The 144,179-nt window shown below is 39.3% G+C and overlaps 1 protein-coding gene across 1 annotated transcript; it reads right to left on the bottom strand.

Moving 5' to 3' along the window:
* Positions 1-68,139: 68,139 nt before the first annotated feature.
* Positions 68,140-72,502, bottom strand: LOC149198853 (uncharacterized). Its single transcript, XM_089402186.1, has 6 exons — positions 72,055-72,502; positions 70,685-70,781; positions 69,211-69,362; positions 68,984-69,056; positions 68,837-68,894; positions 68,140-68,543 (listed from the first exon to the last, which is right to left on the bottom strand). The coding sequence occupies exons 1-5, from the start codon at positions 72,250-72,252 to the stop codon at positions 68,878-68,880; spliced, it is 537 nt and encodes a 178-aa protein (XP_089258312.1). The 5' UTR covers positions 72,253-72,502; the 3' UTR covers positions 68,140-68,543; positions 68,837-68,877.
* Positions 72,503-144,179: the final 71,677 nt, after the last annotated feature.

Raw genomic sequence — 144,179 nt, forward strand, 5'->3', positions numbered from 1 at the left:
GAGGAACTTACCCTGTAAATTCCTACATGGTATCGGAGCTATTTGAGGGCCGCGTCCGTTGGTGATCCAAATCTGAAGCCGGTAGAACTGCATGCGGCTGTTGTTTCCTAGATCTGCTGTTTCTGACTGCTTTCGGGCCGAGAGGACTGCTCTGTTGCGTTCAGAGCATCTGTTTCAGTGAGGAACCCCTTTCGTTTCACGCGAAAAGGTTTCCGGTAGCCCTAGCTGCGTCATTTTTCAGATCGGGAGGTATACAGTGTTTTTTGCAGTTTACTGTTATTTTCTCTCTGCTTATTTCGGTTTCGGTTTATTTAGCCTTTTTTTTTAACCGGATCTATACCTTTCATTTCTGCGTATGCTCTTTGCCCTGCGACTCTGTGCGATCTGGGCAAATCAGAAACAGAAAGGAAGGATTTTTCTCATGCGTATGCTCTTTTCCCTGCACCTTAGTGTGATCTCGGAAAATCAGAAACATTGAGAAAAATATTTAGTTTTTCGGCTAAAGCTAACTTTGAGATTTTTTTTAAAAATTTCTAGTTTTTTGGCTAAAGCTAACTTCGAGCCGCAAGGTTCGTTTTTCTTTGCATATTCGTGTTGGGTTTTGTGTTTTGTGTTTTGTAGGGAAAAAGAGCTTTCTCAAGGCAAGCACGCAAATCAAGGCCCCCCCCCCCCTCTCTCTCTCTCTCTCTCTCTCTCTCTCTCTCAAATTTTTTGTATAGATCAATTGGTTCAAAGCTATTTTAAGAGAGTAGAGGTCTTGGGTTCAAGTCTCCATTTTGTGGGGGCGGATTTTTTCATTCCCGCACATTCGCGCACTTTGCCGGCATCGTCAACAATTTTTTTTAAAAAGCCATAACTTCTTCATCCGGAAGCCTTTTTCAGAGCCGTTTTTTTTAAAACCGCCTATTTTTTCGAGATCTATCCATTGGACCACTTACTTTCAGCATCTTCAGCTTCAGTTTTTCTTCAAAAAATGGAAAGTCCATGCCAAGTCATTCTTGACAGCACTAACTACTTCCAATGGGTAGCCTACATGGGAGATTTACTTAGAAGTAAAGGTCTCTACAGAATAGCCACAGACCAAGAGAAGAAACCAAAAGATGAAGACAAGGCGGCAAAATGGGAAAATAGACAAGATCAAGCACGTGGTTTGATAGGGATGTCTGTTTCTCCTGATCTTAGATTCCACATTGCAGAACTTGAGACTCCTCATGAAGCATTAGAAAAACTTGCTAAAGTTTTTGGAATTAAAAATGAAATTAGAGCCCATCAACTTGAAAATGAGCTGCTTACTTTGGATCCTAATAATTTTTCTTGCATTGAAGATTTCTTGTCCAAATTCAAGACCCTTAGATATCTCTTGGAAGGTGTTAAAGTTAAGAAAGAAGATGGTAACCTTATTTATTCCATCCTTACTAAGTTGGGACCAGCCTACTCTGTATTTGTTTCCACTTTCCATTCTACAAGGGAAGCTTTCATTTGTCAAGGACAAGAATACAAGGCCCCTTCCTTTGACTCCTTTTGTGATTCCTTAATAAGAGAACAAGAAAAACTCTTACACCTTGGTCTTCTTAATCTTGGAAACTCTTCCACGAAAGCATTAGCCGCCCAGCAGCAACCAAATTCAAAGAATCCTAAGAAGTCATATCCTCAAAAGAATGGTCCTAAACCATCTCAGCCTCAAAATGAAAGATCATTTCAGCAAAATGATAAGACCAATAAAAACAAATGGAAGAAGTCTGATAGACATTGTAACTTTTGTAATCGAGATGGCCACTTAGAATCTAAATGCTTTAAGAAGATGGAAGCCTTGGAAGCCGCAATGAAGAAACATAACATCCATGTGGAGCCTACTTCAACTTCAACTTCCGGAATGGCACTTTCTGCATGTCATTATCAATCATCTCAGTCTGGTTATGCATTAAATGTATCTTCTTCTTCTTCTTCTCATTCTCATGAGTGGCTCATTGACTCTGGAGCCTCTTGTCACATGGCCAAAAATCAAGCCATGTTTTCTTCTTTAAATGATTGTAACACCAAAAATATATATATTGGTGATGATAGATCTCTTAATGTTGTAGGGACTGGAACTGTTCATCTAGACAATGGTCAGTTTAATGATGTATTATGTGTTCCAACCTTATCCTGCAACCTTCTATCTGTCTATCAGATAACTCATTCAGGTGAAGGTAAAATTGTTGAATTTTCACCTCATGATGTTGTAATCAAGGATCTAAAAGATCCTAAACAGATTCTAGCTACTGGTCTTGCTGATGATTCCAAAAGGTTGTATAAGTTTCACACCTTTGGGTCATCAAATCTTCCCTCAGTATTTGTTGCTCATAATGATGAAGTGAGCAAACTTTGGCATGAGCGATTTGGTCACTTAAACTATCGCTCCCTTCAGCATCTATGTAAAGAAAATATGGTGACAGGTCTTCCTATGGTATCTTGCAGAGATGGTGTTTGTTCCGGATGTGTACTCGGAAAACATCATCGGGACAGTTTTGACAAACGTGCCTCTTGGCATGCCTCAGCCCCTTTACAGCTTGTGCACAGTGATTTATGTGGTCCTCTTCCTGTTGCTTCATTCTCTGGCTGCAAGTACTTCTTAACTTTCATTGATGATTTCTCCAGACGCACTTGGGTATACTTCTTAAAACTCAAGAGCGAAGTATTTAACACTTTTTTGGCCTTCAAAGCCTTTGTTGAAAAACAATCTGGACATCAAATTCTTAAGCTACGAACTGATAATGGTGGAGAATATGTTAAAAACACATTCATCAACTTTTGCACTGAAAATGGAATTCAAATGCAACATACTGTTCCATACACTCCACAACAAAATGGTGTAGCTGAAAGGAAAAATCGCACCTTAAAGGAAATGGCTAATTGTATGCTGCAATCTAAAGGACTCAGTCTTAGTTTTTGGGCCGAAGCAATTAATTGTGCAAATTATATAATCAATCGCACTCCTACTAAGGTTCTAGAGAATATCACTCCAGAAGAAGCTTGGAGTTCCATTAAACCAGATGTAAGTCACTTTCGTGTGTTTGGAAGTGAAGCATGGGCCCATATTCCAGATGAAAAGCATAAAGCTTTAGAACCTAAGAGTGAGAAATGCACTTTTGTTGGATATTCTGAAGATGTAAAAGGTTATAGACTTATTCCATTTAAGTCCAAAAATGTTATCATTAGAAGAGATGTAAAATTTGATGAAAATAAATCGGCCTGCGAGCCTAGTCCGGCGGATGTGCCACCTCTTCCTATCTCTTCTACTTTTGAAAACATTTCTTCTTCAGATGATGAAAGTGAGGATGACATTCCTCCCCCACCTTCTCAGGATCCTCAACTTCCAAGATGGGTCCGTGCTACTCGAGATGCAGCAGGTGATCTTGCCGGTGATCCTACAGATCAGCGACGTACACGTTCTCAGTTTGAAAGAGCCTCTTCTTTACTGGCTCAAGCTCCAGTAAATCATGATCCTGACACTTTTGCAGAAGCTTCAGGCCATCCACATTGGGAAGCAGCTATGAATGAAGAATATCACTCATTGATGACAAATGATACATGGGATCTTGTTCCTCTACCAAAGGGACGAAAACTTGTAAGATGTAAATGGGTTTACAGAACCAAGTATGGACCAGATGGAAAAATTGATAAACATAAAGCTCGTCTTGTTGCTAAGGGCTTTTCACAGGTTGAAGGCATTGACTACACTGAAACCTTCGCCCCTGTTGCCAAAATGAACTCTATCCGCCTTGTTCTTTCCCTTGCTGCCTCTTTAAAATGGGAAGTCCATCAGATGGATGTTAAATCTGCCTTCTTGCATGGGGACTTGCAGGAAGAAATCTATATGGAACAACCCATTGGCTTCATACAAACAGACTCCAGCCTTGTGTGTCAACTTAAGAAATCCCTTTATGGTCTCAAGCAAGCTCCTCGGGCTTGGTATGCCAAAATGGATAGCTTTCTTTTAGAATCTGGCTTTTCTAGGTGTCATTCTGACCATACTGTCTACACCAAGAAAGTGGGTGACTCTCTTATCATCCTTGTTCTTTATGTTGATGATCTTATCCTTACTGGCAGTGATCCCAACCTTATAAACCATGTGAAGTCTATCCTTAAAAAGAAATTTGAAATGACAGACTTAGGACACTTACACTATTTTCTCGGTCTTCAAGTCTTGCAATCCAAGGAAGGTATTTCCCTTTCCCAGTCCAAGTATGCTTGTGATATTCTTCGTCATTTTCACATGGAAGACTGTAAGCCAGCCCCTTCTCCCTTTCAGTCTGGAGTCAAACTTTCAGTCTCTTGTACTTCTCCTGAAGTTGATGCTACCTTATACCGTCAACTTGTAGGAAAACTCTTGTACTTAACCCATACTCGTCCTGATCTTTCCTTTGCTGTTGGCCTTGTTGCTCGTTTTATGCAAAACCCCCGTGAAAGTCATTGGAAAGCAGCCAAAAGAATACTTCGTTATGTTCGAGGTACAGTACAGTTTGGGATTCATTACAGTGCCAAAGCAGCTCCTCTGTTAGTTGGTTTCACTGATTCTGATTGGGCTGGTGACCCTGATGATCGGAAGTCTACTGCCGGTTATGTCTTCACTCTTGGTTCAGGACCTATTACATGGGCTTGTAAGAAACAGGCTGCCATTTCTCTTTCGTCAGCAGAAGCAGAGTATCGTGGTGCCGTGGAAGCTAGTAAGGAAGCCTTGTGGCTTCGTCAGATCCTATCAGAGTTTGGCTTTGAGCAGCAGCATCCAACCACACTTTGGTGTGATAATCAAAGTGCCATTCAGCTATGCAAAGATCCAGTTCAGCATCAGCGCAGCAAACACATCGAACTACACATGCACTTCATCAGAAAGCTCATTCATGACCATGTTCTTGAAGTGCAATATTGTCCAACAGATGATCAGGTTGCAGACATCTTCACAAAGGCTCTCACAGAGGCGAAGTTCACTAAACTTCGATATATGCTTGGAGTTCAGGAAGTTGTCACTAAGGGGGGATAGGCTCTAGTGCCTCCTTCCTTCTCCTATTGTGTCATATTTGTAAATCCTTCAATCCTATCCCAAGTTGTTCTTAAGGGGGGATGTTAGGATATTCCGACACATAGGATATAGTTAAGTTCAACTTGGTCTAGTTTAGAGTTAGGTAAAGTGTGTTTCTTTACCGTTGTACATATTGTAACTTACAATCCGACGGTCACGATATGTAGTGATCCGACGGTTCACTCTCACCTCGGTATTATCGACACTTGATCCATGGCTTGACACCCGATTGGTCCATGAGTTCTATTTAAAGCGCATGGAGGGTCATTGTTCGGGTAATCCGTGCATGAGAGAAGCTTATGTAAATTTTCATTCTTTGATTAATAAATTGCCTGTAGTACCCACGTTGGGACAGGCCGTGGACTGTTTCCCTCCTTGCACTCTGAGGGTTTTAACCACGTCAAAAATACTGGTGTATTGATTTGAGATCTGGTTGTGAGCGGTGTCCTTTTGGTATTCTTTCTGAGGAACTTACCCTGTAAATTCCTACACATAGAATCGGGTAGCCCATTCAAGATTTCTTTCATTTCTCTTGTATTATGTTCCTTGGATTCTCCATCCATCATGCTATCAACAATCACCGATTTCCAGACTTCAATGCCTTGAGTATTTAAGAAATTCTTCATTCTTACCTCCCATATTCAAAGCTTCCATTGAACAATGGAGCGTTCATAAATTGATTGACTTCAATTTCGGTGGTTGAGGGAGACATCTTTAGGAGGATTGGAGACTTTCTTCCTTGGCTTCACCATTTGTGTTCTAATGATCAACCTTCAAGATGTTAGGCTTTGAGTGAAGGTACTAGCTCTGACACCAATTCTTGGAAATACTGAGATTCTTTTCAATTGTTACTTTTACTAGTTATATCACTTATATTTAGAACACAAAATGAACAATAAGAATAAATGCTTTTATTAATTTCTTCAATAAATCAAGTACAATATATGTAGGGCTCCAACCCTAGGTGAAGACACCGATCTTCAATCTCCCAGGCTCCAACCTGTATTTGCCAAGCACCGACTTGGACTTCCAAGGCTCCAACCTTATCAATTTTGAGGCACCAACCTCAAGGGCTCCAACCCTATATATGGTTCAGGCTCCGACCTGGTTTCTTGAGGACTCTGATCCTCTAGGGCTTGAACCCTGTCTTATCCAAGGCACCAACCTTAAGTTTAGGAGCACCAACTCCAAGGACACCAATCCCATATTTTCCAAGCACCAATTTGGACTTTCCAAGGCACCAACCTAGTCAATTTTAAGGCACTAACGCCAAGGGCTCCAACCCTATAGCTTCACTTTGTGAAGGTATGTTTGGTTATACTTCACGACTCCCAATGTTTTCTTCAACAAGCCCTATCAATCTTCAGCTACGCCTTCACTTAGTCTCCACATCACATCAACAATGACAACCTTGTTCTTCACATGAAGGTGTCACCACTGCTCTTCATCTTACCCAAACAAAACTTCTTCAAGGTCACCTCATAATGGATTCAATGCATCATGGTCTTCAATGATCTCCACAAATATTCAATACGCTGCTTCACAAAGTTCTCCAACTCTGCCCTATTATGTTCTCAAGAGAAGACTTCAACAAGCTCTATTTGTCCAATCCTAATAAATCAACACTTCAACCACGACAACTATGACAACTTCAACCACGGCAGCTTCAACCATGACAACTACGGCAGCGTCAACCACGACAACTACGACAACTTCAACCACGGGCAACTATGCCAGCTTCGACCATAGAAACTACAGCAGCTTCGACCACGGCAGCTATGACAACTTCAACCGTGGCAACTACGGCAGCTTCGACCATGGAAAATATGGCAGCTTCGACCAAGATTTTATGCCCAAATAGAATTGTCCTTTTTTTTGTCCTAAACAATAGTTTGCTTGTTCTCCTCGACCTTTTGTCTTCTCTTGTACTGTTATAGCTCCAAATCTCACTCTTATGATTTGTGATGCTGCACTCATGGCCTAGGGCAACCCCTCCTTCCAGACCTGGTCCTAAAATTTAAAAAACAGTGTTTTATCCCTTATACGCGACATTGCCCTGAGTCAAACGCGTGTATACGCGGGTATGTGTATATCCAACCCGCGTGTATGTATTAAAACACTTAAAAAAATATAAAACTCCTTATTTTCGGGCGGAGATCGCGGGTTTTACCTACTGATCACCTGTTAGTGCCTGTGGCCCAACTATTCCCAACCAACTCCTAACTAAAAAACTACTTTGGAGATGGTATAAAAAGACCTCAAAGGGAAGGCCTAAGGGAGGAGAGAAGAGAGAGAAAGGTTATTATGCTAAGATTTTTCCCTTGACCAGGTCTGAAGTCCCTTGTGCCTTCTGCACTTCCCCCATTTTGTACAGGAAACCTTTGTTTCCTTATGTGTTGATGTTCATCCACCATTTATGACATCATGGAGAGAGTCATGGAAGGAGTTTGTTAGAGGCTTGAGGCTGGAATGGATCCGGAAGGAAGCTTTGCTTGGAGCCTGCTGAAGGTGACTCAGGTGAAAATATTCATTTTTATGTACTTTATTTATCTATAATAAAAGAAAAACATGTCTTAGTTCCTGAAATGAATCTTCTTTATGTTAATGATATTCATGTTTGAATTCATATGTAAATGGTTGTTTGGATTTCATAACTAACTACCTTTCTTTATAACATGAAGATGGTTTCTTTATAAGTTTTTGTCCATATACTGTTGTGTTCTTTGAATTGGTTGTTTTGCAGGACAAAAGAGAAGAAGGGAACTCCAAGAAGGGTTTGGACCCTAAGGGCCTTCTCAAACGTAGGACCAAAGGTACGTACCCTTATCATAGAATTTGCTTATAATAGCATAATGGCTGTGTGAATGCATGTTTCTTTGAATAGATAACTTTCAGTCTGCTATGGTTTCACCCAAAAAGCCCTAGGGGAACATTTCCCTCTATCAGAATTGGCGACTCCACTGGGGACAACACTCTTGTTGTTCCTAGTTTGGGTGTTTTTCAAGCCAATCAGGGCTCAGCTGCCTTGTCTGCTTGCTGTTACTGTCTGGTTTGTTTTTGAACTTTAAGTTTTGCCAGTTTCTTCAGTTTGTTTTTTTTATTTTTCTTGAAACCTTTCATATACGTTGTTTTTCTTAGTTACAGAGGCGTATATACGCTTGTTTCATTTAGTGAACCCGTGTATACGCAGGTTTCCTAAGTTACAGTAGCATATACACGCAATCTGTACATCAATACAGTCGCGTATATATTGCAATTTTCAAGATTTATAAATATTCTAGCCTCTGAAGGTTTGTCTGGTGGTTTGAGTTGGTCTGAAATAGTCACTATCCAGTATCAGTTATTTGTTTTACAGCGAGCATCTTGTTCTGAATTCTCTCTGATTATAAGGAGTATTGGTCTTGTTTTTTGTTGATTGCAAGCGTCATCGTTTTTTGCTAAAGCACACAAGATTTCTTGCTAGGAATCTTGGCTGCTCTGATTTATCAGGGTAGGAAGATTGATCACAATCTTTGTGTTAATCTTGTTTTTGGTGACTTTTTGTTTGCTTGACAAAATCGCTTTTTGTGACCATCTACTTCTTTGTTTCATGAAAGTTGTTGTTTGACACTTTCTTGGAATTTGTCTTTTTGATCTTTTTGGTTTTCATTGCCAAAGCTTTCATCGCTACTTTTGATTGTTAAGAGCGATTTCAAACACATTTATTTTTGTTGAGTTTTCATCCATTGAGTGGTGTCGATTCGCAAAAGTGTTTAATTGCCTATTCTTCAATCACAAGTTTCAGTGTTGTTGAGAGCATTTTTTGAAAAGGCTTTTTTGTTTGTTGCTTTGAAGAAAATCTTTTGAAAATCTTAGTTTTGCTTTCTTGAACTTGCTTTTCATTTGGTTTCCTTTTAGTGAAGTGAAAGTGCTTTATGTTTGTCTTAGAACTTGTTTTTAGTGTTTAGACGAAATGAATGGTAACATCTCATATTCCATCTAGGCATTTTAAGTGGCAAGATAAAGATTGATAAGCAAGCAACTTTCATATTTTGTTTTTAGAGCAGTTTTAAATCTTGCATCCGCATATATTTGTTGCATTAGGATAGATTTGCATCCCCTTTTTAGGCATACAGAGCTTTGTTAGATTTTGTGAGTGTGAAGCATGAATTAACAAAAAGAAAAGAAAATTTTGTTTTATTAGAAGTACCTTTGAACCCTATAGAAATTGCTCTTCATCGAAAAACGAAAAAGTGCATGTGCATGTAGTTAAGTTTTTATTAATTTCTTTTGCGTCAAAAAACACCACTAGTTTCACTTCCGTTACCTTGTGACTTAAAGAACAGCCTAATAAAATCAAGCGCTAACTAAAATTCACTAGAACTTTTTGTTTTAGTCAATTACACCAACAAGTTTAGGATTTTAGGGCCTTGGATTAGGCGAGTGGAGAGTTAACTCTCCAAGGCCATATAAACGTCAAACATAGGAGTCTGAATAACGAGAGAAAATCCAATAGCGTTAGGAAGACCAGGAAAGCTCCGGATCTGGGAGTTAAGCACGAGGGTCTGTGAAGACAGGGAAGAGAGATACCCCCTCTCCTACTTGTCCGAACTTACCTCACGACTGTTCTGCCTGGCTTCTGCGACGAGTTGGTATCCATAGTTGCTACTCCTAGGGATCCACACAGGTGGCTGCGGCGGGGAATCCCGTGGCACCTGAGGTCGACGTTGCATCACTCTCGACAGTACTACTGGAGGGCACCCTTGCGAAGCTTGGGGGCTTGCACCGGCGCAGGCTGTTGTTAGGAGGTCAGCGTAACTTCCTCTGTTACCTTCGCTGATAGGACTGGGCCGTCATTATCCCAGACTATCTTCGGAAGGCCCCTGACTCCACTTTCTTGTATTTTGGTGTCCGGTCCTCATCACCTGGAGCGGAAATACTTGGAAGTTGTTTGACTGGCTGATATCTTTAGGGACTTTATAGCGTGTGCTCTTTGTTCCTTTTATATAGTTGGCTTTAGGTATTTCTGTCTAGTCGCATTTGGAATTTGTGTTCTGAGTGACTAGCTTACCACTCTACCGATCTTGAAAGGCTTTTGGTCGTTCTTTCAGAAGTTGTGGAGTTGCCTCCTCAAGGGCAAAGGTTTTGATTGCTTATCTATATTCCTTGAAAAGTTATTTCTATATTCCCGTAGGGGAAGGGTCTTTGGATCAGTTAGATATGGCCAATATTCCTATGGAAACCAACCAAGGTACCCTCCCAAAAGGGGATCCTTGTGCTTTTCCTTTCTTTGGAAATGTTGGGACTCCCTTGATGGCCACTTTTAATATTCCTGGGTTGAATGTTGGACTACCCGTTTGGCTGTGGTCCACTCTGAATATTCCAAATGCTCTTGAAGCTTCTCAGTTGAATGCTTTATTTCAAGGGCATCACATGGATGCTAATTGTTCATCTTCTTTCAAAGAGAAATCTGGGATTCCTTCTTCTCCTCCTTCTTGTAACAAGAAATCTAAAAAGAGGAGAAAGAGGAAGTCAAAGAAGAAGAATAATTCTATCCCTGCGAGTCATGTTGGGGGCATGAGTCTAGTCACTGCGAGTCATACTAGCAACGAGGCATCGACCTCTGCAAGTCATTTTCAGGACTCTCCGCAAACCACTGCTAGTCGTGTTGGCGGAATGGAGATTGATAAGAAACCTGGACGTAGAAGTTTTAAACCTAAGTTCCCTTGTAAGATATGCAAGGGAGACCATCTTACTCATTTATGTCCTGGTATTCTAGAGGTTCAAAGGATATGGTCCGAGTCTGAAAGTACTTCTACTCCTAGATCGGATATGGTTTCTCATCAATCCCATCAACCTTTGGTTGATAATGTGGTTGCGCCAGTGCAATCACTTGCCGATTACACTCCTCTTTTGGGGGGTGAAGTTCCTAACAAAAGAGTCTGTTTGATCTCTAGTACTGAGTCTTCTGGTATAGGGGGCATTCTGGTTTCTTCGAATGTTCCCCCTCCAAGTTCTAAGAGTGTTTCCTTTGATTTGGATAGTATTGTTGAGCCTCGTCTTCCTTCTGCTGCACCTTTCCAAATAAAGGTCAGGGTTAATTCCACAAATGTCTATCGATGTATGGTGGATGAAGGATCCTCTGCAAGTATTATATCCTCTTTGACTTGGAAAGTTTTGGGTTCCCCAAAGTTGTTGACAGCTCAGAGTCAGTTGCTAGCCTATGATAGAAGACCTGGTGAATCTATGGGTGTTCTTCCTCAATTGCCTATATTGTCTTAACCGATATGATGGTGGTTGATAGCCCTTTAGACTTTAATATGCTACTTGGGCGTGATTATGTCTATGCTATGAATGTTGTGGTGTCTTCACTCTTTCGAGTAATGTGCTTTCCTCATAACAGGAATATTGTCACTATTGATCAGCTTGCATCTGATAATCACCACCCTAATTCGACTTTACTGCAGAATGCCCCTTGGTTTGTTCCAAGTGTTCAAGTAGACTCTACCCCGCCACGGGTGAATTATGTGGCATTGAGTCCTCAATGTTCAATCGCTTCTGAGAAGGATCCTTTGAATTATTATTCTCCTTCTTGGGACTTGGTCCCGGCAGTTGACCAAGAGATTCATCCTATAGGGACATGGGACCCTTTAATTCCCTCTTTTGATCCTTGTAGTTCTCATGATTTCTTAGAACTTGTTTTGCCTTCAGAGGAGGAACTCTTTGAAGCCATGAGTTTTGACTACCAAAGGAGTCCTTGGTCGGATCCCCACAAGGGGTTTGTCCAGAAGAGCTATTATACGTAAGCCACAAGGTTGCGTGGTTCCCTGTACCATATTGTACATATGAGGTACGCATTTTCAAGTTTTTTATTCTATAACACAAGATATTATATGAAGTTTATATGTGGGATGTATTAACTTCTTGTCTAGTGTTCCTATTTATGTTTACAGAACTTGGAAGATTTCTCCTTTGGAAGTTTATGGTTGGTCCGTTTTGACAGGTATTGGTTCTTGAAACTGGCATATAGGTTAGGTTTTTCCACCTGCATTGTGCACTTATCAGTTTCCTTTCCCTTTTGGCCTTAGGATCGACCCCACCAAGTTATGGTGTGGAACCTTCTCATTGATTAGAAGTATCATGACTTGTGTGGTAGAGCCTACCTTATCATGGGTGCCCTAGTTAGTACCTTGTTGTCACTTGGCACTCATGCAGATTTTTTGTCCATAGGCTCGGGAGTCCTCTGTAGTCCCGCCATGACTTATGCGTTGAAGGCTCATTCCTTTTAGCTTCTTCGCTTCGTTCCGGACCTATACCCTAGAGGCTCCTTAGTGTTGAGTTGTACTACTGCATTGCATGTTGACTATTTGCACTTTTGGCCTAGAACCAGCTTCACTTGGACTCGTGTTTAAGCCAAGTTTTGACCATGACATCTGCAAAATCAACCTTGCATACCTTTGACTTATGCAGCTTGACACACCTTGACCCGTGGAAGGAACATACCTTTGAGTGTCACCAACCAGTTTTCACCTCCCTGCATTGAGCATAGGAACGTTCCTTTCCCAGGAACTAGATCATCTGTTTCACCGACACTCGTTCTTTCCACTGTACCTTTTATAGACATTTTTGTGCCTTACAGCTCTAAGCATGAAATTTCCATAATCCAAGGGATCCAAAGTCTCTAAACATGTTGTTCCTACCCCTAGAGGAACAAGGCCAGCAAACCACAGCAATTCACAGAAGTTCTCCACCAGAAACTGCTCAAAAACAAGTCAAATCAGGATCATTTCAGTGGCTCCACTGGCCACCTGCGTTGCAAAGCACCCCAGTACACTAGCTAGGTGCGTTTCAACGCACCCAAATGCACTAACAGGGTGCGTTGAGCGGGAGATGACAAATGGCAGGGCTCTTGTGCGAGGTGTAAAGACTATGGAAGCTTCCAGAATCTTCCTCCATGACACTTGCCTCACTGAGTTCGACTAAGTGATGAGTAAGAGGCTCTTAGTCTCCAAGTGGAAGCAAGAACTGACAGAGAGAGAGGACACTAGTCAGATCACAAGCTGACTCATCCCCTCTCCAAACATCTATATATGGATCTCTCCTCCATGAGATCTAGAGGTTGGAATTTTGATATTGCAAAGAATTGTTGTTGGTTTGAGATTGAAATCATTGGGTGCTTTATGCTTTGAACGGAGGTGAAGAAAGGGATTTCATTTGCTGGGAGGTAGATGCTGGATTGGAACTCTCTTGGTTGTATCTCCTCCTGAACCTTGTTATTTCATCAATAAAACTATTTGAGTTTCTCCTACATGTTGATGTGTCTTTGATGTATGATTGCATTAATATGTTTAGCTTATTTCTAATCCTGAGCTAGTTATGAATATGAATCTATGTCTTTGTGTAGTTTTCCCCTTTTGTGATATTGCAGGAACTTGGTGAAGCTGGGTGAGCGAGAAGGCAAGTAGCTGGGAGCTCTCAAAGAGAAGAGAAACCGGATCGAGGGACAAACGGAAGACACCGGTTAGTCCATCCCATCTCTCTTTATTCTCAATTCATAAAGGAAGAATACTAGGATAGTTGTTTCTGTTTGTTGCTAAGGCACTATCACACCTTAGGTGGATAGGATCGTCCTGCATAGGCATTTTTCCCCACAACAAATTGGCGACTCTGCTGGGGAGATCTGTCTAATCATTTTATTTGTGTTTCTATCATTGTTTGTTTCATAGACTCAAGAGCAGCAATCGAACTGCATCTGCTATTTTCAGATGCAAAGTAGACAACTGCTGCTTTGATCCAATCACTGGATTTGTCTATGATCTGAACAATGGACTCACAAATGATTTGATGACCCTTTGTGATAGATCTTAGCCCTCCTTCAAATCATCCCTTTGATTGTACCTTGCTTGTTGCTTTTATTTGGCCTGAAACCGTAGATTAAACAGCAAACCGTGACCCAGAACCCGGAGAGAACTCTCGTTTCTGCTCCAGCGCAGGCTCTGTGAAGAGACTCTGCATTTCAACGCAGGTCCCGAGAGGGCTACCTGCGCTGCAATTCAGTTTCTCTGTTATACAGATGCGCTGATCAGCTTATGCCTTGTGTAGCTGGGGTTCTTTGCTCTGTTTTGCCTTGTTTTTATCTCTGATTTTTGCAGCCTGTAACCAGCATAGGTACCTGTCTGATAACCCCTTTTCTCTGCCTTAATTCCGCCTCCTTTATACAAAAAGACTATGAGTGTTTTTATGTGTTTGTGGCATCATTTACAGTTTTCCATTGCAAGAGTGAAATAGTCATACTGTAGCCCTTGATTCATATCTGTTGATTGTGGTCTTAGGAGAGAGTTCATTGGCTGTTTACAGTTGGTTATACATTTACTTTTGCTTTTGGTTTGAGTTTGTCTCTTTTAAGTGTCGAAACAAGTGTTTATTTCGAAAATCGTAAAGTGTTGTAATCTCTTCTACCCTTTGTGATTTCGAAAAAGTAAACTTGTTTGTATTTGTCATTTAAAAGCAAATTCAAAGTTGTGCAAAAACTTTCTTTTTAGGCATCAATATTAAGAAAGCGAAAAACAAACACTTGCATTTGTGCATTTGCATGTTGATAGTTTGCTTGGATTGATTTATGAAAAGTGCATTTATAGTGTGCTGCTTGCTCTTTGAGAAAAGATGGTGTCTTTCTTTTCCCCTTGTAGCTAGGATTTTCACTGTTGAAAAAAGAGATAAAGATTTGCTTATCATCTTTTAGATTGCATTTAGGAGTTGTATCTACATCTCGTGGTGAACCTCAAAAGGCAAACTTCTAAGAAAGATCAACATAAAATAAACTGAATGAACTTAATAACGCTTTGTAACTTAACGCACAACATAGAGGTCTAGGCTAGAGACGTGTTCCGGCGTCGTAAAACCTGGTATCTGTTGGCCTCACTGATGGTTGGGTGATTCCTCCTGAGGGACCAAAAGTGCCAGTACGGATTGTGCTCCCACGTACCGTCGAGTATATATTGGGAGACCCCTATAGGCTTAAAACCTTTTATCCTTAGGAAGCCGTGTCGACCGCCCTACTGATCGCAATGCACCGAACACAGCATTCGGGAAGATTGACTGCCGTACCGTAAAACGTATTCTGCAGTTTTGTGATTAGTTTGGCACACCCTCTACCTAGATCTCCAGAGCAGTTCCTTTTGGCCTTTTTCAGACTCTATAACGGAAAAATTCCATCCGAGCATTTGTCACTTCGGGCTCATTAAAACATCGAAGGCGACTAGAGTCATCTTTTGTTTTTTCTCGACTCTTTAAAACTGAAAAAACAAGTTGTGTCTAAAGCGTCGTTAAAATTTATTTTAAACGGAATACTAATCACCCTTATTCCTGCGTTGATCTTTCAGTTGAGAAAATGGAGCCCTCCAACCAAGGAATTCCCCTTGGTGGAAATCCTAGTCCCTTCTCCTCTTGGGGAGATGTTGGAGCGCCCCATATGGCCACATTGTCGCTTCCAGGACTGACAATCGGCTTGCTTGTCTGGCTCTTCTCAACCAATGTTGTTCAAAACACCACTATTCCTGAACAATCGAATCAGCAGTTAGACCAGTCCAGAGTTGCCCACCAACCTTCCACTTCCTCTAATTCTTCCTCTCCTCCTTCCTCTTCGCTTGATGGAGCTGGCAAAGCCAAAAGCCAAGCTCCTAAGGAGAAGAAGGAAAAGAAGAAGAAAGAGAAGAAGAAGAAGGAGCCAAAGGCGACTGGGGGCAAACGAATGGCGTCTAACGAAAATCCACACAATGCACTGACCAGGTGTTTAGTCAATTTAGTGTTATCTAAATTGCTAGTATTAATTGTCAACTCGGGGCTCGTAAGCTGATGAAGTGAAGGTGTACTATATGTACTTAAGCAACCTCTTAGAGTTTTTTTATCGTTGGGGGTGTTGTTTGTGGTTAACTTATCTTCCTAAGATGGAGTGGTGATTTATAAACAGATGAGTGATAGTGTGTGTGGAGTGAATCCTAAATGAGTGAGAGTGTGCGATTAGTGATCTCTAACTACTTGCTTGAAAGGAAATGCTTGAAAGAAATAAATAACTTGAAATAACTTGAAAGCAAAGAACCACTTCCAATGGCACTAGACACCATTCATGCTGCTGCAAATAAAAGAAAAGAAAGTCACTTTTAAAACCAAAGATAATGATTATCTCTCCCTAACTCCCTGCTTCAAACACATAGTGTTGTGTAAAGCACGATTAGGAAGTAGCTCAAGTTGAATTAGAAAAGTGATTAAAAATGAGAAAAATCTACTTTAAAGACTAGTGATAACGTTTTGCTCTTTCTAACTCTCTACTTCTGCCATATGTACTATGCAAAGTATGATTAGAAAGTAGTGAAAGATTAGTCTAAAAAGCACTCAAAGCCAACTGCAAGTTAGTGGTATTCTGATCCTTAAAAGATAACAATTTATGATAAAAGATCATTCATGTGTTAGCAGAACTTTGAGAAATAAGACTAAAAATCAGCTATAAAAACAAAGGCAGCAACTTGAACCTGTCAACTTCAAATACCATTAGTTTGTAAAGCAAATACACAAACATAAAAACAAATCCCGGGCTAAAAACCTGCAAGGAAATAATACTGATCAGCTTGAAAGAAAAGAAATCAAATAAATCAAACTATACATGTTTAAAGAAATGCTGAATGAGAAAATAAAGAAATGCTGAACATAAAATACTTTACAGAGGCTAACATGAACAGGGGCCCTCTATTCATTCAGCCACAAGAAGACTTAAGGAACTGAAAGCTTCAAAACAGCACTGTTTCTATTGCTCCATTTGCAGAAATGTACAAAACAGAGTGCTAGAACAGCACTATAAAAACAGAGTTTACAAATGCTCTTAAAATTATCACAAGTTCAGAAAGTACAGCAGCTAAAAAGTAAAATAAGCGTACGCAGACGCAAGTATATATAGGCATCTGAAGGATGGCCTAACACGTACAGCTAATAACTGAAAAACAACTAACTGTAATGCGTATTTAAGGTTCATTGACACATCATAAGGCTGCGTGGATGAGCTGGAGGTTCTGTCGTCATGGGCAATGAATCCAGTGTTGGATCATGTCCCCTACCACTTGCAAAACGCGGACAAGTCATCGTTTGAGCTGACGTGACCTAACAGCTTACAATCACCGTTAAGCTGCCTTTATTTGACCGTAACTTGACCAGTTTTGACCGGAGGTACAGATGACGTGAATGGCTGAAAAAATGGCACAGGAACCTCGAGCACGTTGATACCTAAGTGCCCATGTGGCTCATTTGGCAAACTGACACGTGGAACCTTGAGTTTAACAAAAAGGCTGCGGGATCATCAGATGGCTGCGGAATCGCTGAATGGCTGCGGGATTGCCAGACAGCTGCGGAATTCCTGCAAGTATGTCAAAATCTAAACAAAACAGTCACCCATTAGCAAAACTCACTTGATCATGCTTAATGACACCTAAAGTAATGATCTGGGTGGTTTTACAGTGAAAATGAGGCAAAAGTGAAGAAAAGCTGAGGAAAAACTGAGGGAAATGGTAGACAAGTAGGTGTAAAGTAGAGGCTCTACATACCCCCACTACGAGGGTATTGCATGTCCTCATGCAATGAAAACACAGCTCAATCCACCTGCTGGGATGCCTCTGCTAAGACATCCAATCTCTTCTTCTTCCTCTGTGTGGAGACATTGACTTTTGGTCTCTTGAACATGCATCTGAATTTCAAATTGATTAAGGCTCTGTTTAGCCTTCTACATTTCTTCTTCAGTCCCCTGTTTTTCTTTTGGCAGACGACTAGGTGCAACATGGTGTTATCATGAAGCATTTTGTCAATGTTTGCTTGTTCCTTCATTTTTTCATTTTCTTGCCTAATGTGGCGATTTAGCACTTCAAGTTCAAAGATTTCCTGTTTGAATACATCTATTTGCTGCTCATGAGGTAGGATATTACTTGGGCCAGCAGTGGTCTGCTCCAATGTCTCAAAATAATTGTACGCTTCTTGCTGAGCTGGGTCAACCATTGGTGACTTCCTTGGACTGTGTTCATGCTCAATTTCAGTTTCAAACTCCGGCTGAAATGGACTGTCCTCCCTTGGAGGGGTAGCTTCATCATGTTGTGGACTATCTTCAAAGTCTGATTTTATAGCACCCTTCTCAGGTGTGCTTAGATCAATGAAAAGTGTCCTTGTGGCTCTCCCTTTATTCTGCAATCTGTTGCTCCTTCTTACAGTGGCAACACTCTGTGTTTCTTTTTGTGCCTTTTTCCTTGGTTTTTGCACTTTTACTTTCTTGGAAAGGGCAGTTTTTTTATGGAGTTTGGCCAACCTTTGTGCTAAGGGCTGACTATCTTCCTCACTAGAATTCTCTGGAGTCTGATAAGTTTCTTGAACTATGGATTTTCCCTTGTCTTGCTTTTGTTTCTTCCTATCTTCTTTTCTCTTCTGGGCAGCTTCTTGGGCAAGTTCTGAGAGGGTTTCTGTGATAATCCCTTGAGCTATTGGATCACTGTCCACAGTAGGTTCAGGCTCAATCTCATGTTCAGAATGATGTACTTCAGTTTCCTCTTCAATCTGTCCTTGGACAGTTCCCTCTAAGATATCAGTTTCAGGGGTATCCTCTTTTCTTTTTCTTCTACTTTTTCTAGGCACAGAGGTTTCTCCAGCTTCTTCAAAATGATTTCTCACAAGGAATTTCTCCCAGGTGTCTCATTTTGCTTTTAATTGTTCCTCCACTAACATCTTAACAAGACTATGATGACAGAGATGTGCTTCAATGTTTCGTGGATTCCTTTGGGCCATGGAACACATTTTTCTAAGGCTTTGGAATAGAAAGTAGGGAAGATTTATATCATGTTCTCCTTGAAATTGCAGCATAACTTTACCATGATAAACATATAAGACCCCAAATCTCCCTTCACAAGTGAAAAATTTTTGCACTAACAACAGTAAAATTTTTCATTCTTCCTTAACATAAGTGACAGGAATTCCTTTTGTGAAGACACTGGTATCCATACCTGGGTTTTTTAAAATCTGCTTCCATTGTTGATCTTGAACTGACCGGTTTTTAAACCACCTTTCTCCGATTTGTGGGAGAGATGTAGCTTGTGCTATGCTGCCATCACTGACTGCAAACGTTAAATCACCCACCTCCACTTGACTGTCTTTATCTCTGAATGACCTTGCAAAGGCCTTTGTAACCTCCTTGTGGTAGCCTTTAAATTTCTTGATGCACTGTAGCCAGTTGGCTTTCTGTAACGCCTCCTTAACTTGAGGATATGCTTCCAGGAATTTTGAACCTTCTGGTTCAGCCCTTAAAAGTTTCCCCATTGACTCTACGGCTTTGTTCTAAAACACGACTTCAATGGTGGCTTTACACAGTAAATTCTCGGCTCTGTTCAGAATTTTGTGGAAAAGAGGTTGTATGGTTTCAGCAATAGCCTTAGACAAAGTGAATTCACGGCTTGAACATAGTGAAATGGTGGATTAACAGCTTTAACACAGTGGAACGGTGGCTTAGCAGTCGTAATACAACCGTAACATACGTTCACTGGTTATATGTATTCACTGTTTCTCAGAATTAGCAGAGAGGAAAAAACAGAGTATGGTTTATGGAGGCAACGTAGTGAGTGGAACGGAATGAAGGAAATGAGAGAATGGAATAGCGTGAAATGGAGTGTTATGAGCGTAGGAGGGTTTCGAAATAATGAATGGAAACGGCTAGATCCTTAGATTTCGGCTGTAGGTTTACACATGGCTGCGGGATGAGGACTTAGAGAGTCGTAGTACATTAGGCTACGTCACTAGGGTACGAAAGCCTTAATGACAGAAGCAGCCGTAAGTGATTTTCAAAATCGTGGTAATCAAGGACTGATAGACTTGGGAGATACGTGGATATATGGTCGCATGGTAGGGAAAATGGGTAATCATTACAATTAGTGGCAAAAAGACATAACCCAGAAAACTTTGCGTAATGAAATAACTGTAAGTTTAAGATTTAAAACATACCTCAGATCCACGTTTGGTTTGCCTTTTGATGATTTGCCACTAACCCTTTGTCAACTTATTGCTGTTACATGACTCTTTCCTACTTGTTATTGATGATTTTTGAACTGTAAAAATTTTCTCAAACAGACTGTGTTTCTTTGTGCAGGTGCAGAGGGCTGCGGAAAGGCTAAACGGCTGCAGAATTGCCAAATAGCTGCGGGAACTGCAATGGTGTCCTCCGGATGCACAAAATAACTTTAGTTGCCTAAAAAAAAACCTTTATTAATGAAATGAAATGGAATGAATGGATGAATGGGTGGAAAGCAGTGAGGTGAAGTGAGAATGGTTAGATGGAATGAGATGGTGAAATGGAATGGATGAAATGGCGAAATGAGATGAAAGAGAGAGAGATTTTTTTTGGAAAACATGAGGTGTTAGGTGACCCTGATTTTCACCTCAGGTTTTCTGCATGAGACTGCCAATCAGAGATTGGTTTTCAGGCTCATACATTTATTCTTTTTTTTTTTTTTTTTTTTTTTTCTTTTTCTTTTTTTTTTCTCTTTTTTTTTTTTTTTTAATTGAAATTGAAAGAAACAGAGATTAGGCTGATGGAGGAGAAGAATTCTTCTCCACCAGCCTCATTTCAGAATCGCCTTGGAACAACTTAACAAACTCCTCTTTTGAGAGTGGCTTGTGGTAAACTTTCAACCGGTGGCCATTCACAATAAAGGGAGTTTGAAGTTCATCAATAGTCTTCACTCTAACTGCTCCATTATTAAAGACTTCATCAATCTCATATGGCCCAAGCCAATGAGTTTGAAATTTTCCTTTGAAGTCCTTAAATTTGGAATCAAACAAGAGTGCCCAATCACCCTTTTGAAACTTCTTTTCTTTGATATGTCGATCATGCCATTTGATTCTTTGGTGCTGAACTAGATCGGTCCTTAGAATTGCATCTTGTCTCATTTCATCTAGTTCATTTAACTGGTCCATTCTGTGCTTCTGGGCTTCTGATAAGCTCATCCCCAATTGAACTGTTGTCTTGAAGGTCTTGATTTGGAACTCAATGGGGAACAGGACTTCCTTCCCATAAACAAGTTCATAGGGAGAATGTCCTGTGGTGTTCCTCCATGTAGTTCTATAGGCCCATAAGGCTTCAGGAAGCCTTTCCGCCCAATCTCTTCTATGAAGATGAACAGTCTTTGTGATGATGCTTTCAAGAACTTTATTTGTAGATTCTACTTGACCATTCGCTTGCGGATGGTATGGAGTAGATGTTCTATGCTTGATCTTATACTCCTCCATCAGCTTCTCCATCATCCTTGATGTAAATTGGCTCCCCTGATCTGTTACAATTTCTCTTGGGACACCAAAACGAGTGAAAATATCCTCAAAAAGAAATTGAACAACTGAATTTTCAGTAGCAGAAGTCTTTTAGCTTCTACCCACTTAGTAACATAATCAGTACAAACCAATATATATCTCTTTTGCTTGGATGGCGGATTAATTGGTCCAACAAAATCTAGAGCCCATTTCTCGAAGGGTTCGATGCATACCTGTGGCTGTAGTGGCATTTCATTTGAAAGAGTTGGTCTCCCAACTCTCTGACAACTGTCACACCTTCTAACATATTGCTTTGCATCCTTAAAGAGAGAAGGCCAATAATATCCTAAAGAAAGGATTTTATAGGCTGTCCTCTTATCAGCAAAGTGTCCGCCACAAGGTTCGTCATGACATGCCTTAAGGATGTCAGGCATTTCATCATCCCGTACACATCTTCTGATCATAAAATCTGGCCTATTCTGAACAATTCATTAGAAATCCAAGAATAATGTGAACTCTCCTGAATGATTTTCCTTTTCTCATTAGGAAATAAATGTAAAGGTAGCTTTCCAGTAACTAAATAATTAGCAATATCAGCATACCAAGGAGTTTTGGTAGTTACTGCAAACAAATACTCATCTGGAAATTTATCCTCTACAGGAGAATCCTCATTAGTGTTTTGGATTCTAGACAAGAAATCAGCTACTGTGTTCTGTTTACCTGGTCGATCTAACACAGTTATGTTGAATTCTTGTAAAAGCAAAAGCCATCTTGTAACTCTACCATTAGTGACTGGTTTGTTCGTGAGGTATCTAATGGCAGAGTGATCAGTGTGGACAAAGGTTTCATAGCCGGTTATATAATGTCTAAACTTGTTTATCGCATGAACAACGGCTAGAAATTCCTTTTCAGTAACAGTGTAATTTAACTCAGTAGGAGTCAAATTCTTACTTGTGTAATAAATGGCATAAGGGATCAAATCCTTTTGTCCCAAAACAGCTCCTAAAGCTGTATCTGAAGCATCAGTAGAAATGTGGAAAGGGAGTTTCCAATTTGGACCCCTTAGAATGGGTGCTTCAGATATTCTAATCTTTAAAGCTTCAAAGGCAGATTGACATTCAGGATCCCACTTAAATTCACAATCTTTAGTAAGGATTTTGAAAAGAGGGGATGCTATCTTAGTGAAGTTTTCAATAAATCTTCTGTAATAACCAGTAAACCCAAGAAAACTTCTAACATCTCTTTGGCAATTTGGAATAGGTAACTTAGAGATGACTTCGACTTTAGATCTATCAACTTTGATTCCATCTCCTGAAATATGATGTCCTAAAACAATCCCTTCAGTAAACATCATAAAACACTTTTCATGACTTAAAGAAAGATTTGTTTCCTTACATCTTACCAGTACTTTTTCCAAATTTGCCAAAGCTTCTTCAAATGTATTACCATAAACTGTGAAATCGTCCATGTATACCTCTACACAATCATGAATCAGATCTGAAAAGTTTCCTAGTACAGCCCTTTGAAATGTAGCGGGTGCATTGCACAATCCAAAAGGGAGTACTCGGTAGGAAAAAGTTCCCCAAGGACAAGTAAATGTGGTTTTGTCTTGATCTTCAGGTGCTACCTGAATCTGGTTGTAACCACTAAAACCATCCAAGAATGAGAAATACTTTTTACCTGCTAAAGTGTCTAGTACCTGATCAATAAAAGGTAGAGGGAAATGATCCTTTAAGGTTGCCTTGTTCAATTCTCGATAATCAATGCAAACTCTCCATTTACCATTCTTTTTGGGCACTATAACCAAGGGAGAAACCCATTGGCTATCTGAAATGGGGTAAATGAACTTTACCTTGAGCAATTTCTGAAGTTCTTCTTTCACAATTTCCCTAAGATTTGGATTCATCCGTCTTTGTGGCTGCCTAATAGGTCTGCTGTTTTCTTCAATATAAATGTGATGAATACAAGTCTTAGGGTCGATTCCTTTCATGTCAGTGTATTCCCATGCAAAGGCAGTGGAATGTTTTTGCAATAGTTTAGTTAATTCTTCTTGTTGTGGTCTTTCCAAGTTCTTGTTAATGTTTAATGTTTTTCCTGGAAAGATTTCAACTGTAGAACTACCAAACTCTTCCATTGAGAAGAGAGACATCTGTCTAGAGGAGAGATATTCAATGTCTGCATCTAACTGAAACTGTGTAGAGTCATATTCTAAAGGTGTCTCAAAATTTTCTAATGTATTTAGAATTTGACTGTCCTCACTAATCTCAGAGATGGTTAGAACAGGTTGAAGAGTATCCTCATCATCGATCCACTCATCTTCTCCTATTTCTGTTATTGCCTTTGCGGGAGGATACAAGTTGAATTTCTTGGTAGAATTACCATCTGATATATACATGTCCCCAGACCTACAACTTATGAAAGCATCAGCTGTGGCCAGCCAAGGTCTTCCTAAAATAAGAGGATGTCCTCCTAGATTGTTCTTGGGAGTTAAAATCATAAAATCAACTGGATACTCCCAAGAGTCTAGTGAGACTGGAATATCTTCCAATACACCATCAGGTTTGATGATTGATCTATCTGCAAGTTGCAGCAAAGTAGGTGTAAAGAGAAGGTTAGGAAGCTTTAACTGATCCATGGTCTGTCTACTCATGATGTTGATAGCGGCTCCTAAGTCAATCAAGGTATTTGGGATTTCAACCCCATTAATATGAGTTTTAACAATAGGGCTACCGGGATCCACATACTTTTGCATGGTAATCTTACCCATCATAATGTCTGCAATTTTTCCAACTAGATGTATCCTTTTGGTATCTCTGGTTTTCTTTCCTGTTTTTTTCAAACTCAACTCCTTTATTGTCTTTGCTAGGATGGGAATTTCCTTAATGGCTGTTAACAAGGGAATCTTGATACAGACATTTTTCAATTCATCTAGAAAGTTGTAGTCAGGCAACCAAATTTGTTTTTCCACCCCCTGGTCAATTTGTAACCTTTCAGGGAAAGGCGGTGTAGTTGAAGATGTAGGTTGCTCAACTAAGGGAGTTGATTCTTTTTCTTTTTCTTGAATGTTTGGATTTTGAAGGGATGCTTCAGAACCCTTATTAGCTTTAAGAGATTCTTCCTCAGAAATGCTTGGTTGTTGAACACTTGTAGAAGGTTGATCTAGGATTCTACCTGATCTGAGTTGTACTTCATTGAGAGGAACAACCATATAGGTAGGGAATGGTTGACCTTCCATCACATAAGCATTTTGAGGATTCCTATTATTTGGATTGGGTAATGGCTGAGAGGGAAGTTGATTTGGCTTCTGCTGGGAGAGTTGAGAATTTTGGTTTTGTGGAGGAGGTTGTTGTTGTTGAGGGTATGGCAATGATAATTGTTGACCTTGATTTGAAAGTTGGGGAGCTTGCTGATTCTGAAATGATGGAGGATATTGATAGAATCGAGCAAGTCTCGCATAAGGATTTTGCATGCTTTGCAACCATGCTTGAAAAGCATTTTGTGGTTGAGGCCAAGGTTGTTGCCAAGGATTCCAATTTGGTTGGGATTGAGAATTCATAGAGTTGTTAAACCCTTGATTCTGTTGTCCTTGCCAAGGTCTCCTTGCAATAAAACAAAGAGATTCAAGCGTACTTGGATCTTCTTGAAAGACTGATTTGAGCCCAGGGATTGAAGGACAATCCTTGGTCTCATGGGTTTATGAGCAAATTACACATGTTTCCACAACTTGTGCTTCCAAGGGACATTCCCTTAAAGCATGCTTCTTTCTACACTTCGGGCAAAAGATAGTCATAGCCTCAGCTTCTGCTTTTTGTTTATTTTGAATCTTAAGGGTATCAATTTGTTCACTAAGACTCCCTAAGATGTCAGTTTTAAATTCATCAAGCATATTACCGATTTCAGCCCTACTCACTGATCCTGTTGCAGATTTATTTGCCCTGAGGAGAGAAGGATCTCTAGGCCCTTTTTGAGTTTTTGATTTGCCCCTTGAGAGATGGATACAAAGTTCTGCTATATCATTGAGAGAAAGTTGAGAAATATCCCCTTTCCCCATCATGTTTAAGATATCTATCCATTCATCCCTAATGGCTTTTAATAAGAGGGCTTTTAAGGTCTCTTCATCCAAGGTACTCATTTTTTCTCTTTTTAAGTTATATTGAAATCTCTCAAGTAAATCTTCTAAGCTCTCATCTTCTTTTTGCATCATTTTAAAAACCTCGTCCTTGTGATTAGTAGGCATACAATAGTCCAAATACCTATCCAAAAAGGTTTGTTTCATTTCATCCCAAGTCCTAATGGATTGAGTAAGTAACCCCATGAACCATTTTAAAGCTTGATCTTTTAATGTTGATGGGAACAGCTTGAGTTTCTGAGTATCATCCAGATAGTCATAGGTTCGACACACAACTTCAAATTCAAACAAGAATGTTTCAGGGTCTTCAGTTCTTAACCCATGAAAATTTGGGAGGACGGATGGTGATATGTTTTTCATGGTGGCTCGGGAATCCTCATTAACAATGGGAAACCCAAATGAGTTATCCCCATCTCTATTTCCTCCAATGGGACCTCTACCGCCTCCATTATTTCCTCCTCTTCCTCCTCTACCTCTACCTCTACCACCTACTTCTTCCTCTGCCATGATGGTTCTCCTAGGGATTTCAAAATCTTCTAGTTCCTCTACAAAAGGTGAATGAGAAGAGATTTCTCCTTCTTCTTCAGATGATTCCACTTCCTCAATTACAATTGGTCCTCCTGTAGGAGAAAGAGAAGAGTCTCTTCCTGGTTCAAACTCAATAGAAGGTGTAGGAGAGTCAACTCTTGGCTCTTGAATTCCAGGAATTCTAGGGCTAGGAGTTTCGGTTGGAGATAAGGGAGGTGTCTCTTGTCTATCTCTTGAAGCAGATGGACTTGTAAAAATTGAACTTCGAGCTCTAGCTAAAAACCTTCCTCTAGAATCTCTAGCTCTATGCATGTCATTTTTTATTTTATCTTCAAGTCAAGTTAATAGTTCTTTTTCTGATCTTCCAGGTCACTCTAGGTGCAAGAAGAGAGCATACTCAAGAAACTATTAAATCAATAACTTTCTCCTTTCTGATCCTCCAGATCACTTCTAAGTGCAAGAGGAGAGCATACTTAGATAGGCTATTAACTTCTTTTCTTGAAATTTTATGTTTTTTTTCTAAGAATATGGCTACTTAATTTCACTTCCCCGGCAACGGCGCCAAAATGTTTAGTCAATTTAGTGTTATCTAAATTGCTAGTATTAATTGTCAACCCGGGGCTCGTAAGCTGATGAAGTGAAGGTGTACTATATGTACTTAAGCAACCTCTTAGAGTTTTTTTATCGTTGGGGGTGTTGTTTGTGGTTAACTTATCTTCCTAAGATGGAGTGGTGATTTATAAACAGATGAGTGATAGTGTGTGTGGAGTGAATCCTAAATGAGTGAGAGTGTGTGATTAGTGATCTCTAACTACTTGCTTGAAAGGAAATGCTTGAAAGAAATAAATAACTTGAAATAACTTGAAAGCAAAGAACCACTTCCAATGGCACTAGACACCATTCATGCTGCTGCAAATAAAAGAAAAGAAAGTCACTTTTAAAACCAAAGATAATGATTATCTCTCCCTAACTCCCTGCTTCAAACACATAGTGTTGTGTAAAGCATGATTAGGAAGTAGCTCAAGTTGAATTAGAAAAGTGATTAAAAATGAGAAAAATCTACTTTAAAGACTAGTGATAACGTTTTTCTCTTTCTAACTCTCTACTTCTGCCATATGTACTATGCAAAGTATGATTAGAAAGTAGTGAAAGATTAGTCTAAAAAGCACTCAAAGCCAACTGCAAGTTAGTGGTATTCTGATCCTTAAAAGATAACAATTTATGATAAAAGATCATTCATGTGTTAGCAGAACTTTGAGAAATAAGACTAAAAATCAGCTATAAAAACAAAGGCAGCAACTTGAACCTGTCAACTTCAAATACCATTAGTTTGTAAAGCAAATACACAAACATAAAAACAAATCCCGGGCTAAAAACCTACAAGGAAATAATACTGATCAGCTTGAAAGAAAAGAAATCAAATAAATCAAACTATACATGTTTAAAGAAATGCTGAATGAGAAAATAAAGAAATGCTGAACATAAAATACTTTACAGAGGCTAACATGAACAGGGGCCCTCTATTCATTCAGCCACAAGAAGACTTAAGGAACTGAAAGCTTCAAAACAACACTGTTTCTATTGCTCCATTTGCAGAAATGTACAAAACAGAGTGCTAGAACAGCACTATAAAAACAGAGTTTACAAATGCTCTTAAAATTATCACAAGTTCAGAAAGTACAGCAGCTAAAAAGTAAAATAAGCGTACGCAGACGCAAGTATATATAGGCATCTGAAGGATGGCCTAACACGTACAGCGAATAACTGAAAAACAACTAACTGTAATGCGTATTTAAGGTTCATTGACACATCATAAGGCTGCGTGGATGAGCTGGAGGTTCTGTCGTCATGGGCAATGAATCCAGTGTTGGATCATGTCCCCTACCACTTGCAAAACGCGGACAAGTCACCGTTTGAGCTGACGTGACCTAACAGCTTACAATCACCGTTAAGCTGCCTTTATTTGACTGTAACTTGACCAGTTTTGACCGGAGGTACAGATGACGTGAATGGCTGAAAAAATGGCACAGGAACCTTGAGCACGTTGATACCTAAGTGCCCATGTGGCTCATTTGGCAAACTGACACGTTGAACCTTGAGTTTAACAAAAAGGCTGCGGGATCATCAGATGGATGCAGAATCGCTGAATGGCTGCGGGATTGCCAGACAGCTGCGGAATTCCTGCAAGTATGTCAAAATCTAAACAAAACAGTCACCCATTAGCAAAACTCACTTGATCATGCTTAATGACACCTAATGTAATGATCTGGGTGGTTTTACAGTGAAAATGAGGCAAAAGTGAAGAAAAGCTGAGGAAAAACTGAGGGAAATGGTAGACAAGTAGGTGTAAAGTAGAGGCTCTACACCAGGCCTAAATCGCCATGTGTCATATGCAAGGGAGACCACTTTCACAGAGATTGTCCTTGCATCCCTCGGATACTAAGGGACTAGTCTCCCTGCTTGCACAATTCGGTGGCGTCAACCTCTAATAGCCATGTTGACAGCACACCGTCAACTAGTGAAAGTGAAGCCATAGGAAAGAGAGGGAAAGCTAGATTTCCCTGCAAACTGTGTGAAGGCGACCATGCCATCCACCGTTGTCCCTTCTTAGACGAGGCTAAAAGAGTTTTGGAAGATCGCCCGGTTTTACCAGCGCGACTTCCTCCTGGATATCAAAAACTCCTGCCAAGTCCTTCACCAGTTGAAAACCCGGCTGGCCCGCTCAGGTGGTCAGCCGAAGCACCTATCATTGAGGATAAACCGTCTGAATCCATACCTGACGAAAGTCAAAAGGTCGAGGCGGCAGTTGACCCGGTCTTGCCTTCAGAGGTTCTATCTTCGAATGATACCATCACAGAAGAGAATAAAGACGACACCGTCCAAATTATCTTCATCAACACAGACTCCGACGAACAAGGGGGCAATTTGCCCATTCCTTTATCGCAGGAAGGAACTTCGTCAGAGTCATACCCGGCCGTATACTCGGTCCCACCTCCAAGCAACCTAGTTGTATCCTTCGACTGGAATCAACTAGGCAGACCCCGCTTACCAGCAAGCATACCGTTCAGAATTATCGTTCAAATATATAGAATGGTTATGGCTAGTACCATCATTGATGAGGGGGCTTCTGTGAGTATCCTTTCCTCTACTGCTTGGAAAGCGCTTGGTTCGCCATCGCTTTTGCCTGAGATGAGAAATCTGATAGGCTTTGATAAAGGAACCAGTCGACCTTTAGGGATTCTTCCCAATGTGCCCATAACATTGAAAAGGAAGACCGTTCAAATGAACGTGATGGTCGTTCAAGGACCCTTGGATTATAACCTACTCCTTGGACGAGACTATATTTATTGCATGGAAGCCATCGTCTCCTCGCTCTTTAGAGTAATGTGTTTTCCGCATGAAGGAAGAATGGTCAAGCTCGTGGACCAACTTTCATTTCTCGGATCACGCATCGCAAATAGTCATGTACCATCCCTAAATGGTCTCTTCACTCAAGAAATGTCTCAACCCACGGTTCGTCCTCCCGATGAGCGTGAGTAATTCGGAGGGGTATGACTGGAACCCAGGGGGCATGCATCCTGGTCAGCTTCGGCAGGAAAACTTTGGGTATAGGGTAGGTTTCCGCGGGAGAATATGACTAGTCTGTACCCCGTCCGTGATTGGAAGAGGGTTATTCTAGAATAAGATTCTCTTGTCAAAGTTATGTGTTTGGCACTCGTTGTCACTCACCTTTGTTTATCTCGGTAGACATCGCCAAAGAAATGTTTTGTTTGCTGCGCAAATGAGACAATCTTTGGGTAACCTGTAAGAGGTAGTACCCTTCCTGATAAAACGAATGTTTTGTCAGCTCGAATAAAGGGTGACCCTTCCTGATAAAGCAAATGTTTTGTCAGCTCGAATAGAGGGAGACCTCGAACCTCTGTTTTATACCTAGGGGCATGCAAACCTTTTGGAGTGCAAGCAAGGGGCGGCTATTTATTTTTTAAATTTTTAGGTCCTCCCTTTAAACCTGTAGGCTAACCCTTTAAACTCGTAGGATTAGTCGTTTCCGAGCTTGCATAAAGAAAGGATCCAGAGCAAAGCTTTGTAAGATCTAAGCTCCATAAAAAATAGCATCTTTAATGAGACATTCTTATCATATGACTGGATTAATCGAGCAGTTTTAGAACACAGTTCATGCTCGTTAAAAAATAAACGCAAGATCCGAGCAGTTATAGCACATAGTTCATGCTCGTTAAAAAATAAACATAAGATCGAGTAAATGTTTCCACCCGCGTTTAAGCTCGTTAAAAAATGAACTATCCTCCGGTAAATAACCACCGTGAATGTAGTACTTCAGCCATTAAAGCCTTGGTCGTGTTTGCCCGTCACCTCCACTTTTCCATTGGCCGATCATTCACCTCCATATGATTGTTTACCCATTTTGAGGAACAGCTGCGAAGAGTGATTTCACTAGCCATCCTTGTGACACTGCCGTGATTTGGAAATTCCAATCCTTCCCTGGAATCAGCTGCTACCCATTTTATCACTCGTTCCTCAAAATACGAGTCTTCTTTAAGCTCTTTTCATCTGACTCGTAAAATATGAAAAGATTGCCGAGTTTTGGCCTTCCAGCTCGTTAAAGTGACCGGAAGAGCTATCCCTCCTCTAGATTTTAATCTTTTTGGACCTGAGGGATTATTGCACAAAAAGATCGAGCGCTTGTTTTGTTCGGCTCGTTAAAGATATCGAAAATTCATCCCTTCTGTATTGTTTTATACTTTTTCGGACTTAAGGGATTAGATGACGAAAAAGGACTTTCGGAGTTAACTTTACGTACCTTTTCAGACTCTCTAAAAATGAAAAGGACCGAGTTATCCTTGTCGTTAGACTCGTTAAATGCATTAAATAGCGACAAACTTGTCTTTAGACGAGAACGAGTTTCACTATCGCTAGGCTCGTTAAAACATAGCGATGGGTTTGCCCGAAGGGAAAATTATAGAACAAGCATATGTTATCCTCCTCAAGCTTGACAAAAATAAAGAGGTACTGGTCAGCAATGACTGGGGAAAATTGGGAGAAACTCAAAGAAATTTTGATGGTAGCAAGTCGCTCTTGAACATGACACTTCTCCTCTGTACCACAATCGGGTTGGGTTGTTTCATTCACCGGTCACATCACCATGGTCTTGCCATACCATCCATATTTGGGGTAAATGCTACCAATCCATCGCATAAGTGTCGCCATATGTTCAAGAGAAGTCGTTCAGAGAAGTCACCTGTGTCCCATCCACTACCATACATTATACTCTTTCATGACCGCCACCCTGAATCATATATCATCAGATAGTTTTCACCTCCATCAAAATCATTAGCTCCGTTCCGTGTCATTGATGTGGGATTCATCGAGGCCCTCCTTTGACGGATCGCTTCTTGTCGACATCAGCTCATTATCCAAGAAGTTGATCTAGGAACACCCCCTTCAGTACTTTGAAGCTTGCATACCTCAATGGCAAGTTTCTCACTTCCGGCGACAGGTATACATCAATGACCTTCGACCGAAAGATTTTGCGTGGTGTTCAACGCCAAGTCCTCTATTCACACCACGTGAATTGTACTGCAGTACCTTGAGGGTCATCATCATTATCGGTGATTCCTCTCGCGCTTGTTAACAGTTTACATCATTGACTGGTAATCAAGCGATGTCTTTCCATGTTCGACTTCAAAACAAATCTCACATGGATCGACTTGTACTTAGAGTGAAGATCGGACGAGATTGAAGACCCCGGATCTAGTTTCATCCATCCGGCTGCGATATATATTCAGAAAATAAAGACATGGAAATGTACAGCTTTGTAGCACAGATAATCATCCTACCAAAAGGATGATGGCTCTATCAGAATCATCAGTCTATCATCAGACGATTGCCTGTCCTATGTACATGAAAATTAATTTATCAAGCTGAGCATGGGAATGCCCGCCTCAGCTAGATCATGAAAAAAGTATGAAAATAATGTATTGTATTGTATCATATTACAGGTCTCCTCCCAGCATTGAAAGAACTTCAGATGCTCCTAATAAAGCATTTCACCCGATAAACGGCCTCATACTTTAGGGGGCAACTGTTATAGACATTTTTGTGCCTTACAGCTCTAAGCATGAAATGTCCATAATCCAAGGGATCCAAAGTCTCTAAACATGTTGTTCCTACCCCTAGAGGAACAAGGCCAGCAAACCACAGCAATTCACAGAAGTTATCCACCAGAAACTGCTCAAAAACAAGTCAAATCAGGATCATTTCAATGGCTCCACTGGCCACCTGCGTTGCAAAGCACCCCAGTACACTAGCTAGGTGCGTTGCAACGCACCCAAATGCACTACCAGGATGCGTTGAGCGGGAGATGACAAATGGCAAGGCTCTTGTGCGAGGTGTAAAGACTATGGAAGCTTCCAGAATCTTCCTCCATGACACTTGCCTCACTGAGTTCGACTAAGTGATGAGTAAGAGGCTCTTAGTCTCCAAGTGGAAGCAAGAACTGATAGAGAGAGAGGACACTAGTCAGATCACAAGCTGACTCATCCCCTCTCCAAACATCTATATATGGATCTCTCCTCCATGAGATCTAGAGGCTGGAATTTTGATATTGCAGAGAATTGTTGTTGGTTTGAGATTGAAATCATTGGGTGCTTTATGCTTTGAAGGGAGGTGAAGAAAGGGATTTCATTTGCTGGGAGGTAGATGCTGGATTGGAACTCTCTTGGTTGTATCTCCTCCTGAACCTTGTTATTTCATCAATAAAACTATTTGAGTTTCTCCTACATGTTGATGTGTCTTTGATGTATGATTGCATTAATATGTTTAGCTTATTTCTAATCCTGAGCTAGTTATGAATATGAATCTATGTCTTTGTGTAGTTTTCCCCTTTTGTGAACTTGCAGGAACTTGGTGAAGCTGGGTGAGCGAGAAGGCAAGTAGCTGGGAGCTCTCAAAGAGAATAGAAATCGGATCGAGGGACAAACGGAAGACACCGGTTAGTCCATCCCATCTCTCTTTATTCTCAATTCATAAAGGAAGAATACTAGGATAGTTGTTTCTGTTTGTTGCTAAGGCACTATCACACCTTAGGTGGATAGGATCATCCTGCATAGGTATTTTTCCCCACAACAAATTGGCGACTCCGCTGGGGAGATCTGTCTAATCATTTTATTTGTGTTTCTATCATTGTTTGTTTCATAGACTCAAGAGCAGCAATCGAACTGCATCTGCTATTTTCAGATGCAAAGTAGACAACTGCTGCTTTGATCCAATCACTGGATTTGTCTATGATCTGAACAATGGACTCACAAATGATTTGATGACCCTTTGTGATAGATCTTAGCCCTCCTTCAAATCATCCCTTTGATTGTACCTTGCTTGTTGCTTTTATTTGGCCTGAAACCGTAGATTAAACAGCAAACCGTGACCCAGAACCCGGAGAGAACTCTCGTTTCTGCTCCAGCGCAGGCTCTGTGAAGAGACTCTGCATTTCAACGCAGGTCCCGAGAGGGCTACCTGCGTTGCAATTCAGTTTCTCTGTTATACAGGTGCGCTGATCAGCTTATGCCTTGTGCAGCTGGGGTTCTTTGCTCTGTTTTGCCTTGTTTTGATCTCTGATTTTTGCAGCCTGTAACTAGCATAGGTACCTGTCTGATAACCCCTTTTCTCTGCCTTAATTCCGCCTCCTTTATACAAAAATACTATGAGTGTTTTTATGTGTTTGTGGCATCATTTACAGTTTTCCATTGCAAGAGTGAAATAGTCATACTGTAGCCCTTGATTCAGATCTGTTGATTGTGGTCTTAGGAGAGAGTTCATTGGCTGTTTACAGTTGGCTATACATTTACTTTTGGTTTTGGTTTGAGTTTGTCTCTTTTAAGTGTCGAAACAAGTGTTTATTTCGAAAATCGTAAAGTGTTGTAATCTCTTCTACCCTTTTTGATTTCGAAAAAGTAAACTTGTTTGTATTTGTCATTTAAAAGCAAATTCAAAGTTGTGCAAAAACTTTCTTTTTAGGCATCAATATTAAGAAAGCGAAAAACAAACACTTGCATTTGTGCATTTGCATGTTGATAGTTTGCTTGGATTGATTTAGGAAAAGTGCATTTATAGTGTGCTGCTTGCTCTTTGAGAAAAGATGGTGTCTTTCTTTTCCCCTTGTAGCTAGGATTTTCATTGTTGAAAAAAGAGATAAAGATTTGCTTATCATCTTTTAGATTGCATTTAGGAGTTGTATCTACATCTCGTGGTGAACCTCAAAAGGCAAACTTCTAAGAAAGATCAACATAAAATAAACTGAATGAACTTAATAACGCTTTGTAACTTAACGCACAACATAGAGGTCTAAGCTAGAGACGTGTTCCGGCGTCGTAAAACCTGGTATCTGTTGGCCTCACTGATGGTTGGGTGATTCCTCCTGAGGGACCAAAAGTGCCAGTACGGATTGTGCTCCCACGTACCGTCGAGTATATATTGGGAGACCCCTATAGGCTTAAAACCTTTTATCCTTAGGAAGCCGTGTCGACCGCCCTACTGATCACAATGCACCGAACACAGCATTCGGGAAGATTGACTGCCGTACCGTAAAACGTATTCTGCAGTTTTGTGATTGGTTTGGCACACCCTCTACCTAGATCTCCAGAGCAGTTCCTTTTGGCCTTTTTCAGACTCTATAATGGAAAAAGTCCATCCGAGCATTTGTCACTTCGGGCTCGTTAAAACATCGAAGGCGACTAGAGTCATCTTTTGTTTTTTCTCGACTCTTTAAAACTGAAAAAACAAGTTGTGTCTAAAGCGTCGTTAAAATTTATTTTAAACGGAATACTAATCACCCTTATTCCCGCGTTGATCTTTTAGTTGAGAAAATGGAGCCCTCCAACCAAGGAATTCCCCTTGGTGGAAATCCTAGTCCCTTCTCCTCTTGGGGAGATGTTGGAGCGCCCCATATGGCCACATTGTCGCTTCCAGGACTGACAATCGGCTTGCCTGTCTGGCTCTTCTCAACCAATGTTGTTCAAAACACCACTATTCCTGAACAATCGAATCAGCAGTTAGACCAGTCCAGAGTTGCCCACCAACCTTCCACTTCCTCTAATTCTTCCTCTCCTCCTTCCTCTTCGCTTGATGGAGCTGGCAAAGCCAAAAGCCAAGCTCCTAAGGAGAAGAAGGAAAAGAAGAAGAAAGAGAAGAAGAAGAAGGAGCCAAAGGCGACTGGGGGCAAACGAATGGCGTCTAACGAAAATCCACACACTGCACTGACCAGGCCTAAATCGCCATGTGTCATATGCAAGGGAGACCACTTTCACAGAGATTGTCCTTGCATCCCTCGGATACTAAGGGACTGGTCTCCCCGCTTGCACAATTCGGTGGCGTCAACCTCTGATAGCCATGTTGACAGCACACCGTCAACTAGTGAAATTGAAGCCACAGGAAAGAGAGGGAAAGCTAGATTTCCCTGCAAACTGTGTGAAGGCGACCATGCTATCCACCGTTGTCCCTTCTTAGACGAGGCTAAAAGAGTTTTGGAAGATCGCCCGGTTTTACCAGCGCGACTTCCTCCTGGATATCAAAAACTCCTGCCATTCCTTCACCAGTTGAAAACCCGGCTTGCCCGCTCAGGTGGTCAGCCGAAGCACCTATCATTGAGGATAAACCGTCTGAATCCATACCTGACGAAAGTCAAAAGGTCGAGGTGGCAGTTGACCCGGTCTTGCCTTCAGAGGTTCTATTTTCGAATGATACCATCACAGAAGAGAATAAAGACGACACCGTCCAAATTATCTTCATCAACACAGACTCCGACGAATAAGGGGGCAATTTGCCCATTCCTTTATCGCAGGAAGGAACTTCGTCAGAGTCATACCCGGCCGTATACTCGGTCCCACCTCCAAGCAACCTAGTTGTATCCTTCGACTGGAATCAACTAGGCAGACCCCTCTTACCAGCAAGCATACCGTTCAGAATTATCGTTCAAATATATAGAATGGTTATGGCTAGTACCATCATTGATGAGGGAGCTTCTGTGAGTATCCTTTCCTCTACTGCTTGGAAAGCGCTTGGTTCGCCATCGCTTTTTCCTGAGATGAGAAATCTGATAGGCTTTGATAAAGGATCCAGTCGACCTTTAGGGATTCTTCCCAATGTGCCCATAACATTGGAAAGGAAGATCGTTCAAATGAACGTGATGGTCGTTCAAAGACCCTTGGATTATAACCTACTCCTTGGACGAGACTATATTTATTGCATGGAAGCCATCGTCTCATCGCTCTTTAGAGTAATGTGTTTTCCGCATGAAGGAAGAATGGTCAAGCTCGTGGACCAACTTTCATTTCTCGGATCACGCATCGCAAATAGTCATGTACCATCCCTAAATGGTCTCTTCACTCAAGAAATGTCTCAACCCACGGTCCGTCCTCCCGATGAGCGCGAGTAATTCGGAGGGATATGACTGGAACCCAGGGGGCATGCATCCTGGTCTGCTTCGGCAGGAAAACTTTGGGTATAGGGTAGGTTTCCGCGGGAGAATATGACTAGTCTGTACCCCGTCCGTGATTGGAAGAGGGTTATTCTAGAATAAGATTCTCTTGTCAAAGTTATGTGTTTGGCGCTCATTGTCACTCACCTTTGTTTATCTCGGTAGACATCGCCAAAGAAATGTTTTGTTTGCTGCGCAAATGAGACAATATTTGGGTAACCTGTAAGAGGTAGTACCCTTCCTGATAAAACGAATGTTTTGTCAGCTCGAATAAAGGGTGACCCTTCCTGATAAAGCAAATGTTTTGTCAGCTCGAATAGAGGGAGACCTCGAAACTCTGTTTTATACCTGGGGGCATGCAAACCTTTTGGAGTGCAAGCAAGGGACGGCTATTTATTTTTTAAATTTTTAGGTCCTCCCTTTAAACCTGTAGGCTAACCCTTTAAACTCGTAGGATTAGTCGTTTCCGAGCTTGCATAAAGAAAGGATCCAGAGCAAAGCTTTGTAAGATCTAAGCTCCATAAAAAATAGCATCTTCAATGAGACATTCTTATCATATGACTGGATTAATCGAGCAGTTTTAGCACACAGTTCATGCTCGTTAAAAAATAAACGCAAGATCCGAGCAGTTTTAGCACATAGTTCATGCTCGTTAAAAAATAAACATAAGATCGAGCAAATGTTTCCACCCGCGTTTAAGCTCGTTAAAAAATGAACTATCCTCCGGTAAATAACCACCGTGAATGTAGTACTTCAGCCATTAAAGCCTTGGTCGTGTTTGCCCGTCACCTCCACTTTTCCATTGGCCGATCATTCACCTCCATATGATTGTTTACCCATTTTGAGGAACAGTTGCGAAGATGGATTTCACTAGCCATCCTTGTGACACTCCCATGATTTGGAAATTCCAATCCTTCCCTGGAATCAGCTGCTACCCATTTTATCACTCGTTCCTCAAAAGACGAGTCTTCTTTAAGCTCTTTTCATCTGACTCGTAAAATATGAAAAGATTGCCGAGTTTTGGCCTTCCAGCTCGTTAAAGTGACCGGAAGAGCTATCCCTCCTCTATATTTTAATCTTTTTGGACCTGAGGGATTATTGCACAAAAAGATCGAGCGCTTGTTTTGTTCGGCTCGTTAAAGATATCGAAAATTCATCCCTTCTGTATTGTTTTATACTTTTTCAGACTTAAGGGATTAGATGACGAAAAAGGACTGTCAAAGTTAACTTTACGTAACTTTTCAGACTCTCTAAAAATGAAAAGGACCGAGTTATCCTTGTCGTTAGACTCGTTAAATGCATTAAATAGCGACAAACTTGTCTTTAGACGAGAACGAGTTTCACTATCGCTAGGCTCGTTAAAACATAGCGATGGGTTTGCCCGAAGGGCAAATTATAGAACAAGCATATGTTATCCTCCTCAAGCTTGACAAAAATAAAGAGGTACTGGTCAGCAATGACTGGGGAAAATTGGGAGAAACTCAAAGAAATTTTGATGGTAGCAAGTCGCTCTTGAACATGACACTTCTCCTCCGTACCACAATCGGGTTGGGTTGTTTCATTCACCGGTCACATCACCATGGTCTTGCCATACCATCCATATTTGGGGTAAATGCTACCAATCCATCGCATAAGTGTCGCCATATGTTCAAGAGAAGTCGTTCAGAGAAGTCACATGTGTCCCATCCACTACCATACATTATACTCTTTCATGACCGCCACCCTGAATCATATATCATCAGATAGTTTTCACCTCCATCAAAATCATTAGCTCCGTTCCATGTCATTGATGTGGGATTCATCAAGGCCCTCCTTTGACGGATCGCTTCTTGTCGACATCAGCTCATTATCCAAGAAGTTGATCTAGGAACACCCCCTTCAGTACTTTGAAGCTTGCATACCTCAATGGCAAGTTTCTCACTTCCGGCGACAGGTATACATCAATGACCTTCGACCGAAAGATTTTGCGTGGTGTTCGACGCCAAGTCCTCTATTCACACCACATGAATTGTACTGCAGTACCTTGAGGGTCATCATCATTATCGGTGATTCCTCTCGCGCTTGTCAACAGTTTACATCATTGACTGGTAATCAAGCGATGTCTTTCCATGTTCGACTTCAAAACAAATCTCACATGGATTGACTTGTACTTAGAGTGAAGATCGGACGAGATTGAAGACCCCGGATCTAGTTTCATCCATCCGGGCTGCGATATATATTCAGAAAATAAAGACATGGAAATGTACAGCTTTGCAGCACAGATAATCATCCTACCAAAAGGATGATGGCTCTATCAGAATCATCAGTCTATCATCAGACGATTGTCTGTCCTATGTACATGAAAATGAATTTATCAAGCTGAGCATGGGAATGCCCACCTCAGCTAGATCATGAAAAAAGTATGAAAATAATGTATTGTATTGTATCTTATTACAGGTCTCCTCCCAGCATTGAAAGAACTTCGGATGCTCCTAATAAAGCATTTCACCCGATAAACGGCCTCATACTTTAGGGGGCAACTGTTATAGACATTTTTGTGCCTTACAGCTCTAAGCATGAAATGTCCATAATCCAAGGGATCCAAAGTCTCTAAACATGTTGTTCCTACCCCTAGAGGAACAAGGCCAGCAAACCACAGCAATTCACAGAAGTTATCCACCAGAAACTGCTCAAAAACAAGTCAAATCAGGAACATTTCAGTGGCTCCACTGGCCACTTGCGTTGCAAAGCACCCCAGTACACTAGCTAGGTGTGTTGCAACGCACCCAAATGCACTACCAGGGTGCGTTGAGCGGGAGATGACAAATGGCAGAGCTCTTGTGCGAGGTGTAAAGACTATGGAAGCTTCCAGAATCTTCCTCCATGACACTTGCCTCACTGAGTTCGACTAAGTGATGAGTAAGAGGCTCTTAGTCTCCAAGTGGAAGCAAGAACTGACAAGAGAGAGGACACTAGTCAGATCACAAGCTGACTCATCCCCTCTCCAAATATCTATATATGGATCTCTCCTCCATGAGATCTAGAGGCTGGAATTTTGATATTGCAAAGAATTGCTGTTGGTTTGAGATTGAAATCATTGGGTGCTTTATGCTTTGAAGGGAGGTGAAGAAAGGGATTTCATTTGCTGGGAGGTAGATGTTGGATTGGAACTCTCTTGGTTGTATCTCCTCCTGAACCTTGTTATTTCATCAATAAAACTATTTGAGTTTCTCCTACATGTTGATGTGTCTTTGATGTATGATTGCATTAATATGTTTAGCTTATTTCTAATCCTGAGCTAGTTATGAATATGAATCTATGTCTTTGTGTAGTTTTCCCCTTTTGTGATCTTGCAGGAACTCGGTGAAGCTGGGTGAGCGAGAAGGCAAGTAGCTGGGAGCTCTCAAAGAGAAGAGAAACCAGATCGAGGGACAAACGGAAGACACCAGTTAGTCCATCCCATCTCTCTTTATTCTCAATTCATAAAGGAAGAATACTAGGATAGTTGTTTCTGTTTGTTGCTAAGGCACTATCACACCTTAGGTGGATAGGATCGTCCTGCATAGGCATTTTTCCCCACAACAGTACCGTAGCATTCTTTTATTCTTTTTCCATATTAACAGAAAAAGACAAAAAAATTAAATATTCCAAAAAAGAGCGGGAACGGGACAATATTTCCATTTATTGTTGGCAGCTAGAGTCAGTCGTGTCACCTTTGAACAAAGCACTCAAAACAAAGTCTCCTCCATTTGGGTGGCATTTAGTTTGACTTAGGTATGCCTTAACCTTGTTATTGAGTCAGTTCTCCCCCGATTGGTTATCTCTTCCAATCATATGGAGGGTTCGTTCGTGCCTCCTGTATGGCGAACTTATACAGAGTCATCATATGCTGCCACATAGTCACATTGAGTCGTGCTTTTGTTCAAGGGAAGTTAGCCTGAGTCGGCCTCTCTGCGGTGTCTCTTGACTCATTTTTCAGTCGGCCATCCCTGGTTGTCAGTGTCATGTCTATCATCACATCAGTTATATTGGTCCTTTACTCATGCGGGTTTGAGAAGGTCCCCATTGACTTCTTGCTGGCGGGTCTTGTCCTTATCGACGACGACATCTTGCTCTGAGGACAGGCCTAGAGCCGCACCCTGGCCCTATTTTCATTATTGATAGGTCACCTTGTACTCAGCATTGATCAGTATCATGGGTCTTTCACTGAGTGGTTTCCCTTGTGTTCGACGTCAGCTTACATTATCACACATTGGGATTCGTGCAGTACCTTGGTTTCCATTTGACCCTATTGGTGGATACCTCGCCTCTGTGTCAGCTTTCATTATTGGTTGGTTCAGAGGTTTTCTGCCGTGCGCTAGCCACATCTTGTGTACGCCGGAAACGTACTTTGGTTGGGTTACTACATCTTTTTCGTCCGATTCCTTCCACATTATTGGCCTGCGGGTTACACTCACGCTAGATTGATGAAGGATGCCTTAATTCCTTCCTTCTAGCGGATCTTTCCCTATCGACTCCGACTCATTGCTCTGGGGCAAAGATCTAGAGTCCATTTGGCAGTACCTTGGGGTTTGCAGTCAGCAGTGGCAGATCCTTTGCTATCAACAGTGGAAAACCATCATTGTCCCCTGATCGATAGATTCTTACAGGTGTTCGACTCCAGCTCATCTATTCACACTTGTTAGATTGTACTGGGTACCTTGACGCTCATTATCATTATCGGTGAGTAGTCTCGCGTTTGTTAACGGTATACATCAATGACCGGTAATCAAACGATTTCTCACATGGTCGACTTCAGATCATTTATTCCCATGGTGTAGAAATGTACCACGGCAGTCGGTGAAGACCTCAGGTTGTATCAGCATTCATTGGTTCACTTGACAGTTGCTCCTGTTGCTGCTAGTTGATACCACTCCACTTTATATGTTGCAGTCAGTCATGGCGACATTCTATATGCTGGCACCTGAGTTTGCAGTGTAGTACCATCCTATTCCATCATGTTCAGTTGGTACCTTTTGGGATCAGTCTTTGATATCAGTGATCCGTTGCATCTTTCAGCATCATTGACAGTCTTATATGTGATATTCAGACATGTACTTTCATTATGATCAGATGATCCATTATGTATCTTTCAGTCATTTATACTTATATACTTAGTGGATCCGCTTGTACTTGTTATGCGGACATGCTTCACTTCTTCTGAGCATGGGTATGCCCGCCTCAGACAGTGTTTCTTTCTGATCTCCTTTGGTGGCTTGGCAGGTTGAATCCTGGTGAAGTCCTCCTCGGTTTTTGACAGACTTCCTTTCCATGTACTCGTATAATATATTTCGGCCATCATGTACCCCTTATGACCTCATATATTAGGGGGCATCTTTTATAGCTCCAAATCTCACTCTTATGATTTGTGATGCTGCACTCATGGCCTAGGGCAACCCCTCCTTCCAGACCTGGTCCTAAAATTTTAAAAACAGTGTTTTATCCCTTATACGCGACATTGCCCTGAGTTAAACGCGTGTATGCGCGGGTATGTGTATAACCAACCCGCATGTATGTATTAAAACACTTAAAAAAATATAAAACTCCTTATTTTCAGGGGGAGATCGCGGGTTTTACCTGCTGATCACCTGTTAGTGCCTGTGGCCCAACTGTTCCCAACCAACTCCTAACTAAAAAACTACTTTGGAGATGGTATAAAAAGACCTCAAAGGGAAGGCCTAAGGGAGGAGAGAAGAGAGAGAAAGGTTATTATGCTGAGATTTTTCCCTTGACCAGGTCTGAAGTCCCTTGTGCCTTCTGCACTTCCCCCATTTTGTACAGGAAACCTTTGTTTCCTTATGTGTTGATGTTCATCCACCATTTATGACATCATGGAGAGAGTCATGGAAGGAGTTTGTTAGAGGCTTGAGGCTGGAACGGATCCGGAAGGAAGCTTTGCTTGGAGCCTGCTGAAGGTGACTCAGGTGAAAATATTCCTTTTTATGTACTTTATTTGTCTATAATAAAAGAAACACATGTCTTGGTTCCCGAAATGAATCTTCTTTATGTTAATGATATTCATGTTTGAATTCATATGTAAATGGTTGTTTGGATTTCATAACTAACTACCTTTCTTTATAACATGAAGATGGTTTCTTTATAAGTTTTTGTCCATATACTGCTGTGTTCTTTGAATTGGTTGTTTTGCAGGACAAAAGAGAAGAAGGGAACTCCAAGAAGGGTTTGGACCCTAAGGGCCTTCTCAAACGTAGGACCAAAGGTACGTACCATTATCATAGAATTTTCTTATAATAGCATAATGGTTGTGTGAATGCATGTTTCTTTGAATAGATAACTTTCAGTCTGCTAGGGTTTCACCCAAAAAGCCCTAGGGGAACATTTCCCTCTATCATGTACTCCGTATCTCTGAATTCTTTGCTAAATTGCTAATCAAAATGAAGTGTTTAGACATCTATTTATAGAGATTTCGTTTATAATTGAAGGGACACGTCTATTTAAAGTGAGTCCGACTTGTATGACTGAGTGTAGGTCGGCTCACTTCTAGGAATAGTTTCCTTAACTTAAAAATTCAATATCTCACAAAATATTGGGAGTTTCGGGGAAAATAAAGGCTTGTTAGAAAGAGGAAAAAATCCTCTTTAAGATGGTCTAGGATCCATTTTCAAAGGATGCCTCCAAGGTGTCCAAAATAATTTTTCTTTGTGAATATCCTTAAATTCTATGCATAAAAAGTTTGGGACAACATGAGGAATGTTTGGGAAAGTGTGGCTTCTTCATTCTTTGGCTTCTTAATTGTTATCAATGTCATCATGGGATCATACAGTCATTATGTAGGAGTGCAACATCCATGTAACATGATGCATGAACAATGTCATCATATACTAGTGCAGTCATAGTGGAACATCATTAGGATAAGTCCAAAATAATCTTCCAACCATCAAATGATCTCCAACCATGTTATCAAGACCTCATCAAGTACCATCATCAATTGTGGTCATTCATCAAGAATATGACATCATCAAATGTAGTTCTCCATATGTCATCAAGGGCTTCTAAATACTTGGCACTTGGCACTTCTTAAGACTTATTCATTAGTGACTTGACATATTAATTGATGACATTCTTATGAAACAAGAGCTATGACATCATCATTTGCAACCAGGGATCTCAACAATATTTTCCATCTCGGCTAATGCCATATTGACATCAATGACAACTTAGATTAACAAAGCCATAAAAATTACTCATCTGGACATTTCTGGAAATGTTGTTAAGGAATATGGTGGGTTATGACAAGGTAATTCAAAACCCTCTAGCATGAAAAACTCAAAAATACTAGTTCTCTAATGGAAGGTGAGATTTTGGTAGATTTCCATCAATGAATCAACTGAAAATGTATGAAGAGAAGTTGGAGAATTGATTTGCAAGGCTTGGCAAATAAATTTTGTGGTTATAGAGAACAAGGATTCTCCATTTCTGGCTACAATTTCTCTCTGACTAGGTAGATAACGATTCTCACACCAAGTAATAAACTCAAGGAAATGATAAGTCTGGGGGAAAACAAATTGTGGTAACATGGATTCCCAAAAGATGAATTCATCACTAGCATCTTTGAATTTCTAAAATGCCCAATTGTGGAGTTCATACAGATCGAATTCACATTTGGTTTCTAAGATTTTGAAATCGGTATCTACTAGAGGGAATTCATCCAAATTAGGGACGAGAGGAAGCATGGGATTTTCAACAGAAATTTTAGACTTCCCCTTCTGGCTAGCCATTTCGGATAAAAAGAGAACGAAGGAGAGCAATACCTGGTTATTTGTTGTCGCTGAACACCTCTGCAATCACTGTTAAAATGAAGGATAAAGATAGGTGGATGGAGGATAAATGGTTTATCAAATGATTTGAAATAACCATTATAGATATTAATGCTTGGTGAATCATAAAATAACTATCAAGATGTTGGTAGGAAAGAATAAATGAGTTCAATGGTTAAATTTTTAAATTTATCGAAAGAAATAGCGGGGGTCAACTTGGCAGTCATGGTGGCGGAAATGCTAAATTGACGGAAGTGGTAGCAGTGGGAGAGAGTGGAGGGAAGGCGGTTTGTGGGAGGGAGTGTGGCGGTATATGGTTTTGAGGCGGGGTGGTGGTATATAGTTTTTATGAGGCCTGGTCCCACAATCATTAAGAGCTTGAGACGACAAGCTGGGCAGTTTCCACTAAACCATTTTGTTAATCCTCCCCCTAGCCACCCCTTTGTTAATTGTCGGGAGTGCGGGGGGGTACCACAATTATTTGTTGCACATTGATTTGAGCGAAGATAATCTGGAGCATTGAAAACTACTCAAAAGATAACTCCATTGGCAGCATTATTTTAAAAAACATTTAAACAAAGCTTATTTGTGCCTAAACTTAATTATAGCGACATTTTTAAACATATGCTCAACTTTATTACAAAGAGCTAATAAATTTTATTTTATTTTTTTAAACTATACAAATTAGGAATAAATTGCATAGGTAAAAAAATTTACAACACAATCAAACTATTGATTATAGTCTCTTAGGCTTAGAGTGACCAATGGCTACTCTTTTAATAGAGCTTTAATACCATGATGAAATTCTACAAGATGCAGTAGAATACAAATTCCTGCTAGATAATTACTTCCTAATGATTTTTTCACACAATATTCTTATGCCACTAATGTCATTGAGCAATTACTCTTTAGAAAATATCAACAATAAATGCAACGAAAACAGTAAAAATCATAGAAAGACAACCATGCACAATAGAGACAATAATTTTACCCTAGGAAACCCAACCTTTGGGAGAAAACCCAACTTTTCGTTAAGAGAAATTATTATTTAACAAGGTTTACAAAATCAACAATTTTGTCTAGAAATCTATGCCAATAATCCAAGTCAAGTAACAGTCAAACCCAGTCAAATCCTCAACAAGTCAACTTTGGTCAAACTAGCCAAAATAAGAGAATTTGAATGCTAGTCAACTCAGCATGGTCAAATAGGCCTACAATCGATTTTGGCCTTGCGATCAAATCCATGCGATCAAATGTGGTCAACAATCCTATGGTATGTGGTCAACATTGCAATCAACCTACAATATGCAATCGATGTTGTGGTCAGCGTGCGGTCAACAGTCCTATGATCTGTTGTCAACGCCCAATCAAAAACAGTTGGTCAAAGCTTCTTCTTTCTCACATGTGGGGCCAGAACAAGAGAGATAAAAATGATAGAAAGATAACCTCCAAAACAAACTTCTTTGTGCTCAAACTCGCTCATTATCGGTGGAAAAAATGAGGCATCACAATGCCTATTTATATAAGTCGAATGAGTGTGATAACCAAAGGGAAACTCCCTTCACATTTGGCTGGGCCAAAATGATAGAAAGGTAACCTCCAAAACGAACTTCTATGTGCTCAAACTAGCTCATTATTGGTGGAAAAAATGAGGCATCACAATGCCTATTTATATAAGTCGAATGGGTGTGATAACCAGAGGGACACTCCCTTCACATTTGGCCGGGCCAACTTGACTTCCTAGGCCAACATGTCACATAAAAATATTTTAGTTTTTTTTTTTTTTAAGGCCGACTCAGAGACACCTTTTACGCATGCAGTGAAACCTCCCAATACTATATAAAAGTAAACATTTTTAAGGTCTCCCAATGCTATATAAAAGTCAACATTTTTAAGACACTAAATCCATTTGTATATTCAAAAATGTTGGACACCTAATCCTCTATGGGTAGGTGTGGAAGTTGAACAGCGAAAAGGAGTCCAAGGGACCACTTGGAATGTGAAACCAAGGGTCACTCCTATGTATTATAAATATGTATCATTGTGAATAAAAAATGCAATCTCATGTTTATCTTTCCTATTTTGTCTCTCCCATGCGTGTGTTTAACATGGTATCAGAGCTACAGTCAAATTTTTGGCTTGCTCTAATTTGAGCCACTTGTTTTGTGGACTCTCTAAATGTTAGCTCTCCCTTCCTACTGCCTTCCTATGTGTCAGAACTACCATTATTATTCTTGTTGCACGCTGTCCTACTACCTTCCTTAATTGTCAAGTTGCAGACCTGCACCAGACCGTTTCAAAATTTGTAAGATTCTTCCTCATAAACCGACTTTTTCTCTTGCTTAAATTCTTCCAAACCGTTTCCGCTTAGTGGTCAATTCATGTTATTTTCCTGTGAAAATTGCAAAAGAGCTACAACATATCCACTCGTTCCATAATCATGCGTCATAACAACAACCCGTCGCACAAGACTTTTTGCATTTGCATGTGGGATTCTTGAAGCCAAAGCATCAGGTGGATAAGAGTTTCTGGTTGCCGTTCCAATCCCTAGTTTTGAAATAGTCAAGTGAGCAGGTGAAAATGACCTAGAGGAATGTGATTTTGGTGATAAACTGGTGAGTTGGCCCTCCGAACAGTCAGCCCTCCGACCCTCCATTGGCTCAGTGGTATCAGTTCACCGAATCGCTACTTCTCTCTGCCATGTAATAATATGCCTACCAGTTTTATTACATGCATTTTCGACTCTGCTCTGGTGGCGCGATTTCCCATACCATCATTGGCTCAGTCCATATAAATCCTCCCACTGCATACTATTATCACCCCAAGAAACTCTCCTAGGTTGTATATCAGAGATGCTCAGGAACATTACAAACTCAACAAAAAATGTTGGAAAATGGTGGATGAATGGAAGGAATGATGCATATTCAAGCCAGATAACCACTTCTACTATGCTTAACCCCAGACATGGGTGAACACCCCCAGACTACAAGGCTTTACACCACCAATTACTCACAGTTGAGGAACAGGTGAAGATGGAGAATACTGACCACACCAGCAGATGCAAAAGACCATGTGATGGTCGGTTGCAACCAGTAGAAAGGTCTGTAAATCTATTTTCTAATACACAGACAGAATGACAGCTCTCTCGCATTGAAATAAGAGAGACCTGCATACAAATTCAATGATACATACTAGATTCTAACACAGAGGTGGGATGACAGCCCCTCTAATACTAAACATCAAGAGCACATGAAAAATGCATAACAGGCACAGCCTTGAACAAAGAAGAAGTGGAAAGTGAGCAATTAACAGCAAAAGAAGCTTGCATTAGCTGAAAATGAAGACCAGACACTGCGAGTATCACAGTAGTTACAGTCTCCAGAAGTTGAACTTTACATCAAAATAACATTCATCAACCATCATTACATCTTGTTTCTGGGTATATATGGAGGTTGATTACAAAAATATCTACTATCCTATGCATGGAGGGGTCATAATGGACCACCAACCACATTAACTGTTTGATATGGGTCTCTGATACAATCTGACTGTTTTAATGAACAAAACGCCCCTTTCTGGTACTCTATTGTACTTCACGAACCGGTGGAGTGCTATATTGAAGGAGTTCCATAACTGCTGAAGGCGTTTAACTACTCGAGGCTGTACTTTCCTTCCTTGGCCATGCTGTCTCTTGAATGAGGTAGTTGAGGATTAACTATGAAGAGTGCTGGTGGGTGATCGCCTTCTTCCTTCGGATGCACGGGACAGGCCAAAAACACAATGACTGCATGGAAAATAAACGAAGCGCTGGGAATAAATACCAGTCGTTGGATGGAACTGGCAAACCACTGAGATCTTATGGTGGGAGGTGATGGGAAGACGCGGGGCAGAGCAGCTATGAACTGTCAGATCACATATACGGACGGCGGAGATGATTTGACAGGGAGTATCAGGATGACAAGTGGACGGACAAACGAGGGCCGTCAGATCGTGGGCGGGCAGATCCGACGGCTGACGGGCGGCCAACATGCACAGGCGATAATGAGCGGGGACCGGCGAGACGGGCGGTAAATGGTTTTCCCCGCACCGCTTACGGGAATGGGCGGTAAATGTACAGTGGGGGCGCGATGCAATAAGATTGAGATGCGTGGCGAATGTGACTGCGGGGAAACCGCTTTCCCCACTGACTAACAAGCGTGCAGGTTACGGGAGCGGGAGTTGCGAATATCGTCAGATCGCGAGGTGGAGGATCGGACGGCGGGGGTAAAAGCACGTGTTTTGATTGATGTGACAGGGGAGGGTCTCAGCAGCAACGATTTTTGTGTATGCGCGAGGTTATATGACCACGGTTTCATAGGTTTAGTTTTGCGCCCGGGACCCGAGGGAAAAAGATTTATACGGGGTTTAATAAGGATTATAGAGGAAAACAGAAATGACAGGGTTAATGGAGAATAAGGAGAATGAAGAGGCAACAAGGAATAGAGGGGTTTAGGAAGGGAAGCAGAGATAGCAAGGTGCAAGGAATTAAGCGGGGAACAAGGGAAAGGTGAGGATAACCACTGAATACTATCTCTGAGCCAACAACCCAGGACCAAGCTTATTCCTCCTCCTAGAAAAACAACAACATGTAGCAGAGCTAACATTGGCTCCTTCTGGGGATGAGATCCTCCTTGTGAGGTCTCAAGAACCTGCAGACCATTGCCTTCTTGATGAAAACAAATTAACCAAAATTCCTAGTGTTCCATTGGGCATGGAGTCTACTTTGCCTATACAAAACTGATAAAAAACAAATATTTACAACTTTTAAGGTCTTTGATAATTTTTCAGAAAACACCCATTAACTGGGGCATCAAACACTGCTTCTCCTCCCATACTTTTCAGTATGAAGGTGTTGTTCCCTTGAATCTAAAAAATGATGAAAGGCCCTATCCAGAAAGCATCAAATTTCCCATGGTTGCCTTTCTTTTCCTTCAATGCATCACATTTCAGCACTAAGTCACCAACCTGAAAATTATCTGTCTTTGTCTTCCTGTCAAAAGCATGCATGATCTTTTTCTGATGTGCTGCAGCCTTTTCAATCAGCTTTTCTCTAATCTGATGTACCTCTGTTAAATCAGTAATCCTCTTTGCCATTTCTTCTTGCTCATTCTGATCTTCTTGAAGGAATTTTGCCACAGGGAGACTTAACTGAATTGGGAATACAGCATCAGTGCCATATACCAGCTTGAAAGGAGAATTCCCTATGGATTTCTTAATGGTCACTCTATCAGCCCACACTGCATACTTGAGCTTAGAATCTCAATTCTTTTTATTGTCCTCTAACAACTTCTTAATTATCCTTATCAGGCTTTTATTAGAGGATTCTGCTAGACCATTTCCTTGAGGATAGTATGAGGTGGAATGAACCAGTTTAATACCCATTGCATTACACATTTCCACAAATTCCTTTGCCCTGAAAGCTGTTTCATTATCTGTGACTAATTTATGTGGGAAACCAAACCTGGTAACGATATTTTCAATTAAAAACTTCATGACCACCTTATGATCAGCCTTCCTGGTAGGGACTGCTTCAATCCACTTAGTAAAATAATCAGTGGCTACTAATATCCATATGTGCTGGCCACTGGAATGTGGATTGATTTCTCCAATGAAATCCAAACCCCACTGTTGAAAAGGTCCTTTTGCAAGTATTGGTTTTAAGGGCAGAGACTTCAATCATTGTTTTCCTTCAAATCTTTAGCACCTGTCACAAGATTTAACAAATAAAAATACATCAGAAAATAAGGAGGGCTAATAATACCCAGCTCTGAGGATCTTGTGGGCTGTAGTCTTCCAATAATGGTGCCCTCCACACACGCTAGAATGAAATTACCGCATAACTTCTAATGACCGTTCTTTGTCCATACACCTCAAAAGCATTTCAGATGGATCCCTCCAATAGAGCAGATTTGCATAGACACAATATTTTGTTGCCCTAAGATTGATAGTTCTGGCTTGACTTTGAGTAAATTCTGAAGGGATTTCTAGCTTCTGCAAGAAATTAATTATTGCAGAATACCAATCACAAAAAGCTATATTTTCGGCCACTGACTGCTTTCTCTCTGGTTCAGTGGCTTCCTCTTCTTCATCTGTCTAAACACTTTCTGCAGTTGTGCACAGGAAATCAATATCCAATGATCTACAATTTTCTTCAGCTAATAACTTGGCAAGACCCTGACCTCTGACAAGTTTGGTGGGATTTAATTCTATATTAAATTCAATTAGCTTTGCAATACATTTAACCCTTCTTCCATCAGCATCAGGTTGTGTTAAGACATCTTTTATTGCAGCAGAAGGTACATATGCAATTATCTTGGAATGCAAGATATAAACTCTGAAAGATTTCAAAGGTTTGATAAGGGCATATGCTTGTTTTTCAATAATGTCAGACCTCAGTTCAGCATCCCTTAAGTTTTTGTTGAAAAATGCCACTGGATGCTTTGAACCTTCTTCATCTGCTTGCAACAAAACTACTGCAATAGTGTCTTCAGAGGCAAATGAGAATATATGGAACTCCTTGCTGTAATCTGGACCTATCAAAGTGGGAGCCTCCATAATGGCTTTTTTAATAGACTCAAATGATTTTCTTGCTGCATCAGTCCATCTAACCTCTGACCCTTTCTTCAACATGGAGGTAACATGCTTCACCAGTTCTGCAAAATTTGGTATAAACCTCCTTACAAAATTAATTTTGCCCAAAAAGCACTGGATATCTTTCTTCGATCTTGGAACAGACAAAGTCTGTATTGCTTTTACTCTTTCTGGATCAATTCGGACACCTGCAACAGAAACAATATGTCCCAACAGCTTGCCTTCTTCTAAAGCAAATTGCGACTTCTTAGGATTGACTGAAATCCCAAACCTTTTACACTTCAGAAACACTTTTTTCAAATGCTCCAAATGGTTTTGATGGCTGCTGGAGTATACTGTTATATCATCAAGGTAGATAAGGACAAATTTATCCTTCTCTTCCACAAATGCTATATCCATAGCTCTCTGAAAGGTTGCTCCAACGTTTATCAATCCAAAAGGCATCTTGGCATACATAAAAGTGCCCCAAGGAGTGGTAAATGCAGTCTTCTCTTGGTCATCTGAGTGTACAGCAATCTGATTAAAACCTGAAAATCCATCCAAGAAAGACATTACTTTGGCTCCTGAGACCTTCTGTAGCAAATGCTCCATCTTTGGTAGGGGATAATTGTCTTTCTTTGAGAACTTGTTCAAGTCTCTGAAATCAACACACAGTTTGATTTCTCCACTTTTCTTCCTCACCACCACCAAATTGGCTACCCATTTTGAATATCTGAGAGGAACTATGATTTTGGTAGCCAACAACTTTTTAATTTCATTTTCAATCAGAGGAAGAAGCATCGGATTTATTGGTCTCATCTTCTGCTTAAAAGGAATGGTATCTTTCTCCAGAGGGATTTTATGTTGAACAATCTTTTTATCATAAGTTTTCAGGTCACTATATTCCCAAGCAAACACATCAGCAAATTGCTTCATTAATTTGCAGTATTCAGAACTTAGGTCAGCTGACAGATGAGTGGACAAATTTACATATCTAGGCTGACTTAAACTTCCTATATCATGCTTACATACTGCAGATTGATCTTCTTTTGGGCAGCTTTGTAAGGCACATCATTTTGGTCAAACAGTGTTTCTAGAGGAATTAAACCCTTAGGAATATGATTGCTGGGAAGCTGGACAATGTTATTTTTACCAATTTTATTTCTAAGCTGGGACTGGGGGATTTCTTGCAAGGCTTCATTTTCTTGGTCAATTTGCATTTCGGAAAACTCACCAATAACTTGAAGGAACCTATTTATTTCATCATCATCATCAAAAACTTTCAAATGTTGGACATTGTCAGGCAAGGATGGTCTATACTTCATTTGGACTTCATGCACTAGTCTGGGAGGCATTAAAGGGATAAATAGACTAGCAGAAACAGCAAGGGAATCAACAAGCTGATTTTTGGCTCTAGGGATATATGAAATACAGAAATTTTCGAAGGAATCTTTGAGTCTCCATACCTCATCTCTGTACGCTTTCAGCCTTGGGTGCTTAGCCTGAAATGTTTTATTTACTTGCTAAATGATCAAATTAACATCTCCAAACACCTTTATGTTTGTGATTCCTCTGTCTTTTGCTGCATTAAGGCCCAATAGCAGAGCCTCAGGTGGTTTAAAGTTTAAATCTTCATAAATATTGTTGTTCCAAGCTTTATAACAATATCTGGGGAGGAGTGATGGAGCGGAAGCGCTCTGCGGCCAACCGCGTAGGTTTGGGTTAGGGCAACAGACATCGGCGCGCACTGTCGAAAACCGTGAGGGTTCCGGTTAAGACGGCCTAACCCTACCTCTCCACCCTGAAGTCCGCTCCCAGCTCCTGTCTCGATTGCTTATCTGGCCCGACTTTTCAGGCTACAGCCGTCGTTTTCACCATGGATCTGGTTACTGTCGGTGATAGTATGGACACGGAAGAAGCTATTGATTTCTCCGAAGACCCGCTATCCTCCCAGATAATTTTCGACCGCCCTTATTTTTCTTCGTCGTCTGCAGCCTCCGGCCCTCTGCGTACTGAACCGCATCCCTCTCCGGCGGTCTCTATCCCGGTCCCCCCCCCATCCAGCGCTCCTGAAGGCACCATCCAATCTGACTCTGCTGGGCTAGATCTACCCCCCCTTTCTCCGGGTACCCTCCGTTTTTTATCTTCAGTCATTCCCCCATCGCCTCCCTTTGATTCGCGGCCCCAGACCTCATCCTTTCCGGCTCCATCCTCTTCTGGTCCTCCTATACCAGCGTCGACTGGTTTTGCGGTGCTTCTCCACTCTCCTTCGGGATGTTTTGAAACCCCCGCTGTCAAGGTCAGCTCTTCCAGGTCGAGCCCACAGGACTGCTCCCCGGACCCCTTAGTAAATTATCCCTCTGCGCCGCGCACGGGGAAAAAAAGAACAAAGTGCGTCAAATCTACTTCCAGGGACATCTCTATTTGGTTTGGTGAGAACATGGCCGCTGAAGAGGCCGCTAATATGGCAAATTCTATCCTTGTGGGGCATGTCCGGGGGCGTGCTTATTCTGCGACCCAGCTTACTCAGTGGGTGAAGGAGATATGGGGCGGGATTCTGAAGGAACTCCCTGAAGTTCAGGTCCTCCCTCGCGGCTGGTTTTCCCTCCACTTCGCAAAGGATAATTATACGGATCTTGTCTTGGCCAAATTCTGGCACATAGAAATGGCACCAGTGTTGCTCAAGCGATGGAGCCCTCTGTTTGATCCCGAACGTGAACAGATTAGGGCTGGGCCATTATGGGTGCGCCTCCCTGGACTTCCCCTCCAATATTGGAACGAAGAAACTTTCATCCGGATTGGGAACGCTCTGGGGACTTACCTCGATTATGATCGAACTTTCGTGGAATCCAGAAATAGAACGCTAGCTCGGATCCTGGTTCACCTGGACACTCGCGAAGGATTAGAAGAAAAAATCACTCTACATTGGGGCAAATACACTCGGGTCCAGATTCTTGACTACGAAGGCGTTCCCTACAGATGTCGACGGTGCCATAGGGTAGGGCACATCTTCAAAGACTGTCCGCTAAATCAGAGGAAAGATGAGGCTCCAGCACCCAATGCCCATATGTCGAGACCTACCTCTCCGGTTGCTCAACAAGTTCCGACCACAAGCACTCCCTCGCATGCAACCCCTCAGGCAACAGGCGAACCTCTTGGTCGTGCTACAGCTCCAGTCACCAGATCTCGGGCGGCCTCCGCAACCGCTTCTGCAGCACCTCCGGGTAAACCTCTCAATCCTTCTATGTCTGATTACTCTATGACTTCATCACCTTCTCCATCTATGACTGCTGCATTTTGTTCAATGCCTTCCCCCTTGATCATTGCCCCTACTATTACATCCTCTCATCCGCCCTCATCACCTGCATCTTCCCCTTCATCTTCCAAGGGCTCAAAGCATTCATACTTCCTTCGCCCTCGCCCTCACACCCAGGGACCTCAATCCAACATCGCCGGCCTGGGTATCTTAACCTCGGGTCTGACCTCGCTGCCTTCTCGAGGGCGAAAATCTGATCTTACTAAAGCCATCAGGCGGGCGGGGGCAGAGGTGGCCATTGGGCGTCAATCTACTATCGATGGGGTACTTAGAGCAAAGAACACCCCTGGCCATCTTCCCCCATGAGGTGCCTCTCTTTCAATTGCAGAGGCCTGGCTAGTGCCTCAAAGAAACTAGCCCTCAAGAGACTGGTTGAAACATCTCCTGTCGATATTATCATGCTTCAAGAAACGCTTGGCCCCGAGGACTCCATTTCGGCCTCACTATCATCGATCATACCTGGTTGGAAATTTTCGGCAATGGACTCCTCTGGAAGATCGGGTGGCTTAGCAATCGGATACAATCCTGTCACCATTAGGGCCCTAGGCCGATAAAGCACACCTTGTGGAGCTGGAAAATCAGAAGCAAAAGATTCTTAGGGAAAGGGAAGAATCTATCAGACTACGCAGTAGAGCAACCTGGCTTAAGGCAGGAGATGAAAACTCTCGCTTCTTTCACAATTATGCCAAGGGCAGAAAGGTCAGCAATACAATATGGAACCTCCCTATGGCCGATGGTGGAATGGCTGATACTTTCAATAAGCTATCTCAGATGGGATCATCACACTTCAGGAACCTTTACAAGCAACCTCCAGGTAACAACCTTGCTGACATTATCAACATTGCTGGACACTTTCCTAGGTTTGTTAACGAGGAGGAAGCAGAGTCCCTATTCGATCCTGTGACCCCTGAGGAACTGGAATCCACCATCAAATGGTTTAAGAAGGAGCGCAGCCCTGGTCCGGATGGATGGACCATCGAATTCTACATTGCATTTTATGAGATGATCAGCCAGGATCTTCTAAGGGTGGTTGAGGAATGTAGGATGTCAGGATCCATGTACAATGCAATCAATTCCACCTTCATTGCCCTGATCCCCAAAACTGACTCCCCTTCCTCTTTTGATGAATACCGTCCTATCTCTCTCTGCAATGTACTCTACAAGATCATCTCAAAAATCATTGCAAATCGCATTCGCCCCATTTTGTCTCGACACATTGCCCCTCAACAGTTCGCATTCCTGGAACATCGCCAGATTCATGAAGCTATTGGGGCAGCACATGAGGCCTTTCACTCTATTTAGACAAAACACCACAAAGCCATCATCTTAAAAATTGACTTGGCTAAAGCATTTGATAGGGCAAGCTGGCTCTATATTAAGATGCTCCTTATTCATCTGGGCTTCCCCCATAGATTTATCACTTGGATCATGGCCTGCATCACCACTCCCTCCTTCAGTGTGCTGATTAATGGTTCTGCATCCCAGTTCTTCCATTCGGAGAGGGGTCTCAGACAGGGGTGCCCTCTGTCCCCCCTCCTCTTCCTTATAGTCATGGACAGTCTCAGTAGGCTTATTGCATCTGCTAAGAGGAATGGAGACATCAATGGCCTCAAGATATCAGAGGACTGCTTCCTCACCCACCTCCTCTTTGTAGATGACGTTATGATATTCCTGGATGGAAGCACCCGGGACTCCCGCACTTTCTCCAATATCATCTCCCTATTCTCCTCTGCCACTGGGATGCTGGCCAACCACTCAAAATCATCCATCATTCTCTCCAGAACCACTGTCCATGAATCCCAGATAGCACTACAGCTATTCCCTTACAGCATACACCCCTTGGATCAGGGCCTTAAATATTTGGGCTATTGGATCAAGCCTAATAGTCCTAAAGTAGCAGACTGGATCTGGCTAGTGGTCAAACTAGAGAAAAAGCTCAACATCTGGAGCCATAGATACCTATCACGAGCAGGTAGACTCGTCCTGATAAAATCTGTCTTGGAAGCTACTCCGGTCTTCTGGATGGCCTTGGCATGGATCCCTCGAAGCATCCTATCTAGACTGCAGCAGACCTGCAATAGGTACCTATGGAATGGGTCAATGGAAAAGCGCATCTTTGCATGGATTGGATGGAAGAGGATTGCCATCCCAAAGAAGTGGGGAGGCTGGGGCCTCAAAGATCTCCCTTCATTCGCACAGGCTCTGGCTGCAAAGATGGGTTGGACACTAATCATTGGGGACAACTTATGGACCCATATTGTATATCACAAATATATCTGGCCTCATCAAATAATGGATTGGATCCGGCTCCCATCCTGGCCCAAAGCTGGGATATCATCTGTTTGGAAAGCACTTCTCCATGCTATTCCACTCATCAGAGATAACCTGATATGGAAAATAAACGATGGCACACAGGCTAGGATCGGGCTGGATCCATGGAACAGTAGCGGTGGAAGGCACATCTTGCCTGAAGCCCTCGTTCGTCACCTGCACTCTCAAGGGATCACTCACATTGCTGACATAGCGGAACCACAGCGCACTACCATCTTCAATCAGCAATGGAAATCGGCACAACAGATTAACATCCCACCTCTCTGGCACCAAGATTGGCAGTCTTATATAAATGCCTTATCTGAATCGCACATCAGGATCAAGCAGGGACCTGATGAGCTCATATGGTATCCCTCGGAGCATGGCACATACACCCCAAAAGCGGGATACCTATCTCTGATCGCACATAAGGCTCCGGATTTAATATCTTTCTGGTGGAATTCCATCTGGAAGTTAACTGCTCCACCAAGACAGAAATTATTTTTTTGGTGTATCCTAAAAGGGGTGGCTCCCACTGGAGAATACCTCATGAGGCGTGCGATACATGGACCGTCTTGGTGCATCCTGTGTAAGCAGTCTACTGAATCGTGCACACACCTATTCTTACAATGCACGGTCCTAGCACAGCTATGGCAAGCTATCTCCCCAGCTATTCATTTCTCTGGTAAATGGGAGGGGGTCGACATAAATCTAACATGGGAGTCGTGGTATAACCAGCATAAGAACTCAAAGCTACAGAGCCTGCCCATCATTATATGCTGGTACCTATGGTTGGCCCGAAACCGTTTGACATTCGAGGACAAAATGGTTCAGTGGCCGCATCTTACTGCTAAGATTATTGCTGTCTTCAATGACATACCTGAGCCACCGCAGCCTAAGGTCTGCCGTCCCCGGGATCCCCCTCAAATCGATCACAGCTGCCCATGGGCTTATTTCGATGGTGCAGCCCAACGACAGGGATGTGGAGGGGGCTTTCTCCTCTTCATTAACGAACAGCACTTCTATAAAGCAAAGCTAGGACTGGGTGTTGGTTCTAACAACTTTGCAGAGATCATCACCCTCCGACATCTCATTCATTTTGCATTGAGCCATAACTGCTTGCATTTAAACATATTTGGGGATTCAAAGATTGTCATTGACTGGTTTAATAATATTTCTGCTTGCCACTCGCACACACTCAGCAGTATACTGGATGAAATAAATCTACTGAAGGAATAGTTCAATAACATCTCTTGCAATCATATCTACAGGGAACACAACAACAGTGCCGACCAACTATCCAAGGAGGCTACGGTACTTCCCAGAGGCGAGTGGATGATTCAGGAGCAGCGGGGCGCAAATGCATATCAGTACTATCACCGCCCATACATAGATGCACAATATTATAGGGCAGCCAGCCCATGAACAAACAAGAACTGATATTTTTTGAACTATTTTTGTATATAGCTGATATATATTTTAACTGACAGCCCTGCGTGGCAATATGTATATATGGCGATGTAAAACATCCTGCGAGATGTTTTTTGTTTTTTGATAGACAGATATGGAACCTACAAATACCCACATGTGTAGTGGAAGAACTTCTGCATATGCAAATGCATCTACAACATGTAATTTTTCTAATTAATGAAAGATTACGATTTTTCTAGTGGAGAAAAAAAGCAGAGCCTCATACTCTACTATGTTATTAGTGACTTGAAAAGCCAACTTAAAAGACAGCTGAATGCATTTTTGCTCTGGAGATATCAGCACCACCCCAGCTCCTGCAGTCTCCCTGGAACATGCTCCATCAAAGAACATCTCCCAAACCTAACTTCCTTGCTCTTCCTCGGCCTGATTTGTTGGTTTCCTTAGCTGCATTGCGGCTTTTTGAGATTCTTCTATTTGGAGGATACATGCTCCAAAATCAGTGTCCACAACATAAATAGGATGATTTGTAGGATTCTTCTCATCACTAATGATATATGCCAACTGTCCTTTTCTGTACAACCTCCTGCTTTCCCCTCCAAAAACTGGGACAGTGGCATAAGATAGATCATTCTGTAGTGTCCCACCTAGTCTCTTAACCCATCCTCTAGACAGCAGCATGCCAAACTTAGGAGGGACATCTGCTACCACAATATCCATCATCATACTCTTCATGGGCAGCTGAGTTAAGGTAATGGCTAGATCTTTGATTAATCCTAGGCATTTCACTTTCCTTGTATCAAAAGAGAATAAATCATGATATGGTATAGTGATATCAAGGCCTAACTCTTCCATGACAGCGTTAGGCATCAAATTGTCGCTGGCCCCTGTGTCTAGCAGGCAATTGTGGAGGATTTTATCATGAATGATCAAGAAACATAAAAAGATGGAGAATTATTATCAGCAGGTTCAATCATGGAGCTAAGCACAATGGCAGGCTTGTCATCTTGCAAATTGACAGAGTCAGTGGAGGTTTGTGTGGTTTCCAGCTCAAGAGCTTCAAGGATAGGCTTTCTAAACATTTCACTCTTTACCAACTCTACCAGAGGCATATAAATTTTTATCTTCTGGACTTCTGACTCTACGTTGAAAGAGGAAAGTAGCTTATTAGAACCTCTTACCTCTTGAATTGGAGTTTTGAGGATCACTGTATCAGCTGCTGGTCTTCTCTGTCTGATATTCTGTGACTCTGTTTGGACAGCAGCTTTTTGGGCAGGATTCTCCTTGACATTTTTTGCATTTGACCTTAGATTGTATCTTTGCTGATCACCAATCTGCAGAACAGCCTCTCTTTCCCATTCTTGACTGTGTTGTTCCTACAGCAATGATTCTTCATACGCAGCCAATGTCAAAAAAGCAGCACTGCCTTTATCTTCCATGCAGTGAATTTCATCTTCATCTTCTTCAAATTGTTCCTCCTCCATGACTACATTTTGGAAAGGAGCTTTAACCTTCTGTTCTTCTTTTGATTCTTCACCCCTCTGAGTAATTTGCAACTGTTCATTTTCTCTTCTGAATGGATTTATATTTCTTGGAGCAAATGCGTTCTGCTGCCTTGTTTTTCCTTAATTTTGCTCAACTTTCAGCTTAGAAATTTCAGCAGCCAATGACTCTATCATCTTAGTCATTTTATCTAATTTAGGCTCTGAAGATGATGTAGAGGAGGTAGAAACCTGACCTCTCTGCCTCCTTCTGTCAGCTTGACTTTTGAGTTTTTCTGCAGCCATGATATTAGACTCTACTTCTAGGGCTTCATCCTGCATGTCTGCCAGCGTAGCACATCTCCTTTCTCTCAACAATAGGCAGAAATCAGAGTCAAAAGCATTGGCATAAGTGAGTTTGGAAGAGGGGGGGGTAGGCTTTACCTCAGCTGGTATCTTACTATACATACGGTTGAATCTTATTAAAATCAGGCAATGATTCCCCATTTTCCCTCTTCCGGTTACCAAACTCAGTATGGTAATACAACAAGTCTTTTTTGTCTCCCCAGTGTTTCAAAAACGCATCATCTAAGACTTCAATATCTGTTATAGATCTCTGGGGTAATTCTCTGAACCACTTCTTGGCCTCTCCATCAAGGCTCTGGACAAAAACTCTCATTCACACATCATTTTCACTTATATCTAAACTATCAGCGTAACTATAAAAGGCTTCAAGGTGTTGTTCTGTTGTTACTCCCTCTGTGCCAGTGAACTCAGGCATATATTTCTGATATTCTCCCACAGGCATAGGATTTAAAGGAACAGGGAAGATCAGGGGTCCATATCTAGCAGCAACAATTCTTTCTATCTTCGTGGGTGCTTGCTAGCCTGCCATGATTGGGATATGTGGAAGAACACTGGTAGATTGAGCAGTATGAAACAATGAAATGGATGACAGAGACAAAGGGATGTTTTGGACTGTATGGGAAGCTTTCTTTGGACTGAGATTCAAAGGGGAACTAGATTGACAAGGGGCTATATTAGTCTCTGAAGGAATTTCCTTATTAACAATGTTGGGCTCTAAATCTTCAAACTGTATATCTTCGGCTATAACTTTATCTTTCAAAGATGCATGAGATTTCTTAGGATTACCTGATCCTGATGCCCCTTCCTGTGATGCTTTCTTCGATTTGACAGTCCTCTCAGGGTTAGGCACTGGTTCAGCTGCTAATTTCTGAGGATTTCTTCGAGTATGTCTCACAAACTGAGCCAAAACTTCAATGTGGAGTCGCCAAAGGTTGGTCTTCCTCCAGTGGAGTCGCCAGATAGATGATTACAACCAGAATATGTGCTCAAACCTTGTCTATCATCAAAGCTTGCAACTGTGTCGTTCTCCCAAGGAAGCTGAGCTTCAATTCTTCTCTCCCGGGCAACGGCACCAATTAATGTTATCACCCCGAGAAACTCTCCTAGGTTGTATATCAGAGATGCTCGGGAACATTACAAACTCAACAAAAAATGTTGGAAAATGGTGGATGAATGGAAGGAATGATGCATATTCAAGCTAGATAACCACTTCTACTATGCTTAACCCCAGACATGGGTGAACACCCCCAAACTATAAGGCTTTAGACCACCAATTACTCATAGTTGAAGAACAAGTGAAGATGGAGAATACTGACCATACCAGCAGATGCACAAGACCATGTGATGGCTGGTTGCAACTAGTAGAAAGGTCTGTAAATCTATTTTCTAATTCACAGATAGGATGATAGCTCTCTGGCATTAAAATAACAGAAACCTGCATACAAATTCAATGATACATACTAGATTCTAACACAGAGGTGGGATGACAGCCCCTCTAATGCTAAACATCAAGAGCACATGAAAAATGCATAACAGGCACAGCCTGGAACAAAGAAGAAGTGGAAAGTGAGCAATTAACAGCAAAAGAAGCTTGCATTAGCTGAAAATGAAGACCAGACGCTGCAGGTATCACAGTAGTTACAGTCTCCAGAAGTTGAACTTTACATCAAAATAACATTCATCAACCCTCATTACATTTTGTTTCTGGGTATATATGGAGGTTGATTACAAAAATATCTGCTATCCTATGCGTGGAGGGGTCATAATGGACCACCAACCACATTAACTGTTTGATATGGGTCTCTAATACAATCTGACTGTTTTAATGAACAAAAAGCCCCTTTCTGGTACTCTATTGTACTTCACGAACCGGTGGAGTGCTATATTGAAGGAATTCCATAACTGCTGAAGGTGTTTAACTACTCGAGGCTGTACTTTCCTTCCTTAGTTATGCTGTCTCTTGAATGAGGTAGTTGAGGATTAACTATGAAGAGCGTTGGTGGGTGATCGCCTTCTTCCTTCGGATGCACGGGACAGGCCAAAAACATAATGACTGCTTGGAAAATAAACGAAAGGTTGGGAATGAATACCAGCCATTGGATGGAACTGGCAAACGGCTGAGATCTGATGGCGAGAGGTGATGGGAAGACGCGGGGCGGAGTAGCTATGAACCGTCAGATCACATATACGGATGGCGGAGATGATTTGACAGGGAGTATCGAGAAGACACGTGGATGGACAAACGAGGGCCGTCGGATCGTGGGCGGGCAGATCCGACGACTGACAAGCGGCCAACATGCGCAGGCGATAACGAGCGGGGATCGGCTGGACGGGCGGTAAATGGTTTTCCCCACACCGCTTACGGGAATGGGGGGTAAACGTACAGTGGGGGCGCGATGCAATAAGATTGAGACGCGTGGCGGATGTGACGGCGGGGAAACTGCTTTCCCCGCTGACTAACAAGCGTGCACGGTACGAGAGCGGAAGCTGCGGATACAATCGGATCGCGAGGTGGAGGATCAGATGGCGGGGGTAAAAGCACGTGTTTTGATTGATGTGACAGGGGAGGGTCTCGGCGGTAACGCTTTTTGTGTATGCGCGAGGTTATATGACCATGGTTTCATAGGTTTAGTTTTACGCCCGGGACCCGAGGGAAAAAGATTTATACGAGGTTTAATAAGGATTATAGAGGAAAATATGAATGACAGGGTTAATGGAGAATAAGAAGAATGAAGGGGCAACAAGGAATGGAGGGGTTTAGGAAGGGAAACAGAGATAGCAAGGTGCAAGGAAGTAAGCGGGGAACAAGGGAAAGGTGAGGATAACCACTGAAGACTACCCCTTAGGAAGGGAAACAGAGATAGCAAGGTGCAAGGAAGTAAGCGGGGAACAAGGGAAAGGTGAGGATAACCACTGAAGACTATCTCTGAGCCAGCAACCCAGGACCAAGCTTATTCCTCCTCCTAGAAAAACAGCAACATGTAGCAGAGCTAACACATACCACCATCATGATACCTCCTCCTCCATGGTAATACCCTGCGACTCCAACCGACACTTCTGAGAACTGACACCTCTGACTCACACCTCCACTCTCCCGCTCTCTACTTACCACGTTATCGCCTCTGCCTTCCAATCGACCATAACTCTCCTTCCTTCATCCCTCAGCCAGCGACCCATAGTCGACCCCTTGCACAGAGATCCCTTGAGAGCAAGCCGACTCCAGACCTCGCCTTCCAAAACTGGTTTGGATTATTCAATATTAATTCCGGTTTGTGGTATGGCAGTGTGATTGACCTTAGATTCGACTATTGCTAGGCGGGCTCGGAAGAAATCACAGTCAGTAAACACAAGCATAAGCGAATTCAGAGATCTGCTCTTCCCTGATCGTAGATGCCAAACGACTCTTGGCATTCCCTGGCCAAACGATTTTGCTCTATGATAAAGCATTACGAGGTTGTGAGTTAAGACCACACCTCCATGATTTTTGCGATATAGAGGTATGGAGTATCATGTGAAGCCATCAGTGAGTGCATATTGATATGGTGGTTGTTGTTTTCTCTAACAGATTTCACCCATAATATTCTTTGGGGAAGCTTCCATTCGAAATAGTGCAAAATATGCGCTACGACAAACTCTAAAACTCGCATTCCCAAGTCTTGTCTAGGACATCCTCTTCTGCTTGCTCCGAACGGAATCGACTTAAAATTTTCAACCTCTGAATCGATGGAGCTTCCATCTTCCATGAATCTCTCTATGCATCCATGACTGTCATTCAGATATGGCGTTGAAGTGCCCTATGATGACCCTAGAAATTATGTTTGCGTGTAAATGTGGTGGGGACAAATTTCTGAGTAGCTAAAGCGTGAGCATATCATTGTTTGAAGGGCGTATTCCTCATCTAAAAGCCACTGCTTATTACAAATTGTTTGTGGGCATTACCTCTAAATTGGGATGTAGAATCTCTCTTTACCTATGCTTCCATTTCGTGGGCAGCATACATCATAAACAAATGCAGGAGGAGCAGTCACTTAATGGCTATTGCATTTAATTTCTGAAGTTTCTATTGAAAAATACAAGTTTATTTGGAGACTATGAGTGCATGTGGAAGCCTTAAAAGCATTGTACAGTGAATAAACTTATGAAAATCACCCATAGTGGAGAACATTGTGGCAGAAATCATTTGCATATCAGGGTTTATCTACTAAGACAATGTCCAAACTTGAAGATGCATTAAAGTTATTGAATATCCTAATACATTCCACCGTAGATGAGATGGTAAACATCAGCAAGGGCAATCTTTCCGACATTAAAATATGTCTGCAAAATGTAAAGGAAAAGAATGAATTTTTGCAACTAGAGTCTCAAATCCAGCGAGATGAGTTACAACAGAAAAGGCATAATTCTGAATTGTTTTATGTTCAGAACAATCCTCTGTTAAACATTGAGACAGCCACCCATCAGTAGCAAGTCAATATTGTTGAAGTTCATTCAGATTTAGTACCCAATGAAGCAGCAGTTGTACATGCAGATGTAGAAGTTCAGTTTGCACTTCCCAAACCCATCATCAAACCGTGGGAAGAGCTTGTCCATAACAAGCACAGAACAGGTTTTGGATATGATAAGGAAGTTTCCTTTCATATTCCAAATTACTCAAAGCCCATTTAGTTTCAGAGTGCTAGATTCCTTCATGACAGTTCACCTTCAACTGTTCCAGATTATGCCCCTCTTCCACGGCAACAATAGCAGATTGTGAAATGCCAACACTGTGACCGAGTTGGCCATATGAAAGATCAATGTTTTGATCTTCATCCATGTAAGCATTGTCATAAAACCAGTCATTCTTCAAAAAGATGCTTCAGAAACAAACCTCCTGCAAGAACAAAGATTCATCTTGGATGGATCGCTTCTTGGCAATGGGCATCAACAGCGAAGAAGATATTTCAGTCATATGTCTGAACTTGTTCTAGAGTATTGAATAGTCTTGCAGTGGAGTTTTCTCCATCATCTCACCTTGTATCTAACAGGGGGGAAATGATGGTCATCTACAAGTTTCAAAGCCACATCAAGCGAGCCTGAGCCACAACCTGCCATACTATATTCAAAGTTGTAGCCAGAGACAAATATGCCCCTGAGCATGCCTTCAGTGGGTGATACCTCTTCAAAGAATTGGGGACACTTCCTCTAGCAAAAGACTTCAACTTCTTGTCAGTTTTGGAAGAGTTCCAAGAATTGCATTAAGCATTCGAGAGTTGTTGGTCATCCTTAAACCATCACAGGTTGAGACCTCTCTTTTTAGGTTGAGGTTCTCCCTTTTATGCGAGGTGAGACCTCCCTTTCATGGTTGAAGGTTTCCCTCCTCAAAACATCAAGAGCACTTCCTCATGGTTGAAGGTCTCCCTCTTCAAAACATCATGAGCACTTCCTCTAGCAGAAGACTCGAGCTTCATGCCAGACTTGGAAGAATTCTGGGAACTGCACTAAGTGTTCCAATGTTGGTGGTCATCCTTAAACCACCTCCCTTTATACCAACATTTCAGAGAGCACATTCAACGTAGTGTTGCCATGCATTTTTGCACGTTTTGTATTACAACTCTCTTCTTGGACTCATACATAACCCTTCGGATTAAGAAGGGAATGTTGGACACCTAATCCTCTTAGGGTTGGTGTGGACGCTGAACAGCCAAAAGGAGTCCAAGGGACCACTTGGAATATGAAACCAAAAATCACTCCTACGTATTATAAATATGTATCATTGTGAATAAAAAATACAATCTCATGTTTATCTTTCCTATTTTGTTTCTGCCATGTGTGCGTTTAACAAAAAAAATAGATTTTAAACAACAAATCTAATAAAAAATGTTTAACCAAAAATCTAAAATGTATAATAATTACACAACACCTTTACTGACTAAGTTTAAAGATAGCCAAAATCGCTGAACAAAACTCCACCATAAATGAGATTATAACAAATATTCCTTCGAGAGAATTTTGGACAGGATTTTCGGAAAATAAAGTCCTCAGATAAGAGCCCAAACATACCTTCAGAAAACTAACTGGAACATGGTCGTAAATATGCGTATTTTGACTCTCAAGGCATTATAATTGTAAATGGTGTTTGCATTTTCTTACAGTGACTTTTGCCCCTTTTAGATTTTTCGAAACATGTGAAACTGTCGCTTTATCCTTTTATAACTCCAGCATGTGTGCCTCTGTAGCTGCATCAAATAAAAATCACAGAGACTCTCAATACAAATCATGCAGGCTGGCAGGCAAGCATTGAATGAGTGCTCATGCTCTTTGCAGTGAGTCTGTTCCCTCAATTCAACCATTTCAACTGAAAATACTTCGGGAAAATAACAACTGCTCTGTCATAACTGTGCGGGTTTGATTCCCAATGCACCCCGACTTACTGCATGCTCTCTGTTTCAAATCTAGATGGGAGTCCCTTCGAGCAACATACTCAAGGAGTCTCGATCCCACTCCGGTCGAAAAAAGAGGGTTTTCTGTTAAAATCAACGGCAACAAAAAGAAAAACCCTAATCATATTCAAACACTTGCTTTTACTCTCTTGCAATCTATGACAAATAAAATCTCATCCAACAACTGCCAAACCCAAAGGAGGTGGGGTCAGTACGTCCCCACAAGGGATCCTGAAAATCTGACGTGCTGGTTAGGGCCATGATCTACAAGATTGCCTTTACACTTTCAACAAAATATATAATCTAGTGTTGAACATAGTATGCTTGGTGATGGTCAGGTGGGTTCCATGAAATCCGAGCCACAACACCCACTCACTCTGGGATAACTTATCCTCCAAGAATCTTATCCTCCGAGTCGTTCCCATAACGGTTTTGCTTTTCAAGATCTGGCCAATTCTGCTGCAGTATTTAATGATGATCCATCTGCTACTTCTGCAATATAAATATTGCATCTGCTTACTTTCCAGATAAACTCTAAGCAACTTTTTATCTTTTAATTATATCCTGTGAAGATGAGAGTAATATCATTACCTTTACTTTTCTATGACAGTGCATTTTATGGATAAGCCATTCCAGGCTTCAATATCTTCCCTGGCCATATCCAAAGAGAAGTACCTCTGAGAACATATTCGTCCACGAAACATGTCAGTTTAGCATCACTTTATATAATTCTTATATCATATCCACCTGTTTACAGTGCAAGTTTTGATTTCTCTATTTCTGATTTAATTTGAAGAGCGTTGGATGATATATTTTTAAAATGGGAGGGGCTAATTCCATTTAGAAGCATTTATGGGCCCTGAGCGTTGGATGATATATAGTCCTTCCTAATGTACAATTTTTTCCTTTTTCTTCTGAATTTCTAAATTTTTATCCTTTTTCTTCTGAATTTCTAAATTTTTAATTTCCTTCAAAATTAGGTTAGCCAGCTTCAAAATTAGGTTAGCCAGGATATTCTGTGGATCCAAAGCTACTAAGCAATTTTGTGAATTTTAAGTAACAACTATTTTGTGAATTTTAAGTAACAACTATTTTTTAGTGAATTCATATCGTAGGAAACCATGAATTAGAGATCCAGGGCCAAAAGGATACATCCACCTCGATAATGTAAAATATAAATAAATTTTTATAGTCAAAAAGTCCGTTATCTCCATTAAAAAGTGAAAGTTAAAAAGGATGAGCTACCCAAATGGTGATAACTGTCAAATCCTTAAATTCTAATCATGTCCATTGGTCCACACCTATTTTGATTTTCAAAAAGATAAATAGTTACATGTATATTTTATTTAGATTAATCATTATACAGTTAATTCTGATTTACATGGATATGTTCTCTTTACCATGGCAAATGGTAAAAACTAAATTTTGATCATCTTTTGTTATTTTCCTGGATCAAGGTATCCTTTTCTTTTTGTATTTGATTTAATTCATGCGGTCTTTCTTATAATGAGTTTGTTATTTTCCTGGCTCAAGGTGTCCTTTTCTTTTTGTATTTGATTTAATTCATGCGGTCTTTCTTATAATGAGTTTTCATAGATGCAATCTTTTCCCCAAGATCAAATCAAGAGACAGATGTTTGTTAAGAACTTGTCACTAGAATTATATGAGCACAAAGCTCTCATTCTCCTCTAATAACTCATAGATGCTGATAACCATGTAATAATATCTTAAAAATTGTTCTGAGCTCTCAAATGCATTATGCAAGTGCAGCATTATTTGGAATGTTCTAACATAATGAGAATACTCTGCAAGATGTAACGCAAATAAGGTAAGTTGGTCTAACAATGTTTCCAACACAAATCACTTGGTATACCAATGTTTACAATGCATGGTTTAACAGATACAATTAATAGCACATTCTTTAATAAAACATTTTTATTTCTGGACATATTGTATAGCAATGCTATTGCAATGTACGCCATTGTAATAATTGCATTGCCAAAATTACAAGGTGAAGAGGAAAAGCACATATAATAAGCTCTGACAGATCCCTAGCATTACATTATTTACATACATAACCTCAGTCTATACATACTGAACCATACAAGAGCTCGCAAATTTTTGGTCAGCTGTCAGTGTGACCATTGCGGCAATTACACAAAACATACAATCTGCAGCCCACACCAAACACAACAAATGCATATAACTAGATAACCATTACTTGATGGTCTGACCACTCCTCGATTTATCACTTTAGATAGTCCGTCTTTATTTCCATTAGCAGAGACCGCGGCTAAGTAATTATCATTTGTACCTGAAAAAAATCATATAACTATTTACATAAAAGTTGATCATTCTAAGAACGAAGGACAGGATACATCAATGACTTAACCAAGTTAATGCAAACCACAAACGTTTAGAGTATATCACTGCTCCTAGACTGGGATTTAGCCTATACTTTTGTCTGCATTACATTCTCAACATTGCCATTCCAGTTCTGTTTACCATTTTCTTAATGCAACGAGAAGAAAGACAATAGCAAATCTAGACATCTGGTGAATAGTTTCCCAACCACTGATTTGCCAGTAGGTTTAATTGCATATATACCTGTGATTGCTGCAGGAAGTAAACCATCCCGACTAGTCTTTTTAATAATACAGGGAGCCTGTTGCAGTTAATGCCAGGGTTAGAAGAGAATCCATCTGAGTTTTGTTCCACAAAATTTCACCATTTGACCTAAATCTCAAATCATACCTTCCCACCAATTTCCTCTTGAAGCACCCATATTGGACGGGTTTGTGTCATCCTCTGTATTATCCTTTTTCATCTGTTGTTTAAAGTTGTACAAGCATTTAAAATTTTCAAGTCAATGTCTGATCAGATACAAACTGGTACACTAGAGCTAGTCTTTTTCTGAAGACAAATTATTGCATTATAATTTAGGTGTCTTTTTAAAATAAGTGTATCTATCGAGTACCCACCCCAAGCAGGCTGTCTGTTTTTGTAGTAGAAGGATCACAACACAGATCAGGCCCTCCATAGTACAAAGAAGAACCGAGGAAAGTATCATTAACGTTCTGATTCCTGCCATGAAGGCTTCCACTATGACCTTGACCCTTTTGTGAGTTACTGCCTGCAGAAATGCAATGAGAAAATTTGAAAAAGAAAACTAGAATGACAAGCAAAAAAAGTTGTAACTAGTCATTTATATGCCCCATGAGAAAGGGTCTGGAGCCTATTTGGTGGATGAAAATGAGTACCACTGCTAATTTAACTCTGAGGAACATAATTTCAATCCATGGAAAATTTTAGGGGCTAATATTCACAAGTGGGCTAACTTTTCATGATTTTTCCCAAAAAAAAGATTCGCTAATTTCCATTTCTTCTAAAAATACTTGCCTAAATTTTACAGTAAAAAATTATTTTACCCTAAAAATCGCCCAAATTATATAGACTCTACCTATAAAATAATTAGAAATTTATATATTTTAATAAAGATATGAACAAACAGTTTATAGTTTTTATATTAGACACTAGACACTAGTGATATTTGCCAAGATTTATAAAGTTTAAAATAATTTTTCATCCTTAAAATTTTCTCAGCTTCAATCAGAGAAGGAAACGAAAAATATGTTGAACAATCACAGACATTAGATAACGCAGTACCGTTTCTTTGATAGTGTTCAATTCTAATGTAATGAATATCTGGTCCTTCACAGCCTTTCAACAAGTAACCACTAGGCTTGACAATACATCTGACAAGATCCAAGCCTTTTTACTAGATATAAACGACATTTTGACATAACCCTGATCAAATATTATCCGATGACACATGCCTGGTAGAAAAGGCTACTGTAATTTCATAGTTGATAAAAAAAAATATTATGTGATGACACATGCCTGGTAGAACAGGCTACTGTACTTGCATAATAGATAAAAGAAAAGGACCTTTCAGTTGAAGTCATTAATTGTTTAGCTTTAACTGGATGGCACCTATATGTCTCAAGACACGGGCACCTCATGTCCATCCAAATTAGTTAACCTTTAGCTAAGCCACAGGATCTTGTACAATTACAACTAAAACTAACAAACATAAGGAGCATTCCCACCCTAAGAACCTCTGGCATCTATTGTTTCCAGCACATAAATGTTCAGAAAAGTAGCACTGAACATGAGACATGGTATGAATTATGTGTTATGCTATTAACTTTAAATAGAAGGCAGTGAAAATACTAGAAGGATGATATCTACTCTATTATTTCAATGTAAGAAAAGAACATAGAGACAGACATCTCATGAAGCAGACTTAACACATGAAGTAAGCGTTGAGTTCAGAATAGAAGTACTAAGTAGCTTAATAATATGGGAACTAAGAAGCCTCCTTGTAAATGAATTTAACAGAGAAAACAACTCTATGTTTATTGCCCTAGAAACAACAACAAAACATTTGCATACCATTTAGACCTTGACTGGCTCTTGCAACCAAATGCCCCAGACTGGAACTTCTTTGTGCACCAGTTCCATTGTGGTTAGTTGATTCGCTACCCACTGTCTGCAATTGAATCAAGATTCAATTAGCTTCCACTCAAAAATCATTAACCGGCAAAATAGGGAGATTTTACTCAGACTGCTAAATGCAAACCTCCATGAAGAAAGCTTTACATACCAACCAATCTCTGTTTACATACCAACCAATCTCTGTATGTCTACAAGATACTCCATGCCATTAAGACAATTAAAATTAAATCGCCCAAATATAGTGCAGTTGCTATGTCAAAATGCCGTGTAGGTCTCATGCAGATGAGAATGCAAAGCGTAGAATAGAAGTGATTGTGTCAGATGAGGGGCGTTGGAAGAGCCAAAATGCTCTGCAATGTGAAGAAGAACCTTTGCATGTGTTGGGAAATCACAACATTTATCATAAACTCGACTAAACCTCTAAAGGGTCTGTGACAAATGCATTCCAGCATAAGCAACAACATCATATTCAAAGTATAACAGGAACTTCCTCATGTACTAAGGCCATAGATATACATATTTGATTTTAGGACCTGCCCCAACGCCATAGATATAGATATTTGATTAAAGAACAATGTCATTGAGATTTGATTTTTGAGATCTGCCCTAAGGCCATAAGGATTGGATTGGTGAAACTCATGGCTGAAATTCAAATCCGTGCTTATTAGGTACCCATGTTCTCACCATGACTGCGCAGGTAGAACCATAGCAGCTTGGGAGGCCTGCACTGCATGCCACATCCACCATCTCACTGTGGTTGCATATGAGGTCTACAAGAACACCACCAATATCTCACCCTGAGTTCTTGAGAGGTCCAACACGCTTATGAATTCATGATTTCACCTACAGCTATTCTAGTGACCCAAAGCATTCTGCAATCAACTCCCAGTAAGGAGGGTTATAGGTCAACGCCCATTAATTAGCATCTGCGTGCAGGTCTGTCCCTTCTTCTCCCATAATTTTCAATAAATAGGACCTAAAATTACAAGCAAAATCATGGATCCTTGTGACACATATAATAATCAAAATTCAAGGCAAAAAAAGAAACATGGTGAGCGAGCTCTCTAGAGAATTAAAGGTCTTGAGTTCTGGAAACAGCGCGACTAATCACAACGCGAGCGAACCTCTATAAATCCAGCCTACTATAGTCTTCAAATGCTTAAATTCAATTCCTAGAGAACATATATACCAAATCCAAGCAACCATAATTTTTTTTTTGAAAACTTGTAAAAAATTCATAAGAGGATAAACTAGTATTTGTTATCCAATTGCAGGCGATAATTCATCCAGATTGGGTTGACAAATACCTCGTCCTCAAGTGTTTGGCGTGTGAAGATAGAACTGGAATTGGAGTTGGAGTTTCCCAACGACCCGAACAGGCCTCCGCTTGTCCCGCGTGCCGAACGCTCCCCTCCAAACAGATCACAAATTGATGAAGGAGGAGGAGGAGAAGAAGTGGTCGTCGACCTAACCTTTCTTCCAGAACCAGAGCCTGAACCTTCCATCACAATTTAACCAACAGAGAGAAGAAGAGCATGCAAATGCAATGAAGAGATGGATTGGATTGGGGATGCAAGTTTTGGGGTGCATGGAAACGTATTTATAGAGGACGGGCAGGCTTCTTTATGCACTCGGATTTTGAGTTGAGTTGTCTTGTGTTGCTGGGCCATTCCGGATATATCGTCCATCGTGTGGGATGGAAGGGAATTCATTCAAATTCAATTCCAAGAATCCTCTCTCCCCTTAACCCCAACACAACATTATTGACTTCTTTACTGGGCATGGGCATGGACATGACCCACAAGATAAGAAGATTCATTCATTCTTTCGTTTCCAACTTTTCGATGTTCAGTCTCCACCTGTTCATCAAATTTTCATCGTACTATTATTCAGGATAAGTATTATCTGGTGTGGAGGTTTAATAGCTCCTAACCCATGTCTATCTATTTACCCTGCATTCTAACTTCCCACGTCTACTCAATGTCTAGGGATTTGAAGATTTTGCCATGTGGTGGAGAGATCATTGTGAAAATAAAATTGCCACGTGGAATGGAAGTTGGGCATTCCGTTACGGGTACAACATCTCGATTGAATTTTTTTTTTCACTGTGAATTTTTTTTTCTCCACTTTCAATTTTAGATGGGCAGTTTGTTTCTTTTAAGGTTAAATTGTGTTTTTGAATAGTTATTTGGAAGGATTAAGTGGTTGTAAATATTTTTGGTCTTTCGTGATAAAGTTTAAAGAGGATAAATTTTTGGTATATTTGGTTTATTAGTTATTGGATATACTCTTATTGTTATAATGGCAATTAAGTTTGATCTTGGATCTCAATCAAATTACTCCAAAAAGTTTTTAATTCACCATGTTAATTCTGATCATTAGTATTATAATTTTTAAGTATCTACACACACTTTCGGTTTGAATCCATCACTTTTAAACAAAATGTATCTTAACCAACCTAGATCCATCTTAACTCCGGATCTACCAAGCGCACAAAAGGATCGAATCTCTTTTCACTCTAAAAGAGGTTTGCATTTCAATAGATCCGATCCATTTCAACTCTTGGTAAATCCAAAGTTAAGATGGATCTAGGTTGGTTTAATTTTCCTTTTTAAATAGACTATATTCCACATAAATACTATGGGTTCTCAGAAGGGATCAAATCTTTTTTCACTCTAAAAGAAGTTTGCATCTCAATAGATCCGATCCATTTCAACTCTTGGTAAATCCAAAATTAAGATAGATCTAGGTTAGTTTAATTTTCCTTTTTAAATAGACTATATTCCACATAAATACTATGGGTTCTCACGACTATGGATCATTTTTATTTTTAATATTAATTTATTTTAATAAAATTATTTTTATTTTTATTTTTTATTTTTTTATTTTAATAAAGTTAAAAAAACTTACATTAAAAATTAATTTATTTTTATTTAATTTTATTTAGTTAAAATGTTCAACAACACATTATGTTAGAATATTTTTACTATATTACACTAGAGAGCACTTCTTAAAAAAACTAAAATCCTCTCAACAAGACAAAACATTCAATCAATAACTAATACATACCCCAAACACTACATAATATATTAACTTAATTAAAATTAAAAAATAAAATATTTCAAATTTCTCTTATATCTTTCAATATCAAAAGGAAAAAAACCAATGGATGACACATTACTTTGACTTTGGCAGAGCATTTTCTGAGGAGATATTAAAAAATATTCTCAAATCAATTATGAAAAACTTCCACCGATTTAAAACAAATCCCACCGTCAATTATAACATTCACATAATTCAGTTTCAGAAAATGAAATCCTTCAATTTAATTACATTTTATTTTGTTTAAATTTGAGTGTACCACAGAAGACAAAAATGCAATGCTATCAATACCACATGGCACCACATCATTCCTCATAATATCTCTCAGTGAATCAACAGAGATGGACGGTTAGTCAAAAATAACCGTTAAAGTCAAGCAAAGTTCGTGTAAAGAGTTAGTCTTCTACTTCCCCTTTAACTCCCAAAGTCCATTTCCTAGGAAAGTCCCACTCCATTTGTTGAATCCCCAATAATTCAATATTTTCAGTATTTGTCTTTTTCAATGAGCCAACATTTATATAGGTCTGTCATTCATAATTCTATGATTCTCCATCTTTGTCTTTATCAATGAGACAAACATCCATATAAGTTAGGTTAATCTGTTTATGAGAATTATGACAACCTTGACTTTCACTTTGTTAAATACTAAATGGTTAATATTTTCAAGACTTTAAGAGGGTTTTTCAAAATGGATTTGATTTAGCACTTTATTATAATCTATTCCCATATAATTGAGAAAATTTTAATTTTAATTTTAATAAAATAAATTTATTTTAAAAAAATCATATTGCATTTATAATTATAAAAACAAATTTCAGTTTTTTAAAATCAAATATGTAAAATTTACAAGTATGTAATATTTTTCAAAATGCAAACATAAACCATGACTTATGCAAATGCAAATTAATAATGATGGTTTAAAAAGTTGTAGGTTTTTTCAAAAATTTTAAGATTTCATATGATTTTTATAGATTTCATTTTGAATTTTGAAAAGTGAAGAGGTTTTAAATTTATAAAAATATAATATATATGGAGTAAGTTTATTTTATAATAGATGGATTTGTTTTAGTGGGTGATCTTATAAAAAATTTTTTCCTAGATTTGTTTTTAGTCGGTAACTAGTAGTGCCTGAGAGCCACCAGTGTAGCTGATGTATTGTGTCATTCGATCTATGCTCCCTGAGCCAGTCATATGTCTCTTCATCCATTTTTCGAGAGCATATGTTTAAAGGTGGGTAGTCTAATCCTAAAGGTATGTTTTTCATTGTGCAATCAAGTGCTTATGTTTTTTTTTTTCCTTGGGCACTTTGGGTATGGATTATTGGATGACATGGAAAAAGGAATGGTTTTGACTATAGTTTTGTTCCCTCGCCGTAAATGGGGGGTTAATCCTCAATCCTAGTCCCATGGGATCTCCCCTATTGGCTTATAGATTTAGGAAGGGCACTACTTTGGAAACCCCAATTTTGGTAGCGCAACCTCATTTTCCCATTTCATATTTTTCACTCCCCTCTGCACGTTTTAAGTCCTATTTCATTATCTTCCCTCTCTGGGTCCACGTGATCACTAGGTCCACAAGGAACTGACACACCCCCTCCCTTTGTCCACATGTTTGGGTCAGGCCTAAAAATGTTCCCTGAAGGTTGATGCAACTAAAAAAACGTTGAAATCATATCTTGGGCACAAGCAAGAAACAAAATAAAAGAATATTATAGGATGCAAAAGATGGTCGGGATATTAAAATAGTGTGTGGGCGAAAGCCAAACATGAGCTCTACCCCTTTATCTTTATGGCCATCACCCTAGTTCCTAGGGCTCCATGAGTGACCCCGCATCATTAAGGAACCCATGCACATCCCAACCCCTGGTGGGCGATGAATTGCCCCACCTTAAGGGGTAATAACTGCTTATATCATACACATCATGTTATCGTCTCCTGGAGCCTCGAGCAGTAATATGAATAAAAATCAAGAAAAGGCAAAAGGAAAATGAAGAAGGGTGGAAAAACAAAGGTCGGGGCAAAATAGAGCTTCTTTGAGAGGTCCTACATCATCTCCTAGAGCCTTGACCTTAGGAATACCTATTATCGTCATCATATTTAAAATGTTAGGTCTTGATCTCTTCATCTTAAAGCTTTTCTTGGAGTGCGTGTTAGCTTCCTTGAAGCATTGAGCCATTGTTGTGTCTCTCCTTGAATGAGCTTGGTACAATCACTTCATACCTAAATCATTGATCTATCCATCCTAAGTGGTTCCCTTCCTAGTGGGACTCCTACCATCAGTGAAAGTCTGTAAAGACCAGGGGGGCTTGACTGAGGTGACAATGGGTAATTTTCCCATTGTTGTCACTTAGTCTAGTAGTCATCCCTTAGGTTTCCCTTCCTTAGGGCCCTGCTAGATTGTGTGGTAACAAGACCCTCTTTATAATAACATATTTTAAGACAATTTATGAAAAAATTAAGTAGGGGCAAATTTTTATCATGTTTCAAGGCTCATGCAAGGTGAAACAATGATTAGAAAGGTTTTGCACGGTTCTAAATCAACCTAAATTGTAAAAATTTGATCAATTTGAACTCTAATTTTTTGTATCAATGGATTTTGATAATTAAAGGGAAGTTTGCCACAAGATTAGATGGCTCGCCATGTATCCCATTGTGTATGCGTGTATAGAATACTTCATCAAATCCCTCCCTTTTCCTTTGAACATTTGGATGGCGAATCAATTAAGTGTTAGTTGAATAATTAACCAATAACCCCAATGGATCCATTGGTGGGAACAAATCCCACAACCTCCCTCAATATAATGATTTTTAGAGAAAGATTTCGGCGAAAATCACATGGAATCTCATTTGTCGACGCGTTTCGAACCAACTAGTGTGGTTCATCGTCAGGACAAGTTGAAGAAACAGATCTAGCTCATCATGCTAAATAGTCTGAGCAGAGCCTCCAACAGCTAACATATCTAACGACTAGTTTGACTTAAGGACAAGGGTCAAAATTATTATAATATTTTAATTCGTAAAAATAAATAAATTAAGGTAAATGGTATGAGACCTAATAATTAAAAACTATAAGTTAATTAATAATTAGTTACAAAAAAGGCCTAAAAAATATAAATAATTTTATTTAAAAGTATTAAGAATAAAAGGTAATAAAGAAAATCAAAGTTAATAATTAAAAATTATAATTTAATTAATAATTAAAAGGAAAATTAGTTAATTAAATGACCTAATGGATGAATAAAAAATTATATGAGACCTACTAAATAAAATTTTTATAATTTAATTAATAATTTAAAAAGGAAATTGGTTAAATGAAGAAAGTATAATCTTATTTAAAAGTATTATTAAAATTGTAAGTTAATTAAAATAGTAGAAGGTAATAAAGAGAATCAAGGTTAATATCTGTCTCACTTCCACCTTCTTCAGTTTTGAAGGGGAGTTCTTCGAGCAAACATGTGGGGTTGCAATGGGATCCCCCCTTTCCCCTGTTGTTGCTAATCTGTTTATGGAAGATTTTGAGTCCAAGGCTCTGAACTCTTCCCGACTCCTTCCTAAACTATGGAAGAGGTATGTGGATGACACCAATGTCATCTGGTCTCATGGCCAGGATGAGCTTGATCTCTTCTTTGATCATCTTAACAGGTAGTCCTCAGCCATTAAGTTCACTAAGGAGCAGGAAGTTGAGGGATGCCTTCCTTTCCTTGATATTCTTATTTCTAGGAATGATGATGGTTCCCTCGCCCATCAAGTTTTTCGAAAGAAAACTCATACGGAACAGTATCTTCATGCCAGTTCCCACCATTTCCCGGCTCAAAAGATGGGTGTTCTTAGTACCCTTGCTACTCGGGCCGTGAGGATCTCAGACAAGAAGAGCTTTGAGAAGGAAAAATCCCATCTGCTGGATGTCTTTGTGGAGAATGGTTACAGTAGATACATGGGTCATAGGGCTTTCCTTAAAGCTTCCAAGAATTTTCTGGCGAAAAGAGAACCAAAAGATCGTGTTCCTGGTGTCCATCTTCCTTATGTTCAAGGGACCACTGATAGAATTGGTAGGATTCTCAGGAGACATAGTATCCCTGTGTCCTTCAGGCCCCTGAACACCATTCGTTCGTCCCTCAAATCGGTGAAGGATCCCATCGACCCTAAAGATATGAAGGGTGTTTATTTGATCCCTTGTTCCTGTGGGACCCCCTATATTGGGGAGACTGGTTGTTCCATTAATCAGAGGATTAGCGAGCACATAGCAAATCTGAAGCATAGGAGATCTAAGTCTTCCGCTTTGGCTGAACACGTTGAGAAAACCAATCATCATGTTTGTATTGAAGAAGCCAGTGTTATTGCTAAGGTTTCGCATTTCCATCATCGAAAATTCAGGGAAGCGCTTGAGATAGAAAAGAGACAAGCAATCTCAATAGGGAGGATGGTTGGAAAGTTAGTAGGTGTTGGGTCCCAGCCCTCTCTTCCTAGTCGTTTTTTCGTCCTCTTTGGTTTTTGGTGTCTTTTATCTTTATTTTCACTTATTTATCTATTTATTATTATTATTATTTTTATTTATTTATTTATTTTTTTTATTTTATTTTATTTTATTTATTTATTTATTTTATTTTTTATTTATTTATTTTATTATTATTTTTTTTTTTTATCGTGTGTATAGCAACCTATTTCTTCTGATATTTCAAGGTCCTTTATGCCTTTTTTTTCCATTTTAATTCCTATTATATTTTTATTGATTATTTTATTTAAGGGCCTCCATATAACTAATTTTCCTTTCTAATTCTTTACTGCTTATATTTTTAACTAATTTCCGATCTATCATATCATCCTTTGATTTTCTTTATTACCTTTATTAATTAACACACAATTTTTATAATATTTTTAAATAAAATTAATTTATACATTACTCTATACATTTAACTTTTCCTTTATTATAAGGTCTTTTGATCATTTTTATTGCTTAATTACATTTTATTATTTAACATACATTTTAATAATACTTTTATATAAAATTAATTTATATATTACTCCATCCTTTATTACAATATCATTTAATTTACTAATTTTCCTTTTAAATTATTAACTAACTTATAATTTTTATTAACCTTGATTCTCTTTATTACCTTTTATTATTTTAATTAACTTACAATTTTAATAATACTTTTAAATGAGATTATATTTTCTTCATTTAACCAATTTCCTTTTTAAATTATTAATTAACTTATAAAAAAGTTTATTTATTAGGTCTCATGCCGAATATAATTTTTTATTCATCCATTAGGTCATTTAATTAACTAATTTTCCTTTTAATTATTAATTAAATTATAATTTTTAATTATTAACTTTGATTTTCTTTAGTACCTTTTATTCTTAATACTTTTAAATAAAATTATTTATACTTTTTAGGCCTTTCAAGGTCATTTTTATTAATTAACTTATAGTTTTTAATTATTAGGTCTCGTACCATTTACCTTAATTACATTTTATTATTTAACATACTTTTTTAATAATACTTTTATATAAAATTAATTTATATATTACTCCATCCTTTATTACAAGGTCATTTAATTTACTAATTTTCCTTTTAAATTATTAATTTTTATTAACCTTGATTCTCTTTATTACCTTCTACTATTTTAATTAACTTACAATTTTAATAATACTTTTAAATAAGATTATATTTTCTTCATTTAACCAATTTCCTTTTTAAATTATTAATTAACTTACAAAAATTTTATTTATTAGGTCTCATATAATTTTTTATTCATCCATTAGGTCATTTAATTAACTAATTTTCCTTTTAATTATTAATTAAATTATAATTTTTTTTTAATTCTTAACTTTGATTTTCTTTATTACCTTTTATTCTTAATACTTTTAAATAAAATTATTTATATTTTTTAGGCCTTTTTTGTAACTAATTATTAATTAACTTATAGTTTTTAATTATTAGGTCTCGTACCATTTACATTAATTTATTTATTTTTACGAATTAAAATATTATAATAATTTTGACCCTTGTCCTTAAGTCAAACTAGCCGTTAGATATGTTAGCTGTTGGAGGCTCTGCTCAGACTATTTAGCATGATGAGCTAGATCTGTTTCTTCAACTTGTCCTGACGATGAACCACACTAGTTGGTTCGAAACACGTCAACAAATGAGATTCCATGTGATTTTCGCCGAAATCTTTCTCTAACTTGATATGGATCACAGAAGCCTAAACTCTATAATGATTTTTGTGAAGCGCATCAATTGCTTAAGTTGACCCTTGGGGCTCATGCAACTTCTTATATATAGACATAGATGTCATAATACTATTTTATTATTATATTAATAAATCATATATTTGTTTCTTTTATTTTCCTTTTAAAGAGATATCTTCATAAAGCACCTCTCCCATCTTCCCCATAATTTCTAGATGGATCATAGAGGTAGATCAACCACAAAATGTAGAGGTAATCAATAATCCAAAAGATTCAATGGGAATAGAAACAAATTCTTTTGGACCTTACATAAGAGCATCTTAATAATTGAGTTAACCTTGTGGATATCGATCTATGTATACATACATACATATTAAGTAAAGCCTTATGGGGGAACCCAAGGGATGCTTCTCCACATTCATGGGTGGCATTCCTAGTAAGGTGAATAATAGAGACTAGTGTGCCTAACTCAAGCCAAATTAGGCACATGCTAGTGTGGAACTATCCAGATATCCAACAACTTAACAACAACTGATTGAGATAATCCCTTGGGCTTCTCCAAGAAAAATGAGAGGAAGCTTGAGAATGCTTCCCCACATTAAATGATGGAATCCCTAGTAAACTCATTAGTGTATACTTGTGCTCCTCATCTAACGGGAATTCAAACTAGGAACTTGATGGTATGGAACTAGCCAAACACTTAACAATATTGATAACAATTGGTTGAGTTAACTCCTTAAGCTCTTAAATTGAAGGACATGGGGTGGGATTTAATCCACTTACACTTGCATTGTCAATAGATAATTTAATACAATCACTCTCAATGCAATAATATATTCAAACATTATTTCAAGGTGACCCCATGGTCCTAAGAAAATCCATCATGAGAATTGAACCTCACCTATTAGAGAAAAACTCGTTCCTCGCCATTGAATCCAATCCTCTTGTATATGTATACATGCATGTATGGGTTAGCTCAAGGCCTAACTTTCCATGTTGAAGTTGTAATGGCTAAGGAGATCATAAGTTCAAATTCCCCTAGCTCTCTCAAGGTTAGGCACACATGTTGTCCATCGACAACATTTATCCCATGTATCATTCACAAAATTTGAAGACACATTTAGCAGTTTTCCCCAAGATATATCTATATATATATATATATATATAGAGAGAGAGAGAGAGAGAGAGAGAGAGAGAGAGAGAGAGAGAGAGAGTTGCTCCTGACATTTCCTAATCTCATTCCCTCTGTTCAACATTTATGGGAGCTTAGGAATGGGAATGAATCATCCCCAATTGGATAAGAATATTTTTGGGAGCTTCAGAGCTTCAACTTCAAGGAAATGGGAGCTTGGAAATGAGTTTCCAACATCGAAAGATTTAAATTAAAATTATGTTTTTGGTATTAATAAATACCATTTTCCAATAGAATTAAATTAAAATATAAGTTTTTTAAAAAATATTATTACAAATACATACTTTATTACAAATATTTTTATCATGTTTATCCAAAATATCATTACAACATAAATATTAAACTCCATGTAAATCTTATTCCAAAAATGATTTAAATAAAAAAACTTAATAATACTCACTTTATAGTCATGGATATGATAATTTTTAATGCATGTATGTTTATCTTTTTGTCATGACTAGATATGAAAGTCTAATAAATCAATGGTCTAGCATGTTGTTACTATCAACTAACCACATTATTGATTTTTATTGTATTTTCATATTTTTTTGTAAACTAGCCTCAGAATTATAGTACTTTTAAGCAAAAAAAGACAATGTTGTAGCTATCAGTTGACCACTAGGGAATCTAGACTAGTAACATAAGCATAATGTTTTTCTCTGAATTGAGGCTTCTGTTATCCATATAGTGTATATTGGAAACTTTTCAGAAAAAATCACACGAAACTTTTTAGTTGATGCGTTTTGAACCATCTAGTGTGGTTCATCATCAGGATAAGATGGACTTCCACAGATCCATAAGGAAGGGGATCCCCTGAGACCCATTATCAACACTATAGGAGGGTTGACCTGTCTTCTAGCTAAGTATTTAGCCCAGAAACTAGAACCCCTTGTTGGCCTTACTAAATCCTTTGTCAAGGACTCGTCATCGTTCGTCAATGAGTTAATGGGTATTAAACTTGATCCTGGTGATATTCTTGTGAGTTTTGATGTAAACTCCCTCGACACTAATATCCCTATTAATGAGTCCATTTAAATCATCAAACGCATTATATATCCCGATACAGCTAAATTAGTTGAAATTTGTCTTACCTCTACTTTTTTTAGCTTCGATGGGGAATTCTACAAACATAATGAGTGTCAATTTCATTGAACCTACTAATAGTCTTATTATTAGTGCTAGTAATGAGGATGAATAGCCTACCATGAAATATAAAACAAAAAATAAACATTTTGACCATTAGGTCAAGGGAGAATTTGCCTATTTGGATGAAGGTTCAACCTCATCTTCCTCGTCGATTAAGAATTCTAGATCTAGTACCTTCTTGGTGAGGGCAGTCACCTTTCAATATAGCTTTGTCACTTGTAGTTATATTACATATATACAAAGCAATATATTCGGCTATGGTTCACTCAATTCTACCAAAACGAGTATGGTCTTGATTTGCTAGTAGAGGTTAATTGTTTGCTCTATTACATCACCTCAAATGAGTATTACCCAAGTTTGGAATCCATTGACTAATGTCTTCCTCTATTTCTATGTCTGAGAGGAAGTGTTTTTCCACTCTTTCTTCATTTTAGGTATATCAATTTCCTCTCTTGCAGCTTTGGAGGTTTTATTCTAGTAGCATATAACAAGGGCATTTGCATTGGCCTAAGCTCTTGACCATGGGGTGAACTCACATCCACATCTCCCACAATATCCATGCAAGGAGCTTAAGCGCGACATGATATGTAGTAGAGTGGGGGTTAGGTGGAAAGGGATGGTATATATAGGGAGAAGAAGCCACATAGGATTCAGGCAAAATATTAGACACCAAGGAGAACAATAGAGAAGGATGGTTAAAAGTATCCAATCCCAACCATCCTGAGGAGCATTGAGGCAAGATGATGGAGGTTTAGCTACAATGTTTCAAAACAAAGGATCCCAAGAGGGGATGCCTCCTAGTAGGTCGAGTAAGAAACTAGATCAAACATAACTGCATAAAAGAGTCAAAGGTTTGATACCAACAAGGGAAACTTACCCAAAATAATAAAAAAATCTCAATATTGTGCCTAACATGTGTTGCTTTTGAAGTTTTCCCTTTGATGATATGAAATAACCACCATCATCGTAGGGAGAAGCCTTTATACCAAATCACAATGATGGATGCATGTGGGAGATAACAATATCGAATTCTCCTTCAGTTTGAGGTGATGAGCCATTTATTTTTGCATGATATCACCCTTGTCAATGTCATGAGAGTAATGTTTAAAGTTTATATATGTAAATTTTAATTTTACAAAGATATTAAAATTTTAGCACAAATTAACAAGGTTTAATTTTGGAGATTTTAATACAACTTGAAATTGATACTTGTCAATTGGGTTTAATTTAGGTGGTTGGGAGGAATGATTATTATCCTCCTCCCATATTCAATTCCTGCAACTGATATGATGCAATTTGTTGTAATGGAAGTCCCTTGAGGACCAAAACGTGTATATTCTACATATGGAATGTAGATATATTTCCCATTTAATAGAGAGAGAGAGAGAGAGAGAGAGAGAGAGAATAACTTGAGTTTTTTTTGAGAGATCATATCTTCAACTAGGGATAAACATAGCCACACAAGGACTAACAATGGTCAAAATTTACCAAGATGATACTATCCTACTATAATGCATGAACATGGAAACTACAACAGAGAAGTTTACTATCCACCAGTCCCCCTAATGTTCTGAAACTGAGCCATACAAAATACCAAAAATGCATTGCAAAAATACATATCATCAGCCCAATGACAATGCTAACAAAAAATCATACAACTACTTACAAATAACATATACTAATAAAAAATAAACGCTAATATGATATGCATAGTGGACTTATTAGTCAGAGATGATAACTGGCAAGAGAGGTGAAGAGTTTGCGTGAGGAGAGGTATAAGTTGGAGTGTTGATGATCGCATGCACCTCCTATTTCTCATTGGAGTCTGTCTCTAAATCAGATACCACAAAGCGCTCCACCCAATTCAGTTTGACCACAATGTCATCAACGTTATACCTAATTCCACCTAAGAACAACTTGAAATTGATACTTTATTAATATTGAAAATAGAATTGAGTATATTCACATAGTAAGCTCTAATAAACTATAATATAACTATTGTATAACAATTCCACAACACAATGGGAGCATAGTTATCTTAGATTGACCTCCAATTTGTTTGAAATAATATAATGTATCATTATTTGGATACATCTTTAGTGGGCCTAATGGTTAAGAACATGTGTTTCCTCCTAAGAGGTCATAGGTTCAAATCTAGAAGGGGATAGAGTATGTACACCTTTGTAAACTTTAACAATCAAATTGTTGCATGGAAGTTGGCCCCTTGTCCCACAAACTAGTGGGTCTCATACGCCAATTTGGTGTCTAGCTTGGCCATGACCTTTAAATTAGATTATTATTTTTTCATTATAGTCTAAAATAGATATATATATATATAATAATATTGTTTCTCCTAAATTTAACATTTCTTACAAATTCAATTGAAACTCATAGCCATTTTGGACACTTGTATCCACATTCTCAATGTTCCCTTATTCCAAAAACTCATGCAACATAATTTTACACCATCAAAAATTAATGGAAAATTAACTATTTACCTTAATTTTAATGATATAACTGTGAATTACTCCCATGGGCATAGAACAGATGATGACAAGGTGTTTTGTTAAGGCACTTTGTGGTGAATAGGTCACCGGTTCGAAACTTTGTGGGAAAAATCCAGCGATGCTAAGGGTTGGTGTGGCCTAGGTCGGGTGCAATCCTCAGGGGATTTCAACAACTTAAATGCCCTTGGGTCATGACTACTCGAGCCACAGGTTAGGCATGCCAGTCATCTCAAGACTCACATTACCTAACAAACGAAAAAATAATACAATTGTGAATTATTTTACTAACATAATTGCAATTTTTTTCCTTAGAAAAAAGTTATATATTTGTATTTTAAAAAACATGCATTTGAACATCCTTGTATGAAACAACATTTACACCAAAAATATTGAATTAGTTACACTATTACTTGAGCTATAAAGGACACCTATGTGCTTAACAATTTTTCTTAAGCTCAAGTAAATAGGATTTTGAAACCCCGCAACAAAAGAATGAGTAAGTCTAAACATCTCATACTGGGAAGGAAAAGTGGGCTCTAACAACCCTAAAAAAATGGGTTTCCATATCCTTTCAACATATAGGCTTACAAGCACTCTTCATATAATCCAAAGATAGAAAGCCATTTGAAGCCACATCTTCCCACAAAGAGTAAATCCCTATTACCTGTTGACCCCCATGCAGGGAAAAAAGACCCATTTAACAATCTTTCTAGCATGAATCAAGGACCAAAGAACCAACAGTAAAAAGATAGCTAACCTTGATAAAAGAGGCTCACATTACTAATATCAAATTTGTTAATGAGAACAGACCATTACCATTAAAGAAAGAGACTCTAAGACATGAAGTGAGTTTGTAGTGAAGAGGCATGCCCAATTGCAATTTCCCAAACCATGGTTACATCGGGAGGTCTTCCACCACTCAAATATCTCTAGACACTATAGTAGAAGGTAAATTATCCCTCTATTAATGACCCTTATGATGGAACATTCTTAAGATATGCTCTCATTTTGAAGAAACCACTAACACCTTGTATATACCCTTTAGATTTACAACTAGCATGTCACCATCTAGAATCCATGCTAGAGTATTATCATGGATAAAAATCATATCAATATCAAGCATAACCCACATATTCACAGCCTAAGAGTGTCACCAAGCTTAAAGCCTAAATAAACCAGAGTGTTGTTGGGCTAAGAAGTCATTCCAAAGAACTACCAACACCATACATAAACTCCACACCATAGAGTGTCATCATCAAGAAGCCAAACAAAAATGTCTTAAGCAAAGAAAACATTCTAGAGTGTCGTCATCCAAAGCTCCAATTAAAATCCTGATTTTCATGATATCTACCATGATTATCGCTACATATAAATGTCCCTAATAATTCATCATAATTATGAATTATCTATTAAATATATAAATTAGTAGTTGAGATGAAATATTCCTATATTAATAATAAACTCCAAATGAAAAATCAACTAATATTATTATAATAATTAAATGAATTTAAACATAAAAATCGGTAACATATTTTATTTTATTTAGTTTTCAAATTAATATTGATTATCAATGTGAATTTATTTAAAACTTATATGAAAAATCCACATATTTGATTAAAAACAATAAAACAAAATAAAATTAAAAAACCATAAACAAAGGAGTCAAAATGTTAAACAATAATAAAATTACAATATGTATATTGTTGAATTTAGGCTTCTGTGATCCATATCAAGTTTATTGAGAAGAGTTTTTGGCGAAAATCACATCATAATTCATTTGTCGATATGTTTCGAACCAACAAGTGTGGTTCATCGTCAAGACAAGTTGCCCTCACGATGAACCACACTTGTTGGTTCAAAACGCGTCGACAAATGAATTATAATGTAATTTTCGCCAAAAACTCTTTTCAATATCTATATTTTAAATTTTTTTCAAGAGTATACAAAAATTCATTCATTTGTCGATACGTTTCGAACCAACAAGTGTGGTTCATCGTCAAGACAAGTTGCCCTCACGATGAACCACACTTGTTGGTTCAAAACGCGTCGACAAATGAATTATAATGTAATTTTCGCCGAAAACTCTTTTCAATATCTATATTTTAAATTTTTTTCAAGAGTATAAAAACATTCAAAGTTCTAAATATCTCTTAGGTTTATCTCGATGTACAGACCGGAATAAACCTTATAAATAAATACAATGGTAGATACCCATATTTGCAGTGGCTGCTCTACCTCATAATTAAACCCTGAAAAGGTCAAGCTCATCATTCCATCTTCAAAAAAAACAATTAGTCAAAAGTTACTATTCATCCTTACTTTCGGTCCGATGGGTTGAATTGGTATGTAAGTTGACTTGGATTAGGTGCATATGAGCCCACCGTGCACCTCGATTGTTTAACTTCAACTTTAAATAACAATGAAGACTTTAAACCATTTAAATTTTATTTATTAGAATCCAGTGTTAAATTTAAGTCTATCCATATACATAACAATTGATTTTTAAGTCTATCCATATACATAATAATTGATTATTTTCATTATAGTAGTAATATTTTATTTTATTTATTTAAAATTATAATATAAGGAAAAGATAAGACCAGAGTTTGGTAAAAAAGTATTTATTTATTTATTTATTTTTTATATTAATTTATAGTATAGGTATTTGATGATTTTAAATTTAGATTTCATTAACAATTTATTAATGGATAATGAAAACATTTTATTGATAGATAAGGATAATAACTCAAAAATTGTCTTAAACTTTTAATTGTTTAGAGAGTCATAATATAACATTTTTCAACTAAGTTATATATTTTATTTTCAAGAGAGGAAAAGTTTTGACAAAGGATGAAGTGCTTTTTTGGGCTCTTATTTGTTTTTTAGTGGTTGCTTTTTTGCTTTTAGTCCTCATTGAAAGTAGTTGGCTTTCCATAGAAGCTAAATAGGGCTAATTAAGAGGTATGATGCGTACTAGGGAACATAAGATTAGAGATAGAAGAATTGAGGTGAGCTTGTTTGGTAGCCTCTTTAGGGTGAAAGCCAACAAGTGATCCTTTTAGGGGCTCTGGGGTGCTCTAGAGAGTTGGGAAGTAGGTCAACTTCCACATTATAAGAAAAACACTATAAGAAAGATTAGAGGACCCAAACTTGATAACATTTAGACAAAAACAAAACAACCTAGATTAATGCAAAACCAATAACCACATATAACTTTGTTCTCAAGAGCCCCGAGTGTCTAGGGATAAAAGCCACCAAATATCACAAAAGGGAAATTTGAATAAAAAGTGGACTTGGTGATCCAGGTGGATTTTGGTGACCACCCGCCTATTCCACTTGGACCCCCACCATTGTTTCTCTCAATTTCCTTAATTGTAGCTAATTTACTATTTTTGGAAATTTCTTGGGTCTTGAACTTTTGAGGTTGTTTTGAGGCCCTAAACGATGTTTTTTTTGGAAATCGGACAAACCCAGTACATGAAGTTAGGATTTGTAATAGAAAGTTGTAGTCCTCGAATAGATCTTTCTAACAAGGTATCGTACACGTCAAACATAGATCGTATGCCAAAGTTACGACCTTGGGAAGGTGATGTACCAATTTACCCCAACGGGGCCCACAAACATTTGGTGCTTCATCTCCTAGGGTTAGGTTTTTGGATTTTTAGGGTTTTCCATTGTTTCTCAATAATTAATAGGTCTTCAAGCCTCATTGTAACACAGTTCAAAAGGCATGTAGCCACCACATCTCTTCTTAGAGATAAGCTACCATCGCCTAAGCTAGTTTATTTCCATTCTGCATGTAAACAATTTTCAATACTTTTTTATTAATTAATTGAAGTTCTATTTTCACTATATCATTGTGTTTCTATTTATATCTGTATTTCATTTCATTCCTTCATAAAATCCGGTCACTAGGGGATGCATTGAATGCCTTGGTCCGGGAGGAGGGGAACACTACATAATCCACACATTTATCATTCTTAATTATTTCCATATTTCTCAATTGCCTTATAAGTCAATCCCTTTTTGAAAGAATAAAATATAGATACTTGTAAATAAAGTTCTTGACCAAAGAGAACATGATACTAACCAACAAAGTTTTAATCCATATATATATATCTATCTATATATATATATATATATATATATATATATATATATATATATGCAAATATGGGACCGACTCAAGTGTCCTTGGAGTTGCTTGAACCTTGTTTCTCTCCCACAAACTCTACATGCTCAAATAAGGAGTTGGCTTGAAAAATTTGACCCTTTATCTTTCCATCATGATGTACATACTCATCATCCTATCCAAATCATACTTTAAAACTACCTTCTAGATGGATTGAACCCACAATGAAACCTTTCATTCTTCTCCTGCAATTGCACCTTATCATCCTATTATTATGTGCAAGCACTACAATCAAACTCCCCTAAATACTTGGAATATGTCCTAGTCTTGCTACTTACCATCCCATCTAGGTATACTTTTAACCCTTATTATTATACATTAGATGCAACAAAGTTTATGATAACATACTTTGTACATATTATCCATACATTGGTGTGTAATTTTGTGTGCTTTAATATGCTTTATACATAGTGTAAATATATATCTATGTATAAACTTGTGAATTTTAATTATGATGATGTTGATCAATGTCCACCAAGACTAATATGGTATATTGAACCTTAAGAAGGTAAGATATTACTCATAATTCTTTAGAATTTTATTTCTATGCTTGAAAATCATTAAGAAAGTGTTCCAATATCACTATAGTTTTGCTGACTTAAAATGTCAAGAAGGTTGGTAGCGTGACAAATATTTTGAAAATTAGATCAAATGTGAGTATAAAATGAATAATTTAAAAGAAAGTGCTTTTGATCTTCAACCCTCTTAGTGTTGCAAAGGTGATAGAATCTTTCATCCCATGATGTTTTGGGAATTAACCAATGCCTAGTTTCACTATGAAGTTCATAAAAATTTGTTCTTATTTTAGCAATGCTCATTTTCTTTTAACATTAGTTAAGACAGAGATATTTTTCATTTTTAAGATTGTGGTTGATCACCTCCTTATAATATCTTAGTTTCATTTTCTCCCTCTAACTCTTTATAACCCCACAATTTTCCCTTAAATTTTGAAGTAATAATATTTTTAATATTATCCTTCTTTTACATAACGATTTTCTCCTTTATCTTCCAATGTTCTAGCCAATACTAGGCATCCTTATGTCATCCCCACTTGAGCCGAAGGTTGGGGTTTTGGTGAGCGTTAGAACCAAATTTAGGAAACCACTTGGCTTCCATGTTGTTTAACTTCTTCTTATACATAAAATACCTAGTTGTGGCCATACTTTCAATGGGGGGAGGTTTTCTCAATTGAGAGGATAGGGAATGGAGTGTTTCCTTTAATATTGTGATTATAGGTTATAAACTAATTTTTTATTTGTTCTATCTTCCTCAATGACTCTTTAGAGATACTACAACCCCAAACTTTACATCCATATAAAACAACAGGAGTGACAAGAGTCTCAACAAGATTTTTCTTGTTTTAATCCCATATCCAAAGATATGCTAACTTACAATTGTTTTCAAGCCCATAATAAGCTTTCCATCCCCCATTTATCTTTTTCTCAATGTTATAATTCCAATTGAGCTTGTGATGGGTATCAATCCAAGATACTTTTATGAAGGAGCTTCCTCCAAGTTGTTGTTGTCATTCATGAAAGTATCATATATGATCTTTTTGGATATAATTATCATGTCTTTAGTTTTGTTTGAGTATTGACAGTCATACCCATCTTGGAGAAGGAATGTTAAAGGATTTTTAGTTTCTTGTCAAGAACATAATGACTCCTTGCCAAAAGAACAATATCGTCAACATAAAAGAAGAGTTATGACTATACTAGTGATCAAGGGGCCAACACAACATGCACCTTCCAACCACCCTTCTAGCTTATCAATGCATATACCAAAAATGGTAGGGGATGAGGGACACCATTGCTTAACTCTGATATTGCATTGAATTTCTTTTGACCAACCCTCAGTGGTCCTAAACTTGGAGATAATAATTCATACAACCATGTCACAACAACCCTCAACTTGAGAGGAAACCATTATCTCTTTCAACATCTTCCACAAATTTATCCTAGGAACAATGTCAAAATCTTTTCTAAAGTCAATAAAACAACAAAAGATAACAATTCTATTATTGTAGAATTCCTCTATAATGATCTTGAGAGTAACAAGGTGGTCCACAATTGAATGATATCTCTTAAATCTAGCTTGGCCTTTTGCTCTTTTACCATGGATTTCTAGCCATATGATGATCTTCTTTTCAGGAATAATCCCATACTACTTTGGCTAAAATGTGGCTAATCATAATGGTTGTATAAGTAGAGGGAATGCTTGTATCCCCAATTTTAAATATACACATAGTGAGGATATGCATCCAAGGCTTAGGGAAGCCTTGCTTCACTGCCAAATTGAAGAACTTGTGTATGTGAAGGATGACGATAGACCCTCCCATTTAACATTTTCTACTTGGTAGCATTCAATATCCTTAGTCTTTCTATTAGTGAGCCGCGTAACTCCAAATTCATTGTCTTCCAAAGAAAATATATCATCCTCTACATGGGTTTCAAAATGGTGCCTGTGACATTAGGGAATTCACAAATGTTTTTAAGATTGGAATTCTTGTTTCACAAGAAAATCATTTTTTCCTTTAATTTTATAAACTAGAATTTTTCCTCAAAACACACACACACACACACACACATAACCATATTACCCATGAGGTGTAGACCAATTGGTTTGTATGGTGTTTAGTTCTTATCATGTTATAGGTTCATATCTCATGGGGAAGGGTTGAGGATAGGAGTTACCTTTGTGGGAATTAAACTTCCCAAAAAACCATCCAAACTCGATCGAGCTTCACATAATCTTAGTGATAGCATCCCAATGATAAGAAGATTGTTTTTCCATCCAACATTAAGATTAAACGCAACCCAAACCTAACTTAATTCATACACATCAAAAAGAAAAAAATTATTACATTATATATATATAAAAATTATCGACATTGTATTGTGATAGAATTAATTAATCAATGCATATATATTGATGTGCAACGTTGTGAACTTTAATATAATTTGTACATAGCGTGAATATATTGTATGCGAAATACATTGTATGGAAGTTTGTGAACTTTAATAAAGTTTGCAAGATGACAAAAAAAGGATGTGGACGAATCATGATTGGGCATAAGAAGAAATGAAGACAGAAAGGCTAGAAAAAAACCATTTGTTGATTTCTATAATCATTAATAATGTGGTTGTTCGTTATCATCTTCATGTTAAAAATTCACTCATATCATCGTGTTTTCATATATAATGTTAAATGATAGTTTTTAGTATATTATAATAAAGTTATCAATCATGGCATTGTATAGGGTAGAAATTAGATTCTGAAGTATTAGGTTTTTTTATATTAAGAAACGGGTAAACCTGGGTGTATGTTAGTTTTAAAAGAATAAAGAAAGAATATGGAAAATATAAATATAATTTTATTTTGGTGTAAGTTAGGTAAATAAGTATAAATTAGTTAAAAATATGAGTTATGAATATGTTGTAGTTGTTATAATATTTTTTAAACATTTTGTTTGTATTTAAATTTTGTAGTTTTCTAGTGATTATGTTATTGTGTCGTTCAAGTTATTAAAGTTATGTCTTGTTATTGTTTCCAAGTGATTTAAGTCATTTTCTAAGTGTCAAAACTATTTGCTTTCACATGTTTAGTTCTCGATACTTTTATAGTGCATTTCTTCTATGCAAGCCTATCACATTCCTTGTTGACAGTTAGTGAGCACTCTTGGAACTGAAGCAAGTGCACCTATTGTTGATAGAAATTGCACAATTGTTAGAGATAGACATTGCGTAGTTCCTGGAGACAATGATTGCGCACTCATTGATAGTGACTACACATTCCTTGTTGACAATTAGTGCACAATTCTTGTTGACAATGGAGTGCACTTCTTCAAGTCAATGTTTTCACACTTCTTAGTGACAACCAACTCACTCTTGACTCTTAGCTTCTAGACATGCACTGAGGGCACTCACAAAATCTAACTCTAATTGCATGTCCACTCTCCCTATATAAAGAGTCCATCCCAAAGCTCATTTCACACTTATCTTTTACTTTTGAGCTCTGTGCACTTTTGGAGAACAAGGAGCATCCCTCACTCTTGGTTACAAATGCGCCTTCTTTCGGGTGAGTTTCTCAACTATCGCTTTTGATTGCTTTTGTCGTCGCATGTGTCGCTTTTGCTTTCTTTTGCTTTCACATGTGTCACTTTCGCTAGCTTTCACTCTTGCATGTGTCACTTTCGCTTGCTTTTTCATATCTTGTTAAGAACACCTTGGCACATCTTCTAGAGGCAACTCCAACACACTTTCTCACATTAGTTGATCATATCTATCACAAGGACATGCACTGGACACACTCCCATGACATAACACACTTCCTAATTGTAGTTGACACTTGTGTCGTAGACTTGCACCCTAACTATCGCACTTGGAGATAAATGTCACTTTGTTGTTGTTTCAATGTATACATGTTGGTTTTGACTACTGTGCATATTCTTGTCATGTCCTTGATTGTGTATGTGTGCGTGATCATGTTCAAGACCTTTTTGAATGCTATGTGTGCTATGCATATAATTCATATAAAAATAATTAAAATGTAAACAATAATAAACATAAATAATGATTAATTAACTAGTAGTTAATTATGAAGAGGCATGTCTCTAAGGACATTGCTGTAGGTGGAGAGGTATCTGCCTAGCTATATAAGCAGACCCTCACCCTCACTTGTAATCATCTCATCTCAAATTTTGTATATACTATTCAATATATATTACTTGTCCTACTATGGATGCTTACATCTTCCAAGTGTTTTGAAGATTATTCCACTGTGCATACAAAATTGTCCGTTGCAATGGCATCAGAGCCATGTTCTCTGATCTCGGTCATTGGCCATTAAAATCTTTGTCAACGTAGTTGTCATCGCGATCAAGCGTTTTTCTATATACTTGGGGTTTCTCCATTTTTCCGAATTCGATGTCAGGCCCTTGGCCATTTGACAAAATAATAATTAAAAAGAAAAAATACCACCCAAAAAAAAAAAAAAAGAAAGAAAGAATATATTAAAAAAACAAAACAAAACAAAAAGATTTTAAAAATTAAAAAATAATAATTTATATATTAAAAAATAGTAATAATATTAAAAAAGAAGAAGGAAAAATAAAAGAATTTTTTACCTGGTAAGATGACCGTGCTTGCATCCCTGTCATCTGCATCAACACCAAACATTGAAATAACTGGTTTCGTCCTTGTTTACCAACTGTTAGGACCGTAGCTAACGCCGGCACTACCAACATTCATTAAACCACATATATATACCACAACCAGAGTATAACTGTTGTTTCCACCACCGATAGGCCACCCTTCTCTCTGACACAATCACCATACTGCAACACTTTCTAGCTGCCGAAATAACTCGACACCCTTCCTATAATACTTTCCAACCATCGCACCTATCCTGGCCACTGTATTGTCTTCAACCTCTACAAGAGTCGACACCTAACAAGCTACAGTCAAATGGGTCACCCACATCTGTCATTAGTCTCCCTGTCACTGCGTAGTCACCGCTGATCTTCGCCCTGTCCGCCGCTTTGTCAATCATATCACCACACCACTACCACAACTATTTTCATGACGTAGTTGTCTATAATACGACTTTTTGGAAGCCTTTTCGGTGGGTTTTTCCGGTCAAAATCCGACAGCAATTTATTGGAATCACAAGTTTGATAGCTAGTTTGTGCACAATCAAAGCGTGCCAGGGGTTTTCCAAGGTGCTGAATCCAAATATGCAGTTAAAAAACCATTTTAACTGCAACAAATCAAGATTTAACCTCAATTTCTTCTGCCAGATTCCGTCACCGGAATCTCCAAAAAATCGCATTATAGACAACTCCTTTTCCTGACCACCACCTGACCATCTAGCGTATTCTCAAATTGTTGGGCCAATCGTCAACCGAGCCACTGTTGTCTTCCTTTCCAAACGTCACGTCATTTCACTCACGTGATATAGCATACGACTAAGTTTGAAATCGTTCATATACGTTACAAATTATAAACTCTATAGAGTTACCACTATATAAAAACTATATATTATATAGTTGCTACCATATAATTAGTAATTAATTTAATTATTAGTTAAAAAAATATTTAGTAAATAATATATATATTTCAAGTGTGGTTCATGAACACTCGGTGGCCTCTACATCCATGGGAAAAATCGAGGCAGATCAATATGAAGGGATCTACCCATCGGCCAAACAAGTAGGGCCTGACCCCATGATCTCCCAACTGGCAAGGTACTTAGCAACGGGAACTCAACCAACTAAGCTAATCCTTGAAGCTTAAAAAAAAATAAAAATTATTTAGTCTTTAAAAATATATATATATATACATAAGAAGGTTTAATAAAAAAAGGAGTTGCTTTTAAAACCCTAAATTCACTTGAAGAAAAAAATGTAGTCTAATTTAGAAATAATAGAAGGAATATTTCCAAAAACTTCATATAATTGTGCTTCAATGCTATTTAAAGTAAAATGGACTCTTGTAGGAAAATATGTTATTATCTCTATCTCACCCGCTGAAAATAAAAATTATATAAAACCTAAAATCGCAAACCAATTAGTGATTATTGAGTCAAATATAATTGAAAAATTAGACTTCTTGGACAAAAAACAATACAAAATAACTGATTTACAGTTAAACATTGGGGATTATACATTTATGTCGTAATTCTCTGTTCAATCCCTATGGAATGATGAAGGTGACATTATTTTGGGATCACCCTGGATGGAAACACTAGGATCTTTTATCCTGAATACAAAAAATAATTTTTGACATTTTCCTACAGGAAGAAAAAAATAACATTACAAGACATTACATTGAAGCCAGATTCAGTGACGCCAAAAGACATACAAGATATCTCAAAAGTAATTCTTAAATAAAATCAAAAAGCAATACAAAATATGAAAATGGAAGTTGACAAAGTCATCGCTGACAAGAATGAAGAAGTTTCTCGGCTTAAGGACCACAACAAGAAATTATTGATGCAAATTAAGAAGCTTAAAAGTGACAAGAAGTTGCTAAAAGACAAGTTAGAACAAAATAAACAAGAAGAAGTATCAAATTCTCTAGTCATAACAGTCCAAGTTGAAGATAAGGGAACAAAATCTAATCTAGTTAATATAACAACTCAAGTAGAGGATAACCCAACTAAAGTAAAGATGTGCTCAGAAGTTACAATTCAAAGGATTGATCCAAATTAGATTATCAAATTATTTTTCATCCATATCGATGCATTCAGAGTGGAAAAAAGTGGAGGAATCAACTCATGGGACCGTTTTTACCGGTGGTGCCCAATTTGGCAAAACGGGGTCAAAAACCTTCCAAGAGTGTTTTGAGGCATCAAACGACATTTTTTGGGGGTAAAACTTTGTTGCTATAACATGGAACCTTTTTATGTTCTACATAGAGATATTTCCAATGATGCAAGAAGCGCATCAATAGGAGTTCGTATGCAAAAGTTATGCCACTCAGAAGTTGACCTTCTTGTTTTCACACCTATAGTTCAGGAGGATGTCGTGTCAGGCCCCACTATTCATGGAAAAGGGGATAGCCACGTGTTTTTGATGTAAAATACTCTAGAAGAGTCTATATTGTAAGTCTAGTTAAGAGTTGATGTAGTCAAACTTAACCACTAGTAGGCTGTCGGGCTATGTTATAATCGAGCCACTAGGAGGAAGAGGCATTCCATTCTTTCGAGAGCATTTTGTTCCATCACTGAGAAAATATAGCCAAGAGAGATAGTAGCTAGAGTACACAGAGAGGATAGGTGCACTGTAGCACCCCATGGGCCACAGGTATTACTTCTTTGTACCTATAGCCATATTTCCAGATAAAGAAAGAGAGCAAAGCATCCTCACCTTCCAGCTCGGTTTTCTCCCAAAAGGGTTTCCTAGAGCATATCTTGTGTCTTATGTGTGTGTGTGTATTTTTTCATTTTCTACTTTTCTGTATAAATTCCATTCACATGCATGCACTAAATACAGTTAAATTTACAGATCTAGAAGTTTAATAAAATTGTAATAGTCTAGAAATTCAGAATTTTAATATATTATTATCAGATCTATTGTGACAAACTGTCGAGTGGAATATCCATGGCAGTTTACAGATCAATGATGGAAATTCAAAGTGATGATTTTGTAGCCAACTCAACAACATTAGAACCTGAAGAAAATCAGAAAACTACCACACTCATGATAAGGGAAAGTCAAACTATAAGAACTACTTATCGAAATCTGAATTAGAAGAGAAGACAACTAAGTCAGTCTACATATTTGGACCATTAAGAATGGAAACAACAGATTTATGTTCCAAGGAATACTGAAGTTTGCAGGATCCAGTGCTATGATAACAATTCATTACAAATTTCCAGTTATTAGAAGAATTCATAGAAGATTAATCTATGATGATTAGATCCATTCACAGTCCAAAAATTTTGTTTATCACTCAGAGGATCATATCATATTGTATCAATGAAGATGAAAGTTCAGAGACGAGAATATATTTGAAACAGAAAAATAGATCAATCCCTTTCATCAGTAAGCTTTGAGGACAAATATTTTTGAAGGTGAAGGCAATGTTATGAATATAATTCATATAAAAATAATGGAAATGTAAACAATAATAAACATAAATAGTGATTAATTAACTAGTATTTAATTATGAAGAGTCATGTCTCGAAGCACATGACCGTAGGTGAAGAGGTATCTGCCTATATATATATATAAGTAGGCCCTCACCATCACATGTAATCGTCCCATCTCAAATTATTTTATACTATTCAATATACATTAATTGTCCTACTATGGATGTTTACATATTCCAAGTGTTTTGAAGATTATTCCGTTGTGTATACAAACTTTGTTCATTACAATGTGACTCACACACTCTCTCTCTTGTCCTATTGATTTAACACTTTGTCAATTTTGAAGTTCTTCCTTGTACTCACATCATGCGCGAGTTATGAACACCTTTAACATTCAAAAAAGTGTTGAGCACATTATGCACTTCCAAGCCTTAGTTATGAGCCTCTTGCTGCTTACACTTGCCCTTTGTGCCCATCTTGAGGACAACTCCCTTCGCATTGTGCATTATGCATATCTAGAGTACAGTCACTCAACCCTTGTTGCTTAAACTTTCCCACTGCGCAAAGCCTTGATCAACCTTGACTTGTGTTGCACATTGCAAATTCCTAGTGGACAATAAGGTCTCATTTAGCCCCTTATATTGGCAACTTGCGCAATACCAAGAGACTCCTATATTATTACGCACTGCGCATCCTCAGTGAGAAATATTATCGTCGTTGTCTCCTACAATTTCCCTCTTTGCAAAGCCTTGATGATCCTACCCTTAATTTTGCATTTCGTAATCCCAGTGGACAATAGGGTCATTCCTTGGCCCTTGGAGTGGAAACCTACACAATACCTAGAGTCTCTTCCTTAATCATTCCACATTTCACACTCCCAGTGCCTAGACCCTCACCTCTTTCTACTTTAACCTAGACATTGTGCCAAATAAGGCTTCTCTTTCAGTCCTTGCACATTGTCCCATCACAATCAACATATTACATGAGAAAACAAGATGGAATAGGTGATTTTGGACTGATATTGTCTTGTCATAAGTGAAATTCATTTTCAGGTACTATAATTGATCTAGGTGGATATTGGTGGTCACTTGCCTATTCTACTTGGACCTCCATTTGGTTTCATCTGCTTCCTTGAGTATAACATAATTTCCTATTTTTAGCAGTTTTTTGGGTCTTGAAATTCTGGAGTTGTTTTGACCCCCTAAACGGTGTTTTTTTAGGTTTGCAGTAGGCCCGTAACCATAGGCCCATCTTGTGGACAACTCCCTTCACATTGTGCATTATGCATATCAAGAGTACAATCACTAAACCCTTGCTTCTTACACTTTCCCACTGTGCAAAGCCTTGATCAACCTTGACTTGTGTTGTGCATTGCACATTCCTAGTGGATAGTAAGCTCTCATTTAACCCCTTATAGTGGCAACCTGTGCAATACCAAGGGACTCCTCTATTATTTCACACTGTGCATCCTCAGTGAGAAATATTATCACCCTTGTCTCCTACACTTTCCCTCTGCACAAAGCCTTGATTATCCTTCCCTTAATTTTGCATTTCATAATCCTAGTGGACAGTAGGGTCATGCACAATACCTAGAGTCTATTCCTTAATCATTGCACATTTCACACCCCCAGTGCCCAGACCCTCACCTCTTTCCTCTTTAACCTGCACACTATGCCAAAGAAGGCCTCTCTTTCAGTCCTTGTGCATTGTCCCATCATAATCAACATATTACGTGAGAAAACAAGATAGAATAGGTGATTTGGGACTGATATTGTCTTGTCATGACTGAACTTCATTTGCAGGTAATATCATTGATCTAGGTGGATATTGGTGGCCACTCACCTATTCCACCTAGACCTCCAACTGGTTTCATCTGCTTCCTTGAGTATAACACAATTTACTATTTTTAGTAGTTTTTTGGGTCTTGAACTTCTGGAGTTGTTTTGAACTTGATCTGCTATTGAATGTTAGTTTTGTTGTGCTAATTTCAATTATAGATATATAAATAGATGCTTGTCCATTTCTCCTGTGCATAGGTTTCCTTAGGTTGTTTATGAATGTAAATAGGTAAATTTGATCAAGTTTAAAGTGACATTCATGAGAAAAATAGCATGGAAAACAAGTGCTGAACAATAGCAATGAAAAGTGCAACAAACCATCAACATGAACACTTAACACAATGTTTTGATGAAGGAGTTCACCCCTCCTGGGCTACATCTCCTTGGTCCAACTTCCATGGCTTGGGCCTCTGTATTAGCTCAATATGGAAAAAAATGATGTTTACAAAGCTTTACTCCTCCTAAAACCTGCTTCAATGTGTTCAGAATGTTGAAATAAGCTAGGAATACCTTTTCTTGAGCTCCATTTGGTTGAAATTTGCTCCAGTTATGACCAAAACTGTTTTTCCCTAGAAAACCTACTCTAAAATTGGAGGAACTCCAGTTAGCCTCGCTAATTTTTGGAGGAATCTCCGAATTTGGTGGACCGCCGAAAACTACACCAAATCAAACTGCGGGTTAATTAACTGTTAAGTGTAGTTTAATTAATTATTAAACTTGTTTAGCGCATTTAAATACGCAGTTATGGCTAACTGTTAGCCTTTAATCCTCCAGTTTTTGTGATGGACACATGTCATGGTCTTTAATCCATGTGGTTATGTGGAGTGGTTAGCTTTAATGCCAGTGGTCTCTGCGATGGTGAGCACATGTGATGGTTAGCCGATGGTTCCAAAACCGTTAGCCTAACGGTTTCCGCGGAGGAGAGGTCACATGCGATGCCTTGGAGTTGCGGTTATGGTGTGTCGCATTGTCCGATGGTTTATTAACTATAACCATAACATGTTACCACCGAAGCATTCAAATGGGAGGGCTGGCCCTCCTAACCACCAACCATAACACGTTCAAACTTCAAATATGCGCAGTGGACTATACCGGTTAAGAAACATGTCATGGTGTAATGGTATGTTGCAGAGTTTGTTGGGAGTAGGTCCCGGGTTCGACCCCATGGCCTAACACAAAATTTTGTCACACTGTGCACCAAGCCAACCTTTGGGAATGGATACATGGTGGCCTTCGCGCTTGCCAATTGTCTCCTTCTCATGGGTTCTCCATTAACCAATCATAATATGCCACGTCACCAAGCTAAAAACCAACTGAAACTTGACACTTGTCGAACCATGATTGAGCATTGACCATCATTGACCTTGCATAGTCACCTACCACGTCAGTAGTACGGACTGTTGACTATGCATTTGTTTTTAAATTTCTTCTATTTGGAAAGGTAGACAGAACTCAATATCTTCCTCATACGAACTCGATTTTCTATGAAATGAGTTGCGTTGGGATAGTTTCGCCGAGACGGACGTGTTTGTTTAGGTTTCGAGCCATTCTAACAACTTTGATTTTTGAGCTAAACACTGAGTGCCTGATCATTCCTACCCACTAGAAGCCTTTTGGACCCCAAAAGATACTATCAATTGTTCAACAGGTGAGGGTACATCTCCCTCACCTTCTCAATCTGCAACCATTTGGCTTTTGTCCCTTGAGTCCCACTCTAAGGTATTCAACATTCCCTCTCTTTGAAGTTCTGGTTCTTTTGTCAAGTATGAGATCTTACTGAAGCTCATCAAGATATTCTAGTGAGAAATCATCTATTGATGGTAGCTAAACATGCTCTCCTTGATCATCAATCAAAGGAGGCTCAAACAATCTCAAATTATCAACATTAACAATAGAGTATATTTGCATATAAGGAGGAAAATCAGGCTTAAATGCATTGTCACCAATCTTTTCTAGAATTTTGAAAGGACCATAACGGACTGGCTTAAGATTTTTACCTTGCCATTGAAACATCTATTTGCTAATATATAACCAAACTTCATTGCCAACTTGAAATTTGTGATCAATACGGTGTTTGTCATGCCTTGCCTTGTAGCTGCTCTGACTCTTTTCAAGCTGTTCCTACATTGTGTGATGTATCAACTAAATTTTCTCTATGAACTTCCTTGCCTTATCGATGTCTCTATGACCATTGATGGCGAAATATTTCTCAAAGATGAAGTCCAATGGAAATCTTGGCAAGTACCCAAAACATGCCTCAAATGGCGATGTGTTTGTGGAAGAATGCTTTTCCCTGTTGTATGCATGTTGTATGTAATGCAATTGTTCATCCCACAACTTCGGATGTTTGTTGAAATATCCTCTAAGAAGATGAATGATTGTTCTGTTGACCACCTCGGTTTTTCCATCTGTTTGCAGATGAAAGGTTGCACTCTTATTCAACTTTGTGTCCATCATGTCCCACAAATTTGACCAAAAATTCCCAACAAATCGAGAAACTCTATCACCTACAATGGAAGTACGAAGACCAAAATGAACCCAAGTGTTTTGGAAGAAAAGATGAGCTGTTTGTTCAGCTGTAATTTGCTTTTTACATGGTGTTAGTATACACATTTTGTTGAACCTGTCTAAAACTACATACAAGTAATCATGACCTTTCCTTGACAATGGAAGACCTCCTACAAAATTCATTGAGATACTCTCCCATGGACGTGAAGGTACCAGAAGTGTAGTGTACAATCCTAGTTTCCTATTGCTAGGCTTTCTTGTTGCACACAAAGAACATCCCCTAATAAAACGAAATACATTATCAAACATGTGTGGCCAATAAAAATACCTTTGGAGATTCACTACTGTCTTGCCTAGACCAAAGTGTCCAACAATCAATGAAGTGTGCGCCTCCCTTATGATAATATTTCTTTCTCCCTGTGGAATGCAAAACTACCCAAGTGAAACAACAAACTATTATGTACATGGTAATCCAACTCTTCAATTTGGTTTCCTTGACTCAAGATTGCATACACATCTCGAAAGTCATTATCATATGCATATTGCTCAATGTAACTTTCATGAAAAACATAATTATGCTTGATTATAATAAATGAATTTATAATATGCCTTGAAAACATATCAACGAACTTATTGTAGATTCCCTTTTTGTACTTGATAACCAAATGGAACTATTGTAGAAAACCCATCCATCTGAAATGTTGTGATTGCTGCAACTTTGACTGTGATTGTAAGTACTGCAATGGTTGATGGTCGGTATGGATAATGGTTTCATTCCCCATCAAGTAGTGTTTCCATTTTTTGACACTTTGTACCAATGCGTAAATTTATTTTTCATAAGTGGGATAGTTTGTTACAGTTCCATTAAAAATTTTAGAATGAAATGAAATGGGCTTACCATGCTGCATAAGAATTGCTCCCATGGTGTAATCACTACCATCCGAATGGCTATCTAAGGTTCGGAAGAGCCAATTTCAATGTTGAACTGATCTTTTGCTTTAAAGTGTCAAATGATTTCTGCTGTATATCTCCCCAGTGGAAGAATCTCTTGACACTAGTCAATGCATGTAATGGAGTTGTAATGGAAGAAAAATCAGCAATAAATTTCCTCCAATATTGTGTTTCCTCTAAAAAGCTTCTTACCTCTGCAACTGTATTTGGCTTGGGCCAATTAAGAATGACCTCAACCTTAGAGGGGTCTATATTTAGCTCACCTCCTCCAACAATGTGTCCCAAATACACTAAAGAAGTCTTGCCAAATTCACACTTTGACATCTTTAAAAACAACTATTCTTTTCTCAAGACATCAAGTACTTTGTTTACATGCATGACATGTTCATCTCTGGATTTGTTGAATATGAGAATATCATCTAAGTAAACAATGACAAATTCATCTAGAAATGGTCTCAATACATCATTCATAACTCTCATGAAAGTAGCTGGAGCATTTGTAAGACCGAAAGGCATAACAAGCCACTCAAACAATCCTTGTTTAGTTTTAAATGCGGTTTTCCAAATGTCCTCTTCAACTATTCTAACTTGATGATAACCACTTCGTAAGTCTAACTTAGTGAAATACTTTGCATACCTCAACTAATCAAGAAAATCATCAATTCTTGGGAGTGGATAATGATTCTTTACCATGATTTTGTTCAGTGCACGAAAATCCACACACATGCACCAAGTTCTGTCCTTCTTTGGCACCAAGATAATGGGCAAACCACATGGTGAAGTAGATGGCGTATGATACCTTTGTTCAACAATTCTTGAATTTTCTTCTTGATTCCATACTCTCCATAATTTACATGCGATACATGCCAATGTTCGGAAGTGGAACATCCTACTGCAGTTGTATCTCATGCTGAATTCCCTCTTGGAAGGTAACCCCTTTGGTTCCTGAAACATCTTGCCATGCTTTCTTACCACATCAAACAAATCAGATTTTAATTTGTCATCATAACCTTCAAAAGACTCATAATCAATGTCATTATTTTTCTTGATCATGAGAAGCACACAATTTTTACTTGCATTTACTAGTCTCTTCATCTGCCCTGCATTAACCAAAGAAATGTTCATCTTTTTGCGATGGGCTCTCAAAATGTACTCCACCCAATTCTTGAGCAAAAATTATTTGTTCTCATGGCCATAAGATACTGCTTTCCTATCATACAAATATGGACTACCCAAAATGATTCCTGAGATGTCAAGTGGAACTACATCTAACTCAACTTCATCAATGAACTTTTCAGTAATGGAAAATTTGAATAAAATATCCTTGTAACTTGTAAGTTTGCATTATTGACTATCCAACCCAATGGATATGGCTTATGATGAGGTAAACTTTCAAGGTTAAGCTTTTTGACCAAGTCTTTTTAAATTAAGTTTGATTGTGACCCACTATCAAATAATGCATTAATCTTTGTATGATTAGATATTACCCTTACATGGAACAATTCTATTCTTGATTCTTCATTTGGAGTGTTGTTATTATTGTCTGAGGAACTAGTGCTTGCACAACTTCTTTTCCTTTTGTGACCATAGCTGAAATCTTGGTCTCATCACTAGAATATGATCTAAGATCATGTTTTGTGGTAGCAATCGTTTTTTGTTTTCCCTTATTGTTTTGTTTCTTAGGCCTTAGTTTGGGATGTAATTTCAAACAATGGGCTTCATCATGCCCAACTTTGGAACAACGTTGGCATATGGTTTTCTCCCATTCTTTCTTCACACTTGCATTCTTCTTTCCCTTATCTTTCTCCTCACCCTTGAATGGCTTCTTCTTACTACCCTCTTCCTGAATGTTCTTTCCCCTTGCTTGAAGGTGCATGGCTTGCACACACACCTCATCCAAATTGCTTGGATTGAACATAAGGATAGTATGTTTTAAATAGGAATGTAAACCCCCAATATATTTCAACAATGTATCTTGGGAATTCAAGTTTACTTCTAACAACAAAGCCCTCTTTTTAAACTCCTGGGTATAGTCTTGCATTGTTTGGCCTTTAAGCTGACTAAAATTTTTCCAACTCATAATGGATTTTTGCATATAGGCTGAAAGGTAAAATTGCCTTTTAATTGCAGAAACAAATTCAACCCAAGAAATGGATATATTACCATTGTTGGCTTGTATGGGCTTGACCCAGGTTCAAAGGTGATTTAGCCAGGCAAATCCGGTACTACTGGCCCTTTCGGCAACAGTTCGTGGAGCGCGGACTAAGGTCTCACTCGAAGTAGTATGGGAGGGTGCTAGAACCAGGTTTCTGCACCCTTGGGATGTATGATGGGCTTCTAGAGGTCCACGGTCTGACCCATCACTACGCGCACTTGCTATTCCTTCGCAACATGCGGTGCTGCTTCCGCGCAGCCCTAGTCGGGGCGCAACCCGTAGAATACCCAAGTTCCTTTCTATTTAGTCTATTATTATCCAATTACTTAACTTGTTCATGCAAGACTAATGATTATTACAACATATTCATACATCAATTAGCGCGATAAAAACAATATAAACATAAAGAAGGCAATGTACAACAAATACACAGAAATAAGGATCAACTTCTCTTTATTAATCTTCAATCTCGATTACAGACTCGACACTACCCTGCGCACTCAGCTACAGGGGTCCGTGCACTTAGCTGCGGACTCTACTAGGCCTCTGTGCACTCAGCTGTAGAGCCTCTTCCTACTACTACGACCCAATACACTTAGAATCCTACTCTAAGCTTGAACCATTCGCATTCTTATTTCTTATTCCTATGCTCCCTTTACAACTTAGAGCCTCACTCTATTTGTAGGCCGACATGAATTTACATTACATTACATTACATTACTTTAGGGCATAAAACCATATGACTTGACCTCTACTTCACGCTCTGCGCCCGCAATTCGTGGAGTCTTACAAAACCTTTAACCAAAACTTGGGCTTTGAGCCCCAAACCATGCTGTGGGGGGATTCCATGCCCAATAGGCACCCAACACAATCATCGTGACTCGTCCTAAGACACTCTGTTGGTGCGGCGATCTTGGCACGGAGCCCCTCCAACTATTCCCGTACTGCCCGGAGGTCCGCGGTGCACTGTTTTGCGGTTTGCTGGACCTTCTACATGCGTTCCTCTGATGCTTCTTTGTGAGCATCTGCTATCTGCCTTAGCACATATATATCTTGCATTTTTGCGAGCTTTCCCTCAATCTCAGCCGTAATGGTGAAGGCCTCATCAATCCAAGGTTGGACGCACGCTTTGAGAAGTACCTCTTTCTGTCTTGCAGCATCCACTTGTTCCTTCAGTGCCCTTGCTTGCTGCATCTTTGCCAGCCGTTAGGTGAGGATGACTGTCTGCGCAGTCCCCCTTATGTTGTCATACTGCTCCTGTAGTTCGTGTGCCTTTGTTTCCAGGCACTGTATGTTGGGGTCCTCCTGCAACGATGTAAGGACGTCAAAAGCTTGATCCAACATACCAGTACAGTCCTGTACTGCCCATATGATTTCTTCCAATCTTGTTTGAATCGCGCTAATGCGTTACTCTCAAACTTCTAGAGGAGTGGAAGGTTGTGCCTTCATCCGTAGCTCAGCAATTTGGAGGTTCAACTCCAGCTGCACTCATGTTGTTTCCTCATGTGCGCTTTGGACTCCACTTGCCAGACAATGGATCTGCATCTTTGTTGGTAGGTTTGCAGTGATGGATAATTCTGGAACGCGCTGGCACACTTCATCCACTGTTTGTGCGATCTGCCGATTCTGTGACACTAACTTGTCATGCTGTAGGTTGAGTTGTTCGATGTTGATCTTCTGCTAACTCAATACCTGGATCGTGCGACCTTCCTTGGCGCATAGCTTTGTTGTTATGCCATCCTGCAGCTGGTACATGGTTTCTCACGGAAGGGAAACCAAATTTAGTCCAAGTCCCTTGATCCTTCCCACCGCGGATCTGTCCTCCTCGCTCTTCGCTGTAAGCGCTCCTTTCGGTAGCAATACGGTATTAGCCATCTTTGTGCGCTGATGTACCTATGATGCCGTAGGCGGCTACTACTCCTTCTTGTGGTGCCTGCACCTAAAGTTCCTGCCGCTGTGCCCTTAGGGCCCCCAACACAATTTGTTGCTCCGTCATGACTTCCTAGAGTTCTTCCCTGGTTCCCTCACGAACCATGTCGCTGATGTCGTAGAGGTCGCCTTCTGTTAGAGTAATTGGTTCAATGTCTAGTTTGGAGGCCTTGACCTTTTTTCGGGGACCTGATCTCTTCGTGACGCGCAGCCATTTTAGCTGGGTGGACGTTGTTCTCAGGTCCATGCCTTCTGCTATATCTGGTCCCTGTTCTATAGACACATTCTGGCCTCCTTCCTCCTGTTTCATGGTGGCCCCTATTGCCTGTGCTGCTGATGTTTTTTTGGCAGCCTTTGCCTGTTCTGCGGTTGCCTTTGTTGCCTTGCGGGCAGCCCTTACCTCCGCGACCACTTGTTCATTGCACTTTTGCTGGGCCAAATGGGTGATACGCAACTTGGTTGCAGCCTTCTACTTTTGGGTTGCTGTTCTATCCTTCTCCACCAGATTCGGGGCGTGCCACTCGGGAGGCCATGATTCTAGCACGGAGAAGATCACATCATCAATGGCGATGAAGGGGAGCTTGGTCCAGTTCTGCGCTGGATCTTTATGTGCCTTGATATACACATTATGCATATCCGCCTTGAAGTCTGCAAAGCTCCGTAGATTGTTGTACATTGTGGGGGACAGGCATGGCCTCCTGTTGATCCACATCCAGACGCTCGCCTCCATGAGCACCCAGAAGATCTTTGTTTCGCGGATTTGCGTGGCATCCTTCGTAGCCCAGAGTGATGCGTACTTTGCGGCCTCTGGTAAGTCCTGTTCAATATTAGGGAACTAACTATCCTTAGGCAGTTCCCCTGTTACCAGCAAGATCGACAAGAGAAACCACACGTAGTGGAAGGTCTTGCCTTATTCCTGGGCTTCTTTGCAGTTAATTAAGAACTCCTCACAGAGGAACTCGGCCCAGTTGAATTGGACCCCCTCCGCGCATTGTTCTACCAGTGCAACGATTGGCGCTGGTACCTCATCTCCGCAACATTTACGCATTACCTTCCTGGCCAGGAGTTGAGTGGCTATGTGCACCCCTTTATCTTTAATGTTTCTAATTACGTAACCCCTCTTCTTCTTTTCCAATTTGTATTTCTTCTTCATGGCCTCTGCGAGCGCCAAATATTCGCTTTTTTCCGGCTATCTCCGCGGGGTCCTTTCCCTTACAGGGGAGCTGAGAAATCCTATGGATAAGATCCGCCATGATGGGAATAGGCTCCTCCAGCCATAAGTACCCATCATGCACCAGGCACAACAGCTGCCTGATGACAAAAATTGTGATAGGCGCGTGGTGAAAGTGTGGAATCCATAGTAGCTGAAGTAGTCCGGCCTTCTCCACACCGCGCAGCCATTTCTGCAGCTCAAGCATTGTAACTGACCCCTCCATGCTCTGCTTCATGAGGTTCTCAGTCTCTAAATGTGGGAACTTCTTGCTGTCCGCGAGGTCCTAACCTTCAAACTTCATTATGGGGACGTGGACCAGGGCTAAGCCCTCAAACACAATTCCATTAGGGAGGAGTGGGGTTTGGAGTGCGCTCTTAGCGGCATCCAAATCTTTGGGTATCTTGGATTTCCCTTTCCAGGGGGGACGTACTAAGGAAATTTTTCTATAGCACGCACCGCCTGGATGTCTTCTTCCATGTATTTGGCTGCCTCTATCTCATCGACGAGAGCCTGCAGGTCCTCCTCCTCATCATCTGTCTCAATGGTGACAGCCTTGCCCTTTTCTTCCATGGAGAGTTTATCGAACTGCGGATTCCGCAGGGATATGCGGACTCCCGTTGCCTGCTTATCTTTCTTGGGCCTTGGCGTCTGAGGCGATTTCTGGATTTCTGGCGTGATTCTAGTGTCTCCGAGAAAATCATGCACCATGGGGTTCTGTGCAGCCTCGTCGGTGGTTTCTTCTACATTACCCAAACCTCTCTTGGTAGTCGTCATCTTGCTTGAGCTATCTATGGTTGTTCGTGAACTGAGGGGCTCAAATCTCACTTGCCGCTTAACACTCTATGCTCTATGTAATTGCTCAAATCTCAAATGAACAAGTGTTGTCTCATGGCTAGCCCTTGAAGTTTTAAAGCGTCTTTTGAATTCAAATATGACCGCTCCCCCTAATTTTGAGTCATCAATGCTTTCTTGGCGGCAGATTGCCCTAAATCTAGTTCTTAATTCATGTCTTAAATGCTCGCTTCCTGCTCCCTTTTGCCTTAAATTAGACATCTTGTTGGCTATGTGGGGCCTGACCTAGGTTCAACAGCGAGTTTAGCCAAGCAAATCCCGGTACTACTGGCCCTTTCGGCAACAGTCCATGGAGCGCGGACTGAGGTCTCAACCGAAGTAGTATGGGAGGGTGCTAGAACCAGGTTTATGCACCCTAGGGATGTCTTGATGAAGGTTCTAGAGGTTCGCGATCCTAATCTGCGCACTGTGCTGCTTCACACAACTTTCTATTCTTTGCAATCCGTGTGTACCTTTCTGAATACAATATTATTCTGATCCGATCCTTATTGTGCTATTATATTAGTGCTTAACTTAGTTTGTGTGGGCCCAATATTCTTATTTCTTATTCATCTTTCAGATAAGCACATATACTCGAAAACAATATAAGTGCATAAAGATAACCAGAACACAGAAATATAGATCTACAAATAGACGCACAATATTCTGAATCAATCTTATCTTTATTAATACTCAAGTTCAGTTACAGACCCAACACCACCCTACGCACTTAGCTGTAGGGGTCTGCGCACTCAGCTGCAGACTCTATTAGGCCTCTGCGCACTCAGCTTCAGAGCCACTACCTACCACTATGACCCAATATCCTTCAGATTCACTTCTATCTTCTAACCATGCCTTCACATCTGTCTATTACTTGTCAAGACTAAGACTAACTATCTTTACACTTAGAGCCTTGCTCTATTTATACAATCCCATGGTCTGTGGACCATAGGTAGGCCGACACACTTTACATTAAATTACATTATTTTAGGGCAGACAACCCTAGACTCTCGTGCTCCGTGCCTACATTTCGTGGGTTCTTTACATTACACTTGACCAAAACTCGGGCTTCAATCCCCAAAAGCATGCTATGGGGGGATGCTGCCCAACACATCTCATCATGAACAGTGACACCAACGGTTACTTCCCAGCCTATCCACGCAGCATTGCAGCCCCCCGTGCGCGGGCACGAACCTTGTGCCATGCTGATTCTGCGCACTCCTCCCTCATCGCATAGTTCCCAAACAGACTCTTTTAGAGTCCCGCGCTCTCTTTCAACTATTTGGAGCGTTGAGACTGTGCTCCCTACGGCTAGTCAGGTGGTCGCACCACCTGTGCGAGACTTCAATTCGCCTTCCTGCATAGTCCACAGAAACTCCTCAATTGTCTGCGCGACCACTGGCGCCGCGCATTCTACTGTGTGCAATGCACTCCCCTGTTACTGCATTTGGTGAGGTGCGGTCGTAGCCATGGCGGTAGAGTCATAAATTCTTGGTGACAATCTTCTAATGCAGTGGTACGATCATCTTTATCTTGCCTTGTAGTGCTTGGTTTATCGACGAGACATGCCTGCATGATCTCGTTTTCCAGCCTCTTGATCTCAGCATCCATCAAAATGCTTTTCCTCCTCAATCGTATCTGATCCTTTTCGAGTTCGTGAAGTCTAAGGTTCCCTCATCGGATGGCTTCCTAAATCCTTATATGTTCGACCTCGCGTAGGTGTGTGATTTCTTCCTCCTGGTCATCGCGCACTGTCACCATTACAGGGTCCAGTACGTGCAGATTCCTTTTTGTATGTTTTTAAGTAATTATGGTCTCCACTTTGTTCCGCACCTTGGGAACCATTTCCGTGTCCATGGTTTTGCACATGGCCTGGTAGGCCCATCAAACTACTGGTACGTGCAGGTCCCAATTAGTTCGTTTTACCTGGTCAACCTTGTTTAGTACTCTTCACACCCTATCAAATGGTTCAACATGGATACTTGGTAGCATGCGTCGCCTTTCCTGCTACTGCAATTTGTTCTGATTCTCTATTCTTGGGCTGGTGTGCGCTTGTGCAGGCTTTACAACATACGTTTGTACCCATCGAGAAAGGTGGGCGTGCAAGTTGTTCCACCCCTATTGACTGACTTGTATTCGAAGCTGGGGTTTTCCAAAACATAGGTGCATCATCCTTCTGCATCTGCGCCAGTCCTCAAAATTTCCTTGATGCATACCCCACCATCGTGCGGGTGTTGCACGCAGTGCCCATTTTAGCGCATCGAACCACTGTTGTTCTGGTACTACGCTTTCAAATTTGCTCAGAAATTCATCCACTGCTGATAATCCATCATATGTCGGCAACTCCCTTGCCTCTGTTGTCACACAGCTTAGTGATCTAACCATCATGTTGCAATTAAGCATTATTACTTCATGCAGCCGATTCTGCCATCGCTCTATTTCTTCGTCTGAATCCGAAAGGCAGGAGCTTTCGTGCTCCCACGAAATCCTTCCATCCGTAGTTGGATTCACCCAATCCTCTCTTTGCGTAGTTATCTTGTAAATACAATCGAGATCGTCATCACTATCGTTGTCGCGCACTAGTTCAGTGTATCACGCTCCTTCGGCCAAATCTAGCGGTACTACCACGCATAGTGACTTTTTCTCAAATATCATTTTGCACTTCTTTAGATTTATGATTCTGTTCATATTGGTAGCCCAGTCTATTCCTAGTAGCGCAGGATAGGGATTGCTGTCATCGACAATCTCTATCACTTCAAAATCCGCCTGCACGCTCGCACCTTCAATGTCCACCGTTACCCCTTGCAATCTTCCCATAGGCAAAATCTTCTATTGATTTGCCATTTGTAACTGAATAGGGGACCATTCTAGCACGGGTCTGCCCATGCGTTCCCATGTTTGCTTTGGTAGTACATTCACGTCTAAACCTAGATCTAGGATTACCTGATCCATTTCGTACTCACCTATTTGCGCAGTCAACCTCATTTCCCTTCCTGTGCGCAGTGCATGCTTCCCAAGTTTCCAGACCACGTGCGGTTCTCCTAACCCCACACATATAGTGATAAGTTCCTATAGTCCTTTGACTGCCTTGATGTCGCGCAACAGTTTCATGCATGTCTCCAGAAAGGTAGTGAGCATTGAAGGATCCATCCCTGGTTCTAGTTGATCCTTACTACCTGAAGTGAAGGCCTCCGTGAAGCTCTTCCTAGCTTCCATGAATGTCTCCTTCACGCATTCTAAATCAAACTCAGGTTCCTTTGTAGGAGCTTTGCAAATCCATGAACTTTCCTTTATCATTTCATGTGGTCATACCGCTCCTGAGCATCATGTTTACATTCGAGTCTTCTTCGTGCGGCTCAGACCTCATCATTTTTAAATTCTGAGTCAAAGGGGGCTGCAGTACCCCCTTTTCGTGCATCCTCGCTATTAGCGAAGGGAAATCTTCTGCCTCATGATCAAACTGAGTACAGTACCAACATGATATTCTTGTTGGGTTTGTACAATCGCGGGCATAATGCCCTGGCCCTCTGCAATTGTAACAAATTATTTGGCCACGACCCGTTCCTGGTCCTATTCTGCCTCGACCTCGACTGTGCCCCTGAAACCCAGCTCACGCCATTCCTGCATTTGGGTCGAGGGCTCGTGTTTGGGTGGAGGTAGTAAATGCGGAATTCGCTGTCTTATCAAACTGACCGTGCTTCTCGGAGAAAACTTCGCGAGCTCTTCCTCACTCTCCCGCGAGGGTCAAATTAAGGGACTGTTTTCCAACTCTTCACTACTTCCACTTTTGTAGATCTTCCCGCTTCGCATAGTCCCAAACATCAATTTATACGCAGAACCCGCTTTTCACACAATAGCATCTTAATCCCAGTGTTCAAAGATTTAATATACTTACCTTGTGGTCCCTTGAGAAAATGTCACTCCGCCTCACTGTAGTTGACGGTCATGTCTACCACGAACTCAGTGATAAATTCTCCTATTATTTGGTTGAGCCAATTGTCCACAGCTCATGCGATCTTATCTTCTAATGCTTCTAGTTTGTGCACTAATTCCAAAGTACACACTATTGGTTTGTCGAGCCTACACCTTCCTTGGCTGTCCACTAACTTCGCGATCCACTCATACAGCTCAGAAGGAAAGGATGCAAAGAAAATTTCATGGATTTCCATATACAAGTAGTGCTCCAACCACTGTTCCTTAGATACTTGCGGATTCCTGTTCTCCTGTGCTGCAAACTCGTGAATCTTATTGTCCAACCACTCTTCAATTTCTTTCTTCGTTGGATTCCAGTGGCACGACATTAGACATCCTTTATGAAGATCTCGGTCTCAGCAATAGAACCATTTGTTGGCTTGTATGGGCCTGACCCAGGTTCAGAGGTGATTTAGCTAAGAAAATCTCAGTACTACTGGCCCTTTCGGCAACAGTCCACGGAGCGCAGATTGAGGTCTAACCCAAAGTAGTATGGGAGGGTACTAGAACTAGGTTTTGCACCCTTGGGATGTCTGATGGGCTTCTGGAGGTCCGCGGTCTGACCTGTTGCTACGCGCACTTGCTATTCCTTCGAAACCTGTAGTGCTGCTTCCGTGCAGCCCTAGTCAGGGCGCAACCCGTAGAATACCCAAGTTCATTGCTATTTAGTTTGTTATTATCTAATTACTTAACTTGTTCATGCAAGACTAATGATTATTACAACATATTCATACATCAGTGCGTGCGATAAAAACAATATAAACATAAAGAAGACAATGTACAACAAATACATAGAAATAAGGATCAACTTCTCTTTATTAATCTTCAATCCCGATTACAGACTCAACACCGCCCTGCGCACTCAGCTACAGAGCCTCTTCCTACTACTACAACCCAATACACTTAGAATCCTACTCTAAGCTCGAACCATTCACATTTTTCTTTCTTATTCCTATTCTCCCTTTACAACTTAGAGCCTTGCTCTATTTATACAATCCCATGGTCCACATAGGCCGACATGACTTTACATTACATTACATTACTTTAGGGCAGACAACCCTATGACTTGACCTCTACTTCGCACTCCGTGCCTGCAATTTGTGGAGTCTTACAAAACCTTTGACAAAAACTTGGGCTTTGAGACCCAAACCATGCTGCGGGGGGATTCCATGCCCAACAACCATGAATTCACATTTCCTCTTGAGTCTTTGCTTCCCACTAGACTAAAATTGCTCCTTCTAGCCTCAATGAAGCCAACTGGATCTTTATGTCATCTTCTTGAAGGTTTTGAATTCTGTAGTAAACCTCCAATTTTCGAATCCAATTGTCTAACTTTTCTGCATTCACTTCACCATTGTACATGGGAAGTTCAAACCTAATGTCCAATTTGAGTAAGGGAGATCTTCCTTTTGGGGTTTGGGAATGAGTATGAGAAGTTTTTGTGGTGGAAGTGGAAGATGTTGCTGTTTGAGATGTTGAGGATGATGAAGATGACGAGGAAAAAGAAGATGGTGGAGATGGAGGAGGATTTCCTCCATTACCCTTTGAATCCTTCTTATCATATTTTTTTATCTCCTGAGATTCCCTCTCCATGTGGAGGCTTAGAACTCTCTCCAGCCATTCTAGTGTTCCTCTCTTCTTAGAGGATTCTAACCATGTCAGTCAAGTCATAGAAATATTTTTTGAATGCTTCCTCTTCTAAAAGACCCTCAGTCTTTCTTTCTCTAGACATGATGGCTTTGGATTCAAGCTCAGCATCTGGTACTACTTGTAGCTCCTTGATCTCAATTGAAGGTAAAACTTGAGGTGTTTCAAGTGAAGCTGGAATTGGAACTTTGGGTGGAGATTATGGCCTTGTGGCTCTCCTTCTTCTGGGTAGTACCTTAGGAGTTGAAACCAACAATTTCCCTTCTCCTCTCTACAACTTTAACCTTGTAAGCATCATAATTTTGCAACCATTAAAACCCTACTTGCACAAAGCTCAAGCAATCAAGCAAATAAACCTTTCCTCTTATACCAACTTAATCTGTTATTGAATTTTATTTTTGCTGTGCTAATTTCAATTATAGATTTATAAAGAAATGCTTGGCCATTTCTTCCTGTGCATAGGTTTCCTTAGGTTGTTTGTGAATGTAAATAGGTAAATTTGATCAAGTTTAATTTGAAATTCATGAGAAAAACAACATGAAAAACAAGTGTTGAACAAAAAAAATGAAAAGTGCAGCAAACCATCAACATGAACACTTAACACAATGTTTTGATGAAGGAGTTCACCCCTCCTGGGCTACATCTCCTTGGTCCAACTTCCATGGCTTGGGCCTCTGTATTAGCTCAATATGGAAAAAATTTCGGTTTACAAATCTCTACTGCTCCTGAAACCTGCTTCAATGTGTTTAGAATGTCGAAATCAACTAGGAACACCTTTTCCTGCGCTCCATTTGGTTGAAATTTGCTCTAGTTATGACCAAAACTGTTTTTCCCTAGAAAAAGTCCTCTAAAACTAGAGGAACTCCAGTTAGCCTCACTAATTTTGGAGGAATCACCGGATTTGGTGGACCACCAAAAACTCCACCAAATCAAACTGTGGGCTAATTAACTGTTAAGTGCAGTTTAATTAATTATTAAATCTATTTAGTGCATTTAAATACGCGGTTATGGCTAACCATTAGCCTTTAATCCTCTGATTTTCGTGGTGGAAACATGTCATGGTCTTTAATCTGTGCGGTTATGTGGAGTAGTTAGTCTTAATGCCGGTGGTCTCCGCGACGATGAACACATGTGAGGGTTAGCCGATGGTTCCGAAATCGTTAGCCTGACGGTTTCCATAGAGGAGAGGTCACATGCGGTGGCTTGGAGTTGTAGTTATGGTGTGTTGTGTTGTCCATCGGTTTATTAACTGTAACAGTTACATGTTACCACCAGAATGTTCACATGGGAGGGATGGCCCTCCTAACCACCAACCATAACACGTTCAAACTTCAAATATGTGTGGTGTACTATACTGGTTAAGAAACATGTCGTGGTGTAATGGTATATTGCAGATTTTGTTGGGAGTAGGTCTCGGGTTTGACCCCCCGGCTTGCCACAAAATTTTGTGACACTGCGCGTCGAGCCAACCTTTGGGGAGGGACACATGGCGACCTCTAGGCTTGCCACTTGTCCCCTCCTCACTAGTTCTCCATTAACCAATCATAATATTCCACGTCACCAACCTGAAAACCAAACAAAACTTGCCACTTGTCGAATCATGATTGAGAATTGACCACCGTTGACCTTGCACAGTCACCTGCCACGTCAGTAGTACAGACTGCTGACTGTGCATTTTTCTTAATTTCTTCTGTTTGACAAAGCGGACACAACTAAATATCTTCCTGATATGAACTCAGCTTTCAATGAAATGAGTTGCGTTGGGATCATTTTATAGAGATGGACGCAGTCATTCAGGTTTTGAGCCATTCTAAGGACTTTGATTTTTGAGCTAAATACTGAGTGCCTGATCAGGACAATAAGGTCTCATTTAGCCCCTTATAGTGGCAACCTGCGCAATACCAAGGGACTCCTTTATTATTGCGCACTACGCATCCTCAGTGAGAAATATTATCATCCTTGTCTCCTACACTTTCCCTCTCTGCAAAGCCTTGATGATCCTTCCCTTAATTTTGCATTTCATAATCCCGGTGGACAGTTGGGTCATCCCTTGGCCCTTGCAGTGGAAACCTACATACCTAGAGTCTCTTCCTTAATCATTGCACATTTCAAACTCCTAGTGCCCAGACCCTCACCTATTTCCACTTTAACCTGCACATTGTTCCAAAGAAGGCCTCTCTTTTAGTCCTTGTGCATTGTCCCATCACAATCAACATATTACGTGAGAAAACAAGATAGAATAGGTGATTTGGGACGGATATTGTCTTATCATGAGTGAAATTCATTTGCAGGTACTATCATTGATCTAGGTGGATATTGGTGGCCACTCACCTATTCCACCTAGACCTCCAACTGGTTTCATCCACTTCCTTGAGTATAGCACAATTTACTATTTTTGGCAGTTTTTTGGGTTTTAAACTTATGGAGTTGTTTTGACCCCCTAAACGATGTGTGTGTTTTATTTTTATTTTCTTTATTTTTGCAATAGGCGCATAACCATAAGTAGGGGCTTGATGCAAACATTGTAGTACTCGGAGAGACCTTTCTAGCAATGTATCGTATGTGCCAAACAAAGATCATATGACCAAGTTGTGACCCTGGGAAGTTGGTTGTCAAACTAACCCCAACAGGGCCCACAAACTCTTGGTGTTCCATCTCCTAGGGTTAGGATTTTGGTTGTTTAGGGTTTCCCTTTGTTGTTGAATAATAAAAAGGCGATTTAGCCTCATTGTAACACTATTTAGAGGCATGTAACTTCCAGATCTCTTCTCAAAGATAAGCCACTATCGCTTGAGCTAGTTTATTTCCATTCTGTATATAAGCATCTTTCATTTATTTGAGATTAATGAAATGAAGATTTATTTTTGCTGCATCTTTGTGTTTACGTTTATACATTTATTTTGTTTTGTTCCTGCATAAGTCTGGATCAATCATCCTAACATGGAAATATGAAGTTCAAGGAGGTCATTAAGGAGAGGTTTCAAGAAGAAACTTGTGAAGATGAGACACAAAGATGCTATCATGCAGGAGTAAAGGAATCTTGGACTAAAACAATCATATGAAAACTCATGTTGACTTAGAAGGTTCTAATACGTATCCATACCCTTTGGAGGGTGAAGATGAAGCACACCTCAAATCAATCATGAAGAGTTGAAGACATAGTAGCAAAGAGAATAACTTGGCATCGATACATTACAACAAAGTCTCATGTCACAGTTTCCACATTGTATCTTCTCAAAGTGTGAACACAAGAATGTTATTTTGTTCTATGTATTTTCATTGTGCATTATTAGTGGAATGTAATTATGAAATTCCATAAATTGGAAAATATAAAAAGTGTGGAAGCCCAAGGGTTACACATGGAATGTGAAAATTCACTAGGAAGTTCAAAAGTCACATGGGAGCTCAAGAATCATGAGGGAGGTCAAGAGTCACATGGGAGGTGAAATGTCACCTCATTTGTTATAAATAAAACCCTCATAAGTCAAGTAAAGGACTTTTTCACCTTGGCTTCTCTAGCTTGGCATAGGAGAGAAGATCATTCTTTGGGGGAGCAAGTAGTGGCTTAATGTTCCACTACTAGGGCTAGTGTTACATCATTGTAATTGTGAATCTTCGAACTTTCACTTAATATTTGAAGCTGTTAGAGCTGATGCACTTTCATGAATGCATCGTGGATGTTGTAAGACTATTATTTAAATGTTTACGATATATGTGTGTATTCACATGTACTAAAGAAAATTAACTATTTTGTTGGCTATGGTATAGATCTTGTTGAATGTGCGTTCTTACTTGCTTTCATGACCATTATTACTTTGCAAACTATTTTGCAGTTTAATTAATGACTCTTTCTATGCTCACGTGTGTCTTTATTATGATAATACTATTACTTTTATTCAAAAGGCTCACTCTTTCTCACACATCGGTGAAAGTACTTTATATATATTGCAATCGATGTTTCACAAGGCTTACTTGCTTGCTTATCTCAAAATTATATGCATGCTCTCTTATGTTGTTCATTGCAGCTAAGAAAAATCTCTAAGAATAAATGGTAGCCAAGCCTTTGTTTAGGACGTGGCTCCTATCCCAAATGATGTGAGGTCTAATTGGGACTTCATAACGGGGAGACCTCTACTGTTGGCGACATCTAGCACCATCAACATAATATGAAAAATTGATTAATAACTATAGTTAATTTATAGATTTGTATATTCTTATAAAGTTTACTGTAGAGAAAGTTTTGGGTTCAATTTAGATCTTTGGGGAGTCTATCCATGTAATAAATGTTTTATCTAATGAAATTAGTATTAAAAATACTATATTTCTTTCTCTTTTTAAACATATAAAGGGAATATATATAAGATTTGCAAATATTTTGTACATGAAAATTTATAGAGAAATGAACACTACTACAAATAGGCTCTCAAAGCATGATATACAACTATGTGAAAACTAGTTGATTATATAGGAATTGCAGGAGGGGAGGCTATGGCTTGCCAATAATTTCAACTACATGACTTGTAAACTTATGGTATGATGCACATTATTGTATAAGCCAAAATGCTTATTAGTTTTTGTATAATTTTTAAGTTTGTTAGACTATTCCTAGGTCTTGAAAGACTATCAAAGTGATAAGGCATTTGTTAAATATATTTTATATTTAGCTTGGATACAAATACTTTTTTTTTCTAAGTTTTAAGTTTATTAGACTATTCCTAGGCCTTGAAAGACTATCAAAGTGATAAGGCATTTGTTAAATATATTTTATGTTTAGCTTGGATACAAATACTTTTTTTTTTCTCAGAAAAAATATATGATTTATGAATGTGAACAATTATAGGAATATATGAATGATAAGTTATTATTTATAGATAATTTTTTAAAAATATAATGCCAATTATATATTTTCAAAAAAACATGTAACTTCTTATTCACAATTAAGAAAAGAGAGTAATTCATTAAAGTTGGAAAGATGACCATGTCTACTTTAAATAATATGTGATATTATTACAAATTAATGAATATTATGTTATTTTCCCAATGAAGAATAGTCTTCCATCCAATGGTTTTTTTTTAACCTTTTGACACAATTTTTGATGAGGCTTTAATAGTGACTTTTGACACAATTTTTTATGAGGCTTTAATAGTGACTAAAGGTAAATTAAAAATAAGAAGGATTGTATTAAAAACAAGAAAGGCTGCTGAGGCAGCAAGTCCCTGCAATGAAATACTTGATATTGCCTACTACGAAAGACTTGTTATTGCTGGGAGTGATTGTCGATAGAACCCAGATGGAGCATACCTGTTCGGACCCACCCGAAATGAGGTTTTCGATTATGTTTTTTTACTTGTGGCAAAGGTGGATCAGGCAGTGTGCCAACTGTGACCTCATCTGCATGTATTACACTTCCCCACCGAGTGCTGGCAGGTCTGTCTATGAAACACGGGCCTCTTATGTCTCTTCGCCTTGGTTTTGCCCTCACCTTGGTGGTCTCCTCTCCAAACATGGCCACTGAGTTTCTCAAAACCCACGATCAACTTTTCGCAAACAAATGGCAGCCTGCCCCTGCTAAGCATTTGACATATAATTTTGCGAACTTTTCATTTTCTCCTTTTGGCCCTTACTGGAGGCATTTGACATATAATTTTGCAAACTTTGAATTTTCTCCTTTTGGCCCTTACTGGAGGAATTTGACATATAATTTTGCGAACTTTGCATTTTATCCGTTTGGCCCTTACTGGAGGCAAATGCGTAAGCTCTATGCTTCGGAGTTGCTGAGCTCCAGGAGGGTCGATTATTTATGCTTTATTAGAGAAGAGGAAGTCTCAACTATGACTTGCTCTATTATCAATTCAGAGATTCTCGTCCCTTAAACATCAGGAAAACCATGGCATCCTTGGCTACGGCTATAACCTGCAGGATGGCATTTGGTAAAAAGTATTTGGACACAGACCTAAAAGGTTTCAATTCCATGGTCAGAGAAAGTCTTATGTTACTCAGATCATTTAATATTGGAGATTACCTACCTTATTTAGGCTGGATGGATTTGCAGGGTGTCAACCGCTGGATGAAGAAACTACACAAGACACAAGATCAGTTGTTAGAGAAAGTAGCAAAGTGAAAATGTTTCTAGAACAAAGGTCCATAGCAGAATGGAGGAATGCCTTCAAGGGTTATGAGGACGTTGCAGAACAGTATGTGGCTAATACAAACACAATTTTGGAGATGGTATGTCTCACTCTCTTCTTTCTTCTGTTGTATGCTTGTATCATATACTGTGATTTTTTATCGTTTTTCTATCTTGTCTTTGAAGTTAGTTTTGCATCTGTAATCAGTGGTTCTCAAGTAGGTCATAAGCTTAGGATCTTGGTTACCGGTTTTCCTAATTATTTAATGTCATTAGTTGTTGAAGAGAACACTCTCCCAAATTCTTGGATGGGGTTACTCGATCAAATTTCAAACAGACCCTATTTGCGTCTTCAAATACACTGTTGTAGTAGGTTTTTTGTCTCAGTAATGCCCAGAATTTGGGCTGAATAGAACCAAAATTTGGCCCTCCTTTGGCCTTGTTGCTACCGGTGGAGTGCAACTCTCACTTAGCTCCGAAGTTGTTTGAGTGATCTGAGTCTCAACTTTGATTGAAAATGTAGAAGCTATCAATTCAAATATTGCCATTTAAACAAATCAACCATATTTGCATCTTCAAATATGCTGCTATAGCAAGTTTGTTGTCTCAGCAATGCCCAGAATAATGTAGAAGCTATCAATTCAAATATTGCCATTTGAAAAAATCAACCCTATTTGCGTCTTCAAATATGTTGTTCTAGCAGGTTTGTTGTCTCAGCAATGCCCAGAATTTGGGCTGAACAGAACCAAAATTTGGCCCTCCTCTGGCCCTGTGGCTACCAGCGGCCTTTGACCGACCCTCCATTGTCCAAGTCTGAGTGGAACTCTCACTTAGCTCCGAAGTTTTTTGCGTGATTTGAGTCTCAACTTTGATTGAAAATGTAGAAGCTATCAATTCTAGTAGATAATTTTAAATTGTTGTAGCATGTAGATTGGGATTCATGCTAATGAAATTGAATGAATTCTGCTTTGTGCAAGGAACAAAAAAGGTACGATGTCTAACATAACTTTAGCAAGAAGTTACATTGCAAACCAACAATTTAAAAACAATGTGCAATTTGCACCTGCGTTGGTTGGATGGAGCTATCATTGAGCAAGTAATTTGCAACTGTGTTGGTTGGATGGAGCTCTCATTGAGGGAGACTTTGCACAACTTCCTCAAGCAATAAAATGGTTGAGATGGGAAAACTGCCCACTGAAATGCTTACCATGTGAATGGAAGATGCAACAACTAGCTGTATTAGATTTGAGTTTCAGCGAAGACATCGAGGCAGTCTGGACAACTTTGTTTGATGAAAAAGTAATTAGGAAAGCAAAATATAAACAAAAAAATAACGATTGTATTGCTTGCATGTAATTTCCACTTCCACTATGAATAAAAGCTCTCATATTACCAAAAAGAAATACTGGGAAATACCTGCTAAATTGGTTAATGGACAATGCTTTTGCAGGGTCCCCACAATATAAAAGTAACCTTCAGGTTCTTCCGGATTTAAGAAATCATACATCCCTCATAAGGTTGGAGCTTTGTGGTTGTACTGAGCTGAAGGAATTACTAGAATCTGTTGGACTTTTAATCTTCACCAGAATCTGTTGGACTTGTTGGACTTTTAATACATCTTAAGCACTTAGATTTGTCAAATTGTTAACCTGAAGAAACACAAAACCTGGCTTCTCCTGGTTCCAGATCTCCCTTGTTTCGTCATCTCCCTTCCCTCAGTCCTGGTTCTAGATATCGCTTGTTCCCTCCCAGATCTCCCTTGTTCCCTCGGTCGGTTTTCCTCCTGAAACACAACTAGAAACACAGGTATTATCCTCCCATTCTCGATAGAATCCTCTAGTTCAATCCTCTAGTTCTCGCCAGCTTCAGCTTCCGCTTCCTGACACGGAAGCAACATGCATTCACAGGTGGCGACTTCTGCCACTCTAAATGACTTAGACACCCACCCAACCGAATAAACACTCTGCTTGGCTTCACAAAACATTCTCATAACATTTAACATTTTAAATTATTGTTGGCATTAATTCAACAGTTTCAAAATAGAAATTAAATCGATCACCCTAACCTATGGTTTTGGCCTCCCCGCCTCAGGAAGAGGCCAAATAAGATGTGAAATCCATTGAACTGTAAAAAGTACACAGTAAAAAACATGCAGGGACTAGAAACTTAAAAACTTTAGGTTAATTATGACCCAACTAATGCTTATCAGAGGATTCTGATTACTATAGTCCCTTGCCATTACCAGATGGCAGGGACTAATAAAAAAGATTGTATTTTAAGAATAAAATAAATATCCAATATTTAAAAGTTGTAATAGTTATTTGTTAGAGTCAAAATTTCAAATTCATATATTCCTTTCATCTCTCACTTTGTCCATTTTAAATAATATGTGATATTATTATAAATTAATGAATATTATGTTGTTGTTTCAATGAAAAATAGTCTTCCATTCAATTGTTTATGTTTTTTTTTTCTTAACTTGCATTAAATCGTTTCTGTTTTTTATTCTTAACCTTTTGATACAATTTTTAACGAGGCTTTAAATCGTTTCTGTTTTTTATTCTTAACCTTTTGATACAATTTTTAACGAGGCTTTAATAATGACTAAAGGTAAAGTAAAAATAAAAAGGATTGGATTCGAAAGATAAAATAAATGTCCAATATTTAAAAGTTGTAATAACTACTTGTTAAAATCAAAATTTCATATTCATGTATTCCCTTCATCTCTTGATAGGGCTTCATTTATAAGTATGGTTTGCAAGAGATTTTTATTATCTTATTTACTTTCATTCATTATTTATCATTTATGGATCATTAATATTATCCACATTTAAATGGTGATTATATATCTTCCTGATACATATATCATTGTATTTTTTGTGTTTCTATTTAATGTTAATTACTTATTGTTTTTGCATATCACATGGTGTTAAATCAAGGGACAAGGAATTAAAGTGGAAAATCATGCATGGGTTATTTATTTAATAATTTATACTAAAACTAAAAAAAATCATTATTTATTATTTTTCTCAAATACTATAGAATAAAAAGGTTTATTAGTGCTTTGTCTTTTGTCTCAACTATGTTTAAGATGTTTTACACTGTCTTTGGAGATAACGTATTATATGCTAAATAAAAGATATTAATTTAACCAATATAGGTAGGTAGGGTGAGAAGACATAGTTGGGTTCCCTTTGGCCAGTCTAATGGATATCTGCTAGAGTACCCAATCGCCATAATTGTTACCACTAACTTGGAAAATGTAGATAGGTTGATATGGAATGGAATAAAAGAGGGATTCAAAAGTCAAGGAGTCAAGAGAGGTTTTCAAACAAGCATGGTTTGTTCAAGAAGCAATAAGCTAGATCATGTATTGCATCTAGTATGGGGAGGTCGCAACTAGCAGTTTCATTAATATAGTTGTAATTGGAGAACCACCCATAGACTTCTTTATATACATGAGACTTTTGCATTGGGAGAAGAACTGCTAGTTGATAACAAATTATTTGAGACTTAACCTCAAAAGTGTAAGTCTGAATGTAGACACACAACATCCCATCATTGGAAATACTCATGGGGTTAGTTCTTAGTCATTTGAACATATCCTGCAGCATGCTCAAATTTATGGGCACTCAGATGCAAATTAATCTTACTATTTACCTCTCTTTGTTTGGCTCTATTTTGGATAATGTTTCATAAGTTTTGATAATGAGTCAAGTTATAGTTGGTTTTCTAAGTAAGGTTTAAGCTCATTGGGGTGGGTCCCTTTTGAGTCATGGTTTAGGAGATCACAAAATGTTCCCAAGTTTTGGCATAATTCTAGTTCGTTAACTAGGTCGATAAGATATTTGTTCCTTATTACAACGACAACATGTCTCCCTATTTGGTAGGTATTTGAAATTTAAAGATCAATTTTCTAACTAAGCTATGCAAAAATTGTTATCCTACTTTTAAACAACTTAATAAACTTCACATTTAAATTGTTTAACGCTAAGAAGATTGAGAGACAAGCAAGGTGAGCATCAAACAATATAGTAGCTATGTCAAAGCACTCGATTTCACAAGGTTTGAACCTGAGACCAACCCCCAAGTTTCCTATTCTTTTTCTCTGCAAAAGTCACAGAGTACTATATGTTTTAGGAAAATAGCTACTAGAATCAACTTACAAGTAAAAACCCCTAATAGCCTTGTGTAGCTCTATTTGTTAGTACAACTATATTCGATATTGAATATTTATTATGGGATATTAATTCTAGTGAAAAGCCTCGATTTTTTAACTCTAGGGAGCTCCAACCTTTATTAACATGTATCTACCTACTTGACTATTGTTGATTCTTTATAAGAGAGTAGCGAATCTCTTAATCAATAAGGGAGAAATTGATATAATATATAAGTCTACTAATAATAAGAATTTACTACTCAGTTATTAAATCTTTCTCACATGAATGGAAAAGATAACAAATCTTACTGACTATGAACTCAATTGTAGGTCCAACAATTGCAAACTTCTTTAGCTATTATGCATTCAAGCTTTATGATTTGCAAAATGATGAATCCAAGGATTGATTAGAGTGAAGAATAAGACTGGTGAAGCACCCCAACAATTATAGTCTATGATCATGGTGATGGACATAAGTGGTAGATAAATGTTTCCAAAAATCACCTCACTAAAAATAGCATTAAACTCAAATATTATCATTTAAAGAAAAATCCCAAATGTTCAAGGTTAAACCAACAAGATTAACAATACAATTAAATGTCATTTTATATTTCAAAGTCAAATATCATCACTTAACCATTACTCAACAATAAAACTTTAATTACCTTCACCAAATAAAATGATAAAAATATCAAATTTTAATGTGTCACAAAAATATGAAACATAACCAATATTTTTTTTTTTTTATAATAAAAATAAAAATAATATCCACACCATAACTATAATACCTTTACCTTCCTCCACAATTAAAGTTGATTATCAATATAATTTTATTTAACATGATATAAAACTTCACATATTTATTTTAAATAAAATATTATTTATAAATAATATTTATTTTTTAACTAAAACATAAAAGTTAAACAATAATAAAAATATAATTTCTATTTTTAGATTTACAAAAAAATCCAAAATACACATAAAATCAAAATCTCAAATGTCTGTTAAGTTTATCTCGATGTAATAAAGTGAAATGTCAAAGGATATAACCCATATTTACGTTGTTTCCTCTACCTCATCATTCCACCTTGAAAATAAGTAAATGGTCAAAAGTTCACTACTCATCTCTACTTTTGGCCTAATGAATTGATTCAATGACTTGACTCGGATGAGATGCATTCATACCAATCATGCACCTCAATTATTTCAGTAACTTGAAATTTTTAAATTTTACATAGTGTGTATATAGTGATGTGCAACTTTATGAACTTTAATATACCTTGCACATATTGTGTGTATATATATTGATGTGCAAGCTTGTGAACTTTAATAATGTTTGTACATAGTGTGAATACATTGATTTGGAAGTTTGTGAACTTTAATAAAGGTTACACGATGACAAAATATGATGGGGACAAATCATGATTGGGCATAAGGAGAAACCTAGATAGAAATGTTTGAAAACATGGGATGATTTCCATAATCATTTATGGTGTCGGTGTCCTAAATATCATCCTCTTGATAAAGTTATCAATCATGTTACTGTGGTTTCATTTATGTTTAAGTGTTAATTTTTTTTTAATAAGTATAATAGATTTATTAATCATAAAATTATAACATTATAATTGGTTTTAAAGTCAAATATTAAGTATTAAAAGTTAAATTTTAAATATTAAGTTTTTGAAATAGTAGCAGCAGCGTTAGCATGAGTAGTAGTGGTTTAATGTGAATTATAAATGTAAAATTTATACGATTGTAAGAATAATGTATGTATTTTTTAAGTAAAAAAATATTTTTATATTTTATATGAGGAATATATATGTTTCAATTTTTGAGGGGTTATTTATTTATAATAATTATATTCAAAGTTATTATTTTACAGTTTATTATGTTATTAGTGAGAATTGAATTTGAATGAGGAGGATTACAATCATTTCTCTCAATCATCCAAAATAAATCTAATTACCAAAATAATAAGTTATGAGTAACAAACAAATTAGTAAAAATATAAATTGACTATATATATTTTAATGGAAAAATTTGCAATTTTCATTTTTAATGTATAATGAAGAAAAAATATATATAAATATCTTATAAGAATAAGGAAGATCATCTTTTCTATCTTTTTTTTTCTCGTGGAAAAAAGTCGTAATTTCTATTGATATATAAGAAATTACATTTTGTAGATGCTAGGGCATATGCATATGGAGGCAGAGTTGCCTGTCAAGTTCAAAAACTGTTGACCAGAAAAAAGAAAAGAACAGTTGTATCTCCACACAGGGAGTCTGTTACCTGTTTACTGTGTCTATGCCTGCACTCTAACCTAGAGAGAACAAGATCAAAATTGAATGCTGTCTCTTCTTAGAGAGAGAAACTAAGTATCAAAATCGGAACTGTATGTCCAAAGTCATAAATATAGACTAAAAAGTTGTAAGATAAAAACATGATATATACAAGTTTATCAGAAAATATTATAGGGCTTAAAGCCCATTTTCTCTAAGATCCACAAAAGGTCTGTGGTAATGCTGGTGGAAGGTCCCATCTATTTCCTCCTGAATCAACCAGTCATCGCCCTGTCTAAGCACTGCCTCTTTGGAAAGGTGATCTGCCCCCGTATTTTGCTCCCTGTAAATGTGGCGACAGGCAAAGGAGTCAAAAGAAGATATCAATCTTTGTGCTTCTTCTAATATATGCCTCAATGAAAATGCATTACAGTGGGATGCATTATTTAACCAATTACAGCTGATTTTGGAATCACCAAACAACTGTAGATGTCTGCAATGCTTTTCCATCATCTTTTCTATTTTAAATATATATGTAATATAATTAAAAGTAATGGATGTTTTATTATTATTATTTAGATATTTTTTTTCCTTTCATTTTATATTTTATCACACATTTAAAAAAATTGTGATGACTAAAGATTTAAAAAACGTCTATGTTAAAGGTGGATTAATAGTTTTCTGGCTAATTTTGGAAAATGTCACATCCATATTATTATTGGCTTTTAAAATTTAGACCCTGTTGTAGCGGCTGCAACACCGTCCAAAATTTTGGCCTGCATCTAATTTCAGAGCTTCCCTTGGGTTTTAACTTGATGTTTGCAAGCACTCGGGCTCACCCCATGAGCTTGTGTTGAGTCCTTGCACCCTCCTGCTTGACTGTTCAATGGACATGTTTTTGCATGTTGGTCACAATGTCACGCTTGCATCCATGTTCTGGTCATGCATAAGGTCCCACTTTGTGTGTACAAGTTGTATTTGCTATGTAAACATCTGTTGCACTCACACAAGAAGTTGTGTGCATTGTCTTGCAAGCGTTGTCGCGATCGTTCAACGATATATCACAAGCGTCGCGCTTGTCGCTCACACTGTAGGTCAATCATGTTGATTATATGTTGTCTTGATGGTTTGAGGTGTCTTGTCGTCAAGTCATGTTGAGTGTGTGTTCGCAAGGTTGCGTATGCACAAATTCACTCACTCACACACTTAGTTATTTTGCTGAAGTTCTGACCACTGGATCACCCTCTAACAATCTCCACCCTAGAATTGACTCGACCGGCTGTCACCCAAAACAACGTAGAAGTGTCCAACAAGCCATTTCAATATGCGTTGCCCACAAGCTAATCAACCAAGCCTCCTACTGGTCAACCAGAGAGTTGGACCGAGCAGTGACCATGGGACTCACTCCCCTCAAAAATTGTGCAAAAGTTGTAGACCTTGCTCGCTCCGCTTACTGAGGAAACTACGCAGACAGGCTTGACAGACACCCAATGTCTGTCCCTGTTGTTATAGACATTTTTGTGCCTTGCATCACTGAGCATGAAATGTCAATAATTAAGGGATCCAAAGTCCCTAAACATGTTGTTCCTACCCCTAGAGGAACAAGGCCAAGTAACCACAGCAATCCAAATAAGTTCTCCACTGAAAATTACTCAAAAACAAGGCAATTCTGGATCATGTCAACTGCTACACTGGCTACCTGCACTGAATGTCAACTGCTACACTGGCTACCTGCGCTAAATGTCAACTCCAACACTAGCTACCTGCGCTGAACGAGTTTGGACATGTGGCAGACTCATTCCTCAAGGTGTCAGAGCCCAGGAAGCTTCCAAAGTGACACTTGCATCAAGGAATTCGACTGGTGATGAGTAAGAGGGTCTAGATCTCCAAGTGGAAGCAAGAACCTCCAAGTGGACTCAAGAACTGAAGAATAACTGAAGTGAGAGAGGACACTAGTCAGCTTCATGCCAAGCTCAAGCTGACTCATCCTTTCTCCAAAACTCCTATATATAGAGCTCTCTCATGAGGTCGAGGGGCTGGAATCTTGTGAATGTAAGGAAGTGATGTTGGTTTGAGTATAGAACTATTGGGTGATTTGCTTGAAAGAGGTGAAGAGGAGATTTCTTTCTGCTGGGAGGTGTTGCTGGATTGGGCCTCTTATGGTTGTAACACTCTCAGAACTTTACTTCTTCCATTAATAAAGCATTTGAGGTTCTTCTATATACATGTGTCTCAATGGTGTATTGATACTTGTATATTTGATTTATTCTAATCCTTGAATCAATTATGAATGTATGCTGCTTGTAGTTTCTCCTTCTTGTTATTTTGCAGGATCTTGGTGTAGCTGGGCCAGTGAAAGAGCAAGGAGCTGGGAGCAAGCAGCAAAGAGAGAAGATTGGATCAATCATTAGCGGAAGATAACGGTTAGTGGATCTCTTTCTCCCCTCTCTTACATCTCATAAAGAAGTAATCTCGAATAGCTTTGCTTTGATTGTTGCTGAGGTACTATCACCCTTAGAGTGGGATAGGGTCATTCCGTATTGGATACTTCTCCCAACAACAAATTGGCGACTCCACTGGGGAACGTATCTTGTTGGTTGTTTGTGTTTTTGCTATTCATTTCATAAACACAAGGAGTACCGAATCGAACTGCATTTGGATCTTTCAAATGCAAAGTAGAGGGCAGCTACTCTAGCTCAGTTTCTGGGCAAGTTTATGATTTGAAGAGCTGATCCACAAGGACTCTAAATAGCTCTTAGTGATAGATTTTCATCCTCCTTTTCATCCCTTAGTGTGTACTTGACTGATAGCTTCTGATTTGGCCAAAAACTGTGAATTTTTGAGCAATCTGTGACCCAGAAACTGAGAAAAACGAAAGTTTATCTCTTCAGTGCAGGCACTGTGAAGGCAGTCTGCATTTCAGCGCAGTTCCCGAAGGGGCTACCTGCGTTGAATGTCAAACTGACAGTGTACTACCTGCGCTGAACCAGTTTTGCCTAGTGCTACTGGGGTTCCCTGCTGTTTGTTGCCTTGTTTTCACCCTTGTTTTTGCAGCCTGTTACCAGTCAATGTACCTATCTGAAACCAACTTTCCTTGCCACTATTCCGCCTCGGTTGTATAAAGAAACTGTATTTGTTCTTTGTGTATTTCTTATATCATTTGCAGTTTCCCATAACGAAAGTGAACTAGTCTTGCTGTGGCCTCTTAGATCTAGACCTGTGATAAGTGTCGTTTTGATCTTAAGAGTTAGTTTGTTTGCTGTTCATAGCTGATTGAGCTTTTTCTTTCGTCATATGGTTTGAATTTATATATTTCTAGTGTCGAAACAAGTAGATCTTAAGGTGTCTTTTGATTTTGGACAAGCTTGTTTGCTTTCACTTGAAATTGAATTCAAAATTATACAACAACTTTCTTTTTGTATTGCACCAACATTAAGAAAGAGAAAAGAAATACCTGCATTGTGCATGTGCATTTTGACAGTTTGCATGTTGATTTAGGAAAAAGTGCATTAGTGTATGCTCTTTGATCTGTGTGAAAAGATTTTGTCTTTCTTTTCCCTCAGTAGTTAAGATTTTCAAAGTTGAAAGATTGAAAAGCTTGCTTATCATCTTAGACTGCATTTAGGAGTGTTACTATACATCTCGTGGTGATCCATAAAGGCAAACTGCTAAACAAGATCAACCTTAAAATAAATTGAATTTACATAACAACGCATTGAAACATAACGCAAACACATAGAGGTCTAAGCTAGAGACGTGTTCCGGCGTCGTTAAACGTGATATCTTAGCGTTGAGTGGTTGGGTGATTCCTCCACGGTGAAGTGATAAGTATCAATACGAACTTGTGCTCCCACGTACCGTCGCGTATATATTAGGAGACCCCTATAGGAACAAAGCCTTTATCCATAGGAAGCCGTGTCGGCCGCCCTACTGATCGCAATGCAGTGAACACAGCATTCACGAAGATCGACCACCCGTACCGTAAAACGTATTCTGTGGTTTTGCGAAAAGTTTGGCACACCCTCTGCCTAGATCTCCAGAGTAGTTTCTTTTGGCCTTTTTCAAACTCTATAACTGAAAAAAGTCCATCCGAGCATTTGTCACTTCGGGCTCGTTAAAACATTGAAGGAGACTAGAGTCATCTTTAGCTTTTTCTCGACTCTTTAAAAGTGAAAAAGCAAGTTGTGTCCAAGCGTCGTTAAAATTTATTTTAAGCGGAATAATCATCACCTTTCCCTCGTTGATCTTCGAAGTTAGTCTATCACCAGTGAAGTTCCTGTAGAATCACTAGGCAATTTATTGGATATGTCTGAACAACCGTCGACATCTAGGACTGTGTCGTCCGACACAGCAGCGGCAGAGCCTCCTGCTGCTACTCCAACGATGTTCGCTGGTATACCATCTGTCCCGGCAAATTTTCAACAACAAGCTGGAGTCCCATCAGGGACGACGACATGGTTAGTTCCTATTTCTTCATCCGGATTATCATCTGGTATTTCTTATGTTGAAACTCAACAAATTGATCCAATGTGTCTTCAAAGGCCAATTTACCCTTTAAGTACTGGATTTCCACCATATGGAGGGCAGTATGCTCTTTCATTGTTCCCTCCCAGAGAACAACCATATGGGAGTTTACAACAAAGTTCAGGACAAATTGGAATTACATCCAGCGGCTGGGTACCAATACTGCCTCAACAACCAGGGGTTGTATATTCAATGCAACCAGTACACCCTGTGTCGAATATTCCCACCATACCTGCTATAGTGAATGTGTCGCAAGTCTCAACGACTCAATCACAATCTCAGGGTAGTGCCTCCTTATCTGGAGCGACTCAGGCTCAAACAAGTACTGTGACTCCTCATCCTGGTCAATCATCCAGTATTGGTCAACAGCAAATGGTCCAACAACTAGAGCTGGTTCAATCTCAACAACCGCCATTCCAGCAATCATATCTAGGACCTAAGCAATAAGTCTTTGTAAGTAATGGGCAACCATGTTATAATGGTTACGCCCATCAACCTTGTCAAAGTTGTCAACATTATGCTGGTCTGCAAAGACCCATTGCTCAGGCGATACCATCTTATCCTGGATATGCTTCGCCTAACCTGAACCAACAGTTGCCTTTTGTAGCAACTCTAGAATTACCAGATCTAAACCGGCTGACGAATGATCCAATTGCTTATGCCCCTTGGTGGCCGACGATTCCGCATAAACTTCCATCCGACATTCCTAAATTTAATGGAAATCCGGGTTAAGATCCGTCGAATCATGTGATGACATTCCATCTATGGTGTTCATCAAACACCCTGAATGATGATTCGATAAGACTTCGCCTCTTTCAGAGGACGTTAACGGGTCCAGCGGCAAAATGGTACATTGAATTGCCTAGAGCTTCGTTCGACAACTTCAGTACCTTAGCCACAACCTTTTTAACCCATTTTCAATTACCGATAAGGTATGAAACAGGAACAGAACTCCTTACCAACTTCAAACAGACGACCGCCACCCACATATCTGATCATATACATGAGTGGCGACGTCGTCGTAGGATGGTAAAAACGTACGTTCCCGATCAGCTATTAGCTGAATGGTTTATCAAGTCATTACTTCCTGCCATCACGGAAGATGTGGCAAAGGGGGGAGTCGTAACGGAAGAGCAAGTTATCGCTCGTGCGCAATATCTGGACTTGGTCTATACTCAGTCCGGCACGCTCTATGACAAAATACCTGACGCCCCTAGACTGGAATTCTCAATTCCTCCTCCTCCTAAATCAAACAATGACTCTCACGCCAGCGATGGCGTGATTAGAAAACACAAAATTTCTAGTCAAAATGCAAATGAAGAACTTCTTGCCTCAGAAGTAAATGCCATGTCGATCGACAAGGGCAAACGACTGAAGCAACCAGAGGGCAAGAAGAAAAAGACAGGGAGAAAAAGGAAACCCCTGGCAGGGTGTCATATATGCGATGAGGATCATTGGACGAAAGATTTTCCACATATAGCTGAAGTTAAGAAACTCTTCAAGAGTTCAAAAACCCCAGCAGTATTGACTGATCCGTTTCCTAATCCAGGTCAAAATCTGGTTGCTAATCAAAATGCTTCCCGATCCCAAGTGCTTATGTTGTCTACCTCAAAGCAGCAGAATAATGCTTTGACAAGGAATAAAGATTACGGGAATCCACGGCTATCGAATAACAAGGCTAATGAACAACCTAGTAGTTCGACGACAACTTTGACCAAAGTTGTGCCACCCATCATTCCTGAACCAATGATAAAGTTGCCAAAAGGAGTAGTACACAAATCGACATTTAATCCTCGTGCCAAAATAGCACAGAATTATAATATAATAGAGGACCTGGCCCAATCGCCGTCCGCTATGTCGACACTTGAGGTACCGCAAAATTGCCCCTCCCAAGAGCAAACTTTATTATCAGCAATAGGTGGGATTGGCCAATGGATTCCAATCTTGTGGCCTTTGATCATAAATGATATGACCCTAAGTTACCAGCTCAACTAGCTTTCCTTGTTCAAGTGAAAGCCCTCAACAAAACTGTTCATCGAACAATTATCGATGAGGGGCATCTACATGTCTTATGTCGATGAGTTGCTGGAAAAATTTAGGCTCACCACCCTTGTCGAAATCATCAACTACGTTAAAAGCATTTGATGGACGATCATATACACTCCATACGGGATTTTAAGTAACTTGCAAGTTGAACTGGGGGGCAAAACAGTAGCAATTGATGTTGAAGTAATTGATGGAAACCTCGATTACAACATCCTACTGGGAAGGCCCTGGATATATGCCATGGCCGCAGTTGTGTTGACCTACTTCAGGAAGATTGCATTTCCCTTTCAAGGAGGGATTACAGTGGTCGACCAACAAACTTTCCTCCCCGACAGTTCACAAGTTACGGGAAGCATTCCAATGATCCAGGGAAGCGATCATTCGCTTCAAAATATTGGAGTAGGTCTCCTAAAAGACCCTGCCTTAATGGGTACTTTTGCCCTACCGCCTGCAAGAAATCTGGCGGAAGTGGCCACAGTGGAAACCTACAATATGAAATCTTCTATATCTAATGGATTCGGAAGATTCCTAAACATTTTGTCAGCACGGATCATCGCCCTAATGGAAATACTGTAAATACAGTGGGCTCCGAGGACGGTTCTTATCTTGTGTCAACCTCATTAAAAAATGAAACAAATCCCCCTTTCTCAAAGGTAAACCTTCATTCCAACCACCGAGTTGAATGCAATGAAGCACCTCGATTTGCGTTATTATGCTGGGGCATGCGAACTTATCACCGAGCAGTTTTAGCACATAGTTCATGCTCGTTAAAAAATAAACATAAGATTGAGCAGTGTTTTGGCGCATTCAAGCTCGTTAAAAAATGAACCCATCCCGGTAAATAACCATTAAGAATGTAACCTGATCAACCATAAAAAGCCTTGGTCGTGTTTGTGCACCGTCACCTCCACCGTTCATTTGGCCGATCGTTTACCTCCATATGATTGTTTACCCATTTTGAGGAACAGCTGCGAAGAGTGATTTCACCTAGCCATCCTTGTGACACTGCCGTGATTGGAAAATTCCAACCTGTACCTGGAATTAGCTGCTATCCCTGTTTATCACTCGTTCCTCAAAAGACGAGTCTTCTTTGAGCTCTTTTCAACTGACTCGTAAAATATGAAAAGATTGTCGAGTTTTGGCCTTCCAGCTCGTTAAAAGGACCGGAAGAGCTATCCCTCCTCTAGATTTTAATCTTTTTGGACCTGAGGGATTATTGCACAAAAAGGTCGAGCGCTTGTTTTATTCGGCTCGTTAAAGTTATCGAAAACTCATCCCTTTTGTATTGTTTTATACTTTCTCGGACTTAAGGGATTAGATGACGAAAAAGGAATGTTGGAGTTAACTTTATGTACCTTTTCAGACTCTCTAAAAATGAAAAGGACCGAGTTTTCCTTGTCGTTAGACTCGTTAAATTGATTAAATAGCGACAAACTTGTCTTTAGACGAGAACGAGTTTCCCTATCGCTAGGCTCGTTAAAACATAGCGATGGGCTTGCCCGAAGGGCAGGTTATAGAACAAGCATATGTTATCCTCCTCAAGCTTGACAAAAATAAAGAGGTACTGGTCAGAAATGACTGGGGAAAAATTGGGAGAACCTCAAAGCTTTAATGGTAGCAAGTCGCTCTTGAACATTGACACTTTTCCTCCGTATCACATCGGTTGGGTGTTTTTTCCATTCACCGGTCTCATCACCATGGTCTCGCCAAACCATCCACATTTGGGTAATGCTACCGATCCATCGCATCAGTGTCGTTATGTTCAGGAGATGGTTGTTTCAGAAAGAGTCAACCGTGTCCCATCCACTACCATACATCATCTTTCATCCATCCATGATCGCCACCCTGAATCATATGTCACAGATTGTTTTCACCTCCATTAAAATCATTAACTCAGTTCCGTGTCACTGATGTGGGATTCATTAAGGCCCTCCTTTGACGGATCGCTTCTTGTCGACTTCAGCTCATTATCCAAGAAGTTGATCTAGGAACACCCCCCTCAGTACTTTGAAGCTTGCATGCTTCAATGGCAAGTTTCCTCACTTCCGGCGACAGGTATACATCAATGACCTTCGACCAGAAGATTTTGCGTGGTGTTCGACGCCAAGTCCTTTATTCACACCACGTGAATTGTACTGCAGTACCTTGAGGGTCATTATCATTATCGGTGATTCCTCTCGCGCTTGTTAACGGTTTACATCATTGACCGGTAATCAAGCGATGTCTTTCCATGTTCGACTTCAGCGCAATTCTCACATGGATCGACTTGTACTTAGAGTGAAGATCGAACGATTTGAAGACCCCGGATCTAGTTTCATCCATCCGGGCTGCGATATATTCAGGAAATATAAAGACATTTGACATGTACATCATTACAGCAGATGATCATCCTACTCAAAGGATGATAATTTCAGCAGAAAATTATCAGTCTACCATCAGACGATCGTCTGTTCTATGTACCAAAATGAATTTATAAAGCTGAGCATGGGAATGCCCGCCTCAGCTAGATCATGAAAGCAGTATGAAAAATAATGTATTGTATTGTATCTTATTACAGGTCACCTCTCAGCGATTGAATGAACTTCGGATCCTCCTGATAAAGCATTTCACCCGATAAACGACCTCATACTTTAGGGGGCAACTGTTATAGACATTTTTGTGCCTTGCATCACTGAGCATGAAATTTCAATAATCAAGGGATCCAAAGTCCCTAAACATGTTGTTCCTACCCCTAGAGGAACAAGGCCAAGTAACCACAGCAATCCAAATAAGTTCTCCACTGAAAATTACTCAAAAACAAGGCAATTCTGGATCATGTCAACTGCTACACTGGCTACCTGCACTGAATGTCAACTGCTACACTAGATACCTGCGCTGAATGTCAACTCCAACACTAGCTACCTGCGCTGAACGAGTTTGGACATGTGGCAGACTCATTCCTCAAGGTGTCAGAGCCCAGGAAGCTTCCAAAGTGACACTTGCATCAAGGAATTCGACTGGTGATGAGTAAGAGGGTCTAGATCTCCAAGTGGAAGCAAGAACCTCCAAGTGGACTCAAGAACTGAAGAATAACTGAAGTGAGAGAGGACACTAGTCAGCTTCATGCCAAGCTCAAGCTGACTCATCCTTTCTCCAAAACTGCTATATATAGAGCTCTCTCATGAGGTTGAGGGGCTGGAATCTTGTGAATGTAAGGAAGTGCTGTTGGTTTGAGTATAGAACTATTGGGTGATTTGCTTGAAGGAGGTGAAGAGGAGATTTCTTTCTGCTGGGAGGTGTTGCTGGATTGGGCCTCTTATGGTTGTAACACTCTCAGAACTTTACTTCTTCCATTAATAAAGCATTTGAGGTTCTTCTATATACATGTGTCTCAATGGCGTATTGATACTTGTATATTTGATTTATTCTAATCCTTGAATCAATTATGAATGTATGCTGCTTGTAGTTTCTCCTTCTTGTTATTTTGCAGGATCTTGGTGTAGCTGGGCCAGTGAAAGAGCAAGGAGCTGGGAGCAAGCAGCAAAGAGAGAAGATTGGATCAATCATTAGCGGAAGATAACGGTTAGTGGATCTCTTTCTCCCCTCTCTTACATCTCATAAAGAAGTAATCTCGAATAGCTTTGCTTTGATTGTTGCTGAGGTACTATCACCCTTAGAGTGGGATAGGGTCATTCCGTATTGGAAAATTTTCCCAACAACACCTGTCTCCCTCAAAAAATTGTGCAGGTTTTCCAGCCAGCCACCCAGTCAGTCTACTGGCTGCTCACCCAGAAAAATGCGTAGATTTCATGAGTAGTCCCTCAGCTACCTAGCATCCCACCCAGCTCAAAATTTGGGCAGAAGTGTTCAACAGGTCAGCCTCCTAGCAATCATGCAGTTTTTTTCACCAGCGATCCTACAGCTTTCTCCCAACTCTCGGGAAAAATGTGCATTTTTTTCCGGAAAGCCTCTTGCAGCCTGTTGCCAGCTCCACGGAGGAATTGCGTAGTTTTTGCTGCCAAGCCCCTCTGCTGCCTACATTGCTTCCCTCAAGAAATTGCGTAGATATTCCCTCCAGCCGAGCTAGATCTCGCGGACAGGCACTGCTAATCCAGATTGTCCATCTCAGTCTCCTAGTGATTTCTAAGCAATTTTCACCAACAGTGCCTGGAGCCCACATCCTAGCTTGAGACCTACCTTGCAGAGTATCATATCCTTGTCCTCTCTCCCGGTTACATGCATCCGAAAGCAAAAGACAATGCATAATGGTAGACTAGGAGGTTTATGGATTTGATGTTGTCTTGTCATGAGTGATTGCAGATATAGGTCCATGGATGAGACATGATGTGATGAAGAACAGATGAACTAGGAGAGCACATGCGAGGAGATTTGTTCGCGAACAAATGAACGGACGATGCATGCGAGGATAATTTTTCACGAACGGACTATGCATGAGAGGAGATTTTTTCGCGAATGAACGAACATGTGAAGCATGCCAAAGTACAAGCAACGGAGCGATGTGCACATGCAGCATCAAGCAAACACTAAGACCATCGAAGACTCTACACACCTTGCCATGCAGAGGTGAAGCTATGATACACGAAGAGCACATCCATCACTCAGCAACACTAAAACTCGACATGGACACCACCAACAACATGAATATACTAGCATTGTCGTGTCATGAGTCATGTCAGCCACATCACTACTATGGGCCATACTATTTTAAATCAATGTAATATAACGTGGAAGCCCAAGAGACCCACATGTCATACGAAGAGTGATGTAAAGCTAAAGTGTCAAATAAGTCAAACAGTCATGAGGGAAGTCGAACAGTCACAAGGGCCAGTTTTACCCTTGGCTATAAATACCCCCTCATTTTTACATGCAAAGGACTTTTCACCTTGGCTCCTCCCACATAGCCTTGAGAGTTCGTAGTATTTTCTTTGAGGAGCGAGAAGTGGCTCCAATGCCCCTCTCACAGGGTTAGTGATGTATGGTGTACTAATGTCTCTTGGAACTTTCACTTAATTTAGAAGCAGGATAAAAGGCCAACACATTTTCACACATGTATTATAATTGTTTGTAAGACTAATCTTGAACACTTGTAATGCATGTTGCTTTAGCCTATGTTAAAAGAATTGAAATCTTTCGGTTTCTCTAATACATATGTTTTTGAAAATGTGTTGTATAAGTTATTAACATTGTCCTGCCCACGTGGGTTGCCTCACCAGACATTAGACAAAACCTTTCACAAAAACTTCTTACAACAACTGTCACACTCGCGCGGACTGCTCCATTGGGTGTTGTACGTGCTATCTTCTCTTGTGTGTTGTGATTGTCGCATCCGTGTGGAATGATCCTCTGGAATTTGTGCATGTCCTGTCATGTTGTGTGTCTCTGACAGAGTTGGGGCTCTTTCCCTATTGACTGGAGACTCACTTCCACCCTTTCTCTCCGCGGTGAAAGAACCTTGACACAAGTAACACTAGCACTAAGTAGGCACGCGAACCTTGAAAACAAAGTAGACCACTCACATGTGCTGACAAGCAAGAGCTAAGGCAAATATTTAAGATAATGGCAACTGGGCCATCATACCGAATGGGACTTCTACACCAAACAGTGTGAGGTATAGTTGGGACCTCATACCGGGGATATCCCCTGAACGTTGGCGGGTCCAACACCGTCAACATTTATGGTGCTAGAAGGAGGGTTGTCAGTTGTTTATGGCTGAATGTCCTCTCACCCCCACTCATCAATTATCTGGTCAAGGCAGTAATTCACACTCCCTCTCACCTATACGGGACTCATAAGTTGGTTACTCCTCACCTCCTAAGCATGAACAAGAAATTTCGTATCACTAACTTCGCTCTATCCATCCCATCAACTGTTAGTTCGCGAAAGAAGTCACACTGATCCCAGGAATACAAAATATTCCATATGCATCAAGAAAGCCAAAAACCACTCCCACAGGGGTTGTTGTATCATTGGTGGAAGAAGAAATTCTTGCCACTCTTGAAGGTTTGGCAGAAGCTGTTGAGAACGAAGAAGAACCTTCGGTCTTCCAATAGGTAGAATGAGACACCCTCGTGATCTTGGGCTCAGACTCCAGTATAGGAGGTGGAGGGGAAGGCATCAGAGGACGTGGAGGCAGTGATGAACCAACAGACTCAGAGTCAAAACTGTCAGATTCTGAAGAAGAGGAGGAGGATGAAGAAGAAGAAGACATGGATGACCAAAATATGGAATGGATGAATCAGGGACCATTGGCTCTCCTGGGTGCTTTGCACAAGATGCCGAAGTGGTCGGAGAGAATGATTACAAAGTTTGACCCTGACAACACAGTGAAGGCAGAAGATCACTTGGACAACTTCTACCTACAACTACAAACACTTAAGGTACGGTACGATGACGTTGCATGCAGATTGTTTCCATGTACCTTGGATGGTCATGCAACGGTATGGTATCACAACCTTCCTTTCAACTCCATTCATAACTGGGGTACGTTCAAACGTATGTTCCTTGAAAAGTTTGTTGATGACAAGACCCCAGCCATGTTACTCAAAGAATTGGGAATCCTGAAGATGGAGGGGAAAGAAAATGTAAAAGATTTCAATTAGAGGTTTCTGCGCATATTGAATAAGTTTGCAGCGGAGATGAAACCTCATGACTCCATCAATGTTGATTACTACATGTTCGCACTTCTGACCAACATTGTGCAATTCATCAAACGAGTTGTGTAATCAACACTATTAGAAAACTGCGAAGAGGCAATCGTTGTTGAAAAGGACCTGTGTGCAATTGGAGTCATACAGAATGACGAACCAACGAAGGACTCCAAAGATGCGAGTAGGAAGCCATAGATTATGGTGAGCAAGGGTAAGGACAAGGAAACAAGTGATATTGAAACCCTTACTCGTCTACTCAAAAACTTTACAATAGAAGTTTCCGAGCTCAAACAACGAATAGTTGACACATCTGGGAATATCTGACTGCTCAGACAAAGACAAGGAGGCATGTCATTAGGTAGCAATCGTTTCTTTACTAAAACCATGCAGAGCTCAGTGTTCTAGCTTGAACAGTGCGCGAAAAATGATTTTTTTTCATTCCATGAAGATGAGAACTCGGAAGGGTCTTGTTCGGACTGGAAGAAAGTTACAGGTTTAGTATGCAACCGTGCACTAGACTTAATGAGTAGTATGCAGAGACAGCTGGGAGATACATACAATGATGAAGATGTTGCGCCTGATGAGGTATCAAGTGCTGAGCAAGTAGTGAACATGTATCAGTGCTCGCAAGCAGTGCAAAAGACAAACACCGAGAAGCAGCCCCAAAAGAAAAATGGTTGTTACAATCTCAGAATCAAGGGGCTCCCCGTACACTTGGGGAAATGAAATAAAAGCTCGAACTGTTGTGGAAGGTTGATCCACCATCAATCCAAAAGAAGAAAACACAAAGCAAGCCCGGGAAGACAACACCGGACAAGAGTACGTCCATGAGCAATAAACTACAGAACACTCCGCCGGACAACACGAACACCAGTCTTACCCTAGACATCTTGGTGAGTCTACCCAGTCTGGATTAGAACATTATGGAAGACATGAAGAAAACTTGCGAAAAATTCAGTTTGTTTGAGTTGGCTAAGACCTAGAGTCAGCAGGACATCCTGTTGTGCGAACTGGGGCAGACATCAACAAACAACGCAACATGTACCAGCAAGGGAGCAAGCACACCTCCCGGATCACTTTCAACTGTTCTAAACACACTCTGGATGGAAGAAGAAAACTCCGTTTTCCCTCCATTCCTTCTTTCATTTGAAATCTTTAACTATAATGTTCACAACTGTTAATGTCATGTCGCTCTCCATTGCCAAAAAGATCAATGCGCAATGGAGAAAGACATCCGTGTAGATCATCCAACTTGATCAGACATCCATACCAGCCATTGGTGAACTTCAGGATATGATCATTCGACTATCTCATGATGATCGAGTTCACCAGTGCATAAACATTTTTTTGTGGACATACTAGAAGCGTATGGCTTACTACTCAATAGAGACTAGTCTAGCAAGCTGAATAGATACTTTGCTACAGACTGGTCGCACATGTGGCTTCCGTACAAGGGAAAAAAATCAAATCTAGGTGTTATCCGAGAGATACATGAGGCACAATGTCACTCCCATCAATGGAGAGAATGAACCGTTGGCCTTCACAGAGCTCATGTTTGACAACTGCCTCTTGGAAACAACGCTGGGGTGTTATCCTGCACGGCCAGCTCCAACCCCACCAGACACGTAGTTGGGTCTCCTTCCTTACCCAACTGATGGAAATGAAACATGTATAATGCATTGTAACATTAGTAGTAGTAGCAGTAGTGCAAGTGCGTTGAACGGTTTGTGTACAGACGAGTTGTGGACCATGTACTTCGACGGATCAAAGACACAGGATGGATCAGGAGCTAAGTGTGTCTTGATTGACCCAAAAAACATAAAACAATTGATTTCAAGCTGCTTGGAGTTCGAGTGCCCAAACATCATTGCTAAATACGAAGCACTCGTGTTGGGCTTGCAAAAATCCATTAGCCTCAATGTAGTTTGTGCTCAAAGTGGTAGGTGATTTAGAAATAGTGGTACGACAGGTACATAACACCATTCACTATTTATCACCTCATCTCAAAAGTTACCAGCAAGAGGTATGGTGACTGATCTCTAACTTCCAAGCATTTAATATCACTGTTGTACCAAGAACGCATAATGCAGTTGCTAATTCTTTGGCAAACATAACTTCTAGAATGTCACCGCTTAGGGATAGATTTACTGTTGAAATTTTGTATAGACCATCTATCCCGGATAACATAACTAATTTATGCGTGTTTTATGATGATCAATAGATACTGCATTTCATGGCCAACGCTGATATCTTCAAGTATGAAACGATAGACGAAAACGAGCACAAGAAATCTTTGCACGCTGGGTTAGATAAAAAGAAAGGCCATCTCATCCCCAAAGGTGTGGTGTCTTTGGAAAATATCTATGACTTTCAAGAACACTTTCAGGGGCTAAGGAATAGCAAAACCCACATCTCTACCATGATGCATGAATTGATTAACTTGGGGACAGAACAAGATCTGAAGTTCATCAATCTTGGTATGTGTTGCATGCAGCAAGAGCGACAAGCCTCTGTCTGCTTGTCCAAATAGTACAAGGATGTGTTCATGTGGATATATGATGATCTAAAAACTTACGACACATGAATAATCCAACACATCATTTCGATCAAAGAAGGGGTCAAGCCATATCAACAAAAGCCGAGGAAAGTACATCCGTCACTTGAACCCCTCATACAGAAAGAGCTCACTAAGCTGTTAGATGCATGGATCATATACATAGTTCATCATTCTACATGGGTTTCAAACCTTTTTCTTGTACATAAGAATTTTGGGGAAATCCTCTTGTGTGTTGATTTCCATAACTTGAACCGCGCCTTGGACAAACACAATTACCTCATGCCATTTATGGAGCACATTTTGCAGACAATATCTGGGGCACAAATGTTTTCCTTACTTGACGGGTTTTTAGGATATAATCAGGTCCTAGTAGCGGAACTTGATAGACTCAAAACTACCTTCCGTACCAAGTGGGGTACGTTCGCATACAGACGAATGCCATTTGGGCTTGTGAATGCAAGCGCAACCTTTCAGTGCACCATGGACAACAAATTCCACGAACTCATCGGATAGAGCGTAGTGGTGTACCTTGATGATGTGACTGTGTTTTCAAGAAAACGAGAAGACCACATACACCATCTGAAGAAAATTTTTGAGCGATGCCGGAAATACGAGATTTCCTTGAATCCCAAAAAGAACATATTTGCAGTGTCTGAGGGGAACCTCCTTGGGCACATCATTTCCAAAAGCGGGATCAAGGTTGATCCAGACCAAGTCTGGACTATTACACAAATCCCTCACCCAGCCAATAAGAAAACAATGCAGTCCTTCTTGGGAAAGATAAACTTCCTACGGAAGTTTATCTGAGACTATTCACAGATAGTAAAACCAATGCAAGACATGATTAAGAATGATGCAGTCTACAACTGGGGCAAGAGGGAAAAATATGCATTCACTCATATCAAGCAGGCTATTGTAGAAGCGCCTACACTCTAAAGCCCAAATTTCAACAAAGACTTCCTGCTATACACCTTCGCCTTCGAAAACTCACTCGCTACAATACTCACTCAAAAGGATGAAATGAACGATGAACGTCCCATCTCCTTCATGAGAACAAGCATGCAGGGACCCGAAATCAACTACCCGCCATTAAAAAACAAGCATATTCAGTAATCAA

The sequence above is a fragment of the Pinus tabuliformis genome, chromosome 2_1 (genome assembly GCF_031772625.1).
Source record: "Pinus tabuliformis cultivar Carrire ecotype Pingquan chromosome 2_1, CPIR1, whole genome shotgun sequence".
Classification (NCBI taxonomy): domain Eukaryota; kingdom Viridiplantae; phylum Streptophyta; class Pinopsida; order Pinales; family Pinaceae; genus Pinus; species Pinus tabuliformis.

Excerpts from the sequence above, each read along its gene's own strand:
- LOC149198853 (XM_089402186.1), bottom strand. The coding sequence starts at position 72,252 with ATGGAAGGTTCAGGCTCTGGTTCTGGAAGAAAGGTTAGGTCGACGACC. Across the intron at positions 70,782-72,054 it reads GCCAAACACTTGAGGACGAG|ACAGTGGGTAGCGAATCAAC; the intron begins GTATTTGTCAAC and ends ATTCAATTGCAG. Across the intron at positions 69,057-69,210 it reads AAACAGACAGCCTGCTTGGG|ATGAAAAAGGATAATACAGA; the intron begins GTGGGTACTCGA and ends TTTAAACAACAG.